This window comes from Monodelphis domestica, chromosome 1 (genome assembly GCF_027887165.1).
Source record: "Monodelphis domestica isolate mMonDom1 chromosome 1, mMonDom1.pri, whole genome shotgun sequence".
Classification (NCBI taxonomy): domain Eukaryota; kingdom Metazoa; phylum Chordata; class Mammalia; order Didelphimorphia; family Didelphidae; genus Monodelphis; species Monodelphis domestica.
Window position 1 is genome coordinate 234,755,069 of NC_077227.1, and position 121,896 is coordinate 234,876,964.

General features: G+C 36.8%; 1 protein-coding gene across 1 annotated transcript; it reads left to right on the forward strand.

Annotated features, from left to right (window-relative positions):
- Positions 1-17,454: 17,454 nt before the first annotated feature.
- On the forward strand, positions 17,455-118,523 carry LOC100019541 (galactocerebrosidase-like). Its single transcript, XM_007472678.3, has 17 exons — positions 17,455-17,884; positions 26,994-27,062; positions 29,486-29,549; positions 36,276-36,389; positions 38,214-38,353; positions 39,191-39,229; positions 45,342-45,472; positions 65,475-65,630; positions 66,057-66,181; positions 70,409-70,536; positions 76,779-76,868; positions 79,253-79,339; positions 80,829-80,970; positions 83,417-83,597; positions 103,633-103,796; positions 111,587-111,663; positions 117,757-118,523. The coding sequence occupies exons 1-17, from the start codon at positions 17,612-17,614 to the stop codon at positions 117,895-117,897; spliced, it is 2,121 nt and encodes a 706-aa protein (XP_007472740.1). The 5' UTR covers positions 17,455-17,611; the 3' UTR covers positions 117,898-118,523.
- The last annotated feature ends 3,373 nt before the right edge of the window (positions 118,524-121,896 follow it).

Consider the following 121,896-nt stretch of genomic DNA (forward strand, 5'->3'; position numbering starts at 1 on the left):
AATTTCCTGTAGAATGATGTCCATGCTTTTTCTTTTGTCATGATCTTCCAGTAGTCCAATGAATCTTAAATTGTCTCTCTTGGACCTGTTTTCTAGGTCTTCCATTTTGTGAATGAGGTGTTTCATTTTTTTAAAAAAATTTTCATTCTTTTGATTTTGTTTTATAGCTTCCTGCTGCCTTGTGAAGTCACTTGCTTCTTGTTGTTGGATTCTGGTTTTTAAAGACTGAAACTCATCCGAGGCTTTTTGGTCATCCTTCTCCTTCTGATCTGATTTCGTTTGTAGGTCATCGTTCATCTCCTTTGCCTCATTTTCAAGCTGGTTAATTTTTACTTTCAAGACACTATTTTCTGTTTCCAGATGGCTTATTTTGCTTTTTAAGTTGTTTTCCCAGTTGTCTTCAGTCCCTCTTAATTGTTTTTTTTTATTATTATATTTTGAGTTCTTCCAAAACCTGTGTCCAATTTGCTGGAGTTTCTGTGTTTTTGCTTGATGTTCCTTTTTCTTCCTCTGTTCCATTTGCTCTTTGTTAATTATCTGGATAGAAGCTGTCAATTGTAATTTCCTTTTTCTTTTTCTGTTGTGCACTCATCTTGTTTTCCCCTTCCTCCCCTCCCCTCCCCACCCCATAATTGGCTATAGTCTTGCTCCTCTCATTATGTGCTGAATCTGTGGGTTTGGGCTGTTCTATCCTGAAGAGGCTTCTTCTCTGCTCTGCTGATTGACAAGGTTAGGCTAATGGTATTGATGAGCCCTGAGGTCCATTCTTCCCCAGCTGGCAGCAGAAGCTGAAAAGGAGCTGGGCTCCCCACCCTGTTATTGAAATTGTAGCCTGTAGTGGTTGCAGCCCTTGCCCTGTCTGTGGAGTAGGGGCGTTGGAGCTTGTGCTTCCCTGCCCTCTGAAGATTTCTTATCTGACCTATTGATAAGATTAAGCCAGGGAGGAGTTGATCTACAGAGCTGGATGTGGCCTGAGGCCAAAACTTTGAGACAGGTAGGGGGTCAAGATGGAGTGTTTTGGCTGCTGCAACTAGGCTGCCTTCTTTGCACTTCTCCTCCAGCTGCCTCCTCTCTGCCTGTGTTCAGTGCCCTTAGCCTGGCACAGCTATGCCAGCAAGGTACTCCCTCTGGACCAGCACCCTTGCCCATCCAGAGATTTCAGCCACTGCTGGAATCTCAACACTGTAGGTAGGGGAAGGATCCTGGGACCTTCCTTCTTCCTTCCCCTTAAACCTGAGTGTTCAAGAATTCAGGCTTTTTTGGGGGGACATACCTCTCAAGTTAAGACCAGCATGAGGGTTTCCTAGCTCTGTACTATTGTTAGATTTGGTTTTCTTTCCCCTTGAAACACTGTGTTTTTAATTGGTGTGGAAGAGTATTCAGAGAGGTCTGGACTTCTGCTGTGTCTAAGCTGCCATCTTGACTCTGCCCCTCTAGAAAACTGAGTACATATAAGCTAGGACCTGATTAATGAGAACAATGAATCCTCCTGAAGGGTGTATTTAAAAGATATACTATTAGAAGTTATAATTATTAAAAATATGATAACTGGTTTCAATCCAGTGGAAATAATAACATCATAAATTCTAATACTATCATCACTTAACGGGATTCGTTATTTGTAGTAACTGGGACCTTACTGTAAATATACCAATTCAACCACCACAGATAATAGCAGATACAGAAAAGGAAGATAACTAACAATAAGATTTTGGTAATTCACAAGAGACAATATCCAGGACAAAAATGAGTAAAAAAATGTGGTCTTGGATGCTTATATATCTATGTACAATTATGAGCAGCAAACAAAATTAAGAAAAGATACTAAAGCAGATATGCAGACTTTTTGAGAACACAATTTCTTTTTATCTTTAGTACCTAGTAGAGTATCTAACACATAGTAGTTTCTTAATATATGATTTCTGAATGAAATGGACTTAAAGAGGTTAATGATTATATTTGTTTTGTATTCAATTTATATTTTATTATTTTTATGTGTAGCATTTCCTTATTGTACAATATAAGGTTATTGAAAAGAGAGGTTATTTATTTCTGTATTCCCCAGTACCCAGCATAGCACTTGACACATATAGGAACTAATAAATACTACTTGTAAAAATGAATGGATCCTATCTGTGTCAACTTGTAAATAGATTTCTTTTTAAAATTAATAAATATTTATTAATATTCTATTTTTCCAAAGTACAGATAGATGCAATTTTTAGTAATAATTTTCTGACATTTTGTGAGCCATGTTCTTTTCCTCCCTTCCTCCTCTCTCCTCTCCCTTAGATGACAGGTAATGATACAGGTTAGGATGGCAAACCTATGGCATGGGTACCAAAGATGGCACACAGAGACCTCTCTGAGTGCATGCTTGTAATCATCCCACAGTTAGTTAATAGTAAGGCAGAGATACTCGGAAGGATCTGATCCTTTCCTCCTCTCCACTATGCCTCTCCACTCCTCTGCTCAGCAGCTCAATGGAAATTCTTATTCCTTCTCCTGAACATACTGCTGGGGCTACTCCCCTCCCTTTCTCCCCATCCCCTTAATCTGGGGTAAAGTTGGGGGTGGTAGGGTGTGGCACTTGGTCTCTGGGGTTAGGACATGGCACATGGTCCCTTAAAAGGTTTGCTATTACTGAAAAGGTTATATGTGTTCTATAATTCAATACATATTTCCATGTTTGTCACATGAAACAAGATATATATTGCTTATGTATCTTTTTTTACAAAAAAGTTCACGAAGGAAATAAAGTAAAAAATGGTATGCTTCAATCTTTATTCAGATTCTGTCATTTCCTTCTATGGCAATGCATAGTCTTTTTTTCTTATGAGTTGGAGTTGTCATGAATCCTTGTATTGTGCAATGTTCTCCTGCTTCTGCTTTCATCATTTTGCATTGCTTCATGTAAATCTTTCCAGGTTTTTTTTTTTTATGTGATCTTCCTAGTCATCATTTCTTAGGGCCCAGTAGTATTCCATGACAATCATATACCACAACTTGTTCAACCATTCCCCAACTGAATGACATCCCTTTGATTTCCAATTCTTTGCCAATACAAAAATATCTGCTAGAAATATTTTTATACAAGTAGGTTATTTTCCCCTCTCTTTAATGTAGAGTTCTTGTCATAGGTCTTCACAGATCTGTTCTTAATCCTTTACTATTACTTATATATCTTTTTCAAGTTAATATTTCAGATAAATGCTGTGTAATTATAGAAAACTAAGGTCTCAGCTGTATTATAAAATATTAAGAATTAACATGTACTTATCTGAAGTCCATATCAAAGACTTAATCATTCTTCTTTGAACAGAAGATTTGGTTTCAAGTAGTGATCTTAACTCTCTCAAAGTCTTCTATTTATAGGGATGATGAAAAAAGCAATACAGGATTATTCCTATGAGGTCTGTAGTCCTGACAGGTTTGATCAACATAGTGTTTGTCTCAAAATTCTAGTGGTCCCATCTCCCTAGAGAACCCATCAAAAGTCTTGTCCTCTTTCTTTGTGGTGGTTACCTCTATTGAATCTCCATTTAACTAGCTGTTTTTTTTTTTCCTGACTTTTCTCTGCATCCTGATCATTGTGTCTCACCGTTGGCCAGGAGTTCTTTTCTCTACTCTGACTTTTGCCTAGATTTCCTGTGTAACTGAACAGCTGTACCTCTAGTACCCAAAACATCTACTTCAAATAGATTACTTAGCTGGGATACTATTGTGCTCTTTCAAAAAGATCAGGGACAAGCCCTTAGTACTGCCAACAGCTTCCTTCCCAGATCTTTTGGTGTCACAACTCTAATGCCAGTCATGTTTGAGACAGGATTTGGGAGAACAGAGGATTTGAAAAATCATTCAGATTTAGCCTTTTCTTTCTTTCTTTTTTCATTTTATTTATGAGGCTGGGATCAGTAAATTTTACTAATGTGTTTTGTTTTTACATTAGAAATATGAACGAAAAATAAATGAATGAATGCAAATTGAATACTTGGAAACTAAAATGTCCAACAATTTAAGAATGGCTCAGTTAGTTGTGACAAATGATTATGATGAAATATGTTGTGGCATATGATTATGATGGAGAACTAGACTGATGTAAAAAAATGAGGAAACAAGATTTCAAAGACATGAAAGACTTAGTCTGGTCTTTTATTAGTTCTACCTGAGTTCTACCCTTTGTGAGGGTGCTCAAATTAAAGCATTCCTCAAATCTTCAGCTGTAGAGGCTTGCCAGGAGTAGACAATGGCCATTTTCTCACCAATCAATTGATAGCTCTGAGGTGTAGAATTCCCCAGTTATGGAGTTGTTTGGTTTTTGTTTGCTTGTTTGGAAATGTAAGTATCTCCTGATCTCTGAAAGTAAAGGAGCCAAAGGCCAGATACAATGCATACAGAACTATTAAACTACTGTGAGGATACAAGTTCTCAGATAAGTAACTAAAAAATATTTATTTAAAAAAATACAAAGTGGTTGGTGGTAGGGTAAGATGGCCTAATTAGACCTAATCACTAAGGTAATCTGGAAAAGCCTCTTAGAGGAGGTGGTGCTTAAACCATAAGGAAATGTAGAAATGAATTCTTCAGTGACAGAGATGAGGAGGGAGTATATTCCTGGCATGAGGGACAAATATGAACAGGCAAAGGTTCTAGAATACTATACGTAGGGGGCAGAATTGTAGATAGTTGAGAGGATTATGTCCTTTGTGAGGGAAAGAAAAAAAATAATCATCATCCAGGAAAGTTAGGAGATAGATGGTAACAGGCTATAAAAAGGTTAAAATTAATGTTTGGACAATTATATGAAATTATGTGGTTGCCAGTATTTATTATATTTTGAGTCAGAAATTTATTTACAAATATTTACAAAATAGAGAGGAAACAATAAAGTAGAGAAATGTGAAGGGGATAGAGAAATTATCTATGCTATGTTAATCCAGGCAGAGATTAATTAGCTCAACCAGGAAGGCTGGCAGTGAGTTACCAAATGGCCCTCTCCAAGATGGTAGCTAGTCTCTCAAGAAACCAGGAAAGGAGTCAGCCTTTCACTCATTCTACAAAGTAGTCCAAGAGTCAGAGTGCAAGTTGAAGCTGAGCTCTAAGCCAATGATCCAAGCCAAAGTCCCTAGCAAAGCTTCTTTAAAGACTATCACCTGAAGGCACTCTCTTCAGACTATCTTCTCAAAGACAATTTGCTCTGAAGCAGTTCGGGGCTTGCTTTTATGATGACTTCTTGTCCCTTCCCCTCTTCTCAGGGCCTAATCATGGCTCCCAAATTGTCTAGCACTGCCAGGGGGCAGTGTCTGTGGGATTCACACCTCTCATCTTCTGAAGGTGTCAACTCTTATCAAAGGTCCCTGAAAGTATCAACTCTGATCACAGGATTCACAAGTTTGGAATCCATACTTCTCATCCTCTGAAGGTATAAACTTATTAAAGGGTTTATAAATTTCTGACTGAATTAAAAGGGTGGAGCTCTCCAAGTAAGTGGCTGTGAACTCTCTTATTTAGTAATAAGTAGTGATGTTAAATCTTTTGTTGATTCAATTTAAAAGTAAACAAAGGAGAGTTAATCCTGTCTTCAGTTAGTGAGCTATTAAGTAGGGATACTTAAGTTAGTGTTAACTCAAGATAGACAATAAAGTAATTAATACAAATGAAGGAATTAAGGAAAGGGAGAGAGAGAGAATAAGAGGAAAATAGTATGAAGGGACTAGGCCAAATGGCCTAGGCCTGAGCCTTAAGAGAGATTAGTCAGTCTTTAATCACTCACCACAAGATCATCCTAAAGCAAAACTCCAGTCCTTCACTGAAACCCTCAACTCCTGAACTGAGTTCAGAGATCCAGATCCTCCAACTAACTCCAAACTCCAACCTCCATGGCGAACTCCAAACTCCAAAACTCCCAACTAAGTTCAGAGAGCCAGCTCCTTTTAAAGAGAAATTTCTCTTATGTCACCTCCCCTAAATTTTCACATCTACCAATCACAGTAGACATTTCCCCCAGGACTACCCATTCTTAATTCACATCTTCTTTTGTTATCACCTTCTCTGATTAGATTATGTCTTCTGAGTATTTCACATCTCTTTGCTAATAAGCTTGCCCTTTGTAAGTTGTTTGATCTTTTAGTGATTAATTTAACCTTTATAGGTACTGAGCACCCTTTTGTATTAGATCTAAAAATAGACCTAGCTTAAGGTTTCAGCTTCACCATAAGTATGAGTTAGGGACTTTTCATTGTTCAATGAGGAGTTTACAACTTTATCTTCCCCTAAGGCACTGTCAGAGCAGGGCAGAGTAATTTTAAAAGTTCTCAATACATTCCTAATCAAGTATCTTCATTTGTTACAATAAGGGAATAGCTTAACCAAATCTTCTAAGGTAGAGTCTGAGCAGTTTTAAGATTCACACTTTGTTCTTCTCCAGAAGCCTTCTACCCAGTATGTTGTATGTTCGAAACACTTCAGTCACCCAGGAAAGCACTCTGGTGAACAATGAGGTGTCTTTGTTGTTTGAGGGTTGTATTTCCCCCCCTATTTCCTGAGCTCAAACATTTGAGGGTTACATGGCTATAAACCAGCAGGCCACCATAAACAGCAATACAGAGCATTTAAATCAATGGAGAAAAACAAGGCTTCCAACTGTAGCTTTTCTAAACTTAAAAAATGTTGGTAAAGGCTAAGAGAAATCTACTACATTCCCTATATAGTTTTATGAGTGTCAAAGAAGTTAAGAGTCTCCTGACTGTGCTGGTGGGTAAATCCTCTGAGCTTGTGCCAGAAACTTGTAATGCTGCAGATGTAGCAGACAATCACTTACAATGAAGGATCTGAGCAGGGTCCCTAACCTTTCATCACCAGAAATCATTCCTATTTTCTAACGCTGCATCTGCAGCGTATTTTCTCCCTGTTCATTTACATGGGAGAGTTGACTCAGTGAATGTTTATGATGTGCATAACAGGGGCTAGATTCAGAGTTTTAAGATTTGTTCCTCAGATAATCACTCCTCTAACCACTGCTTTAAGATTGGAAGTTTCTTGTCCTTCCCCAACCCCACCAGACACTGAGATATGACTCTTTGGCCTTGAACTCCCAAAGATAAAGTAATTTTTATCTAACTTTCTATGAACTTGTGATCTCACAGCTGTCAAGGAAATCTGCTGAAGTCAATGTCATAATAACCAGAATGCATCCTAAGAGCTTGTGCTCAATTTTCATGATGTCTATAAAAAATAAAATAAAACAGGAGCCTTTACTGAAAGAGGTAGCTCTCTTGTATAGTCCTGCAAATCTTGGGCCACACATAGCTGGCTGGGTAAGAAAGCAAGTGAAGAAATTAATTGGATGTCTCTTTTCCTGACATTGGCATTAACTCTTTTCGTAACCACAAGCAAAGCACTTCAGCTCTCTTTGCTTTCTTGTCCTCCTTTAGAAAGTGAGGTACAAATATTGCATTTACTAGTTCTGTAATTGGAGCCTTTGTATGTAGGCAAGTCTTCCCCTAAAAACATTGCAATTTATCACTTCAGAAATGTTACAAATGGAACTCAACACGGTAATCCAGGCGTGAACTATCCAGATAGGAAAGTAAAGCTGGATTGTGATCTCCATCGTACTTACAGTAAACATATTTTGAAATTCTGGAATCAAATTAAGTATTTTGGTTAGTAAAATGTAAAATCCTTTGAAGAATGGCAACCTTTAAATGCTTAATAAGTACTTCTTAAATTAAATGCTGAGATTAGTTTCAGAGTTGACTCTATTGAAACTGAAATACATTAAAATCCAGGTTTTTAATTTGTATAAATTTGTATTGATATATTTTTATGTGAAATATGAGAAGCTAGAAATACCTAGGCAAACTACATTGCAAAGCAGAACCCCAATATAATTGAGCAAAATCACCTACTAAAATTATGGTGAAAGCCAAATATGTCTCTGGCTCCTAAAATCATAGATTTAGTGAAGAAAAGATCCTACAAGGCAAACTAATCATCTTTCTTATGGTGGATTTGATTATGCAAAACAAATCAAGGAATATATTTAAACTTTAGTAAGCTGGAAAAAAACTCTATTGTATTTAACTGGAGTTATGGCATTTTATGTTTGCATTTATTTACTTTTTTGCAGTCTTTTTTTTGTTCTCTTTTCATTATGTTTCACTTCAAAAAGTTCTTCCCAAGGAGTCTCTTTAGGTTTCATTTTCTTTATTCCATATGACTCACTTATATTCCAATGCAGAAATATGGCAGAGATTAGTCTCTGCTTCTCCAATCAGTAAATCTATATTTTCTTTTTCTCATGTTTATAACAAATTGTTATTCAGGCCTTTCAATTGTGTCTGATTCTTCATGAACTCATTTGCTTTTTTCTTGGCAAAGATTCAGGAATGGTTTTCCATTTCCTTCTCCAACTCATTTTACAGATGAAGAACTAAGTAAGGCAAACTGGGTTAAATAACTTGTCCAAGGTCACCCAGCTAAGAAATGTCTCAGGCCATATTGAAATTCAGGAAGATGAATCATCCTGATTCCAGGTCTAGAACTCTATCCACTGTTCCACCTAGCTGCTCTTTATAACAAATAAAAGTGTTATAAATACTTTTTTATTTTAAATTTTTATCTTTTCAGACTACCTGTTGATACAATTTTAATATTCATTTTCTGACATGTTAAAAATCCATGTTCTCTCCTTTCCTCCTACCTCTGATACATGTCCAAGAAGTAAGGTATTATGGAAGTGAAGAGTGGCATGTTTTAATATGTATTCAGACTCCATTTTTTCTTTCTATGGTGTTAGAAATCCTTTTTCATCCTGAGTCCTTTAGAGTTCTCCTGGATCCTTTCTTGTTGATAATAGTTAAGTCATTCACAGTTGACCAACATAGGTTATTGTTACTGTGTAAAACATTCTCTTGGTTCTGCTCACTTCACTTTGTTTCACTTCATATAAGTCTTTACAGGATTTTTTGGTGATCATGTTACTTGTCATTTATTATGGCACAACAGTATTCCATTACAATCATATACCACAACTTGTTCAGTCATTCACTAGTTGATGGGCATCACTTCAGTTACCAGTTCTTTGCCACCACAAAAAGAGCCGCTCTAAATATTTTTGTACTGGTAGGTTCTTTTCCTTTAAGTTTTATGACCCTTAGGGCATGGTTCTAGTTTGCTTTCCATAATGGTTATATCAGTATACAGATCCACAAACAATGCAGGAATATGCCCTCCAACATGTATCATTTTCCTTTTTTTAGCTAGTCTTGTATTAAAAGAGAGAAATAAGAAAGATGGTTTCCAAAAGATAGAGACTGCTATCAAGTTGGTTCATGGACAGAACTTGATGGAAAGGTTCCAAAAAAATATCAGGAAGAAATTTAAAAAGGGCCTGAAGCCTGAGGCTGTGTGCTTAGTTCCTGTTTCTATGGAACTTGGAGGTTTTGGGGAGAAGTCAGTCAGGAAAGCTAGATTAAGGATTTTTTTTTGGAAGAGACAGAGTAGGATGACAGTCTCAAGAACAGAAGAATAGATTTGTGAGGGTTTTAACTTAGAGGGCAGAGAAATAGAATATTAAAGCTAGGGAATTCCCTTGGCCCTCCTTCCCGTTACCTTTCCTTGTTTAAATCTTTCAAATTAAATCCTTTTTGTTTTAACCAAATCAGTCATATTGCGTTTATCAGAGATTCAGGTCTGAGGCCTGCCATTTTGGCCTGTCAGCCTGACCCAGACAGAGACCTTTGAAATTTCAACTTAACAGTTTTAGAAGTGATATAGATCACTTACTTCACTTGATAGGTGTGAGGTGGTACTTCAGAGTGGTTTTAATTTGCATTTCTCTAATCTATAGTGATTTGGAGCATTTTTTCATATGACTAAAAATAGTTTTAATTTCTTCTCCTAAGAATTGCCTATTCATATCCTTGGACCATTTTTCAATTTAGGAATGCTTTGTATTCTTACAAATTTGACTCTGTTCTCTATATGTCTGAGAAATGAAACTTTTATCTGTGAATCTTAAAAATTCTCAGACCCTACTTCAGAACACTTGGTTAAGACCATTCCCCATTTAAACAATGAAGGTACTTGATCAGGAATGTGAGAATTCTACTCCACCCATACTTAAGCATACTTTAGGGGAAGATAAAGTTGTAAACTCTTTACTGAACAATGAAAAAGCACTTAACTCATACTTATAGTAAGGCAAAAGCTATTAAGCTGTGCCTATTTTTAGATCTAATACAAAAGGGTGCTAAGTACCTATAAAGGTCAGGCAACTTATAAACTTACAAGGGGCAAAGAGGTGAGAACTTACTCAGAGATTTTAGCCTACTCAGGTGTGAATTACTCAAAAGTTTAGCCTACTCAGGTGTGAATTAAGAATGGTCTGTCCTTTGGAAAACTTCTACTGTGCTTGGTAGATGTGAGAACTTAGGGGAGGTGACATAGGAGAAAATTCTCTTTAAAAGGAGATGAGAAGCTGAGAGAGTCTCTCTCAGAGGAGTCTCTCTCAGAGAACTCTCTCTGGAGGTTGAGCTGGCCAAAGCTGAACTGGTGTCTCTCTGAACACTAGAATCTTGCTTGGGACAAATCTTGTAGTGAGTGGATAAAAGACTGACTGATCTCTCTCTTAGGGCTTGGGCCTAGGCTGGTCTGGGCTGGCCTGGGCTGGCCCACCCCTTTTCTCATTGTTTCCTCTTACTCTCTCTTTTTCTTTAATTCCTTCATTTGTATTAATTAAAATCTCTATAAAACCCAGCTAGCTGACTTGGGTATATTTAATATTTGGGAATTTTTCCCTGGCAACCACTTTATATATGATTTAACTCAAAACAATATCTTGAAACCATATTTCTGTGTTCACAATTTAAGAAAAACACTCTTTTATCTGTTACAGTTTATGACTCCACTCTTTTATCATTACATATCAAAGATTCATGCTATGAAGATTTTTTTTCCCAAATTTTTGTTGTTGTTTAACTTTGGTTACAATCACTTTGTTTATGCAAAATATTTTTAATTTAATGTAGTCAAAGTCACCTATTTTACATCTCATAATCTTCTCAATGTCTTGTTCTGACCTAAATTCTTCCCTTATTCATAGATCTGACAGCTGAACTATGTTGTGCTCCCCTAAATTTATTTATGGTATCACCCTTTATTTCTAAATCATGTGTTCATTTTGATTTTACCTTGGCATATGGCATGAGGTACTGGTCTATGCCTAATTCCTGTCATACTGTTTTCAAGTTTTCCCAGTTTTTGTCAATAAGTTTTTCCAAAAACTTTGATCTTTGGGTTTGTCAAAAAATGAGTTAACCTGGGAATTTACCCCGGTGTTTTTAGTTCTTAATATGTTCCATTTGTCCACCTTTCTATTTTTCAGTCAGTACTAGAATGTTTTGATGGTTGTCACTTTTTAATACATTTTGACATTTAGTACCACTAACCCATTTTCTTCATATTTTTCATCAATTCCCTTGCTCTTATAAGTTTTTGCTCTTCTAGATCAATTTTATTTTTTTAGCTCTATGAAATAATTTTCAGTTAGTTTGATTATTATGGAACTGAATAAATAAGTTAATTTAGGTAAAATTATTATTATTATTACTTTGGCTTGACCTACCCACAAACAATTAGTACTCCACTTGTTTATATGTGACTTTATTTGTGTGAAAAATGTTTTGTCATTGTGATCAGATAGTCCTTGGGTTTGTCTTGGCAGGTAGATCCCAGGCATTTCATATTGTGTATAGTTATTTATTTTTATTATTATTTTAAGTTATTAAAATATAAAAATAATTTATTATTCATTTAAAAGTGAATTTCTCTTTATATATCTTGCTATTGGGCTTTTTTGATAGTTTAGAGACATGCTGAATGTGTTTTTAAATTTTAGTCTTTTATTATTTATTTTATCATGTATTTAATTTTCTATTTGTTTTATGTAGTTTTATTTTATATCCTGCAACTTTTCTAAAGTTCTTAATTGTTTTCTTTAGCTTTCTGAGTAAGTCTCTAGGATTATTTAGGTATACCCTATACCTTCATATCATTTGTAAAGAGTGATAATTTTATTTCCACAATGCTTATTCTAATTCTCTCAATTTCTTCTTATTTTCTTATTGCTAAGGTTAGCATTTCTAGCACAATACTGAAAAGTAAGGTTGATAATGGAAATTCTTGTTTCATTTGTTATATTGTTGGGAAGGCTTCTAGTTTAATTTCATTACATGTTTGCTGATTATTTTAGATAGGTGCTATTTATTATTCTGAGTAAAGTTCAATCTATTCCAAAATTCTCTAGTGTTTTTAATAGGAAGAGATGTTTTATTTTGTCAAAAGTTGATTCTGTCTCTATTGAAATGATCATATGGTTTCTATTGGATTTGTTATTGATATGGTCAATTATGCTGATCATTTTCCTAATATTGAACCATTCCTGCAATCCTGATACAAAACCTACCTAATTGTGGTATGTGATCCTTATGATATATTGGTGTAATTTCCTTGCTAGTATTTTGTTGAAGATTTTTTGCATTTATATTCACTAGGGATATTGTTCTATAGTTTTCTTTTTTTATGTTTTTGTTCCTATTTTAACTATCAACTTTATTTTGTGTCATAAAAGGAATCTGGTAAAGTTGTTTACAAATAGTTGATGTTGTATTGGAATTAATTGTTCTCTAAAAGTTTGGTAGAATTTACTTGTTTGGTAGAATTTACTTGGGGCTTTTTTCTTAGGGAATTCATTGATGGTTTTATTGAATTTATTTTTCTATATGGGATTGCTAAAAGATTCTATTTCTTCCTCTGTTAATCTGGGGAATTTATATTTCTTTAAATGCTCATCTTTTTCACTTAGATTATCAGATTTCTTGGCATAAAATTGGGCAAAATAACTCATTGCTTTGATTTTCTCTTCCTTTGATTATAATTCTGCCCTTTTCTAGAATTTTGGATTTCTTCTTTCTTTATTTTTATACCAGCAGTGCTCTTGCCTCCGCTGCTTGCACTGTATTATAGTTGAGTTTTGCTACAGCTTGTTCAGTGTGCTCGCTCTCCTTGTATCTCAACAAAATGAGTTCTTGCTGCCTCTCTATGTTGTTTTGAGCCAGAGCACTTCCACCCTTTTCTAAATTGGATTTGCCACTATAGGATTTGTTTTGGGTTGTTTTTCTTCTTTGATCTTTTGGAGGGTGGTTGTTGTCTAATGGATGTCTTACTCTGCCATCTTGGTAAGTCAACTCTATAAATACTTTTAATATGGGCATTTTTTCCCTGCCTTTAATCACTTTGCGATCTTACTGGAGTAGAAGGATTGTTGGGTTAAAAAGAGTGAACAATTAGATATGTTTTTGTATATTGTCAAATCTCACATCTCTTTCAGTAATCAATTAATATATCTATTTTTAACCAGTTCATATAAGATTAAATTTTGTCAATTTTATGGGTATGATTTAGTAGAACTTCTTGAATATCCATGCCAAATAAATGTAGATGATTTTTCAAATGGTTGATGTGTCAACTCTATTTCTGGGGAACCTGGGTTTGCCCTTGTCCTCTGGGAATTTGCCTTTTTGTGGGGGGGGGAGGTCCTAGACTGACCTGGCTGAATAATAAACCTTAAAGTACTTAATGATCCCAGTTTAGGTGGGACCAGTAGATATAAGAAAATCTTAAGTACCCTTTTTGACTTAGAAATTTCTCCCATTGTATAAAAGTCCTCTCTTAGGTAGCCCAGCCTAGACCCTTCCTTTTGTATCCATTGTAGCAGACCACTCCCTGATACCCTAGCTTCTGACTATAGCCTCCTTCCCAAGCCTACTTATAGCTGTCAATCTATGTTTACTGTAATTAAATCCCCACATGGTATATTAGATCTTATGTTCCATTATTCTTTGGAAAATGCCCTTTGGTGGTGGGTTTTTCCCAGAGACACTGTTCCCAGAGCCCCAGAGCCTCAGAGCTTTGTCTCTATGTGGAATTAAGCATTTGACTCTGTGTGGTGGCAGAATATTGAGTGCTGTCTCTTGTCCTGATTAAAGATTTGATCTTGCTGACTACTTTATTGATTCCGTGTTTTTCCAGGTTGACAGATAAAAGTTTGCTTTTCTTTGTGGGGGGAGGGCAGTAACTATCCATGTCTATTGACATCTTGCATATAGCTAGGTCCCAACTAGTACAAATAAAAATCCCCTAATATGATAATATTTAAATATACATTGCATATTCCCATTTTCTGGAAGTAGGCAATAATTATAACTTCAGATAAGTGCTGATTAAAATACATTTTACCTTGTCAGAGAGATTAATTTCTTTTCAGTAACTGGAATCTATCTATGCTAAGGAACAGCTCTTTCTTGAAATTTCTTTATATTTTTAAACTTTTGCGTTCCATCATGGAACTAAGACTATGGATTGGTTCCAAAACAGAAGAATGGTAAGGAAGGCTGGGAAATCAGGGTCATGTGACTTGTTCAGGTTCCCAAAGATATTAAGTATCTAAGGCCAGATTTGAACCTAGGACCTCCCATATCTAGCCTCCCGTTCAATCTAGTAAGCCACTTAGCTGCCCACTTGAACATTTATTTAAATACAATTTTGGGTTTGAAAATTTTATGAAAGCCATTTTATTAAATTGTTTTGCTTAATCTGACCTTAATTCTGATTCTTTTTTTCTTGAGTATGTTTGTCTAGAAAATTTAACAATTTTCAATGAACTCATTTGTCTATTTTAAATTCTATTATCTTTTCTAGACATAAATTCATCTACAGGAACCAATTCGGGATATACTTCTTATCTCTGAGGGTGTGAACTTTTATTTAAAGGATCTTCAAGTTTCTGACTGAGTAAGTTAGAAAGGAGGGGAATTTCAAGTTCTTGATTGATCAAGTTAAAAGTTATTGATCGATTACATTAAAAGACAAAAGGATAGTAATTTTATTCTCACATACTCTATTTAGCCATAGTCTCTCTATGGGGCTCAGTTCCATGTTATAAACTGCCTAATGGATATTTTGAACTGGATATCCTGCAATCATCTCAGATTCAATATGTATAAAACAAATCATTATCACCTCTATGAAATTCACTCTTATTCTGAACTTTTCTACTTATGTTGAGGATACTGCCATTCTCCCAGTCTTCCAGGTTTGCAGCCTTTACCCCTTAATCCCCCTTACTCCATAAATCCAATTAGTTGTTAAATCTTGTTTCTCTACAACATCTTTTGTATCTGTGATCTTCTCTTCATTTATATAATTTCAATCTCAGTTCAGGCCTATAGCATGCCATACCTGGATTCTTGTAACAGCCTGCTAATTGGTTTTACCTAAGTGCCAAAATGATTTTTCCTAAGACATGGATGTGTTCATATCCTCCCTGGTTCTACCCTTTGACCCCCCCAATTCAATAAACTCTAGTGGCTCTCTATCACTTCTGGATTGAATAGAACCTATGTCTTACACTGAAAGCTCTCACCTTTCTAGTCTTGCTACACATTTTTTCTCTTGTTGCACACACATAAGGTCCAGCCAGCCATATTGGCCTCGTTATTCCTCAAATACAACATTTCTTCCACACTTCTTCCTTTACACTGGCCATCTCATGTGTCTGGAGTGATCTCTCTTTATCTCCTCTTGGAATCCCTGGCTTCCTTCAAGATTCAGGTCATGTCATTTTCTGTACAAGGTCTTTCCTAGTTCCTTGGCTGCAAGTAAATTCCCCTCATAGGTTACTATATATTTGCTTTGTGTTTCATATGTACCAATTCATGCCTTGAATGAGCCATGAGTAGAGCTGCCTTACCTACCTCTAATTGATCAACTAACTACTTGTGCTAGTTCAGTGCTTGGGGTCTTTGGAGGTGAGAAAGTTCCTGGATGATTAAGGCTGCATAACTCATTACTGAAAAACTCTAGGGCTTTGGAGCTGAGAGGCAATATTTAGCCACGGAAAGGGAAGAATCAATAATATAGTGGACCTTTTAAAAAGGGAGTGATTCCACTCCTGATCCTTATTTTCTTTTAGATCTCCATGTGGAGTGATGAGATTAGGTACCATCCAGTTTTTTTTTTTTAATCAGAGTAGAGCCTAGGAGGTGCATATCTATGTTAACTGAAGCTCTAGGGTCATGTCCAAAGGGGGTTGGATGCTTTTTCTGGAAGCAGAAAGGAGTTTAATAAGTCCTCTTTGACCTAGAATATTTCTGGAGTTTTAGAGTATCCAGGGAAAACCCTGGATCCCATGCCAGTCTTCCCAGAACACCTTGGACACTAGAAATTATATAAAATATAATAATGTCTATTCAATAGTCCTATAGACTGCTTCATGTTCTGATGTTCAAATCCCAACTTCCTATTATAACAGTAGTTATTACATTCTGCTTGTTTAAGGTTCTGTCAGTGGAAGCTTGGGAAAGCCTTTTGTTTAGCATTTCATTTGTGTAAAGGATATACATTTTGTGTCTTCTACTTGATTCATATTGATTAGAGTAAGTTTTTATTTATTTCTTTGGGGATACTCTAAGCATGAGCCAAACCTAAGCTCTAAGTAACTTTTTCCTGTGGTTGGAGTGAGAGTGTAAAAAGGCAAAGAATTTGGGAAAAGAGACTCTGAATCTACTTCTAGGTGAAAAGGCTCCCTCAGGAGAGATACAAGTTTGGATAGTCTGTTTGGACACAAATTAATTGGATTCCTTACTGGAGAAGGAGCATGGTCCCTTAGGCCCAGCAGTCCCAAATTGTTGGATGTGCTTGTGGATTGCTTCCATATTTGAATATAAGGTCCTTGAGGGCAGAGTTGTACTTTTCTCCTTGTAGCCCTGGTTCATAGCACAGTGTCTGGAACATAGTTATTATTTAGTTGCTTCAGTCCTATCCAACTCTCTGTGACCCCATTTGAGGTTTTCTTGGCAGAGATACTTGGAGTGGTTTACCATTTCCTTCTCCAAATCATTTGACAGATGGGGAAACTGAGGCAAACAGGGTTAAGCAATTTGCTCAGGGACATGCAGCTAAGAAGTATCTGAGGTTAGATTTGAATTCATGTTTTCCTGACTCCAGATTCAGCACTCCATCTATTGTATCACCTAGCTACCACTGGTATATAGTAGGCACATAATAAATGTTCTAAAAACATTTTTGGAAGTGTCAAGTCAGTCAATTGAAATTTATTAATCAAGTATTCTCTGTCAGGTTCTGTACAAAGCAGGAAGGAAGCAAAGAAAGGCAAAACAAACAAGTAAAAGAAAAACCAAAACAAGGTTTAAAAAAGGGCTTCAGCAGACAATCTCTCCCAGTCATGATTTGTATCCTCATTCTTGTAAAACTGATGAAGAGTCTTAGCTGTATCTAGCTTTCTACCCTTAGAGCCTACTGGCTGTTTAGGGCTCTGTATCTTCTCCCTCTATCCAGTATTGGAATCCAAGCTTTGTCACTGGCCTATTGCCATCTTCAAATATGGCGACACCCTAGAAAGCTTCGTTTCCCTCTACCACCTTTCTTCTGATCAGGTGGTTCGGAAGGCGGAGTCACGTGAGCCACAAAAAGATAAAAGTAAGCTGCAAGCGGCAAGCTGTCATTTCTAGTTTTAGACATTTGAGAGATGTTTCCTTGCAAGATTTGGGCTAACTGCCTACAGGCGGAGGGGTGGTTGCTGCTGTGGCTGCTTGTTCTTCTGCCACCGAGTGCCAATGGGTCGTTCTTACGTAGATATTTTGCCCTTCCTGCTAGCCGTTTTAACCTTACTCCTGGCCGGTCTGGCCAGCCTATCGAGCCCGCTCCAACTCGCCCCCACAAAACCGCTTCGTATATCTTGGACGATGCTCCCGAGCTCGGTCGGTTGTTCGATGGGATTGGCGGGATGAGCGGCGGCGGGGTAAGCGCCAGAACCTGCGTAGAAGCAGCGGAGCTCGCCCGGGAGCTGTGGAGGGAGCGGACAGGGGTTGGGAGTTGAGTCGCGGGGCGAGAAGGGGGTGGTAATTCACAATTGTGCCTCCCTTCCTCCTTTTTCCTCTCCTCCCCTCCCCTCCCTTCTCTATTAAGGTGCAGGTCGTTCTCCTAAGAGGCGGCCTTAGATGGAGCTGTCTCTGCAGTTTCGAGTATTCGGGTCCCAATCCCACCAGTCTCCCAGAAGTGCTCGGCTATTTTGACTTTGGAACCTTCCTTGACCATGTGGTTTCTCGCTTGTAAAATAAAACTGGTATAAATTTGAGCTTCCGCCAGTCAACAAGTATTCATTAGCTCCCGTGTGCTAAGGGACACTTTGGGGGGATACAAAGGCAGGAGATACAAAGGCCACTGCCCTCAATACTGGGCAAAACACCCCATAATTGGGGCAAAAATCCAATACATGACAAAAACTATTGGTAAGCACAGAAATTACCTGTCAGGTCTAGAATAATAATGATAATAGTTAACATATATAACATTTTCTGAAGAATTGGAATATACAAGCAAAAATAAGCAAGCAAAAATACACTCTGCCTTCCAGAACTTCCAATTCCCCAATGGGAAAAACACAAATGGTGTGCTGAGGAATGCTGATGTGATAACTACAAAGAGAGGATTTTCATTCATTGAAAAATTTAAACAAAACTCTTATAATAAATATGCATAGGCATATTCATCAGAAACTTCATTTTAAAGAAGGGCTCAGTACAGCCATGATTCACTGGACTTTTTTACACCATGCTTTTCCTTTCTTGTCTTTTCCTTTGATTCCCTTTTTCCCATTGGTGACTTCCTCCCAACATCTCCATTTTGAGGAAGAGTCCACATCATTTTTTTGTTTGCTACCATGCCCTATATTGAGTACCATCTTCTACTCCTTTTCATTTTTTTTTTTGTGGATATATTGTCTTTCCCCATTGGAATGGAAGCTCCTTAAAGTAGTGTACTTCTTTTTGCCTGTATTAAGACATTTATATTATGCTTATATATTTATATTTTCTGTAGATGCTATATATGTGTTAGCTATTACTATTATGATAAGATATTATGATAAAACTTCTGTGCATTTTAAATTGTTTATAATGTCACCCTTCATATCAATTTCATGTACTTATTTGGAGTTTATTTTGCTACACAATGTGAGATATTAAGAATATACCGAATTTCTTCTAGATTACTCTCAGGTGTTCCTAGTAGTTTTTGTCATTAATTTAAAATTTCTGCCCCAATGCTTGTTAGGGTTACTAGTCTATGGTTTTATTTCTCTGTTTTGACTCTCAAGTAGTAAGGTGATATTTGTAAAACTAAAGGAATATGGAAGAACCTTACCTTTCCTTTTCCTACTTATTTTCACATACCTCATGTAATAATGGAATAAATTTTGTTTTACAAGTTTTCTGTAATTTGCTTGTAAATCTAATTGGTCTTGTGACTTTTTTCTTTATGAATTCATTTATGGATGAGTGGTTTAAGTCCTCTTGTTCCTTGTTCTGTGAATCTGAAAATTTGATATTTTTATAAACATTCATTTCATTTATATTGACAGTTTTATTGGTGTAAATTGGACAAAAATTTTCTTTTTTTTTTTTAACCCTTACCTTCTGTCTTCATATAATTTATAAGATAGAAGAATGTAAAGGGCTAGGGAATCTGGATTAAGTGACCTGTCTAGGGCCCCACAGCTAGGAAGTATCCCAGGCAAAATTTGAACCTATATCCTCCTGACTCTACCCACTCCTCCATATCCAAATATCCTCCTGATGCTCTATTAGCTGTGCTACCCTGGCTACCCCTTAGTGTGATCTTTATATTTTTACTTTGCTCTCTGGTTCTAAGAGATCTGGTTGTGTGATTTTTCATATAATTATACTCTTTATGGTTTTGACATAGCCTAGAGATTCTTAAATCATCTCTTCTTAGGTTTTTTTTTCTGGTTTATTCTTTTTTTTTGATATGAGATATCTTATATTTTTCTGCTTTTTTTTAGTCTTGATGTTTTAATATTTCTGGTCTCATGGAGTTATTAATTTCTGGATGGGTAATTTTCAAGAAAATATCTTTTTTAAAAAGATATTCTCTTTTAATTTCTTCCTTTTCTTAACTTGGAAATAACACAGAACTACCAAAGTAGTCAGAAAAACCAGGGATAAGTCCAATATTTGGTCCTTTACTAAGAGTCTGGTGCCACAACTTTTACAGGGTTTATACCCTGAACTCTGGGGACATTATCCCTGGGAGTGCTGCCATGCTAGATGATGACTCCAAGGAACAAAAGAATTTGGGGAACCTATATACCATTTGGGGGATCCAGGGGCAGGGAAGGGTGATTGATTGACATTACAATGGTTACAAGAAAATGAGTGTTCAAATTAAACTGACAATACAATCAAATTTGGGAAAAGAATCATAGGTAGAGGCTAGGGCGTAAGAGAAGGGGCTGCTTACAATGGATACTAAAAGGGTGGTCCCTGCCCAGGTGTGGGCCTTCTTGGGTAAGGGTCTCTGATACAATACAGTCCATTATTCAGTCTGAAACTGCTAGTAGGAGATTCTCTTCAGAGTGGATTCTCACAGGAACAGGGAACAAGTACAAACTATGGGGGTCTCCAACTTACAATCTAGTCCTGAAACTTGGGGTTCATCAGATCTTACTAGTCCATAAATTTGGAGTTTCTAGATTCCATGTTGACACATTGATGACTCTCTTTTTCATTTCTTTCCTCCACCAGTCTTACTTCTTTTCCAAACCTACTAGCATTTAAATTTCATTATGATATCATTTTAACTTTAAAAAAATCTTCCTTTATTTCTATCTGGAATTCTAGTTGAACTTATTCACAAGCTTTTTCTTTGAGACTTTGCTTATAGATGTCTTGCAATCATTTTCTTCTTCTGGGTTCATGTTTGGACTATTTCTGTCATCATATTCTTTTTGGTGAGATTCTTTTTTTTTTTATTTGCTCATTTCTTCTAGCCCTTCTACTTGACCTTGAACTTTGTGTTGGACTAGACTTTGCCCATTTATGGTGGAAATCTGTGAGTTATTTTGTGTCTTTTTTTTGTCTTCTTTGGTTTTACCTCTGCTTTTTCAGGGCACTGGGTATTGTGTCATTCAAAGATCTCTAGGAGAGTTCAGGATGAGTTCTATTAAGTTCCTTAACTAAATCTGGGCCTGAGTAGCACACCTACTCATACATTTCCTTCCTCTAGAAAGGCTTGACTTCTTATCTGTCTTCTTTGGATCTTTGAGTTTTGCAGTTTTTGCAAATTCACTTTCCTTTGTTTTATGGTTGTTAGTTCCATTTACATCTTTGTAGTCATTGTTTGTATTGTTTTATTTTCTCAACTTCCTTCTGCCTTAGCTCATTTAAGTTTCCATTTCTGTTTAAAAATATATGTTTTTTTGTTATAGCACAATATTGCATTACATTCATATACTGTTATTTGTCAGTCTTTCTTTGGCTTATGGGCTTCTTTTTGTTTCTTTGTTTTGAAGCTGAATATTAAGGGGATCTTGAGGTAACAAGATGTACCCTCTCTATCCATTTTTCAAAATAAGCCTGGGGAGAACCATCACTTAAAATGCATTGTTTTATTGGCAGAGAGAGACAGAGATTGAGAGAAATGTGGGACATTGCCTTAAGTCATTGACCTAAGACAAATGCTTCCCTCCCCCCCCCCCCCAATCCCCTGGGAAGATTTATTGAGAACTGTGGGGCAATGCCTCCAGACCTAAGACAAATGCCCAAAGGTTTACAGAAAAATCTGTTGTTTATGGGACAATCCTGATACAATCAAATCTCCTTGAAGGGATTATAAAATTTTTACAATGGTTAGAGACAGATTTTCCTTTTGAATGTATGGAGTAAGGTTTACCAAAGGGCATTAAGAGGTCTTTCATTTTCACCAGGGGTGGAATACTTTTGCCTTGCAGGGAGTAGGATGGTGTGGGTAATCCTGTCTTAAAGAGAGAAGGATAGGGGAGTGGGGAACCAACTTTACTAAGTTCCACTGTGCTGGGCAAGGTCCAGCCTCACTCACTCACAGGTGGCAAAGGATCAGTCAAGAAAATAACACATGGAAGACTGCCATATATTTTACAGCCATGGGCATGCTTTGCATCTGATAGCTGCTCCACCATCCCCAGGCTTGATGTTTATTTTTATACCCATTTTCTTGGCACATAGTTCTACATTACCTAACACATATGTCTAAATAGAGATAATTGGAAAAGTGATACATTAACTTTTAACAAATCACTTAACATTCTATATTCTTGTATTGTGATTACAGATTCTTGACAGAATAAAGGTTTCATACAAGATAAATTATTTCATCACAGGTGGCTTAATTTTCTCACTACCCTGTGAGTTTTGAGCTTACAAACAATCAAGGAAATTTACTTGTTACTTTTAATAAAAAGAAATAATCATTCAGAAGTTCTTAAAGACAATTCAACAATCATATCATTGAGGTTGAGAGGTACTGAGAACACAATTCAGATTTAATATTAGACTGATCATTTTTCAGCGTTTACTAGGGATTTGCTTAAGAAGAATCAAGTCACTGAGGCATGATGAAGCTTGGTGTACCTGTATGTTTTGTATGGGCCTTTATGATTGATTTGTATGCTGGATTCATGAGAATAAGTTTCTGTGAGTGGGAAAGTTCTGGGCTTGGCTTGTAGCTATGGTTTCATAGGGAATTAGGTACCTAAGTAAAAGTTAACCCATGGTAGTGTTTTGGGATGGGGTTTGAGGGTCTGATCTTTTGGTAATGTTTTGAGGAAATATAGTACAGGTATTTTGCTCTTGTATTATTCCTTCTGAGACTAGGGGGGGAATAGTAATCATGTCAATTCCATAGGTAAGGGATGTTAATGAGAGGGGTTATGCAAGGGGGACTGAGCAGGCAATTCCGTCTTGCCAAAGGCCACTCTGTATTAGCTACCAGGAGTGACTTTGTCAAGACATCGTGGCCTGATGGCTCCCAGAACCACTGGGGTAATTTACTACTATTATTCTTATAATAGATCTTGAGAATAATACATTATTTTCTTCTACATTACATGTTAAGAAAGTTTTGGTGTTTATGGAGCCTTTTTTTTTTAACCAATCAATCACCTCCATGGGGGATGTTTACTACTGTAGAACCTCCTTGTCAAAGTTCCTGGCTATTTTATTTGCATAATTGCTAATTGCTTTTTAAAATGTTTGTACTAATTTATGACCCCACCAATCAGGTATTAGTGTTTCGTCTTCTCAAAACCACTCCAACAATGCCTATTTCCTTTTTTGGGATCATCTTTTGAATTTTCTGGGCTTGAGTGTAACCTCAGAGTTGTTTCAATTTGCATGTCTCTTTGTTACTAGTGATTTGTAGCATTTTTTTTTCATGTGATTGTTAATAGTTTTTGATTCTTTTTGAGAATTTTTATTTCTATTCTTTGACTACTAGTCATGTGTGTGAGTAGCATTGTATTTTAAGAAGATATACTTATGTGAGGAAATTGGGAACTAGAGTGGAGAAGAGTTGGTAAAGAATATTTAGAGTAGACATTACAGAAGAAAAAAATTATTATCATTGATGGTATAAAGTAGCTGGACAGAAAGATCTTTGGTTAAACAAATTATAGGCCTGCACAGACATAATGTTTGAGTGATTGAAGACTTCAACTCTCCAGGACCTGCTAGTATTCTCTTTCCAAATAGAGCAACTAATACTTTTTTGACCCACCTTACTGAGATAAGCTTCATTTAACTGGTAGGGGAACCAATTGAGGGGATTTTTATTCTAGAATTGAATCTTATCAACTAGAAGGGGTGTTGGTTGGCTTGAAAGGGTTGACTTAGAGAAATACAGAATTATTAAATAGTCAGAAAAATCACGCTTTAATCTAGGGAAAGGGGTTCAGTGTGATAGTAGACCTCTACACAGAGCTGCGTGCTACATGCCTACCAGAGTCTGAGTATTGAACTCTGGTTGCTCTGGACAGGCTTCTGGGAAAGCCAACCAGGCTAGATTGGATAATTACAAGGAGCCCTTAAAGTGGACAAGTTTAAAATACCTTTCTTGGGAAACATGAAGACTAAGGATGAGAGGGATGGTTGATTGACTTTACAATTGTAACAAAGGAAAATGAGGAGTCCCAGACAGGAATAACTGTGAGGGGCTGATGTTTTACAGTGGACACAAAAGGGAAAGACCCAGCCCAGGGCTAGGTTACCTTGGTAAAGGACTTTGGCCTAAGGGGAGAAACCCTTGGGATAAAAGAGATTCTTAACATCTGGATTAGCTATTCCCACCCAAACTACCTTGGGGTCAATTGATAGCCTGAGACCAGTGAAGTAGGACTTCCCTCAGGAAGGAACTCTCCTAACAAAGTCAAACCTGAGGCTTTCACTGTTAAGCTAAGTACTGGGAATCAGTAACTCTTTCCAGGCCACAAGTTTTGGGGTTTCTAGATTCTATGTTGACAAAAGGTTGCTGAAGGGAACTCTCTGGAGAAAGTACTGCTCCATTTTAGAATTTATGACAAGAGGAGAGGAAAACTAGTTAGTGTCGGAAACATACACCCTCTTTATGAGTGTTAACTTCAAAAAAGTTAAAAAAAAATAGGATCTTTGGTCATAAATTCTCAAAAGAGGAGTCATCCTAGAAGGTATTAAGCTCTCAATGAGTGTAATTCTAAATAGACTAGATCTGACAAAGAAAGAAGAAAGGGTTATCCAGTGAACTCTTTGTGAATATACAAGGATTTCATAAATTAAAAAAATAAAAATAAAAGAACAAAGTAAGGATATGTAAAAGAAAAAAATGCGTTGGAGGTAATAGGTTTGTGCTTATTAGAGCTTTTCAAAGGCTTGAGGACCACTAATTAGTGAAGTTTCAGAATATCAAATATTACTTGGATGAACTGAGACAATTAAAAGGAAAAGTCTGTGTCTGGGTTTTTGTTTTTTTTTTTTATTAATGAGGCAAAATTCCAAACAGAGAGAAATAAAAGGAATTTATTATAAGTGTGTTCCAGTTGATCTACACATTGACTAAATTGATCACTGGAGGTCAGCAAATGGCTTTCAGGATGGGACAGCTTAGATTGGTAACTTTTGTAATGAAATAAGTAAATAGTACAGAACAATTTCTATTTAGGGACAGGTATTTGACATGACTATGTAATGCAAAAAGCTGTAGACTCAATAGAACTTCCCTCAAAACTGCAAGCAGAGCTGGGAACAGTGGGTCACTGAGTCAGTGAAATTTTTAGTAGTGAAATGTTAGCCCACTGGATGAGTATCTGGTAGCATGTCCATGAAATCTTGACCCTGACTTAAAGATCATAAAAACTTGGGACTTAGGATGTACTCTTACTCAACTGTTTTTCTTTGACCTTTGCGATTTTTGTAACCTAATTCTCCCCTACCCTTTTTTACCTCACCACATTTCTGACTTTTGATCATTATAAGAAGGCCATTTGTATAGGCATTGGGCAACATATGGTCGATGACCTAGCTTCTGTACATGTCACCTATTTATATTTTAAGTTTAATAAATTTCCACATAAGTTTTCCGAAGTTATATGACCAAAATTGTCTCCCTCCCTACTTTCCTCTCCTTTCCTGGAGGTGGCAACCAGTTCAATCTGGGTTATACATGTATTATCACGCAAAACATAACTACATTTTAAAGGTAATATTTAGATCTTTACTCTGATAGTCTTAAATTCTAAAGCAGAAATGATGAATATTTCACAAACATAGTTTTTCTAAAACTCAAGTATTAAAAATTAAAACTAGAAGACACAATTCAAAATGGAACTATCAGATGTAATATTGCTTTTCAATAGTTTAAAAAATAATTTTTTTGCCCTTGCTAATAACATTGCCTTTTATTAGTGTAATCTTTATACTTTCTTGGAGAGTTTTCATATTATCTCATTTTGTTTTCACAACTGCTTTAAAGTAAGCAGGGTGCTTTAATTATACATTTTACAAATGAGAAAGAGACCTTTCTTGAGGCACTTTACAGAGCTCATTAATTCACAAATACAGACCCTAAAATGCTTTTTGCTGACAAATAGCACAAGGCATTGTTGACATTGTATGGTCAGTTTATGGTTGAGTTTATCTCAGTGCTGATGATTTTCACTGATGTAGGTGAACCTTTCCAGTACAATAGTTAAGATTAAATTATGAAGCTGCTAGTAGGTTTAGTAGTTTTATTACATCAAAGTAGTGATAGTAAAGAGAGGGAAATATAGAAAAAAGGTAAAGAGTTGATTAGCTGACTACCCTATTTGCTGTTTGATGGATTGAAGCTGACTACTGACAGGGGTTACTTCAGGTTCCAAGTTCCAGCTAGAAGACCAGAGCCAGCAGTCCCTTGTTCTTGTCTAATGAACAGTTTTCACCACCCATTAGGTCTACATCACATCTCAGGAACCAACCATAATTCCTTAATTTGCCTGGCACTGCCCAGTGGGATCAGTTTTCCCATCTCCTTGGTTTCATCTTCCTTTCTCTGAGGGTTTGTCTATACCTGCACATCTCAATGGTGAATGACCCCCAGGTCACTGATTGATGAATTGACATAACGGGGCAGGAAATTCCCTTCCCTCACCAGGCACATTGCTTTTTTCTTTTGTAGTTGAAACTATAATGGCTCATCCTGATGTTTTCCCTCTAATAATGCTTATAATTTCCTAAAATGACTTAAGAAAATAGTATCATACCAACAATCTCTCAGAAACTTCCATCTGTTAGAACACCAGCTTCCTCAGTGATAAATAAATAAATTAAATGTTTATATGGCTTTTTAAAAAAAAGCCTAGATCAGCTGATAGTATATGTATATAGTATATGTCTCTCTCCATGCCTCCTCCTCTTGGCTCCTCCAGATTCTAATGCAATGAATGTATCATTAAACCAAATCCATGGTCTTTTTCTATTATGGGCAAGTTGGGTATCTGATTAGGTGGCTATAATTGTTTAAAAATTTTTTTAATAATAGTTTTTTCTTTGAAATCTCTTTTTTAGGCAGCCTCCCGACTTCTAGTAAATTACCCAGAGCCTCATCGTTCTGAAATATTGGATTATTTATTTAAGGTAATATTTATTAAAAGAGACATTTTATGGTTATGTTAAGAACTGTTTGGAGACCTTGAATTTTAAAAGTGAGGCTTTTTTTAGCCACTTGGAACTGTCTGTGATAAAAATGGTTATTGCTTTAATTTTTGTCTTGTTTGTTTTACCTATAAAACCTAGGTAGTAATTTTTCTTAAAGTACTTCTATTGTTACTTTGAAGCACAGGCACCATCAGAGCTAGTGTCTCTATTTTCCCTAAGTCCCATTCTCTGTTCAAATTGGTCTCTCCTTGTTCTGAAACCTTGTTCAGAAAATTGGTTTCTGCTTGCAAGTGTGTTTCCTGATGCATTTGCTAATTTTTCTCTGAGATACTTTGTTGTCTCCATGTCTTATTTGTTTCCCTCTTTTAGTATCTCCATGTTGCCACAGTTTGATTGAGTGTGATTTGAGATTATTAACTGTGCAGGATTCTCTGTGCCTATTGCTATGCTAGATGTTAGTTCATGTACAGGCATTGATTTTCCTTCTTCCTTCTGTATGCTTTGTTCAGTTTTTGTTGCAGGGGTATTTGCTGATTATGTATGTGTAGCTACACAGAGTGTATCTTCTTGAGAAACTTGTATCTTTGAGTTCTCTTCAATGTGAGGTGTGTTGGGAATGCATTATGGACTATACATTCCATTCCAGTCTGACATAGTTTCAGGATGTATAGGAACTTGTGGTTCTTGGATAAAGATGCAGCTGTTTTGTCTGTTTATGTCTATGTTTCCCAATTCCCATTCATTCCTTTCTCCTGTTTTTTCATGTTGGTCTTTAAGGTTTCCCATGTTATTCTGTGCTAAACATTCAGGTATTATTTCAATTCCGGGTTGCATTGTAGTGCTACAAGCCTGGCTTTGTGGTGTCATGTTGTTGCTTGCTAGTATCCCTGTAGATGCTTTAGGATAGAATTTTTTGACTGCAGAATTGAGTTTTGATGTTCTTCCTGTGTCAATTGAATTACTCTCTGCAGTAACATTTCCTAGCACCAATTGTTTTGGAGGTCTGCATGTTTGGGTGTTGGAAAGTGTTTTGTTCTCATGGTTTTCTTTCGCCTTCTGCACTTTAAAGTTTGTGGAAAACCTATGTTATTACTTTGTTCTTATTTTAGATCATCTTTACTCTATATTGAGGACTTCTGCAGGTTTTCACTTGTAACTGCTACCTATTTGTTGTTGCATGTCAGTAATTTCTCCATGTGTGTTATAATGTAATTTATGCTATCTTTATTGTTTTCTTGTACCCTATTCTGTTTCTCTTGTGTTCCAAAGATCTTGTTCTTTATTTCTACTATATCTCTTTGCAATTCCTCTTCTGCAATTTGCTCAAAGGTTTTGCCCTTTAATCTACTATCCCTGAAGCTTATCTCTTCAACTAAATATTGTCCATCTGGTTTCTTTACCCTGTAACTATCCATGCACCTTTTCCTTATTTCTTTTGATGTTGATGCACTTTCCTGGCTTCATAAAGTGACATTCTTGCTAGTCCCTGAGACTACTTGTGAAAATTTAGGTCTGGCCCCTTGCTGGATCAGGGTCTGCATAGTATTGAGATCCAGGGCTTGCTGGTGTTGTGAACAGATGTGGTTGCAATATTGGGAGTTATTATTGCTTGCACTATTATCTCTAGTGTACTTGTACTGGTTGTTGTTGCCATAAGATGTTTTTGTATTTTTCTGGTCTATTTGAGTCTTCAAGTTACAAAATCTCACAATGTGCCCTAGTTTTCCACAGAGGAAGCACTGTTTGGAAGTAGATTTCCTGTTTGTTGATATTGTATCCTGGGTTGCTTGTGTGACAAGGAAATCACTTAAAAGACTGATATATATTAATTTAAGGTCGCCAAGGAATTCAGCTATGTAATTCCATAATGAAAACTCAAGTCAGCAGTCAACCTTTTATGGAGTTTAATTACAAACAGGAGGAAGAAAGGTAGGAGAGAGAGAGAGAGAGAGAGAGAGAGAGAGAGAGAGAGAGAGAGAGAGAGAGAGAGAGAGAGAGAGAGAGAGAGAGAGAGAGAGAGAAAGGGGAGAGAAGGGAATAGGGCTTAAATACCCCCTCTGTTTAGGCTGGGCCAAAAGGCCCAAGCCCTTAGATAGCTGAGGCAAAGAAAAGAGATCATTCCCTATCACTCACGTGACCAAAATGGAGGAACAGTCTCAGGGGCCTCCACCTCCAGCCTCCTTCAGAGCAAGCCCTCCTCTCAGAGCAACCTCTCAGAGCAAAAAGTCCATATGGATCTTTTTCAGGTCTCTCCTCCTCTCCTAGGATGCTTTGCTTTCCAACTCACCTTGCTGTCATTCAAGCTCTTCTTGCAAAATTCCATCTTTCCCTCTTGCACCTTTCCTTACAGTATGCATGATAAAATTAAGGATATTATTAATCTTGTTAATTCTTTTTCCTAGCCAAACTTTGGTGCTTCTTTGCATATTCTGAAAGTGGGAATAGGTGGTGATGGACAAACAACAGGTAGGAAATTTGGGAAATTTGGGAAAATGGACTTTTTTCACAGTGGTCTATATGCTGAACTTTAAAGTGCTTGAAACATAGACATCCCTACATTGTGTCTCCAGTTTAGCCTCCTGTGAGCCACCATCTTACCTCCTGTGGGCTCCCATTGGGCTTCTGGGGATATGAAAAAATGTTATCAGTCCCAGTGGAGAGGTGGAGGGGAGCAGCCCTGCCTGAGTCCCTCTGCCTTTTTAGGAATGAATTCTGGAGGTTGGGGCTTGACTGTCTACCCATAGAGAATGCTCTACATGCCATCTTTGGCACCCATGCCATAGGTTCACCATCACTGGATATGGGGATACTAAAAATTTCTTTAGTTTGGCATCCAGGATAATGGTAGTTAGAGTAATAAGCCCAGTCAAGATGTAGGAATCCATTTCCTCACAGTAGGTGAGGCAAAGTAGATGAAAGGCATCTGCTATGAATAATGGAGATTTAAAATTAAATTCTTAAAATGAGGAAAGTGAAAAGAAAACATTAACTATGTTAAAATTTGAATTTCTTTGCATATGCCAAGAAATTCAAAGGTTACACAGTTCCTTCCCACAGCAACCATAATATGACCATTTAGTATTTAATAGTTGTCATTTCTAAACTGAAAGCAATTTATATTGTATATTAGCTGTGTGGCCAAAAGACAAAAGAAGTATGGCAGCAAATAATCCCTGGTGTCCCAGACATAGTCATTAAATTAAATATCAAATGGAAATGAGTGGTACACTTTATATATAAAACCCTATTCCAATATTTGTTGCTTCCTTTTCCATTAACAAAGGCAGATTTGTAGAATGGGAGCAAATGGGAAAGCTGTGTGATAGAAAGTCTTTGAAGGCTGGGTGTTAACATGTTTGAATCACCAGGTGCTTACTACCTTGTGGTATATTTTTTCCTTTCTTATCTTAGTCTTCCATAAATAATTATAACCTGTAAGACTAGCAGGAACTTTGAACTGAAGCCCATGCTAGAGCACTGGCCGAAAATTGCATTAACAACTAAGTAAAATCAAAATTCACAGGAAGAAAATGAAAATAAAATGAAATTAGGACCCTTCCCCAACTGAAGTTAAGAAGATTAGCAGTAATACTTTAGAGCTTCCACATTCCATGATTGAGTAGTACCTACTCTATAATGCTTATATGCCATCAGTTTGTGATTTTTGCCTTTTTTCGTGGCCATAATATCATGCTCCATGAAGGTCTGAATATAGTTCAGTAGATCTTTATAAAGGGCCTAATGAATTTGACATTGTCATTGATGAAAGACAAAATTTAGAGAGGACAGGTGCCATATCCCATTGAAACATCTGATAGTCCAATCAGGGGATAACATGATTACATATTGTTGTTATCCAGGGTGTATTAAGAAAATTCAGAGGCTATTATGAGTCCTGAGGAAGGAGATCCCTAACTATTTGGAAAATGAGGGAAAATTTATTGAGGGAAGTGACATTTGGGTTGGAACATTAGCTGGGTAACCCTGGGCAATCACTTGGTCTCAGTTTGCCTCAGTTTCCTCATTTGTAAAATGGGGATAATAATAGCAGGGTTGTTTTGAAGATGAAATGAGATTAAAATTGTAAAGTACTTAGCACAGTGCCTGATACATAGTCAGTTCTATATAAATGTTAGGTATTGTTATTTTTTATGTAATTTTAAAAAGTTTTATTGATATTATTTTTACTTTACATTTACAGATTCCTTCCGCTTTTTGAGAGGTCTCATAACAAAATAAAAGAGTTAAGTAAAACTAATAGTACAATGACCTCATGAAAGTACACATATGTACATATTTCACACCTGAACATTCCCCATTTCTTGAAAACAGCTAATAGAAAAATTTCCCCTTTACATTCACACCCCATACTCATAAAAAGGACAACAAATTCCGTTTAACAAATATGTGTTGAATTTGGCTGAACTCACACACATACCCAGTCATACCCTTCCCACATGTACATACTCACATATACAGACACATACATATATCCACTTCCCCAGCCCCTCTCCATAGTTCATTCTATTCCTTTAATCCTTAATCTTTCTGTAATGAATAACATTAACAGTGTCTAACATGTGGCCTATGGGCCAGTGCAGTCTGCAACACTCTCTAGTGCTTCAGTGGCCAGATTAAAATGTAATTGGAGAGTATTTAACAAAATAAAAATACAGTGGAACATAGATAATGTTAACATGGTTTTCTAAGTCAATATGTAGCCCCCATGGTTTGGCCATTGGTCCTCCATAATCTGAATGGTTATTGCCTTGATCATACCTCTTAAAGCTTTCAAAGTTGTTTGTCTTTTTAGTGTTGTTGTTATTATTATATAAATTATCTTTTGGTTCTACTAATTTCTTTCTTTATCAGCTTATAAAAATCCTCAAAATTATTCATTTTTATAATAGTGATGTATTTTTTGCAACAATCACTATTTTAATTTAATTTTTTCTCCAATTACATGTAAACAATGACCTACATTTTAAAAAGTATTATGAGTCTTCAATTCTTTCCCTCCTTCCCTTCCCCTACCTTCCCGCTCAGATGATAAGTAGTGTGATATAAATTTTACATATGAAATAATGTAAGACAGTTTCCCGTATTAATTCTTATTAATTCTTTTGTGGAAGAAAACTTGAAAAAAAATTAAAGTGAAAAAAATTTGCTTTGGTCTGGATTCAGACTCTCAGTTTTTTCTGTAGAAGCAAATGTCATTTTTTTTTTTACCATGAGTCCTTTAGGAGTGTTTTGGATCATATAATATCAATTTTATAAAAGGCTGTGTTGGGATTCAGTGGGCACAGAAAAGGGTAGAGGATATTAAAGGCATAGGAAACTTCATGAGCACAGATGTGGAAGTAGGAGAGTACAGGTCAAATTTTATTTTTCATTTTTTTAAATTTAGTTTGTTTTTTTTCAGTTCCAAACTCTTCTTCCCACCCTCTCCTATCTCCCACATTGAGAAGGCAAGGATAACAAAATTCATTACATATACGTATAGTTTCTTTTCATTAATGTAATTTATTTGCAAGTATCTCAGCCACTCCCTCCCTTCCTCACATCATAAAAGACTTCATTGGGGAGACACATAGGTCTCAATACATTGTGCCTTTCATGTTTCCATTTTTCAGTTCATTCTCTGGAAGTGATATTCACAAGTTATTCTTTAACTAATAAATCTTTAACTGTATATAATGTTCTCTTGGTTCTACTCATTTTGCTCTTCATTATCCTATGTAGTTCTTTAAGTTTTTTTAAAAATTAGCCTGCTCATCATTTCCTATGGTATAGTAGTATTTCATCACAATCATATACTACACTTTGTTTAGCCATTCCCCAGTTCATGACCATACTCTCAATTCCCAGTTATTTGCTAATTCAAAGAGAGCTTCTAGAAATATTTTGAAACATATAGATTCTTCCCCCCCCCCCCCAATCTTTTTTTGGAAACAAACAGTTTTATAACTCTTGGAGTATAATTTCAAATTGCTCTCCAGAATGGTTAGATCACTTCACAGTTCCACCAACATTGTGCTAATGTCTCCATTTTTCTACATCCCCTCCAATATTTGTCATTTTGCCCTTTTATCATTGTAGCCAATCTGAAGGGTGTGACATGATATCTCAGAATTATTTTGGCCTTGTACTTCTCTGATCAGTACTGATTTAGAGCATTTTTTCATATAACTCTATAAGATTTTGCTTTCTTCATCTGAAACTTGTCTGTTCCTATTTTTTGCCCATTTATCTATTGGAGGATGGCTTTTATTCTTATGAATTTGACAAATTTCTCTTTAGTTTTTAGATGTCAGATCTCTATCCCCCAATTTTCTGCTTTCCTTCTAATCTTGGCAATATTTGTTTTATTTGTACAAACTTTTTTAAACAATGCACTCAAAATTATCTGTTTTACATCTCACATTGCTTTCCATCTTTTATTTACTCATAAATCTGTGTGACAAGGAAATCACTTTTAAAAGACTGATATATATTAATTTAAGGTCGCCAAGGAATTCAGCTATGTAATTCCTTAATGAAAACTCAAGTCAGCCGTCAACCTTTTATGGAGTTTTAATTACAAACAGGAGGAAGAAAGGAATTAGAGATAGAGAGAGAGAGGGAGAGAGAAAGGGGAGAGAAGGGAATAGGGCTTAAATACCCCTTCTGTTTAGGCTGGGCCAAAAGGCCCAAGCCCTTAGATAGCTGGGGCAATGAAAGGAGATCAGTCCCTATTACTCACGTGACCAAAAATGAAGAAACAGTCTCAGAGGCCCCCACCTTCAGCTTCCTTCAGCGCAAGCTTCTCAGAGCACACTCCAACCACTCAAACCAACTCCTCAACCACCTCTAGTCTTCAGACCCCCCTATCCTTAAGGAAACCATCCAAGTTCCCTCCCCTCAGTCCTCACATCTACCAATCACCTGTCCATCAATTTCCCTGTGCCAATGGAGGCTCTAGCTTAACCCAGGACTGCCCAGAGGTCTCTGGCTTTGCACATGTCTGTTGAAGGTCATATTTTCAAATAATTAAATCTTTGATCCTTTGCTACAGCCCTTTCTAAATCCTGTTAACCTGAGTAGGGTAGAGATTGGAATAATTAAATTTTGATCTAGGCTGCAGCCCTTACTCAATCCTGTTAGGACTGAATAGGGTGGAGATTGATTCCAAGTATCTCCATTGTATCAATTCTAAAATCAATCATGACTCAAAGAAATTCCTGTTCTATGCTTAAGCATAGGTCAAAGTCCTTTCCATTGTTCAGCAAAAGGTTTCTGTCCTAAAGTAATCTTAAGAAGGGAGGAGAAGGAACCTCCCATGCCAATGGGGTTCACATTCCAATAGTCAAGACCCACTATCAATAGGAAATTTTTCAAGTATGAAATTTCCCAATGGTGAAATTTCCAACATTTATAAGTCTAAGAAATTTTGAGGTTTACATCTGATAGATATGTTCCTCGTTCCTCCAATTTATTTGTATCTCCTTTTATGTTCAGATCATGTATCTGTTTTGAGCTTATTTTAGTAAAGGGTGTTATATATTGGTGTAGTTTCTGCCAAACTAGTTTCTAGTTGCCCCAGCAAATTTTAGCAAGAAGTGATTTGGGCTCTGCTTATCCATGAGTGCAGATAACAGCCTATTGAGTCTGTGGTGAAGGTGATTCCTGTGGTGGGGTTGGAGAGGAGCTAGGTTTCAGGGGAGCATAGCTCACAGCTGGGCAAATAGCTGGAGGGGAGGAGAGTATTTTGGCCATTCTCCTCTTTTCCACAAGCCCCTCTCATTCCCTATACCTCTGCCTAGTCTCCCAATAAGAGTGCTTCCTGATTCCTGCCCCATCTGGGGTAAGTAAGGGAGGCAGGGGGTTGGTTGGGATGGGTGGACATGGGGTGGCACTTGGTCTGGATTGGGGTGGAGGTGGGGCAGCACCGCCATCTCCAAAAGGTTCCCCATCATTGCCCTAGGGCTTGGCACTTGTTGATTCTGTGGTGTTTTTTGCTGTGCTTGGTGAGACTGAGGCTAGAGAAGTCAGAGAGACCTTCCTCCCTGTTTGTCCTTGATTGCTGTTATGAGAGAGAGAGAGAAATGGGTTTAAATATATAAGTGAGAAGTTGGTTTTACAGAAGCTGAGGCGGGCCTTGGCCCGCATGCTAGGAACTAATGACAACAGGTTCTGGAACTCAGAGGGAGGATTTGAGGAGTCACTAACTGCTGCTGGGGGTTTTTGCTTCCTGTCTCTGGAGCTGAGTGGAGATAAGATCTGATCTCTGTTGGCTCCTGGGTTGATAAAAGCTACAGTGAAGTGTTCCTACCTGCTGAGAAGTGCCTTCTTTATTCAGAAGATTAACCCTAAAGAATATCTGTGTAACAACTGGCCTGATCTGATCCAAAGATGGTGTTGGTGAGGGCCTGAGCCCAAACTCCTGCCTGGCCCAGCTGGGTTGAACTCACCCATCAAGAGTTCAATCCTGATTATGTTTGGAGAACTTTTATCTTATAAACCAATCTGGAGCATTAATTAGATTCAGGTGTTAACAGTAAGGTTTGGGGAATCTCAGCCAGAGACAGGACAGGACTTGACTTAGGGAGCTTCAAGCAAAAGAAGCACTTCCTGTGAGGGAAATTTAGAAGGGGGAGGCTAGTGAGATTTATTAGAGCTAGGGAAACCCTGTTCCTTAATCCTCCCATCCTAATAATTTTTTTAATATAAATAAATCCCTTTTATCTGTTCATCAACACTGTCTTGGAGGCCTCATCTTATACTGGTCCCAGTGAGTAGGGCCTTCACCGAGTATACCGAGGGATCACATATACCTCAGTATATTAACTTATTTCACTCCTCAGCTTCCCTCCTGACTCTTATCTGGTTTTGCAGTTTTTAGCATTGATTTTGTAGAGTTTTTTCTGATGGTTTGTGGAGGAGTTTGGAGAGCAAGGGAGCCTCACACTCTACTTGGCCATCTTCACACAATCCTGAAAATTTCTAAGGACTAGAGGTTCTAAGCAAGCTCTAAATATTTCTTTCTGTGTGCAGGTTATTTAATTATAAAAACATATTAAATGTTGGCCAAAATATTGACCAGTCATTCATATTTGAATCTGGAATACTGTTTCTTAGAAGTGTGTTTTTAGTAACATAGTTGAGCTGTAAACTAAAAATTTATTTGCCTTTTTTCCCCTCTGTTCTGTTTAGATGGCACTGAGCCCTCCCATATGCACTATAAAGGCGATGAGAACTATTTCCGGGGCTATGAATGGTGGTTGATGAAGGAAGCTAAGAAGAGGAATCCCAATATTAAACTTATTGGTTGGAAATTTAATATTTGATTCTCCTTCAGAGATTGCCTATCCAGATGAGTAAAGCTCTCATTACTTTATAATGGCATTACTCTTTATTCTTTGAACATGAATTTGATTTGGGAAATAAACTAAATTATTAGAATCAATTCTAGTAACAACCCATTCACTGGAGATTCAGATGACTTGACTAATTGCTTAAATCAAATATCTAAAAGGCTGAACATTAATATCAATTTTATATTCTAGAACAAGGTATGATTATAAAGTCACATGACTTTTTTTTAAGGGTACATTTTCTAAACTCAGAGTAGTTGTAGAAAAGAACTTCAGAGTATTGTGAACAATTGTAACATTATCAGAATGGGAATTGTCTCAGGGTGAGTGACTAGAGAAGCTCAGTTACTGGAATAACACTTAGGGGCATCACCTGTTTATATATTTATATATGTTATAAAAATGTTTTGTATGTTCAGATTTGGCATTCTTACTAAATCAGTTCTGTTATTTCTGTTTTCACATCATAAATACATGATTATTGATTGAGGGGACCTTAGAAGGCATTTAGGACAACCTCTCATTTTAAAAATGTGGAGACTAATGATTTAAAAGGTTAATTCATTCATTTATTTAAAGTCACACGGGGACAAGAGATTGAGTTGGAATTCAGACTCAAATCCCCTTATTCCAAATCTAGCACTCTATGTTGTGTACTTGTATGCTGCCCTGCCCCCAATATGTATCTGTATGTATATAATCTATAGCATAATATAATGGTATAAACTCAATGAGAGATCAGTAAATTATTACTCTCTTATTATATATGGTAACATAATTATAGCACATACATGTGCTATATTATATCATAACATATGCATATATTATATAATAATATATACCACTATATAGTAAATACACAATACTTTATAATATAATAATAGTATATATACATTATTACATAAAGTAATATGTTATATACTATAAAATATATACCACAATATTCAATTATATATAACACATGAAGTATTAAATGTATTATATTAATATATATTAACTCTATTATAGTTAGTATATTATATAATACTATAAATATACAATATAAGTAGATATGATATATAATATATAAAATATAATAATATAAGATACTTTATATTTGTTTATGTACTGTGTACATACATGTACATGTACACATAGACATACACACATATATGTGTATATATATTTAATATATATAAATATATATAAATGATCTCTTAATGAGTTCATACTAATTTATTACTAACATTTAACTTGAGGTTTAGAATCAGATAGATTTGACCAAATTTACAAAATATTCTTCTCTATCCCCTGAAGCAGTAGGCACATTTCCTAAATTCAGTAAACATTTATTAAGTGCTTTCTATATACTAAGCAGACACTCTGCCATCAAGGAATTTACTATTTAATGGAGAAAACAATACACAAAAGGAAGCTCAAAGAGTAGCTTATATAGAGGAATTAAAGAAAAATGGGACTACTTGGACAGTTCTGAGCCTGCTATGAAGGATGACTTTGGGAGGAGTTTAATGTTCCACCCTCTAGCCTCTAGTCAAAGTGGAGAGGCAATTGACAGTTGAGAAGGTATTGAATATCAAAAAACATTTTGTTTTCCATTTAAAAAAATACTTTTAGTATTTTTCTAAAAGAACATTCTATCTACCTATTCTATCTGTGAAATTCATCAGATGTGTGTGTGTGTGTGTGTGTATGTGTGTAAAAAACTAAGCATTACTTTAATGTTGATTGACTTGCTCTATTAACTCAGCTTTTTATGCTTTGATTATCTCTTTCTTAGGATTGCCTTGGTCATTTCCTGGTTGGCTAGGTTCAGGTAGAAGTGATCCCTATGCCAATATGACAATGACTGCTTTATATGTTGTGTCTTGGATATTGGGTGCTAAAAAACATCATAATTTGGACATTGATTATATTGGGGTTAGTAATATATTTGAAGTTATCTTTCATTTTCATCTTTTTACCCTGCATCTTTAGTGAACTTTTATATATTTATATGCTACTATAGTCTATCATGTAACTGGCCCTCCTTGTCATCTGTTTAATTTTTAGTTTTGGTAATGTAAATGGCCTTTATTTCTTTGGAACTGTCATCCAGTCTCCTCTCTTCTTCTGTATATCCATCAGGGACTGAGAAACAGGAGAACTGTTTTCTAGTCACAGTCTTGTCACTAAGTAACTATGAGAGTTAGGGCAAGCAAATTCATCTCTGGGCCTTAGCTCCCCTAATCTGTAAAAGAGGAGAAAATGTTTCTTTGTGAGGGTGCTTCTGAAATTCTGTGATTGTCTAATCCTAATCCTAATGGCTTTCATTAATATTCCTTGCTATTATTCTTCCCATGGCCATTAAGTATTTGATGTGTCTATTTGGCTTAGTTATGTATTTCATGGATGCTCATTTAACAAGTTGAAATATAATTTGCTTACTAATATGTTAGTTGCCCTTAAGAATGTAGGCAAAGGATTAATTTTCTTAATCTGTTGTTTTGACATTTTTCTTTTATTCCCCCCCCCCCCCCGATTTCTATTACATTGTGCAGTATGTTTAATTACTTTAAAATAAAAGTTTTTTTTTTCTTTAAAGGTACCCTAATGTCTGATAAACCACAAATATGTGCATTCTCTAAGGACTGAAAGTAAAAAAAGTGACAGTCACATAATTCGAAATGGGAAAGGGGTTCCATTTATTATGGCTCTTGTTTTACATTTGAACTTTTATATTTCAACCTTATTTTAAATTTTGTTTTATTTTTTTAGATTTGGAATGAGAAAGAGCCTTACAAAACCTACATAAAGGTTTGTAGTACCTTGAAATGCTTTATTTCTGTATTGTTGGCAAAGGAAAATTATGAGCTCATTGAATTTGAAGCTGTGGCAACACCAAAACATTTGTATAATATGTTGCTTTTAACTTTATTGCTTAAAGTCTCCTAATCACCTTGGAGTCTTAGCATTTGTTTCATGCTATAATGAATTAACTCCAAAGACAATGAAATAGTAGCTCAGCACTATTTAGCCACTGCAGAGCCCAGCACAACATAGCATGGACAGCATTGGGAGGAACTGAGCCTAACAAAAGGTAGCCATGAGAGGAGAGGGTGGAACCCATGGCATCTGACTCAAACAACATCTGCAAAGTACTCAGTTTGGGACCCAAGAAGCAGCTTAGCCAATCCCAGGCATCAAATGACCACAATAGAAACTCAAGATAGTTTTCCACCCAAGGAATAGAGTTGAACTTCAACACATAGGCAGAAGTTGTGAAAAAAGAAAAAAAGAACAAAACCCAAATGAGTAAAAGACCAATAAAAAGCCTCACTCTAGAAAACTTATGTCAACAGAGATGACCAAAATATAAGCTCAGAAGAGAGCAGTACAAAAATGAAAAATGTGAGACACCTCAAAAGAAAATATGAAATGATGTCAGGCTCAAAATGAACTCCTGAAAGACCTCTAAAAGAGGATCAAAAAACAAATAGTAAGCTCAGTGGATTGAGAGTCAGGCCTTTAGACAGAGGGCCCTAGATTCAAATTTGACCTTAGACGCTTCTTAGCTGTGTGACCCTGGCCAAGTCACTTAAGTGCCATTGCTTATCCCTTACTGCTCTTCTTCCTTGGAACCAATACATAATACATTGATTTTAAGATGGAAATTGTGTTTAAAGAAAGAGTAAAATTTGGAAGAAAGTGTAGAAAAGAAAATTAACAGAAAAAGTCAGTGGCTTAGAACAAAATTCATTGAAAAAAAAAAAACAGCTTCCTAAATAAAGAAGTACAAAACCTTGAACAAGAAAATAACTACCTAAAAAAGGAAGTACAAATTCAAAAGAAGAAAATGGTTTCCTAAAAATTAGAATTGTACAAATGGAAGCTATTGACTCCTTAAGACATCAGGAAACAATAAAAGAAACTCAAAAGAATGAAAAAATAGAGAAAACCTGAAATTTTTCACTTGAAACACAATTGACCTAGAAAAAATGGATCTAGGTAAGATAACCAACAAATGATAGAAGTACCCTGATATCCTCAGACAAGAAAAGAAAATAGTAATTGAAAGAATCTAATAATCATTCCCTAAAAGAGATCCCAATTAAAAACTCATAGGACTCTTATAGCCAGTTTCCAGAATTCCCAGGCCAAGGAGAAAAACCTAAGCAGCCAGAAAAAAAACAAACCAACAAAAAACATTTCAAATATTATGGAACCATAATCAAGATTCACAGGACCTAGCAGTTTCTACATTAAAGGACTAGAAGACATGGAATATAATATTCTGGAAGGCAAACGATTTAGGACCACAATCAATTAACACCTACCCACCCAAACTGAGCATAATACTCCAAGAGAAGAAATTTATATTTAATGAAATAAAAGACTTCCAGGTATTTCTTATAACAAGACTATAGCTGGTAAACAAAAAAGAAAACTCAAGGGACTCAATTGGGCGATATTCATTAAATTCGTATGAGGGAAAATAGTAACCAGGATACTTAAGATGTCTTTGTTATAAGAGATATTTAAGGTACTTGTGGTACTCAAAAGAATCAGTGGGATTATCAGACTGATTACATTACTAGGTAGGAAAGTGATACTAAAGATACTTAAGATATCTACCTAGGTGATGTACTTAAGATACTGTATAGAGTGGAATTTTTGGGACCAAACTGACTATTACATGGGAAGTTAATAAGACATTTATGAGACTTGAGATACTTAAAAAATTTAAAATACTTAGAATATTCAAAGTACTGATAATATTTAAGAACTTTATTGCTATTAGGAGTATATAGAGAGAGTGCAAGGAGTAAGATGAATACAATGGAATGATAGATAAAAACAAAATTGAAAGATAAGAAAACATACTGGGAAAAGAGGAAAGGAGGTGGAAATGAATTATTTCACATGAGAAGACACATAAATCAATATAGTATGAATAATATGGGAGAGTAACAAGCAATTCCTGAACCTTACTCTCACTGGAATTGGCACAAAGTGTGAATGAGGTCCATATTTGGATTTAGAAACCTGTCTTACATTATAGGGAAGTCAAAAGGGGAGGGGGAATAAAAGAAGGGGGAGACAGACAAATGAGAGGGTAAATGAAGGAGGTAGTAATGTGAAGGAAAACATTTATGAACAGGGAAAGGCTGAAAGGAGAGAAAGAAAAAGATAGGGAAAATAAGAGGGAAACAGTAATTGCAACTGTGAATGTGAACAGGATGAAATCACTCATAAAGCAGAAGAAGATAACAGTGGATTAAAAGCCAGAATCCCACAATATGCTCTGTACAAGAAACACATTTAAACAAGGGGTCATACACAGAGTAAAAGGAAAAGGCTGGAGCAGAATATACTGTGCTTCAGTTAAAGTTTAAAAAATCAAAGGCGACATTTGTGATCCTAAACAAAGCAAAAGTGAAAATTGATCTAGGTTTTTTCCCTCAGAAAATAGATCTAATTAAAAGTGATAAGGAAGAAAATTAAAGCTTGATAAAAGTTACCATAGACAATGAAATATCAGCTCTAAACATATGCACCAAATGATACAACATCCAAATTCCATAAGGAAAAATTATATGAGTTATATGAGGAAATAAAAAATAAAACTATATTACTAGGGGACACTAAATTTCCCTTCTCAGAACTAGATAAATCAAACCAAAAAATAAACCAGAAAGAAATTAAGGAGTTGAATAGAATTTAAGAACTGTTAGATTTGATTGACTTCTGGAGAAAACAATGTGAATAAAAAGGAATATACCTTTTCCTCAGGAGTACTCTGGCACCTTCAGAAAAAGTGATTATGTAATAGGACATAAAGGCTTCAGAACCAAATGCAAAAAAGCAGAAATAATAAATGCATCCTTTTCAGACCATAATGCTATAAAAATTACACTCAATTAAGGACACGGTAGGGGAAAAAATACCAACCTTTTCTGTAAGAATCAGTGGGTCAAAGAACAAAACATTGAAATGATCATCAGAGTAGAAAGAGGAAAAGCAAATTACCAACAGAATAACCAATAAAGAGGAAATTAAAGCAATTGTTGGGTTGCATTTTGCCTATTTATATGCTGATAAATTCATGAATATTAAAAATGTAATTGCCCAGATTAACAGAAGAGGAACTAGAATAAACAACCCTATCTCAGAAAAAAGAAATTGAACAAATTATCAATAAATTACCTCAGATAAACCCATGAGCAAATTGATTCACAAGTGGATTCTGCTAAACATTTAAAGAATAAATTCTAATAGTCTACATTACTATTTGGGAAAATAGCCAAAGAAGGAATTCAAATAAATTCTATGACCCAAATATAATGCTGATGCCTAAATCAGGAAGAGAAAACAGAAAGAAAACTGTAAACCTATATCCCTAATGAATATGGATGCAAAAATTTTAAATAAAATACTAGCAAAGGGATTATGACAATATCTCACAAGGATCATATTCAATGACCCACATAGATTTTATACCAGAAATGAAAGGATATTTCAATATTAGGAAAATGATCAGCCTAATTGATCATATCAATAACAAAACCAATGGAAACCATATTATTTGAATAGATGCAGAAAAAGCTTTTGAAAAACTACATCCTTTCTCATTAAAAACAGTAGAGAACACTGGAATAAATGCAATATTCCTTAAAATGATTGATAGTATCTACCTAAAATCAAGTAACATCTGTAAGGGGATAAACTAGAAGCTTTCCCAATAAAATCAGTAGTGAAGCAAGGATGCCCATTATCACCATTACTATTTAATATTGTATGGGAAATGCTAACTATAGCAATAAAAGAAGAAATCAAAGGAATTAGACCAAGCAATGATGAAATAAAACTACCTCTCTTTGCAGATGATAAGATGATATACTTAGAAAATTAACCAAAAAACTAATTGAAGCAATTAACCATTTTAGCAAAGTAGCAGGATATAAAACAAACCCACAGAAATCATCAACATTTCTCTATACAACCAATAATACCCAACTGTAAGGAAATCCCATTTAAAATAATTATCAACAAAAAATACCTAGGAGTCTACCTGGCAAGATAAACTTAGGAACTGTATAAACACAACTATATGTTGATTTTCATACTAATAAAGTTAAATCTAAACACTTGGAAAAATATTAATTGCTCATGGGCAGGCCAAACAAATATAATAAAAATGACAATTCTACCTAAGTTAAATGACCTATTTAGTGCAGTATGAATAAAATGATCTAAAAATGATTTAATAGAACAAGAAAAATATTAACAAAATTCATCTGGAAGAACTAAAAGATCTAGAATATCAAGGGAATTAATGAAAAAAATGAAGGAAGAAGGCCTAGTTAAATTGAATCTCAAGATGTATTATAAAATTATTACCATCAAAACAATCTGGTACTCTCTGAGAAATAGAGTAGTGGACCAGTGGAATAGATTAGGCACTCAATCCAGAGCTGTAAATGACCATAGTGGCCTAGTATTCGAAAAACCCAGAGATCCAAGCTTTTGGAAGATGAACTCATTATTTGACAAAAACTTGTGAAAACTAGAAAACAATATTACAAAAACCAGGCACAGACTAACATCTCGTTCCCAAAACAAGATAAAGTAAAAATGCATATATGATTTAGAAATAAATTGTGATGAAACAAGACAACATGACATGTAAAATAGATAATTCTGACTAAATTAAAGTATTTCAACAATCAAAACCAAGGCAACCAAGATTTGAAGGGAAACTGGGGGAAAAATGTATAGTATATGACAAAGGCCTTTTTCTCAAATATATGCATAGCTGAATCAAATTTATTTTTAATAACAAATTTCTACATATGCTTTCCAAAGTTATATAATCCAAATTGTCTTTCTCCCTTATCCCCCTCTCCCCTTCCAGGGCTGGCAAGCAATTCAAACTGGGTTATGCATGTATTATCACAGAAAACATGTCTCTATATTATTTTTGTAAATGTATCTTATAAAACCAAAACCCTATAATATATTCAAATAAGGAAATGATAAATCATATGCTTCCATCTGCATTCTTACTCCAACAGTACTTTCTCCAGAGGTGGATATCAGTGAATCAAATTTATAAGAACATGAGTACCCCCCCCCCCAATTGATAAATGGTCAAAGTAGAATAGGTAATTCTCAGATGAAAAAATTAAGATGTATCCTTAGTCATATGAAAAATGCTCCAGATAATTATTAATTAGAGGAGTGCAAATTCAAACAACTTTGAGGTACTACCTCACACCTATCAGATTGGTTAGTAAGGGAAGGAATATGATAAATGGAGGGAATGCTGAAAAATTTGTACATTAATATTCTGTAAATGAAGCTGTGAACTGAAACAACCATTCTGGACAGTAATTTGGAACCAGGCCCAAAGGACCATAAAACTCTATCCTTTGAATTGGCAATAGCACTACTAGGTCTGTATCCCAAAGAGATTAAAGATAGGAAAAAAAAAAAACACCTACTTGTACAAAGGTATTTATAGGAGCAATGTGTGGTGGCAAAGAACTGGAAACCAAAGGGATATCCATCAATGGAGAAAGACTGAATGAGTTGTGGTATATGGTAAAAGTATTATTTCTTTAGAACAGTGGTTCTCAACCTTTCTAATGCCGTGACCCCACAATACAGTTCCTCATGTTGCAGTGACCCCAAACCAAAAAATTATTTTGGTGGCTACTTCAAAACTGTAATTTTGCTACAGTTATGATTTGGAATATAAATACCTGATATGCATTATGTATTCTCATTGCTATACATTGAGAGGTTGAGAACCACCACTTTAGAAAATTAATGTCATTAGATATTACTGAGTTATTTAATAAAATTTAAAATCCTTTTATTGCTTTTGCTTTTTGTGCATATGTTTTTTTTTTCTTTCCTGCTAAAGATCTTAAGAGAAAAGCTTAATGAAAAAGACCTGAACGGAGTGAAAATTATAGCCAATGATGACCACTGGGACCCCATTTCCAATTACTTGGGATTGGATCCTAGAATCCAGAATGCCATTGATGTTATTGGGTAGGAAATACTTTAGATTTGTTATTTTCTGTTTTTTCCCCATATATCATGAGTTTATCTGTCTTTTCCACATTTTTACAGCTTCATCTCTTCTCTGTTTCCTTGAATTAAATATACCTTTGATAGATTGGTAATTTTGTTTTTTTTTAACATGTAAATATTATTTTTAGGTCTTTTTATCATAGTATAAATATAGGTAAGATTTTTAGTCTAATAGAAAGGAGTCAAATTCATTGATATAGATATTCCAAATTAACAATTCTAAAAGAAAGTATGTGAGGATTCCACTTTTGGAATTGTAAAATTCTTATTGGATGAAATTGGCTTTCCTTGATGCTCATACTTTAAGGTATATAGATTTGCAATCTTGCCTTGATTCAGTTTCTGTTTTTTTTTCCTAATTCTTTTTTTTTTTAAACCCTTACCTTCCATCTTGGTATCAATACTGTGTATTGGTTCCAAGGCAGAAGAGTGGTAAGGGCTAGGCAATAGGGGTTAGGTGACTTTCCCAAGGTCACATAGCTGGGAAGTGTCTGAGGCCAGATTTGAACCTAGGACCTCCCATCTCTAGGCCTGACTCTCAATCCACTGAGCTACCCAGCTGCCCCCTTTTATCTAATCCTTATTCACTATTCCTTTCTATTTAGCTCCTTGATCCTAGTTTCAAATCTTAGCATTTTCAAACTAGAAGTGACCGTAGCCATAGTGAGCCTATCATCTAATTTTATAAATGTCACAGTGCTTAGAACTCAATAAGCACTTAACCACTTGTTGAATGACTGTTGACTGGTGATTGGGAAAAGCTTAATCTTGTATTAAATGCCCACTTTGTGTAGGAAACAATATTAGTTTTTCTGGGAGAAGATCTGAAAATTGAAAAATAGATATTTGGTTCCTACCCATATTAGTCTTCATTCAAGATTTATGTAATAATTACTATGTCATAGGTATCAGTGGTAGGTGCCAGGGATACAATGACAGAAATGAAATAATCTCTGTTCTAAGGAGCCTTTTTTTAGGGACGAGAGCATATATGCATAAATAAATACATACGAACAAATACACGTTAAGTGATCTTTTGGGGTGGGAGATGTTAACAGAGGTATGGGGTATCAGGAAAAGCTTTAATAGAAAGTGCAGGAGCAGATTTTGAAGAAAACAAGATTCTAAGAGGCAGATATGGGATATGGGAGAGGATTCTTATCTTGGAGGAGGACTCAGTAAAAAGTAAAAAGATGCAGAGATGAGAAAATGGAGTATTGTGTGTGTGTGATAATAAGATGTTTGACTATGCTATATAGTATGTGGAGTGGATTAATGATGAAAAGGTATGTTGAGACCAAGTTGTGAGGGGCTTTAAAAGCTAAACAGAAGAGCTTATATTTGATCTTCAGAGTTAATTAGGGAGACATTGGAGTTTATTGAGAAAGGAATTGACATTGCTAGATCTGGACCTTTGGAGTATCACTTAGGAAATTCTCTAGATCAGACCTGGGCAACTCAAAATCCAGTGCAACATAATGTAATGAATAAAAATTAATCTTGGAGACTTTACACTAAATTTCTAAGTATTTACCCATAAAGATAAAGGAGAGAAATTAGGTTATTGGCCTAATTACCTAACCTAACCAACCTGGCCTTGGTTGCAAGTCTTAGTTTCTGGATTGCTTGCTCAGTCCTGCCCTGACCACTTGCCAGAGATGGCTTACATATGCACCAAGATGGCTTAACAGTGATTGAAAGCTTCTTCCACAAGCCAAAAAACTGGCATAGTCCTCCCACTACTTTACAGGTTGGCTTTTTTAGTTCAGTCTAAACCCTTCCCTAAGATTTTCTAGTTGGCCAGAGTTTCATGCCAGTCCCTACACACCACCTTCCTTTAATTCCCACCAATCAGGAATCTTGCCTGCCATGCTGGCAAATTAAGACACTGTGACACTCCATTAGGTAAGTCTTTAGGGATTGGGTGGTCCCTCTAAATCAGCGGTTCTCAACCTCTCAATTTGTAGCAATGAGATAATGCATATCAGGTATTTACATTCCGAATTATAACTGTAGCAAAATTACAGTTTTGAAGTAGCCACCAAAATAATGTTTTGGTTTGGGGTCACTGCAACATGAGGAATTGTATTGCGGGGTTATGGCATTAGAAAGGTTGAGAACTACTGCTCTAAATATTTAATGCACACAATTGTAATGGTAATTCATGAGTTTTAAAGTCATTATGCAGTTCAGGATCTGTTTCTTTTTGAGTCAGCCACCACTTTTGGAGGAAGGATTGGAGAGAGGAGAGGCTTGAGACAGGAATATTAACTCTGAGGCTGTTGAAATAATGAAGGTGGGGAGTGTGAATCTTAAAATTTCTCAGACTTGTGAATCTTAAAAATTCTCAGACTCTACCTTAGAACATTTGGTTAGGACCATTCCCCATTTTAAAATAATGAAGGGACTTTGTTCAGGAATGTGGGAACTCTAACATTACTCCACCCATACGTAGACATACTTTAGGGGAAGATAAAGTCATAAAATCCTGATTGAACAATGAAAAGTCCCCAACTCATACTTAAAGTGAAGCAAGAACCCTTAAGCTAGGTCTCTTTTTTTAGATCTAATTCAAAAGGGTGCTAAGTACCTGTGAAGATCAAATTAATCAGGCAACTTGCAAAGGACAAGATTAGTCTACTCAGGTGTGAATTACTCAAAAGTTTTAGTCTTCTCAGGTGTGAATTAAGAATGGTCTGTCCTTTGGAAAACATCTACTGTGATTGGTAGATGTGAAAACTTAGGGGAGGTGACATAGGAGAAAATTCTCTTTAAAAGGAGGTCAGAAGGCCTCTGAAAAGAATTTAGCTTTGGAGCTGAATTGGAGGTCAGGAATCAGAGGAGGCTGCTTGAGCTCTCTCTCGGTGGCTGAACTTAGTGCAGCTTCCTGAGCTAAACTGGAGGGTCTCTCTGAACACTAGAGTTTTGCTTGGAAGGATCTTGTGGTGAGTTGATAAAAGACTGACTAGTGTCTCTCTTAAGGCTCAGGCCTAGGCCATGTTGGCCTAGGCCTTTTATACTAAATTTCTCTTATTCTCTCTCCTTTTTCTTAATTCCTTCATTTGTATTAATTAAAATCTCCATAAAAACCCAGCTGACTTGTGTATTTTCATATTTTGGGAAACTTCCCATGGCAACCACTTTATTTTTAATATAAAATCAAGACATAAAAAAATTATCTTTACAGTTTTGGTAATTCAAAGTCTTGAAACCATATTTTCACGGTCACAGTTTATGGCAACTACTCTTTTGACTATAAGAGGAGTGATGAGAATCTCAACTGGGGTGGTATCCAGGTGAATAGAGAGAAAGGAATGGATATAAAAGATGTGACAGTAGAAATGACATGAATTGGCAACTGATTCAATATGTGAGATGAATGAGAGTTGAGAGTTGAGTATAATAACCCTGATGTTGTAAACATTGGTGACTGAAAGAAGAGTGAATTAGGGAGGAAAGATGAGTTCTGGTTTAGATATGTTGAGTTTCATTACCAGATCAAACAGCATCCATTTAGAATTCTCTAACAGGCAAATTGAAGATGTGTGACTGGAGATCAGGAAAGAGATTAAGGTAGGATATATAAGTCTGTGTACAGAGTCAGTGATGCATTTAAAGAAAGAGTAGAAGAGAACCCAGGATTCAATCTTGGTTTAAATCACAGTTTGAGGTCATAATAAATAATAATAATAAATAATAATAAAGAACCAGCAAAGGAAACTGAGGAGTAGTTTGACATAGGAGAACTGAGGGAAATCAGTGTCACAAAAACTCAAGAGAGGAGAGTATACTGGAGGAGAAAGTGGTCAATAGTGTCATGTTAAAGAGAGATCCAGACTTCCAGGTAAACATGGCTGCAATCTAGACGCGGATCGCTTCCTCTCCCCAGCACCGAAAAAGCATGAAAAAAAAAAGAGCATGAAAATCATCTTTGGAAGAATGGAGGGAATCTCCATTACCCCACAGAAACGAAGAAAACCTGCCCATATCATCCAGACCTTGGACCAAAAAGGAAAGGGGAAAATAACCACCAAAGGGATGACTCACATGGCCCAAAATAAAGCCTCCAAGAAGAAAGGGAAAAAAGTGACTATTGAAGACTTTTATGGTGGGAGTACCCAAGGAAAAGAAGAGAAAGAGGATGAAATCCAAACAAAATCAAAACATGCCCCCCCAAAATGGAAATTATCTACAAGCTCTGGAAGAACTCAAATTGGAGCTTATCCAAAAGATAGAAACCTTATCGAAAGAAAAATGGGAGAAAGAGGTCATCAGTCTGATAGACAAGACTTCACAATTGGAGAAAGAGCTGGAAGCCTCTAACAAAAGGGTAGAACAAGCTGAAAAACAAATCCAGTACCTAAAGAACAGAAATAAGCAACTGGAAGATAGTGAGCTTGCAAAATAGCAAGAATTAATAAAGCAAAGCCAAAAAATTAATGAATTAGAAGAAAACATAAAACATCTCACTGACAAGGTGACAGACCAGGAAAACAGAGGAAGGAGAGACAACCTGAGAATCATTGGTCTGCCTGAAAAACCAGAGCTAAACAAAAATATCGATGCTATACTACAGGAGATTAAAGAAGAAAATTGCCCACATGTCCTGGAGCAAAGGGGCAAAATAGAAATAGAAAGAGTTCATAGAATGCCTTCTATACTAAATCCCCAAAAGACAACCCCCAGGAATGTAATCGCCAAATTCAAGAGCTTCCAAGCTAAGGGGAAAATCCTACGAGAAGCCAATTAAGAGGAGCTTCAGATATAGAGGGGCCCCCATTAAGGATCACACATGACTTAGCAGCTAACACGCTAATAGACCGCAAAGCATGGAACACGATATTTAGAAAGGCAAGAGAGCTGGGTCTCCAACCAAGAATCACCTACCCATCAAAACTGACTATATACTTCCAGGGGAAAGTATGGGCATTCAACAAAATAGAAGATTTCCAAGCATTTGCTAAGAAAAGACCAGAACTTAGTGGAAAATTTGATATCCAATCACAGAAAGCAAGAGAAACATGAAAAGGTAAATATGAAAGAAAGGGAAAAGGAGAAAAATCTTATCTTTTTCTTTAAGTTAAACTCTCTTCTATAAGGACTACATTTACATCAAATTATATATATATACATATATATATATATATTAATATGTGGGGAAAATGTATTGTGTAACTCTCAAAAATTGTATGCATCATAAGAGTAGTTAGAAGAATCATGCATAGGGAAAGATTAGGGCATCAGGAAGATTTGGTGAAAGGGGGACAAAGAAAGAAAAAGGGAGGGGGGAATTGATGATACTAAGATTTACTTCAAGAAATGGGGGGTGGGGAAACTAAATAGAATAATCTTTCCCACACAAAGATACACATGGGAAGGGGAGGGGAAGAACTCTCATATGAGAAGGAGAGGAAGAGAGCGTGAAGTGGTATTACTTAAACCTTACTCTCAGAGAAATCTACTCTGAGAGGGAAGAACATCTAGATCCATTTGGATCTTGAATTCTATCTTATCCAACAGGGTAAGAGAGAAAGGAAAATTAAGGAGGGGGAAGGAGGAGGGAGTATAAAAAGGGAGGGAAGGAGAGGGGGGAGGGGAAGGGAACTTAAAAAGGGAAGGGCCAGGAAGGGAAGCATATCAAGGGAGGGGACTAGGGGAACTGACCTAAAGTAAATCACTGGTTCAAAAGGTTATAGCTAAAGAAGAAAGGTCAGAATTAGGGGAAGATATCAAAATGTCAGGGAATCCATAAGTGACAATCATAACTTTGAACGTGAATGGGATGAACTCACCCATAAAACGTAGACAAATAGCAGATTGGATTAGAACCCCAAACCCTACCATTTGTTGTCTTCAAGAAACACATATAATGCAGGTTGATACTCACAAGGTTAGAATTAAAGGATGGAGTAAGACCTTTTGGGCCTCAACTGATAGAAAGAAGGCAGGAGTTGCAATCATGATATCTGACAAAGCCAAAGCAAAAATAGACCTTATCAAAAGGGATAGGGAAGGTAAACATATTCTGTTAAAAGAGAGTATAGACAATGAGGAATTATCACTAATCAACATGTATGTACCAAATGGTATAGCATCCAAATAATGGAGAAACTAGGAGAATTGAAGGAGGAAATAGACAGTAAAACCATATTAGTGGGAGACTTGAACCAACCACTATCAAATTTAGATGAATCAAACCAAAAAATAAATAAGGAAGAGGTAAAAGAGGTGAATGAAATCTTAGAAAAATTAGAGTTAATAGACATATGGAGAAAAATAAATAGGGAAAAAAGAAATACATCTTCTCAGCACCACATGGCACATTCACAAAAATAGATCATACACTAGGTCACAGAAACGTGGCATTCAAATCCAGAAAAGAAGAAATAATAAATGCAACCTTTTCAGATCATAAGGCAATAAAAATATTGATCAGTAAGGATACATTGAGAGCCAAATCAAAAATTATTTAGAAATTTAATAATATGATACTCCAAAATCGGTTAGTTAGAGAGGAAATCATAGAAACAATAATTTCATTGAGGAAAATGACAATGGTGAGACATCCTTTCAAACCTTATGGGATGCAGTCAAAGCAGTACTAAGAGGAAAATTCATATGCTTGAGTGCATATATTAACAAATTAGGGAGGGCAGAGATCAATTAATTGGAAATGCAAATCAAAAAACTTGAAAGCGAACAAATTAAAACCCCCCAGAAGAAAACCAAACTAGAGATCCTAAAAATTAAGGGAGAAACTAATAAAATCAAAAGTGATAGAACTATTGAACTAATAAACAATACTAGAAGCTGGTACTTTGAAAAAACAGACAAAATAGACAAAGTACTGGTCAATCTAATTAAAAAAAGGAAAGAAGAAAGGCAAATTAACAGCATCAAGGATGAGAAGGAGGACCTGACCTCTAATGAACAGGAAATTAAGGCAATCATTAAAAACTACTTTGCCCAACTATATGGCAATAAATATATCAACCTAGGTGATATGGATGAATATTTACAAAAATATAAATTGCCTAGACTAACAGAAGAAGAAATAGATTTCTTAATCCCATATCAGAAACAGAAATCTAACAGGCCATCAAAGAACTTCCTAAGAAAAAATCCCCAGAACCTGATGGATTCACAAGTGAATTCTATCAAATATTCAAAGAACAGCTAATCCCAATACTATACAAACTATTTGACATAGTAAGCAAAGAGGGAGTTCTACCAAATTCCTTTTATGACACAAACATGGTACTAATTCCAAAGCCAGGCAGGCCAAAAACAGAGAAAGAAAATTATAGACCAATCTCCCTAATGAATATAAATGCAAAAATCTTAAATAGGATACTAGCAAAAAGACTCCAGCAAGTGATCAGAAGAGTCATTCACCATGATCAAGTAGGATTTATGCCAGGTATGCAGGACTGGTTCAATAATTGGAAAACCATCCACATAATTGACCATATCAACAAGCAAACCAACAAAAATCACATGATTATTTCAATAGATGCAGAAAAAGCCTTTGATAAAATACAACATCCATTCCTATTAAAAACACTAGAAAACATAGGAATAGAAGGGTCGTTCCTAAAAATAATAAACAGTATATATCTAAAACCATCAGCTAATATCATCTGCAATGGGGATAAACTAGATGCATTCCCAATAAGATCAGGAGTGAAACAAGGATGCCCATTATCACCTCTACTATTTGACATTGTACTAGAAACACTAGCAGTAGCAATTAGAGAAGAAAAAGAAATTGAAGGCATTAAAATAGGCAAGGAGGAGACCAAGTTATCTCTCTTTGTGGATGACATGATGGTCTACTTAAAGAATCCTAGAGATTCAACCAAAAAGCTAGTTGAAATAATCAACAACTTTAGCAAATTTGCAGGATACAAAATAAACCCGTACAAGTCATCAGCATTTCTATATATTTCCAACACAGCTCAGCAGCAAGAATTAGAAAAATCCCATTCAAAATCACCTTAGACAAAATAAAATACTTAGGAATCTATCTCCTGAGACAAACACAGGAACTATATGAATACAACTACAAAACACTCTCCAAAAAACTAATACAAGACCTGAGCAATTGGAAAAACATTAACTGCTCATGGGTAGGATGAGCCAATATAATAAAAATGACCATCCTACCCAAACTTATTCATCTATTTAGTGTTATACCCATTGAACTCCCCAAAATTTTTTTTACTGATTTAGAAAAAACCATAATAAAGTTCATTTGGAAGAACAAAGGATCAATGATATTCAGGGAAACAATGAAAAAAAAAATACAAAGGAAGGTGGCCTTGCAGTCCCAGATCTCAGACTATATTATAAAGAAGAAGTCATCAAAACAATTTGGTACTGGCTAAGAGACAGAAAGGAGGAACAGTGGAATAGACTCAGGGTAAGTGACCTCAGCAAGAACATATATGACAAACCCCCAAATCCCAGCTTTTGGGACAAAAATCCACTATTTCATAAAAACTGCTGGGAAAATTGGAAGACAGTGTGGGAATGATTAGGTTTAGATCAACATCTCACACCCTACACCAAGATAAATTCAAAGTGGGTGAATGACTTGAACATAAAGAAGAAAACTATAAGAAAATTAGGCGAATACAGAATAGCATACATGTCAGACCTTTGGGAAGGAAAAGATTTTAAAACCAAGCAAGACTTAGAAAGATTCACAAAATGCAAAATAAATAATTTGGACTACATCAAATTAAAAAGTTTTTGTACAAACAAAACCAATGTAACCAAAATCAGAAGGAAAGCAACAAATTGGGAAACAATCCTCATAAAAACCTCAGACAACGGTTTAATTACTCAAATTTACAAAGAGCTAAATCAATTGTACAAAAAATCAAGCCATTCTCCAATTGATAAATGGGCATGGGACATGAATAGGCAGTTTTCAGATAAAGAAATCAAAACTATTAATAGGCACATGAGAAAGTGTTCTCAATCTCTTATAATCAGAGAGATGCAAATTAAAACAACTCTGAGGTATCACCTCACACTTAGCAGATTGGCTAACATGACAGTAAAGGAAAGTAATGAATGCTGGAGGGGATGTGGCAAAGTAGGGACACTAATCCACTGTTGGTAGGGTTGTGAACTGATCCAACCATTCTGGAGGGCAATTTGGAACTATGCCCAAAGGGTAATAAAAGACTCTCTGCCCTTGGATCCAGCCATAGCTCTGCTGGGTTTGTACCCCAAAGAGATAAGGAAAAAGATGAATATTCATAGCAGTTCTCTTTGTGGTGGCCAGGGACAAAGCATGAAGTCCTACAATATTTTTGTGATTCTCTCACTGTTTTGATGTTTGTATGACATATGTGTGTTATTAACCTTAAATCATAAAATAAATTAACATTATTATCATCATTATTGTTAGACAAGTTTTTATTTGCTTTCTGAGGAGGGAATTTTTAGTATGGCTAGAGTTCTAAGATAAAGGTGTCCTTTTTCTAGTTGTGACTGCAACATCCCAACTTCCTGGATAATAACAAAGTTTGTTGACTAGTCATGACATCTAGTACCTGTCCTCTCATACTGCCATTTATGGGGAAAATTGCCTTTTTTTTCTCTATTCAATTATTTTTAATTCTCTAATGTGGAGGTAATAACTTTTCCATAACTGGGCTTTAATCGTAATGACATCAGTAATACCATTGCTAGTAGGCATTTTATTAAGCAACCTCAGGAGGTGACTGTATTAAAATGAGTAAAAGGTCTATAATATATTTTAAAATCTATTTTCATTTTATAAGTACTTTGTTTCTTGTAAAGCTGTTGAAGGGATATATTTACTGTTCTGCTTACAGAACAGTTACAGAATCCTTTATTATGATTTAGCAGTAAGAATGACTTTAGAGTTCAAATCCCATAATTCTCTTTAGGGATATCTAAAAATTGACATATGTTACTCATGAAATTTTATTTTTATTATAAATGTTACAAGTGTTAAATAAAGTAAACATTTCATGAAACCTTTAACTTGGCATATTTTTATATCCCAGTGTAATGATATTTTATCTGACCATTAATTCTAGGTGCTCCTTTTCAAAAATTTACATTATCTATCTATCTATCTATCTATCTATCTATCTATCTATCTATCTATCTATCTATCATCTTCCTATCTATCCATCCAATCTATCCATCAGTAAAATCTAAATTCATATTGGCCTCAGTCTCTTACTAGCTGTGTGAATCTAGGTAAGTCACTTAACCCTGTTGGCCTCAGTTACCTCATCTGACAAACCACTCATATCTTTGCCCCCCAAAACCCTAATTAGGGTCACAAAAATTTGGAAGCAATTATAAAACAGCAACAACTTCCTATCTCCACCAGCAAGTATAGTGGCCATCTACAGGATGATTCAATGATCCTACTGATGATTGGCACAGAATCTTTGACCATTTCATACTTTCTGGGCCAGTTCATCTCTCTTTAGGAAACTTGATTTCTCCATGCCACCCACCCCCTCCCTCCAGCCCCTCCACCATATTGGTGCTGAACTCAGTACAGATACCTTATTGCCTTTGTCCTACTGTTGGTCAAAACTGCCAAGCTCAAGTGATCCACTAGTCCTAGCATCTCTGGCAGCAAGGACTACAGGTACCATAAGACCCAGCTGGGTGTTTGTGTTGTAATAGGTGATTATTTGATTGATAAATGATAACTAATGATCAGAGCTGCCAATCTCCTCCCTCCCTTTCTTCCCTTCTCACCCTTCCTGTTTGTTCCTTCTCTTCCAACTGATTCTTCTGTTGATCTCTCTAAATCAACTCAGGGTGAGTTTTATGATGTCTCAAATAAAATACTTTTTCTTTTCTTTAAGATTAAGTGGGGAAGAAGGGAAAGATAAGGAAATGGAAGGAAAGAGGGTTTGGGGTTTCCCTAACACTAGAATAATTCCTAGGTTGGAGGATGATGGAATATAGTTCAGATTGGGTTTACAGGTCTGGAAATTCAGTCACTGTAGCACATCAGAGAGAGCTGGACTTTTGTTCTTCTTTCTTTCTATTCCCAAGCCAAGAGACCCCTTCTTCCTTTCTGTCTCCAAGGCAAAAAGATCCAGATTTCAGTTTGTCTCCTTTCCCAACAGTCTTTTCTGGTCCTCATTCCAATTAGAATGTTCTCTTGAGTGACAGCTCAGTAGTCCCAGCTACTCCAGCTCTGTTGCAAACTTTTCCTTCCACAACATTACACTGTGTGTAAAAAATGCAAAAGCATTTTCTGTATCCCACTTCATATACTATATAGTGTATAGTTGTATACATACTACATACATACATAAATAGTTCTTCTACTTATGGCCTGTATAACTTTAGGCACTCAATCTCAGTGAACCTCAGTTTCTGTAGAGGTTGCCTGCAACCTTAATATTTTCATGGGTGAACACCTGAGGAGATTGGAAACTGAGGGAAAATGGGTAAAGGTGGGAGAGAGAGACAGATAGACAGACAGAGAGAGAAAGGAATAAAGTATTTAAAAAACATGGGCTTCATCTTGCTTCTCTAATGGTACTGAGAGAGAGGAAGCTGCACGTGGTCACAATCTTTTACTGGAAAATTGAGGAATGTGGAGTGGGAGATAACTAATGAAAGTGATATGGCATAGGATTTAACATTGGTTCAATTGACAATCATGTAATCATAGAGGAGGAGGTTAATCAAACATGTGACCTGGTAGGGAATCTGGTCTGTCAAGATAGGAGCTAGGACCCTGTGGCAGCTAACGCCCTACCCAGGAATAATGACCTTTAGACTGTAGGTTTTGAGAGTGGTCAAAATGAATAGAGTTCCAGTTAAATACAATGATCAAGAAATAATATGACCATGCATCTAGTATATGAGCACATAGGTTACAATATCAGTACATCAATAATACTTTCAAGATGATAATATACCTGGGATACTACAGTTTCCTCATGTACAAAGTGAGGAGATTGGACCAAATCACCTGTAGATTACTTCTAGCTCTAGCTTTAATCCTATGATCCAATGACATTAGAATAACAGATTAAGTGAGTGAATGTGAACATGATGCTATTCATAAGTCCTGTTGTCTTTTAGTCAAGAAATGATGTATGATATCCTATTGGTAGAGTAGGAAGAACACTGGACTAAGAATAGACCTGTAATTGAGTCCTGGCTCTTCTACTGATTTCATGGGTAGTTCTTGGCAAATAATTTCCTTTCTCTAGGTTTAGCTCTTTTATCTCTAAAATATGCAGGTTACCCTAGAATAGGAAAAATCTTAAGTGAGAGATCTCTGATATCCTTATGATTATTTTAAAAGTTTTTTGGTGATTGTCTCATGTAAGATAAGGATGATATTCCAAGTGAAATTAGGTTTGTGATTAACAGTGGAGAAGACATTGTTTATTCAATTCAGTTCATTATAACACTTCATATTAAGTTACTGCTTGGTGCAAGACACTGACTAGATGCCAGGACTACAAAGGCAGAGATAAAACAGTACCTTGAAGAAGATTAGATTATTTTAAAAGATTATACTATGAACTATAAATTCAGGAAAATTGAGGGAGTGCAGAGAACACTTAACTGACTGGGAGGTTCAGGAATGACTTTATGTAGGTCATGGTACTAGAACTGATCCTTGAAGGAAGCTACAGATTCTTAGGAGACAGGTGAAGAAGGAATACTTATTCAGGCATGCAGTCTAAATTGTTCAAAGTGGAGATTTGTTTGGTGATAGAAGATTGTTTTTGTTGTTCAGTCATGTTGTCTGACTCTTTACGACCCTGTAGACCATCAAATGATAGGCCCTTCTATCCTCCCCTATCTCCCTAAGTCTGTCCCAAGTTCATGGTCATTTTTTCCATGACAACTCTATTTATCTCATCCTTTGCTGTTCCCTTTTTTTTCTTCTTTTTTTTAAAATTTTATAGTATTTTATTTGATCATTTCCATGCATTTTTCATTAAAGACAAAGATCATTTTCTTTTCCTCCCTCCCACCCCCCATGGCCGACGCGTGATTCCACTGGTATCATATGTGTTCTTGACTCGAACCCATTGCCATGTTGTTAGGATTTGCATCAGAGTGTTCGCTCAGAGTCTTTCCTCTGTCATGTCCCCATAGCCATTGTAGTCAGGCAGTTGCTTTTCCTCGGTGTTTCTACTCCCTCAGTTTGTCCTCTGCTTATGGATAGTGGTTTTTTCTCCTTGATCCCTGCAGATTGTGCAGGGGCATTACACTGCCACTAATGGAGAAGTCCATTACGTTCAACTTTGCTGTTCCCTTTTGCAGTTGCTCTCAGTGTTTGCTTGAATTTGCCCTCAGTCTTTCCCAGCATTAGGGACTTTTCCAATGAGTCCTGGCTTCTTATTATGTGACCAAAGTATTTATACTACAACTTCAATATTTGACTTTCCAGTGAATAGCCTGAATTAATTTCTTTAACTGTTGACTGATTTGGTCCCCTTGCTGTCCAAAGGACTCTCAAATGTCTTCTCCATCACTGCAATTCGAAATATTGATCCTGTAGGACTCAAATTTAGAAAACAGCTGGTAGGCCAGTTTAGCTAGGTGAGAAGAGGTCACTCCTTTTATTTGGAAAAGAAGGGGGGAACCAATTTGTAAAGAGCTTTAAATGCTAGTCAGGAGTTTCCATTTTTTTTCCCCTAGAGTAGTAGAGAATTACTGATGATTTTTACTAGGGAAAGACTTGAGTCTTTGGGAATATTAATTTAGCAGTTTTATAGATGATAGTTTGGAGAAGAGAAAAATCAGAAATAGCAATCAGCAATTCTGGGGTGTGGTTAAAGTGTGTTGAAGTGTGAGGGGATGAAGGTCTAAACCCGGGTTGAGAGTTTTGTGACTAGAGAGAAGGATATAGATATGAAAGATTAAGAGAGAGAAGACAAAACTTGGTGGCTAATAAGATGTGTCAATATGATGGGGAATAGGTGGAGAATTTCTAGTACTAGGTGTTGTTGACAATGTGAGAAGCTAAAAAGGACTCAAGTAGGATGAAAAAAGGCCATTAGATTTATCAGTTAAGAGATCAGAGCTAACTGTACAGAGTATAGTTTCAGGCTATTAGGGGGATCTGAAAATAGAATGGAGGAAATTTATAGGTAGTGAGTGAGTAAACAGAAATCCTGAGTAATATGAATGAATTGTAAAATTCAATCTGAGATCCTTCCTAGCTTGAGACTAGAGCCTATGGACTCTTTTTTTGGATTAATATTTTATTTCCTCCATTTGCTGTTCAGAGAACAAATTTTACTTAGAGTTTCATGAAAATGAAGATAATTTTTTTTGCCATTCAAATTAATAAAGTCTCTGAAATCTGCCTTGAGTTCTTGTTGCCCAGCTTAAGAACCCGTGTTCTAGATCAATGATCCTGTGGATTTCTTTATTCAGGAGGAAAAATGGCAGTAATGTAAAGGGTGGCAGAGTCAAACAGATGCTTTTTGAGGATGGGGGAGACCTGAGATATACTTGAAGTTATTAAGCATAAAGCTAGTAGATAAAGATAGAGTAAAAATGAGAGAGAATGAAGTAGAGAGCCTTGACCTTGAAAAATAGAAGAATAGAAGAGAATTGTGATGATATATTTGGATTTTGGGAGATGATATAAAAGAGAGGAGGGAACTCATGACAGAGAACCTTCCATCTTAGTTAATTAGGAAAAAAGATTTTCTGCTGAAAAAGGAAAAGGTCCAGAAAAAGTTAGAGTGGTTTTAGGACCTTAATGAGACAAAATAAGGCTTTGAAGAATGTCAGAAAAGAACAAAAGTCTTGTCATACAGTAGAGAGGGCCCAGTTGAAGTAAGATAGTATGTTTTTATTCGACCCAGATGGCATAGTTGCATGGCTTTTCCCAGTAGCACTTGTGAGGAAATTTAGAAGACATGTCATATGAATAGCACATGTTTGGGGTTCAGTAAGATATGGACAGCAATGGGACAAAGGGACAAGTATTTGTAGGGTAGTGAAATTGGTCTTTCCTGGCATGAAAACAATGGAGGGAGAAAAGTGAGGGAAGGGTCAGGAGAATGGAGAAGAACAGAGGAGCTGTGGGTCCTAGTAAAAATATACAGTTTTAGAAGGAATAAGGCAGACAGAGAAATGAAGGATTAGGTAATTATAGTTAGAGATAAATAGTAAATTGTAATTGGCTGGCTAACTAGAGCATTTGTTAAGCATCTGCTATGTGATAGGGATTCTGCTAAGCACTGTGGATACAAGAAGGCAAGGAAGACAGTCCCTACCATCAGGCATTTATATTTTAATGGGGAAAATGAATACATAAAGGAGGCTGGAAATCAGAGGGGTAGAGGGAAGATAATGGAGCCAGAGTGTATGGTAAAGAAGCAAGGGAATAGCATTCTGGACTCCAGCAAGATAAGGTAAAAGCTGACCTATGAGAGACTCAGGAATGAAATCCAGACTACCTAGTGCAGGGATCCCCAAACTTTTTACATAGGGGGAGGGTCAGACTATAAAAAAAAAACAAAGAAAAACTAAGAATAAATCTATATACCGCTGTCTGGGATAGCAGAGGCTGCAGCGCTGGCTATGATGGGTCTGTCACACCTTGCACAGGCCCATCACTGCCACCACTATATGGGGCAGCAGTACACACAGTGCGGAATCCCCTCCCCCAGATCGCTGCTCACCATGCTGATGTCTTCCATTGTGCAACAACATAATCCTTTGTGGGCACCTCATTCTCATTCAGTTACTCTCAGAACAAGGTACCACACAAAGGATTATGTCACCGGAAGTGGTACTGTACTTGAGTGACAACGTGCTTTGTGGCACCATCACATACTGTGCTTCTCTCACTGACCACCAATGAAAGAGGTGCCCCTTCCGGAAGTGTGGTGGGGGCCGGATAAATGGCCTCAGGGGGCCGCATGTGGCCCACTAGTTTGAGGACCTCTGACCTAGAGGGAGGGGGTGGAAGTGATAGTCTGAGTAGATGAGTCATGGCTAAAGCAGGCCAGTGGATGATATGGGATGAGAGGCTCTAAGAAGTAACTCTGCCTGTGTAGAGGTGGTCAAGTTGCAGTAGAAGTTGAAGGTGTTGATTTGCTGGGAGTCTAGGACATTTAAGAGGACATCTGTTAGTGTGTATGTGTTTAAGTTCTCAAGTGTGAAGGCAGGTTTAGGATGGAAATGGCCATGAATGAGATAGTGAACGTCTTGAGAAAGGAATGAGAATGACCTGAAAGTCACAAGATATGGCAAGGTTTTGGATGGAGTAATATAGACTTCTGGGGTATTCAGTGAGAAAGTCTGGAGGGCTATTAAAGAAGGTGAGTGGCATCTGTATGGGGGAGTATGAGACAAGGTGGCCCTGAATCAAGTGTCTTCTGGAAGTACCAGAGAGCCAGAAGCCAGAAAGATCTAGGAAGAGTGGAGATTTGTTAATAATAGAATAGGAGTTTCAGAGGGCCTGGTAGATAGAAAGAGAAGAGGAAGAGGAATATGAAGGGGAAGGGCCTATTAAGACATGGTGGGAGAATGTTGTTGACTCAGTCACAGAGATAAGGAGGGAGCAAGAAGAGGGAGTTTTCACCAGTCATGAGATGGGGGAAGCACAACTTGATTGGAACCCCCATCTTCTGAGACCTTGGGATGGCCAAGTGCACTGTTGTTGCTATGGACAAGTGCTGTTAGTAACAAATGGCTTTATTATTCTGAGCATTGGGTACCTGGGAGTGTAGGTGAAGAATAGTTTTGACTGGGCCTCTGGATGAGTGAATAGCAAAGCTTAGGGTCCTTCTAGCACTCCTGACCTCACTTTCATTGCCCACTGTGGATCTGAATCCCATAATGGGAGTAGAAGAGATGGGAATAACTACAGCTAGAAGACCTCATGGCAGGTGACCACTGTTCCTTTTGGCTTTGGATATGATGGATTCAGGTCTTTCTGTTGGCAGAGGCCATCACGTGTTTAAATACACTTGAACCCTTATCACAAATGATACTTTATTGGTACAGTCACTTTAGTCCATAGACTTGGAAAACTTCTTAACTTGGGTAGTTAAAATTAGCATTTAAAAATCTTTTTAAACTTTGCATACACTACAATTAAAATGGAAATTTCTATAGTACCCTTTTACCTGCTGAAGAGCTTTATAAAATAGCTTGAACCTTTAAAAAAAGGACATTCATGTTAATGATGAATATGGTTTAGCTAGAAGTTATTTAAATGGAGATGAAAGTGTTATTATAATTTCATCTCTAAGTTACTTTAGATGTAATGTGAACTAGAGGCTAGTCCATCTTTGAAACATTGGGTAAACAACAACAAAAATAACCTTTAAGTGCTAACTCTTAAGAGGTACTAAGTGCTGGGAAAGAGAAACCAGCTTATTTTTCTCTTTCAAAGAAATAACAGGCATTCTGTTACTAGTTACTTATTTGGGATATCTAGTGTTAGGTGGGAGTAGAAATGCAGAATTAAATAAGATATGGTACCTGCCATCCAGGATTGTCCAGACTCACAAATACTTGACTCTTAGCAATCCAATATAGCAGTGGTTATACCTTTCTTCCCACTTATACCCTCTGATCTGGGATCCTTAATAATTTAGGTGGTAGGGCCCCACTGGCATTCTGCTAAAGCAAACTGACTCCTTCTAAAAAGAATGTTTTAAATGCCTAAAGTAAAAGATAAATATATTGAAGTAGCATTAAAATATTAAAAAAAAAACACAAACTCATGAACCCCAAGTTAAGAACTCTTCTTCTAGCCTTTAGATAGATCTGGACTAGAAACTGTTTGATTATTTTTTCCTTCTGACTCCTGACTCAACTGTCCCCAGTTCTTGAAACTGACTTTTTTTTTTTATCTCTGCTCTTGAAACCTTTCCTCCTAGATGCTGCTTAGATGTCTTCTCCTTCTGAGGTATTTCCTGATCCCCCTCTCCCTTTTCTCTCCCTCAAGATTTCCCAGCGTATTTAATCTTAATTTGCTTTTTGTTTAGATTACACTCTAGGGACTATGTCATTTTTTTTAGCCTTATGTTACCAGTGGTAGCCTGGTCCCTTACATGTAACAGTTGATTAATAGTTGTTAAAGTAAATTGATTTCATAAAAGCACAGCATTAATTAAAATATAACTATAGGATGAACTTAGATTCATAGATACAATAGGTCTCAAGTGAATGTCCATGCAGCCTAAAAGCAATGTTGCTTTTATGTACTTTTTTTACAAAGTTTCCATTAAAATCAAAATGAAAATTTGGCCTTTAATTTTTAATTTTCTTTCTTTTATTCCAATAAGAAATCTATACATCTTTTCTTTCTTTCTTTTTTTTTTAAACCTTACCCTCTGTCTTAGAATCAATACTGCATATTGGTTCTAAGGCAGAAGAATGGTAAGGGCTAGACAATGGGGGTCAAGTGACTTGCCCAGGGTCATACAGGTAGAAAGTATCTGAGGCTAGATTTGAACCCACGACCTCCCTTCTCTGGGCCTGGTTCTCGATCCACTGAGCCACCCAGCTGTCCCACACATAAGTTTTCTAAGGTTACATGACTCATGTTGTCTCCTTCCCCTCTTCTCTCTGTTCTCCTATAGTTGAAAAGCAATTTCATTAGGTTTTGCATGAATTATCACTCAAAACCTATTTCCATATGGCTCATTTTTAGAATAATCTTTTAAAACCAAAACCCCATAATCATATACCCAAATACACAAGTGATGGATCATATGTTTTCTTCTGCATTTCTACTCCAACAGTTCTTTTCCTAGATATGGATAGCAGTCTTTTCATAAGTCCCTCAGAATTGTACTGGATCATTGTATTGTTATTGGTAGCAGTCTATTACATTTGATTGTCCCAGAATGTTTCAGTTATTGCATATAATATTCTCCTGGTTCTACTTATTTCACTCTGCATCAGTTAATTTAGGTCCTTCCAGTTCTTATAGAAATCTACTATTTCATCATTTCTTATCACATAATAGTATTCCATCACCAACATATACCACAATTTGTTCAGCCATTCCCCATTTGAGGGATACAACCTCAGTTTCCAATCTTTTCTACCACAAAAAGTGCAACTGTAAATATTTTTGTGCAAACAGGTCAATCTCCATTTTAAAAAAATCTCTTTGGGATACAGACTTAGTAGTGGTATTGCTGGATCAAAAGGCTTGTGCTTTTAAAAAGCCCTTTGGAGGGGGCAGCTGGGTGGCTCAGTGGATTGAGAGCCAAGCCTAGAGACGGGAGGTCCTAGGTTCAAATCTAGCCTCAGACACTTCCCAGCTGTGTGACCCTGGGCAAGTCACTTGACCCCCATTGCCTAGCCCTTACCACTCTTCTGCCTTGGAGCCAATACACAGTATTGACTCCAAGAAGGTAAGGGTTTAAAAAAAAAAAAGCCCTTTGGGCATAGTTCCAAATTGCCTTCCAGAATGGTTGCATCAATTCACAGCTCCACTAGCAAAGCATTAGTGTCCTAAATTTGCCACATCACCTCCAGTATTTATTATTTTACTTTACTGTCATATTTGCCAATCTGCTGAGTGTGAGGTATAGGTATCTCAGAATTGTTTTGATTTGCATTTCTCTAATCAGGAGGGGTTTAGAACATTTTTCATATGATTATTGCCTATTCACATCCCTTGATCATTTGTCATTTGGGGAATGAAGTTTGGCATTTTATTAAAGGATTAGGCCTCAGCTGTAGGAAATATTTGGCTTTCTGAATCTCTGGAATGACTCCTTCTCCAAGAGTCCTGAATAGCTGAAATTTTACCTTATTTTAGTTAAGCCATTTTAGTTCTATATATGTGTGTATGCTTATTTACAATTCTTAATCAAAATTTTCATCATTGTTTTGAAATATCTAAAAAAATGTAAATAGCTATGAAATGAATAGCTCTTAATACTTCTGAAAGACTTTGCTCATCTTCTCTCATTTTTTGTCTTAGGGTTCATTATCCTGGAACCCATACTCTACAGGATGCTTTGAAGACCAACAAAGCAATCTGGTCTACTGAAGATTGCAGCATTTTTAATCATGAAGACGGTGGAGGCTTCTGGGCTCGCATCTTGAATCAGAATTATGTGAATGGCCAAATGACTTCGTGAGTACCTTTTTACAGCAGTCCATTGAAATAATATATAGGGATGTGTTGGAATCAGCTCAAATGTTTGGGAGAGTTGATTGTTAAAATGTTCATTGTGATTGTTTATGACTTGGAAACTGCCTAATGCTATAAGTCAGGGCTTGATTTATTCTTTTCTTGATTGTCTAGACTTAGAAGCTCAAAAGTAGAAAATATAAAACAAAATATAATTATTGTCTAGTGAGAAGTATCAGAAGTAAGGGAAGAAGATTATTTTTGCCTAGATTTTTTGACAATTTCCAACTTTTTTTGGAAAGAAGTTTGTATAAGTGTTTTCAAATCTTTGGTTGGGATTTTGGTTGGGAAAGTTTAAGGTTCTACACATTTAAATTGTATCATAAAGTCATTTTGGTCTTTCTCATCTGCCAAACCAATTTTTTTCAGCACAATTGCTTGGAACTTAGTGTCTAGCTATTATCCACAACTACTCTTTGAGAGAGATGGGCTGCTGACTGCTAAAGAGCCTTGGAGTGGGCATTATGCTGTAGAGGCTCCTATTTGGATTACAGGTATATATCAGATTACTCCCAGTAATTCTCTTTCAAAGAGATACAATGAGATGTAATTAGAATAAACTTAAATACCTTTCATTTTCAGGCTTTTATGTAATGCTTTTGAGAAGAATTATTTTTATTATTGTATCATTTGATTATTAATATCAATGTGTAATATTCTTTTTTTCTGTTTTAAAGGCCATCCTGGCAGTTATTTAAAGAAAAATCCTTCCCTTCCCCTCCCCAAGCAGTTCTTGGAATGTCATTGTATTCCCACCATCATGGCATATTTGCTTTTAACTGGGTTGTTTGAGGCTTCACACTGTGAACCCTGTAAACTCTGTTTATTACCTTGTAAACAGAACTAACTTGGGCTTTTCCTGGTTACCAAAAGTGGCTCAGATACCATTATCCCCATCATGAAGATTTGGGACTAATTGGACCATGAAGGAGAAACTGACTAGAATGAATTAATTTTTTCCTGCTAAAGTTGCCAGAGGTCAGTTTTCTTGGTGGATACCCGTGTTCTGAGGCATAATGCCCTGAGCTCACAGGACCCTCGATTAAAGATGTCTTTTTCTTTATATGTAAGTTTCAAGACTTGTTTCAAGACTGCACAGTATTTTCAGTCAATTAAAGTAGTCCTGGGAAGGGGGGACAGCCAGATGGCTCAGTGGATTGAGAGCCAGGCCCAGAGACTAGAGGGTCTAGGTTCTTATCTGGCTGTAGACACATCCTAGTTGGGCAAGTCACTTAACTCCCATTGCCTAGCCCTTTCAGCTCTTCTGTCTTGGAACCAATACACAGTATTGATTCTAAGATGAAAGGTAAGGGTTTAAAAAAAATTGCCTTGTGGGAAGCCATAGCTTAGGGTTGCAATCCTGTTGTGTGGAGTGGAATTTTGGGGAGCTTGCACCCTGAGAAATCACTCTAATGAGCAGACAGGAGACTTAGATTAGATTCTGGCAGAGAAAAAGTGTCTTTATTTGGAGAAAACAGATGATAGCGGAGAAGGATGGGGAATGGGAGGAGGGGAAGGGAAGGAAAAAGAATTCTGCCCATAGAAGGTGCTTGCTCAGGGCAAAAATATCCTCTCTCCTTCTATGTACAATCAGTCTTTTATAATAGTCCAAACACAAGACTCTCCTCCTTTTCTCTGTCTAATCCCATGGATGGGGGTTGGGGTTGTGATGTTTCTAATCTTGAGTGCATGATTTTTCTTATTATGTACCCCTAAAGACCTCCATGATCAAAAAGTCTATAACTCTCTTGGGATTTTCAGCTTGGGATAGTAAAGATACAGTTGAAATTCCCTGTTTTCTCCTCCATAGCTTATCTTGCTCCTCTTTCTAGAGTTGGAATTTTTCTTAGGCTACAGGTTTTTCTTCTCAAGGTTTTTGGAAGTAGGTCAGGAAGACTAAAAATTTTATGGGGCGGGGTGGGTCAGTTTTATTTTAAGGAATACTAATACTAAGGGGTCTTGAGAATTGAGTTACAAGCCAAATACTATTCTGAGAATTACATACTGAATCTCCTTTGAGCCTCCTATAGGATGAGTAAGGCCACATACACACCAAATTTGGTTACCATTAATATCATTTTGTTTGAATCCCTTTTTTAAAGCATTAAGAGCAGTTTGAAATTAAAGTAAGTTTTTCTTTTAGGTTCATAACTATGTTCTTTTGACTCCAGAGATTATCTATGTGTTAATTCAAAATGGTTCACCTTTTATAAAGGAGGAAAAACTTAATAAAAACTAAGTTCTCAGTAGAAGCAATGTTGAAGTTGAAAATGGAAAAGCTCATTAGTTGAATGACATAAAATTCTTTGAAGTTATAGAATAACAGGAGTTGAGTTTTAAGCTACAAATTAGATTAAGGTCTAGGAATAATCTAGTAAGATCAGTTATATCTTATTCTCTGATTAATTTGAAGGCCAGTTTATTTCTGGACATTATATTTTAAGTGAACAGAACTAGGGTTTTTAAAAACTAGTTAAATACTATACAAGTTAAAGTTTTGTAATTCATTATTTCCATATTAAATTGCAATAGTTATGAAACATAGTGTGGTAACTTTACTTTGATCTTAGAGAGGAAACCCCTTAATAATTAGATTCAACAAATTTTCTTTAAGCACCAACAATGATCCAAGAAGAAATGAAAAATAACCTTTTTACTGAAGAATTTTATATTATATATACAGTTCTTACACAGAAAAACACAAGTAGCATAAATTCCAGGAGAGAATATTAACAACCAAAGGGTTCAGGAAAATTTTTTCAAAAGATGGCACCTGTGCTGATCCTTGAAGGAAGTAAGAAATTTAAGGGGCATAAGTGAGAAGAAAATACATTCCAGGCAGAGGGAACAGTCTCTGAAAAGGTTGGAGGTGGTGATAGAGCTGAGTTAAGATAACAGAAAGTAGGTCCAGATTGATTGGCTGATTGATTTATAGAATGGTTGAAAGAGTAAATTGAAATGTCTGGAAATGGTGGTGTCTGGATGGAGCTAGACATCCTGATTGGATGAGGAGAGATGGCATGTGCCTGAAAGGGAAAAATTCTAGAGTATTCCAAGGTTATAAACTTGGTTGCCACTTTGAATTAACACCCAGATAATCTCTGAAGAAGTCAATAAAAAGAATGTATTTGTGAATCTAATTCACTAAAAAGGAAAGTTTGAAGAAGGAATAGACTTAGGGGAGAGAGATAATGAATATCATTGTAAACACAATGAATTTGTGATGTTTATGGGACTTTGGGATGGAGATGTCAGAGTGAATAGGCATGGATACATACATATATATATATATATATATATATATATATATATATATATATATATATATATATATAATCTGGATACATATGTGGCCTGTGGCTGATACAGTGGATAGAGCACCTAGCTTGAAATTAGGAAGACTCATTTTCCTCAGTTCAAATCCAGCCTCAGACTAGCTGTGTGATCTTGGGTGAGTCACTTAATCCTGTTGGTCTTAGTTTCCTCTCTGTTAAATGAGCTGGACAAGAAAATGCCAAATGTCCAGAAAACTCCAAATGGAGTCATGAAGAATTGAACAACCCATAAGTAACAGAACAATAACATACATAGAAATTCATCTGCACAGAAATCATTAATACTTTTCAAGAGGGAGAGAGTGCTCATGTATTTCATCTTTTGTCTCATTTGTACCACCACTCCTCTCAGTGGTTTTGGCTACCTCCTGGGCCCCTTGGTTGGTCACTCCTCTCTCTAAAGATAGGTCTTTTCAATTCTTTGACATCAAAAATAATTTCTGCCTCTTCTCTAATGGATATACAAATTTCGCATAATATTCATGGGAAGGTGTTCCAACCATGGTTACTCTTTTCTATAGACCCCTCTCCTTCTCAGTCCACACTAAATACATTACCCTCATTTTCCAACCTTCAGATTGGGGCTGAGTGCAGTTAAAACACAGCAGAAGACAGGTTCAGAATGGGTCTTTGCTACAGATTACCACTTGTGTAATGTTGGGCAAATCACTTAACTTTTATTGTTCTTAGTTTCCTTATCTTTAAAAGAAAGGGATTGGTTCAGGCGGCCCTTCCTGGACTTAAATCAGATATACTTAATAGCAATGTGATCCTTGTCTATATCTTTTCCTAATTTGAGTTTAACTTTTCTTATAACCAAAAAGAGAATAATTAAAGCTTTTTATTTTTTATTAAGCACCTTCTCTATAACTTTGTTGGGCACTAGGGATACAAAACTGGACTTTGCTCTTTTGCTTTGAAACATAGACTGTTGGCCTCTCTCCCAGAGATCCAGGCCCTGGAGTGAATGTATCTGGGACTGGCTAGGTGAAGTGTCTTGAGAGGAGCAATTGTAAGCAATTGATAAAGTAGTAAGGATTCATGGCAAAAATCTAACCGAGATAAATTGCTAATCAATTTTGTTTACCAAAATGGAAGAAGATTTTTTAAAAACCCTTACTTTCTGCCCTAGTGTCATTTCTGAGACAGAAGGTCAACAAGGGCTAGGTAATTGGAGTTAGGGGATGTGCACAGGGTCACACAGGTGGAAGGTGTCTGAGGCCAGATTTGAACCCAGGTCCTCCTGACTGTTGGCTTAGTGCTCTATCAATTGGGCAACCTAGCTACCCCAAAAGAGATGTGGATTTGATAGGTGATTGATGGTTTGATGCTCTTTATGTTTTTTGAAACAAACCTTGAGTTCTTGTTCTTTCTGCCTTTCCACAGCTCATACCACTCAATTTGCTCAACCAGGGTGGCGGTACCTGAAAACAGTTGGCCATTTATTTAATGGTGGAAGTTGTGTAGCTCTTACAGATGGCTTAGGTAACCTCACTGTTATCATTGAAACCATGGTAAGATTTCTAAAGCTCATTTAATTAACTGATTGCAAGAAAGATTAGTAATTATTGAATGAAGTATTTTTGTTCTATAACTTTATTTCCCAGAGCATTTGAACCAGTTCTAGAATAGTTTTCTTTATTTTCTTCTCTTTCCTTAGGCTTTTCCTTAGGCTAAGTTGATCCCAGTGATGTGTTTTGAATATATTCTTTCCTGCCCCATAGTTCAGTCTATGTCCTTAACATCTTCCTGGAATGTTCTTCCTCTCCACTAACTTACATTCTACCTCTCCTTTTAATAACCAGCTTATATTTTGCCTGTTGTGTGAAGTGTTCTGTGACTGTTCCCACCCTACATGGGTGACAATCTTCTCTACTTCCTTAATATTTCCTATTTATGACTCATGAGATGGAATGTCATGCATGAGGAACAGCAAAGAGACTGGATCTTAGAGTATGTTAGGGAAATAAATATAAGGTGTAAGATCTGATGAGGCAACGTGGAAAGGCAAATTGTGAGGGGTTTTGAAAGCCAAACAAAAGACTGAATATTTGTTGCTGGAGGTGATAGGAAGCTTCTGGAGCTGACTGATTAGGATGGGCCAGAGGTTTAGGAAGATCCCTTTCACAGCTGAGTGATGGAAAGATTAGAGGGGGTGGGGGGGAGAGACATGAAGCAAGGAGACCAGTCAGGAGGTTATTGCAGAAATTCAGGTGTGAAGCAATAATGCATTAGGATAAGGGCAGTGTCAGAAGAGAGAAGGATGTGTGTGGGTGAGATGTTACAAGGGTCCAATTGACAGACCATATATTGGATGGGACAGGAGATGTTAGAGAGAGAGGCTTGGTAATATATTTTATACTGCTTGTTGTATCAGGATCACAGACTCGCACACACCCAGATGTAGGAGGGAATTCAGAGGGTGTAAGGTGTGACATATAATTCATCTGCTGCTTTTCAATTTCCTCTTGACATCTCTTCCTCTCCCTCCCAGCAGAGTAGAACAAATGTAGGTGACCATAGGTTTGTTCTATTTAATAGTCCTGGAGCCAAGATGGTGGTTTAGTTGTATGAAAGCTGAAACTGCTCTGACAATCCTATTCAACAATCCTTTGAGTACTTGAAAGGAGATATGTTTCTCCATGCCAAACATTCTAAGTTTTTCCTTTTTTTAATTTCAGTCCCCTATGACATGGCTTTTAGTACTTTACCTTCCTCTTTGCCTTTCTTTGAACCCTCTGGTTTCTCGGTGTCCTTACTTGAATATGGCATTGTGAAGTGAATATATAATACTCCATGTGTGATCTAACATGGATAAAGAACAGAACAATTTTCACTTTCCTTGTTCTGGACAAGGGATTTTCTTACTTTCAAGAACAGAAACCATTCTTACTTTCCTTGTTTTCCTCCTAATGCCAGTTAGTGTAGTTATCACTTCACATTATTGATTCATTTTGAGCTCAGATACTAAGAACTTTATTGAATATCAATTGCATATTGATTAATCTGTCCCCTTCCCTTTGCCCCTGATATTTTCTAGGTAAACTTTTATCTAGCTACATCTTCCCTATTCTATAACATTTGAATGAGAAAAAGCAAGAGAGAAGGTATGCAAAAGACAGAGGCTTGGGTTTTTATTATATGATCCTTGAGAGCTTGCAAATCCTGGACAAATCTGTAAATTTGTCTGCCTTGCTCATCGAGTCTGCCTTTCTTTATTGGAAGGATTGGTGTGCTGTATTCAGAAAATGTTGGCACTTTGGTCCTATAAGGAGTCAATGATCCAGCAGATGCCATTAACAGCCCCCTTACTCAGTATATACTGGGGAATACAAAGAGAAGACCCCCCTTTCGTCCCCACTTTGACTGGGGTTGCTGATTTTAATAACCCTACATCACAGGAAGACTTAACCCAAAGATTATCTGGTATTTCTTTTGGAATTTCGAAGATAGACATCATTTCCTCCTCTATGTCCACTGAATCTAAGATAAGCAATGGAAAGACTTTCAAAGAATCCTCTGGGAGATGCAGCAAAATCTACCCAGAGGGATTACAGTGGATTGTTGCCCCCAGCCTACAAAGCAAATCCCTTTAAGGTTTGCTGGGCAACCTGGTATGAGAAGGAACACATGATCAACAGACAAGGGACCCAAATAGACCATTTTTGGTTGCAATTTTGATACTCTCTTTGACTTTCCTGTGGCAGCTATTCCATTGCACCAACCACCCTGCAATCCTCACAAGGAGTATGCAATACTGATCTTGTAGCCCCAGTGTCAATAAGTACATCATAAACTTCATTCCTTACTGTTATTGAAACATGGAGTTCTATTACATTTGAAGGTAAAAAAGTTTTTATCACTGGGGCTACTATAATTTGATCAGTATCCATCTTCTGAAAATCCTAGCTACTCTCTTCATTTGCATTCACTTCATTGCATTCCCAGGACTTAGTATCATTCCCAAAACTTGCTACAGCTTGTGCTTACATTATTGCTCACAGTATCACTCTCTTCTTTAGATTTATTATTCACATGCTCACTATTCTTTCTTTGTTCTTGAGCTTCCCTGCCCTTTTGGGGGGGTGTACCTTTTAAGTTGAATACAGCAAGAGGGTTCCTTGGCTCTGTCTTGTTGTTAGGTTTGATTTTCAGTCCCCTAGGAGCATTTAGTTTGTAATCGGTGAGGAAGGGTTTTCAGAGGTCTGAACTTTCACTGCCTTTATGATGCCATCTTGACCTCTCTTTGTTCTTCCTCTGTTTCTTGTATTGTTAGTGTTTCTCCCACTGTTGCTACTATATCATTTTCCTTCATACTTTCTACAATATTATCCTGTACTGATATATTGTTGTCACTGTTCCCATTTTCTATATCACTTTCCATTGAGATTCTCATTCCTACATCAGGCAGGGTAAACCCTTCATAATTGACCTGCTCCCTTTTGAGATCCATTTCCTGCCATTTGGGAATATTTGGGATGAGCACCATTTTTTTAATAAACTCTTGCATAGTTTATAAATCTGGTGCCTGACTCGATGATTGACCACACGCATGAGTACAGCATTGTCCCTGTTCCTGCCTTTGATTCTGGGAATACTTCTTGTATGTTGGCCTGTTTTGTTTCCATCCCCCATTTGCATATCTAGTGTTGTTGTTCTGGTTTGTTAACTGTGATCTAAACCTGCATTCTCTTAAAAAATGGCCTGGCCTATGGCATAGGAAACACCTAGGCTTACTTGATCTTTGCTGTCTAGTGGCATAATCTTGTCTTGGCTTATAAGATCTCAGAGTAGCCATAGTTTTTACTTCCTCAATCCCTTTTTCTTTAAGTTTCTTATTTGCTTCCTTTAGTTGATTTCTCAATTCTTGCCCCAAATCATCTTTCTCCTCAGATCTTTTCTCTTTATCAGCCATTTACACACAAACAGCTATTTTCCTAAGGTCTTCTAACCCCATACTCTCCCATGTTGGGCATTGGAGTCTAAAATAATTCCTAACTGGAATACAAGTACCCTTTACAAATTACCTTCTTATATGTACCAAATTCTGCTCTGTCAATATGTTTGGCATTTTCCACATTTCTATCAAGAAAATTCGATGGATTCTTTGCAGGTTCCTGCCTATGTTTTTCAAATTTAGACCAGGTATCAGGCCTTTTTGTGTGGATTTTCATAGCTTCTAGAAGAGATTGCCTAGTTTGCCCCAATAAATGGAAATTCTCTACAGAATTCAATTCCAAGTGCTGATTACTTGAGGGTCATGATGTTAAATCTGGGTTAGAAATGGTTTCATTTATAAATTGCTCCTTCTCTCTCATAGTAAATAATTCACTAAGCAAGATTTCAGTGTCTTCAAAGCTTGGATCATAAAGTTTAATTGCCTGGTGTAGGAATAAGCTTGACACAGAAAGGGACGAATGTAAGCAAGTTTGAAGGACAGGAGTGTGACATTTGGAAGGAGCAAAGAGGCTTGTGGGAAATAGAACAAAGGAGTGAGTCTTGGCTCTTGGGACTCGGGAGGAGATGGAAGACTGAGACCTGAGCTCCGGACCCAACCCTGGGATACCTGAGTGTTTCCCAATTTATCTGTTGTACCGAAGGATCAGAAAACATTCCTGAGTTCACCCAAATATCTATCAAAGGAGCAGAGTGACCATCATCTGCTGTGTGAGGGGCATTCAACCCTGAAACCTCATGGGGGTCACCCCAACACCTGTCCTGACCTGTACCTTCCCAAGAAAGACATTAGTGACCTGCCTTTAGATTAGTTGAACAGATAGTTTAGAGGAAAGGAGGAAGAACACAGAAGCCACAGCTGTTCGGCTCAGCTGAGCAGAGAAGACACCAACTGCCTGTGTGTCACTTAGGGTATCCTAATCCCTCCATCCTAACCTTCCTTGTTCCTGTTTAATAAACTACCACTTCTGTGAAAACGCAGTCAGAAAAGGATTTTTCTTTTAGAGGATTAGGAAGAGGAACAAAAATAGAAAAAGGGCATTGGGGAAAGACTATCTAGTAAGCTTTTGTCTCATCAAATCCAAAGCTAAAGGTCATTCAGTCTTCCCCAACAAGGAATGTGTCCAGGAGAGACTTCTAGGGCTCTAGGCATTATACAAAGCCCTGGGGAAAAGTCTATACCTTACCCATAGAAGGCCCTTACATGGATATTGGTCCCCGTCCATCCCTGTTCACAACATTATCACAAGGATACCCCTTTTGAATCTTTTAGTGAGTCAGAGGGAGAGCTAAGCAGACTTTTACTCACTACTGTTCATCTCTATCATACACCCTTGGTATCTTTCTCTCACATCATTACTCCCTTTAGTTTCATCCTCAATGATTTCTACCTAATACCACTTGAATTCTTTGATACTTTTGTGGGGTTCTTCAAAGTATCTAGTCATTCTCTTTCTCATGGAATCCACATCATTAGCCATGAATGGCTTACGTGTCTTAAGATGTACAATTCCCATATCTGGTTGCAAATAGGTAACTTCTTTCAGTGGCAATAGGGAAGCAGCAGCTGTGTTTGCTTCCTTAGTTCCCTGCTCTACTACTGGTTTTGGTTGGGAATTATCACTTTGCTAAGTGGAGATATTTTGTTGTTTGCCTCAGTTTCTCCATGTAACTTCTTTTAAGTTTTCTGCATTTGCTCAACAGCATCCTTTAATGTCAGACATTAAAGGACACTAGTGTCTTTAAGTCTTTATCCTTGTGGGCTACAGTTTTATGAGCAGTAAGCCTCATTAATGTATTCCTGATACTAGAGTAGGTTTGGTACATGGTACACAGTAGAAAGAATACCACCAGAAAATATGATAGTATCCTATTGAGGGTCAGTTTTAACACCTTCACATTTCCATAGATATTCATTAAAAAGTATAATGCTTCAGGTATTTCTACCATCAGCAGTTTGTAAGCTAGTAGGAAGCACTGGAAGAAGAGTGGCAACACTCCCATTATCATTAATATCTTGTTACTTTTAGTCATTTTTAAGCCTGTCACTCTAATCCACCCTCCATTCAGCCAGTAGAGTAACTTTCCTAACTCATGTCTGATCATGTCACTCCCCTACTTAATAAACTCCTGTGGCTCCCTATTGCTTCTAGGCAATATTCTGTTTGGTGGTCAAAACCTTAAATATCTAGCCCCCTCCTAACTCTTCAGTCTTCTGACATGTTCCTCTCCAATATGTACTCCTCTATCCTCTGCTGATTATTTCTTGTTTATCCTGTGTATAATTGGCATTGCATATATTTGTTTGCATGTTGTCTCCCCCATTAGATTGTAAGCTCCTTGAGGGCAGGGACTATCTTTTGCAGGTTTTTGTATCCCTATTGCTTATTACAGTGCCTGGCATATAGCAGATACTTAACAAATTTTTATAGACTGACTAGTTCAACAAAAATAACCAGCTGGTTATCTGAGTTTGACAGCAAATGTCCTATTTCACATTCAGCTCTCTACCTTTTCTAGGCCTGGAGAAAGGGATATTTTCCTCTCTTCTTTGGGACCAAAGCTTATTAATTATATTAGACAACATCTAATTTTAGTGTTTTTGTTCTTTCCATTTAATGTTTTCTATAAAATGAAACTTGCACAATAGTGACAAGATCAAGTGTAATAATGTATATAAAATGTAAATCTTCAAGTGCCATGCAAATATTAGTACTATTCTATTTAATTAAAAATTTTTTTTTAATTAGAGATGTCTAGTCAAGTTAGATTTTATTTGAAATTGTTTGATTTTTTTTAGAGTCATCAGTATTCACAATGCCATAAGACAAATGTTTCTTTTTATCAAGTGTCTGAACAAGTGATCACTTTCTTTCTTCAGGGAACATTTGTAAGTACTGAAATCTTTGTTTCATGAAGCCCTTAATCAACCCTTATCTTTGATAACTTGCCTTCAAGAAACTCCCTTGTCCTTGTTCCTACCTGAACAATAAACCATTAAGCAACCCATGGAACATCCTAGATGGGACTAAATACCTTTTTTGTCTCTTTAGTTTCTCATATTATAGCTGGGGGCTCCCAGGTATTATAGGATCTGGCTACAACCTCTTTAGCAAGTGTCTCATAACTATTCTGTTGTTCCTCCTTCCTTCTGCTCTGTAAGGTGTGTGTGTGTGTATATATATATATATATATATATTTCAAATTCTTTAGTTTGCAGAAATTTCCATTATTGGTATCTTTTCCCAGGCAATGTTCCCAGAGTAGTGGCTCTGCATGGAGGGCTTACATGGAGGTCAATGAGCTTTGTCTCCCTTGTCTTGATTAATGATGCATTCTATTTTAACTCCATTGGTAGGTTGAGTTTTTTCAGGTTGGTAGTAAATCTACATGTAGTAACTGGACAACTATGCCAGATATCATTCGTTATTTCTTGTTTGCTAATATTAATCATCTTATAGAGAACCTTGGCATAGAAACTATTTTATAATTCCAGAAGAATTGCAAGGTCATGTGCTTTCCAGTTTTTTTTTCATTAATTGCTTAAGATGAACCTTTTCATTAAAGATCCTGAGAACTTTGTATATAGTGAGACAAGATTATTGCAGTTTTTATACAGTGTTGCATTTGCAAAAGGGAATTCTTTATTCTCTTTTTCTATTTTGAGTTAACAAAGGGAACTCTTTATTCTCTTTGCCTATTTTGAGTTAACACTTGGTTAAAACTAACTTAAGTACCCCTACTTAGTGCCTCACCAGACACTAAGTCAGAGTATTCCTAAGTCATTTGCTAAAGTGGGTGACAACTCAATTAGTCAGGAAATTGTGAATCTTTTGGATAAGAGTTTATACCTCCAGAGGATGAGAAGTTGATCCCACAAGACACTGCCCCCACCCTGGGCAGTGCTAGATTATTTGAAAGCTGTGATTGGCCCCTGTGAAGAGGCGAAGGGACAAGAAGTCAGTATAAAAGCCCTGAATTTCTGGGGCTAGAGGTCGACTTCAGGAGTTTCCTTGACAAGTTGTCATCTTCAGCTCCAACTGCCTCTTGGAGGGAACTTGGGTGAGTGAATAGCTAGCTTTCCTTTCCTAACTTCTGGAGAGAGATTAATTCTGGTCAAGGGTTAACAAGTTGTGCTGGGCTGAGTCGAGCACCAGAACAATAGTTAGTTGTGATAGGTTATATATCTTCTCTACCCTTTTTTTGCATTTATCAACGTTCACTCTCTCCACCTATTTTGTAAATAAAAACTATTGAAAGTCATTTTGACTTGAGCTATATTTTAAATCAGCAACCACCATATTATTTATAATTTTCATATATTTTAGTCAAACCGTTAATTTTAATTCCCTACACATTAAAGACTGAAGACAGTGTTTCTCAGACTCTGACTTTCTATGTGACCATATGTAACATTTTGGAACTGAGCTTTTTTTTTTTTCATGGGCATTCTAACAAGGTACTACTTAATCTTATTCTAGTTTTTTTTCCTAAATGATGTATTTATTTATATATTTCAAACCTGTTTTTCTGAATTCTCTTTGCATATGTTGCTATTAAAATGAAATAGTGTGAAGGAGGAGGTTAGAAAGATAACAGGGAATAACACCATTGTTGGATTTCATAACTTCATATTTTGGCATTAGTATGCCAGCTGGTAGAAGCTATCCCTTGGCTAATCAGAATTTAAAAAGAGTTCATGCTAAATAAGATAGCTAGAATTTAATATTATTCTATAGAAAGCTACTCTTATAGGTTAGCAACATTTGCATAAAATAATAGCTTCTAGTCCTTCCCCAAGTTTTTTTCCGATCTTATAGAAAGGAAAAACTATTCAGTTTCTACCAATAACACATTCATACTGATTTAAGTTAGCTCTCTTTCAGCATTGTTGCCAAATCATGTTGCTTTATTTGCAAAAGCCCTGAAAGACTAACATCAAATTCTAAGCACCCTAAATGAAGTCTAGCATTTCAATGGTTGTCAACCGTCTATGTAATACTGATGAAAAATGGTTACATCATATCTTACTTTTTACAATTGCTGCTTTGACTCTGCCTTCCAAGGATCAGTGATGTCTTTTTCTGCAGTTGGGGAAGAGTCTTGTGGAGAAAATAAAATCTTAAGTTTTCTTCTCAAAGTTGAGGGTGGCTGGTAAAGTTAGCATGTTTGGTAAATTTAGTTACCTTTTGTTATCATTTATTTTAGAAATTCTAAGACTGGTCTAGACTAAGGAAAACCCTTACCCTTTTTCTAATAATTTTCTCTTCCCAGAAAGAATTAACAATGCTACAGGTATGGTATTCAAAACTTGGAAAAAAACCTTGGAATGAAATATTTCAACAGCTACCTCCTCTAAAGGTAGGAATTAGTGACATTTTATAGAAAATAAAACTCTTTTCAAGACAAAATAGTACTCTTAGACAATAGCTTTCGGTTCTGTCCATTCTGAGCAAACAGACCATTTCATTTTCATCTCACCTACTTTCTGTGTTGATGAAATCTGAATCTTAGTTATTAGTATTAGACACTGTCCTGCATGTAAAATATCATGCATATAATCTTTGACATAGTGTGGCCCTGGAATCAAGTTGGTAATGTGAATTGTCATGAAACAAATTATTTTTCCATGATATCAATATTTGTGTCTAGTTGTGAACTAGAAATTTGGTGTGAAAGCATAGCTGTGACCAATAATTTATCACAAAAGCAAAATTAAGAAAACTTTAAAATAATAAATTTTGCTCCAGGTCTTATAAAATGGACATAAATTATGTGCATTTATTCTGAAAAGGGGGCTCAGTGTACTCTAAAATATACATATAGCTCATAAAAATATGACTATCATAAATCTTATCTAAAACTTATATGCTAACTATAATTAGTATAAAATATTTAAATAAACACATTCTCAGTGAACAATAGCATTTTATGGTCCTTTCTCCCTTTGTGGAGTCATAAAGATAGATATGGTTATAAAATAAGTAGAAGAGACAGGCCCTGGAGGGAGAAGGAAGAAAAAGGAGGGAAGGGGACAGAAAGAGAGTGAGTGAGAGAAAGGGAAAGGGGAAGAAGGTAGGAATGGGAAGAGAGAGGGAGGGGGAGAGAAAGAAAGTGAAAGGGAGAGATAGAGGGTGTATAGGAGGGAAGGGGAAGAAAGGAGGGAAGGAAGGATATATAATATAAAGAGAAAGAGTGAGGATAAGGAAAAGGGGAGAGAGGGAAGGAAAAAGAGGGAGAGAGAAAATATATGTAAATATATACATATATAGAGAAAGAGAGAACATATATAGAGAGAACACATGTTTAGAGAATATATATAGAGGGAGTGAGACTTTATGCATTAAAAGTGTGTGTGTGTGTGTGTGTGTGTGTGTGTGTGTGTGTGTATGGAGGTAGAGAGAAATGAATGAGAACACTGACAGTATTGTACCAAAAAAAAAGAAAACCAGATTTTGTCTCAGAATATCTTGGTTGGACTTTGGCCAAATCACTTCCCCATTATGAGCTTGACAAAACAGTTGAAAGATATTTTTTAACCATGTCCTTATATAGTTATTGTGAGTAAAGGGCTTTATGATTTGTTACTCTCATTGAATTCACAGCTACTTCCTTCTCCTTCCTTGAGGCAGGCTTCTCTTGTCCACTCTGAAAAATAACTTGTGTCCAATCTCATCTGTGCTTTTCACAGATCCTCTAGGGAGAGAAGCACTACAATCTTCCATGATAACCTGTTTGATTCTCACAATTACTTAGGAAGTTCTCACTGAAGTTCTCCCAGTGACTCCAGTAACCTGTCCACACAGGATCCCCTTTTATATTTCACTATTATTTTCACTTTTTCTTTCAGATTAATGGAGCATTCTCATTAAGATTGGATTTGGATGAAGTGTATACTTTAACAACCATCACTACAGGTCAAAAGGGCAGTCATCCTACTCCTCCAGAATCACGGCCATTTCCATCTAACTTTGAAGATAATTTCAATGTTGGTAAGTGTTGTATTTTTTAAAGCATCTTAACATAGACTTATTTTAGAATTGTGTCAGCTGCCATGTACATGTTTGTTTTCATTGTGAAGTCGATGTGAAACCTTGATCATAAATGATTTAATCTTCTGGGTCTTTTTATCTTTTTGTGAGAGTAAAGTTGACTTTAAGGCTTCACTGAAGGCCTCCAACCTTCTTAGCTTTGAAGAGACGTTTCACTAGATGAGGCATGAATGTTATGGTAAAGGATCTATTGGGACATACCAACTGTCCCTGGTAACAAATCAATTGAAAGTATTAATATGCCAGGCACTGTGTTAAGTGCAGAAGACACACTGAAAGATTAAAAACAGTCCCTGATCTCAAGGCACTCATATTCTGATGAGGAATCAGTGCATTATTATATAAGCTCTCCAAAGAGTAGAGGGTAGTTAATCTCAAAGGAGAGACTGCTACCAGGCTGGAAGGACTAGAACAGGTTTCCTATACTAGGTAGGGTTTAAGCAGAGCCTTAAAGGACAGCCAGAGAAACTAAGAGGCAGGAGTAAGGAAGGAGGGCATTGGGGCAGCTAGTTAGCTCAATGGATAAAGAACAAGGCCTAGAGAGGAGGTCCTGGGCTCAAATTCGGCCTCCAACACATCTTATCTGTGTGGCCCTGGGCAAGTCACTTAGCCCCTATTGTCTAGCCTTTACTGCTCTTCTGCCTTGGAACCAATACTCAATATCAATCCTAAGACAGAAGGTAAGATTTTAATGAAAAAAAAAAAAGAAAAGAAAGGAATACATTGCAAAAGGCATGAGGGAACAGTTAATTTAGAGGCAGAAGGGTGGGAGATGGAGTGTAGAAAGGGAAAAAGCAGCAACAAAGTCAGTGTAACTGGATTGTAGACCATGAGATGGGATGTAGAGTGTCAGAAAATGGGAAAGGGAGGGGGGTGCAGGCTACACAAAGCTGCGGATGCTAAACAAAAGAATTTTATATTTGATACTGCAATCAATAGGAAGCCACTGGAGGGTATTGAGTAGGGATGTGATATTGTTGGTTCTGCACCTAAGGAAGATCATGGGAGCATCTGAGTGGATAGTCAAGATTTCAGGAAGAGACACTAAAGGCAGAGACCAGTTACTGCACTGGATTACATTTCCAGGCTAGATGCCATTAGGGCTCCAGTGTATTGGCTGGTGAAGAGAGAAAAGATGCATGGGAGAGTACTGTGAAAGTAGAAAGGACAAGACTTGGATATGGAGTAGATGAGAACATAGAGTCTGGGATGACACTGAAATTGTACTCCTGAGCAGAGGAATGCTGCATACTTTGCCCTCCTTGTCCATAGTGTCCTCAGTTGCAAAATGATTCCATCAAGATATGTCATGGCAGAAGCCCAGCTGCCATGTCCACAAATGTTCAGTAAAGCTTAATTATTTCTTATTGAGCAACTCTCTTAGCAGCAGCCTGGTTAGTTTGACTTTCTAAGACCTAATGAGTGGCTTTAGATCTCTTTGGAAGAATTCATTAACCAAGTTCTTTATGTAGAAGTTTAGCTTTCACTGACTTCTTTGGATTCTCCATGTATGAGAGATTTGGGTGAGATCTAGGCTAGTTACACATGTGGTAGAAATGCCGTGGGAAAGCTGCCTTTACTCTCATCTCTGAAGCCATGAGGCTATGCTGAGACATTCAATCTAAAATGTAGCTTATTATTAATAAGCTAGAAAAGTTAGAATTCAAAAGTAATACTTGAATCCATATTACAGGATTCCTATGAGACTGAAATCAGATAATGAATGTGAAAAGATTTTGACAACTAAAAACTTCCATACAAATAAATATGAGATAATGTTGTTAGAACTTCTGTTCTATATAGTCTTCAGCAAGGATGAGAGGCTCTTATTTGACAGTAAAGATGGTCTTGTGGAGGCTTTGATAGGGAGGTAGCTTGAGACAAAAACTGTATTATGTTCATTTTTAATAGTGGAAAAAATACCCAAATTCAGCAGTTTTAGGTTCTTTATGGCCATGCTACACATAAAGAAACCTGAAATTTTTGCAAAGAAAAGAGCTATGAAAAGTACATTCAAAAGACAATAGAATGAGATTGTGGTGATTGTCTTCATGTAAAGGAAAAGTATATGTGACTTCAAAAAATAGGTTAAAACATATATACAAAAATTAATATACTTAATTCACTACATAGATCATAATAATTGCTAGTTCCTCATTGATACAGAATCTTAGGCCGCAGTCAGTTTGTATGTGTGTCCATTCCTGTGCATGCACATTCATGTGTTTGTGCACATGTTTTTATTTGTACAAGGCATATACGCTTGTGATTTACTTACTTTAAAGTTGAAAAGTTTTTTGATAATTGCTCAATGAATGTCTGGAAATAGAAATCCAAAGAGTTTAATGGCATATTCAAAATTGCGACTTTCTCTTTTTCAAAATAGGCAATTCACCTTTTAGTGCAGCTCCACATTTTGCAGATCAAACAGGTGTATTCGAATACTTTACCAATGACCAGAACATGGCAGGCCATGGCTTCACCTTACGCCAAGTGCTCAATCAGCGACCTATCAGTTGGGGTGAGGATGCAGATCAGACCATCAGCATTATAGGAGATCATAACTGGTATGTTCATTGGGGCTACCTCATATGGATCTGGTGGAGAGTCGGGTATATACATGTACCAGATGCTGGGCTTGCTATCTCTGGGGTCAGTCTTGAGATGGTTCCCACAGTCTGTCTTGGGTTACCATACAGGAGTGACGAAATATCCATTTGATAGATTTGTGCTCTCATCACTTTTGGCAAACTACATTTCCCTGTTTGAGCTTAAGTTTCCGCGTCTATAAAATGAGGAAGTAAGATGAAGCAGGCTCTTTTTGAGCTCTCCTCTCTGATGACACAATTGCAAGTCCCTTTTCCTTTGAAGAGGGGAATACACTGTTTTTACACATCGTTCTATTCAACAGTGACTGTTACAGGGGCATTTTGACTGGCATGTGAAAATGAAAGGATCTTTGATGAAATGTAACTTGTGACTCATTTGACAATAGGCTTTTATGTGCTCATGAGTTGCATGTTTTAGTCTGTTTCATTTTATAGCTGTTGGTCTCATAGTGCCACCTGCTGGATGGATTTTAGGATCATATTGTAATTCTTTTTGTGGAATTAAAGGCCAAGTACTGTCTTTGTACACTAGATAGCACTGGTAAGAGGCAAAAGCAGCTTTTATAGTTGGAGAGGTAATGCAACTCTGAACTTTGCTTATTGAATTGAGTCGTGTTGTCTTCTCTACTATTGCAATATTAAATCAGAGACATGTAATGTTAAGAGTGAGGAAATAGAAGTTAAAACTCTGACACTGGCATTTGTTCCTCTGGGGTCATGGACATCTCCAGAGGAAAGAGATAGGATGGTCCTGCCTTGGATTTTTATATGCATGTATTCATATCTCATCCTTCCTGGGCTTTATGCTCTTTTAGCATCTTTGTGTTACTACTGCCTAGCACTGTGCCTTACATTAATAACAAATCCATCAATCAATCAGTCAGTCAGCCAACTAGCATTTATTATGTACTTTTTATGTGCAAAAACTGCAAAATACTAGGAATAGGTAGGCAGTTGAAGTAAGTTAGAAATTATGCCAACAAAAAAATCTGATATTTTTTGATTACTTATCCAAAATGACATAAACTTATAAAACAGTAAATTTAAAGCTATTCCTAGGTTGGGAAAGGAATTCAATTTGAGGCCACTAATTTAATCCAAAGGTGTAAGCTCTTTTTTTTAATGAAAAAATTTTTTTTAAAATTCTTACCTTCCACTTTATACTAGGTATTGATTCTAAGGCAGAAGAGTGGTAAGGGCTAGGAAATTTCTAAGGCCAGATTTGAACCCAGGACCTCCTGCCTCTAGGCCCGGCTCTCAATCCACTGAGCCACCTAGTTGCTCCCTGTAAGCTCTTTTAAAAGGAGTTTATTATGTAACCTTACACTTATTTTTTCTATTCAATTAAAAACATTTATTAGGTGCCTATTATTTAGAATCATCATGTCATAATTGTAAGAACTTTCAATTTAATAAATATTTAGTGAGCACCAACTTTGTGAAGCAACTAGTTGCTTCATTGGGTCCAGGACTGGGCCTGGAGTCAGGAAAACCAGCTAGCCAGGGTTGTTGTGGGGATCAAATGAGGTAGTAATAAAGTATGTCCCTGTGAAAGAGAATTCTTTATTCTACTGCCTATCTTGAGTTAACACTAACTTAAGTCCACCTACTTAGTACCTCACTAGACTGAAGACAGTATTAACTCTCATTTTTCTACTTTTAAATTAAATCAACAAACGATTGAACACTCTAATTAGTACTAGGTGAGAAGCCAGCAAGGTACTTAGAGAATTCACACCCTTAGCAATTCAATCAATCAGGAAACTGTGAACCTTTTTGAGGAGAAATTAACCTTCAGATGGTGAGAAGTTGATCCCACAGACACTGCTCCCTGGGCAGTGCAAGACAATTTTGGAAACTATGATTGGCCCCTGTGAAGAGGGGAAGGGTCAAAAAGTCACCATAAAAGCAAGCCCGGAACTCCTTCAGGGGAGATTGTCTTTGAGAAGATAGTCTGAAGAGAGTGTCTTCTAGAGATAGTATTTAGACTGGGGAGAGTCTTCAAGGGAGCTTCAATGGAGACTGTGGCTTGGATCATGGGCTTGGAGCTCAGCTTCAACTTGGTCTCTGACTCCTGGACTACTTTGTTGGGTGAGTGAAAAAGGCTGACTCCTTTCCTAGTTTTCAAAGAGACTAGCCTCCATCTTGGAGTAGGCCTCATAGTTACTTATTACCAGGCTTCCTGATGGAGAGCTAATTAATCTCTGCCTGGATTAAGCAGACCTGGAATAAACATTTAGGTCGATAGGATAGATAACCTCTCTAACATCTTCACATTTCTCTACTTTATTGTTTTCTCTCAATTTTGTAAATATTTGTAAATAAATTTCTTATTTGAGATATAATAAATACTTGGCAACTACATAATTTCATAAAATTATTGTCCAACCACTAAAATTAACCCTTATATTTCAAAAGTTGGAATGCAGTTTTAAGTTAATAAAGCTTATTTATTAATTATCATTTAAGCTAATAAAGCTTAAGGCTACCTTCCTACTTTTGAAGCATGGTGCAATTTTAGTGCTTTGCTATGTAAATGCTAGCCACTGCTGATGGATGGATTAACTAGGTTGATGCTTGGATGCATCCATGTACTTGAAATGTTTCCAGCTAGGATAGGAACTTGTGGAGCTTGAGGTCTGGCTGCTATTCCTTCTGAGAAACCAGAGTTATCTTCACACCAGAATGACATATCAGAGTTAGACTTTGGTGCTATTGAATCAACTGTTTTCTTTGTGTTAGATTGTTAGCACATTAAATGTTTCCCATCTTAGCCAGTGGAGGGGTATATTTTAGCCATGGAGTACACTGCAGAAATACATAAAGGCAGAAGGGGGCAGAATGAGATGAGGAAATTTGGTTGCCATGTAAACTATATAAAGAGAAGTAACAGGAAATCAGATTGGAAGTATGGACTGGAGTTCAATGGGGCCTTAAATGGCAGGCTAGGAAGTTTGTGAAGATTTCTAAGCACAGGAATTCCATGGTCAGATGTGGCTAGGAACATCTATAAGGGTATAATCAAAAAGGAAATTGAATATTTAACTAAGGCCAGTTAAGAGAGTCTTATAGTAGTCTGGGCAAGTGCTTAGGACACATCTAATCCAGCTTCCTTCTTTTTATATGTGAGGGAACTAAGAACCATGGAGGTTAGATAAATTGTTGAAGACCACACAATCTCAGTAACCAAGAGGTTGAATTTTAAATTCCTTTCCAGATCTAACATTCTTTGATCTATATCCTAATATCTCGATATTGAGTGAAATCTGAAAGCACAAATTGTAATTTAATCCTTCTACATAACCTTCCTGCCTTGAGTTTCTCCTACTTCTAATCTAATCATCATTGTCCTATTGTTCTATCTAAAATATTACTTTTACTTTATCTCTTTCCTGCTCAGGGGCCCACAATGGCTCTTCATTACCAACTATATCAAGTCCTAAGTTCTTGTTCTTGGCTTTCAAAACTGTCAATGAGATGGACCCTTGCCTGAATTCCCTCAGCTTGCCAACTGCCCCCTAGTCACACAGGTCTGCCTTCTACATAGGCCATTAGTCTTTCTATCTGTGCTTTTGTTCCTATCATTGTCCTTGCTTTGAGTACCATTACTATTTCTCTCCCATTATGCAAATAGTTTACCTATCAACATGAGGGTTACATCCCCCTTCTTCCATGAAACATTTTCCAAACTTAATCCCATATTAATTTCTTCCCGGTTCAATAATCTGTCTAGTAAGCATTTCAGGTAACAAAATCTTTGAAGGATGACTGAGGCACTATATTACATTTACGTATACCTTATTGACATCAAATAATTGGTTCTCAGTAAGTAATTATTGGTTTGATTAAGTTAGCCTTTCTAAGGGCAACATAGGCTGGTAAAAAATATAAAGGCTATTTTAAAAATTGTAGGATTTAGAAGGAACTTTCCAGTGCTTATTTGCAGTTCTGCTTAAGTAAATCAAACCTTATTTTTCTAGAAAAATATGGAAATAGTGCCAACAATTCTAAAAGTCCTTCAGTTTGTAGGAGACTCTTCTTGTTTAGTTTTCATTGAGTACCAACAGAGTGATTTTAACATTGAGGAACTTTAACTGAAGCTGTGTAAAACATTCCATTTTGTTAGCAAGCATTGATTTTAATCAGATTGGCAACTAGAAAATTGTCTTTCATCACATATATCTGAACTCTGCATCTTGAGTATGAAATTTGCTTAGTTTATCATATATCCATATATATGTATATATACACACATATATATGTTTTTGCTTTCGTTAGCACTACAGAGGGATTATGGCAGTGGAAGAGTGAACTGTGCTCTCTTCTATTTCTTCTATTATCTATAAAATTTCCTAATAAGTGCTGACTCCAAAGTCACTTATTCTAGATTATGCTATGTGAAACAGAAAAAAAAAAATTGTGAGCTCTCTCCATTTAAATAGAAAGATGAGTTTATTGTGCTGCCTATATTACCTGTAGTCCTTTTAAACATTATCTGAGTAACAGCAATGACGTAGGGAGTATGGAGTGCATAGTTGATTAAATATGGTCTATGGCCAGTAGGTTAGATTAACAAAGAGAATTTTTATCCTTATGAATACACTTGTAACTGTGAAAACTAGGATTGTTTTTGTTGTGGGGTTGTAGAAAGCCATCGTTTTATAGAACTGTAAGAATCCTAGAGCTGCCTAGGTGAATTTCTTTGTTTTACAGATGAGGAAACTAGGGCATTCTCCAATTAATTATTGTAATGTTGAGGTCATTTTCTTAATTGCAATTTCCATTTCAGTTGCCTCCTTAGTTTCATTTTCCTCAAAATAGAGTAATCATTCCAATGTGCTAACACTGTTAAGATGAAGAGAACCCCTGTTAAGATGGTATAAACGGGTGACTAGAATTTTACAGAACCTTGTCAGACAGAGTAGTCTCTTCAAGGCTAGAGAGTAAAAATGGCTGCCCTCTCTGCCTCAGGCCAGTGAGTAATTGATCTGATTGCTTCTCAGAAATAACAAGGTTTAATCACTTTGATAATTGGGTATGGGATGAGGGAAGTGGGTTGAGGATTATTCTTTATCTCTAATAAAACCTAACTTATTTTCCCACCAAGTGACTTTGATGGCAAGTCTCCTTGATCAACATTGAGGCTAAGCTGACTATTCTTTCTGCCTGGTAAATTTCCTTCTATTCTTAACTAAATCTAGGCTAAATCCACTTAGGAACAAGTCTCTGGATTGTAGGTTGAATAGAAATGGAGTCAGACTTTGGAGCCATCAAGTCTTCCTCTGGGGATGACCTCCAAAGGCAAACTAAGGAGTCTGATCCCTCTCAGATCTTGTTCTTCACAGTCACAGGAGAGTTAGAAGTCTCAGAGGCTTTCAGGCTCTTGTTAAAATTTCATACAGGAATGGTTTCCACTTTCCAAAGGTTGGGTCAGGGGTGTAGGAGCTGCTTGTCCTCCCAGAGTAAAGGAACAACTCCCAGACTGGCCATTGGAAATCCTAGCCTCCCCCTTTCCTTCCAAGATTATAACAGGGTTAACCCCTGTTAGTCTTGCTTCACAGCATTCTATCACACTCTCCTTGTAATCCTTTTGCTTTCCTGAAATCTCCTCTTACAATATCCACATATGCAGTGTGTCTGGGGTATGATGGCAGCTTAATAAATTTTTGTCTTTTTGTCAAAGATCATCAGTAAAAAGATTCTGAGAGCTAATAAGAATGTGTACTTTATTCTTGTGCCTACTTTCATTCTTGCCCACCTTATTAAAAAGTTTATTTCAAAGATGTCATTTGCTTGCCTTTAACCTCACAGTTTGAAGGAGTTGCCAATCATTATGTATTATGTATATGAATTAGTTTCAGAGATAATATAATTTATTTTTGATCATTCTTTGCACAGATTTGAATAAAATGATTACAACTATGCAGTTTTTCCTAGACAGCACAAAATAAATTGTGGAGTGTTAATTATAAAAGCTGTGGTTATTTCATATTGCTTAAAATTTTATTATCTTCTTAAGATTAAGCTTCATTGATGGTTTTTTTTTTAATCTTTGATAACATTTCTGGAACTACTTCTCCCCTCCAATTCCCTCTGCTCCACCTTCCACTTCAAAATTGAACCTTTCTTTGTAAAGTAGAAAAACAAGCAGAAGTATCCCAAACTGTGATCACAACTGACAGTGTAACCAACATTTAGTCATAGTAGTCCCCCACCCCCTGCCTCTGCTCAAAGGAAGAGTTTATATTTTATCATCTGATTTCCAGAACCATTATTATTAATGATAATAATAAAATGATGTTCAGTTTGACTTTCTCTTAGTTTTTTATCATTAAAATATATTCTTATAGCATTAGTGATTGGTTTCATGGTTATATTATTTTTAAGGAGGAAGGAGAAAAGAAGCCAATCAGCATTTATACAGTGACTACTCTGTGCCAGGCACTACACTCAGTACTTTACAATTATTATCTCATTTTATCCTCACAATAATCTTGCAAGATAGGTCTTATTACTCTCATTTTTATAGTTGATGAAACTGAGGCAAATAGCAGTCACATAGAGAGTGAGCATCTGAGACTAGAATGGAACCCTGGTCTTCCTGACTCTGGGCCCAGTCTTCTACCTATTGTGCTGAGTAGCTGGCCATGTAGACTCTGAGGGCCTATTAGCTGCCACTCAATGCTCTGTTACAGGGGATGCTCTGACCAAAGAATTCTTTATCAGTCATCAGTCTCTTGATTGTGAGTCAGATTCAGCTTTTGTGGAGACCTACATGTGGGGGACTAAGAGGTTAAATCCCCCCAAACACTTTCCCCTCTACTCATGACATTCTTGTAAAGGGTAATAAAAAGGGCACAGCTTCAAGAAAGAGCAACCTTGAAGATTAGGATATTGATACAGAGAGAAATTCCCTCTCTGACTCAAGATGTCAAGCTCGAATCAAAACTATTTTTGTTGACCATTTGATTCCCTTAATGAGCTAGCTTGGTAGAGAAGAGATAAATACGCCTTTGTTTCTGCAGTAGAAGCCTGAGGGAGAAACCTGAAGCCTGATGGAGGAGAATGATGGAATAAATCTAGAATGTTAGATGCCTGCTGTCCCCAAATGTTTTCCTTTTAACCCTAATCGTTATCTTTCACCCTCGTCTCTGATATGAGATTTAGTCTCGACACTCTGGCCCACATAATATTGTAATAAATCACAATATCTATGTATTCCTAATCTTTCCAAAATGGTAGTTAGAACTCAGTAGAGTGTATCAGCTCCTGCCATCACATTTGAGAATGTGTCATCTCCTTCTCACAGTGAGGCTTCAGAGAAGCACTTCATGGAGGAGTCATTAAGCTGTCTTCCTTCTGGACCCTTAAGCCTTGTTAAGTTGAGAGGAAAATACTTCTCTCCAGGTATACCTAACAGAAGCAATGGATTTATTTGATTTAGTTCATGTAAGATGTTACAAAAACTAAGAAGAGGGGATTCCTGCTAGCTAGGCCTCTTGAGGCAGGAGTTCAGCAAATAGAGGGAACAGAGACCTCAAATCAGGAAGACTAGGTTTTTTTCTGTTTTTTTTTTCTTTTTAAAAAATTTATTTAATCAATTTAGAACATTATTCCTTGGTTACAAGAATCATAGCCTTTCCCTCCCTCCCCTCCACCCACCCTTCTGATAGCCGACATGCACTTCCATTGAGTTTTACATGTGTCCTTGACCACAATCTATTTCCATGTTGTTGATGTTTAAACTAGATTGTTCATTTAGAGTCTACATCCCCAACCATATCCCCCTTGACCCACATATCAAGCAGTTGTATTTCTTTGGTGTTTCTGCTCTCACAGTTTTCCCTCTGAATGTGGATAGAGTTTTTTCTCATAAGTCCCTCAGAATTGTTCAGGATCACTGCATTGCCGCTAATGGAGGATTCCATTATATTCAATTGAACCACAGTGTATCAGTCCCTGTGTACAATGTTCTCCTGGTTCTGCTCCTCTCACTCTGCATCAATTCCTGGAGGTCATTCCAGTTCAGATGGAATTACTCCACTTTATTATTCCTTTGAGCACAATAATATTCTATCATCAACATATAATACAATTTGTTCAGCCATTCCCCAATTGAAGGGCATCCCCTCATTTTCCAATTTTTTGCCACCACAAAGAGCACAGCTATGAATATTCTTGTATGTTTCTTTTTCCTTATTTTTTGCCACCACAAAGAGCACAGGTATGAATATTCTTATATGTTTCTTTTTCCTTATTATCTCTTTGGGGTACAAACTCAGCAGTGCTATGGCTGGATCAAAGGGCAGTCTTTTTTTTTCCCTTTTAAACATTATTTTATTTGGTCATTTTCAAACATTATTCATTAGAAACAAAGATCATTTTCTTTTCCTCCCCCCCCCCAAACCTCCCAACCCTTCCCTAGCCAACCCGCGATTTGTCTGGGTATCACATGTGTCCTCGATCTGAACTCATTTCCATGTTATTGGTTTTTGCTTTAGGGTGTTCATTTAGCATCTCTCCTCAATCATATCCCCTCCACCCCTGTAGTCAAGCAGTTGCCTTTCCTCGGTGTTTTTACTCCCACTGTTTGTCCTCTGCTTGTGGATAGTGTTTTTTCTCCTAGATCCCTGCAGATTGTTCAGGGACATTGCATTGACACTAATGGAGAAGTCCATTACATTCTATTATACCACAGTGTATCAGTCTCTGTGTACAATGTTCTCCTGGTTCTGCTCCTTTCGTTCTGCATCAATTTCTGGAGGTTGTTCCAGTTCCCATGGAATTCCTCCACTTTATTATTCCTTTTAACACAGTAGTATTCCATCACCAACATATACCACAATTTGTTCAGCCATTCCCCAATTGAAGGGCATCCCCTCATTTTCCAATTTTTTGCCATCACAAAGAGCACAGCTATGAATATTTTTGTACGTGTCTTTTTCCTTATTATCTCTTTGGGGTACAAACCCAGCAGTGCTATGACTGGGTCAAAGGGCAGGCAGTATAGCAGTCCATCCAGCAATTGCTATATAATTTTTCTTTGTGGGATATAACTTGAGAAGGAGGAAGGAGCCTGGGGAAGATGGGTGATAAATGAAGACTCAAAGACAAGTTAATTGATATAGGGAGCGGCACTTGCTCCTGATAATATTCTTCTTAGAAAATTAATTAGAGGAAAATATGAGAAATAAGAGAACACATGGAAGTAAGAATTCCGAGATAGAAAGCACGTGACCAAGAGTGGCGCTAGGAAAGATAAAGAGAGATAGAAGGGAGAACTCCAAGGTTGCAGGAATCAAGAGAAAGAGTAGCACCCCTCACCCAGCATTTATTGTGGATTGAGAGGTGATCAATGAATAGGTAACATAGCCCGTAGGTCTTAACATTGGTTGAATAGACAATGACAAGATCAGAGGAGGTGGGGATTCACCTGACATGCACTTTTCAGAGGAATGAGGTTTGACAAGGTGAGGGATAAGCCTTTGTGGCTTAGGCTCAGGAAATTCTCCTGCCCTTAGAACTGTCTATACATTTATCATTAACTGATCTGATCAAATTTTTAATACATCAACCATACTTTCATGCCTGGTATGTTACAGGCAGTCTTTTATTGCCCTTTGGGCATAGTTCCAAATTGCCCTCCAGAATGGTTGGATCAATTCACAACTCCACCAGCAATGAATTAATGTACCAACTTTGCCACAACCCCTCCAGCATTCATTACTTTCCTTTGCTGTCATGTTAGCCAATCTGCCAGGTTTGAGGTGATACCTCAGAGTTGTTTTGATTTGCATCTCTCTGATTATCAGAGATTTAGAACACTTTTTCATGTGCTTATTAATATTTTCATTTCTTTAGCTGAAAATTGCCTATTCATGTCCCTTGCCCATTGTGACAAGGAAATCACTTTAAAAGACTGATATATATTAATTTAAGGTTGCCAGGGAATTCAGCTATGTAATTCCTAAATGAAAACTCAAGTCAGCAGTCAACCTTTTATGGAGTTTAATTACAAACAGGAGGAAGAAAGGAATTAGAGATAGAGAGAGAGAGGGAGAAAGAAAGGGGAGAGAAGGGAATAAGGCTTAAATACCCCCTCTGTTTAGGCTGGGCCAAAAGGCCCAAGCCCTTAGATAGCTGGGGCAAAGAAAAGAGATCAGTCCCTATTACTCACGTGACCAAAATGGAGAAACAGTCTCAGAGGCCCCCACCTTCAGCTTCCTTCAGAGCAAGCTTCTCAGAGCACACTCCAACCACTCAGACCAACTCCTCAACCACCACCCTGAGTCTTCAGACCCCTCTATCTTTAAGGAAACCATCCAAGTTCCCACCCCTCAGTTCTCACATCTACCAATCACTGTCCATCAATTTCCCTGGGCCAATGGAGGCTCTAGCTTAACCCAGGACCACCCAGAGGTCTCTGGCTTTGCACATGTCTGTTAAAGGTCATATTTTCAAATAATTAAATCTTTGATCCTTTGCTACAGCCCTTCCTAAATCCTGTTAACCTGAGTAGGGTAGAGATTGGAATAATTAAATTTTGATCTATGCTGCAGCCCTTCCTCAATCCTGTTAGGACTGAGTAGGGTGGAGATTGATTCCAAGTATCTCCATTGTATCAATTCTAAAATCAATCATGACTCAAAGAAATTCCTGTTCTATGCTTAAGCATAGGTCAAAGTCCTTTCCATTGTTCAGCAAAAGGTTTCTGTCCTAAAGTAATCTTAAGAAGGGAGGAAGAGGAACCTCCCATGCCAATGGGGTTCCCATTCCAATAGACTATCAGTAAGAAATTTTCCAAGTATGAAATTTCCCAATGGTGAAATTTCCAACATTTATAAGTCTAAGGAATTTTAAGGTTTACAATATTTATCAATTGGAGAATGGCTTGATTTTGTGTACAATTGATTTAGCTCTTTATAAATTTGAGTAATTAGACCTTTGTCAGAAGATTTTGTTATGAAGATTGTTTCCCAATTTGTTGCTTCCCTTCTAAATATGGTTGCATTAGTTTTTTGGACAAAACCTTTTTAATTTGATGTAGTCAAATTATTTATTTTACATTTTGTGATGTTTTCTAACTCTTGCTTGGTTTTAAAATCTTTCCTTTCCCAAAGATCTGACATGTATACTATTCTGTGTTCACCTAATTTTATAGTTTCCTTCTTTATATTCAGGTCATTCACCCATTCTGAGTTTATCTTGGTGTAGGGTATGAGATGTTGATCCAAACCTCATCTTTCCCATACTCTCTTCCAATTTTCTAAGTAGTTTTTATCAAATAGTGGATTTTGGTCCGAAAATCTGGGATCTTTGGGCTTGTCATAGACTGTCTTGCTGAGGTCACTTACCCCAAGTCTATTCCACTGATCCTCCTTTCTGTCTCTCTCTCTCTCTCTTTTTTTTAAAGTTTTTAAAACATTATTTTATTTGGTCATTTTCATACATTGTTCATTGGAAACAGATCATTTTCTTTTCCTCCCCTCCAAACCCCCCACCCCTTTCCTAGCTGACCCGCGATTCGTCTGGGTATCACATGTGTCCTTGCTCTGAGCCCATTTCCTTGTTGTTGGTATTTGCATTAGGGTGCTCATTTAGCATCTGTCCTCGATCATGTCCCCTCAACCTCTAGTCAAGCAGTTGCTTTTCCTCTGTGTTTTTACTCTCTCAGTTTGTCCTCTGCTTGAGGATAGTTTTTTTTTTTTCTCGTAGATCGCTGCAGGTTGTTCAGGGACATTGTAAAGCCATTGCTGGAGAAGTCCATTACGTTCTCTTGTACCACAATGTGTCAGTCTCTGTGTACAATGTTCTCCTGGTTCTGTTCCTCTCACTCTGCATCACTTCCTGGAGGTTGTTCCAGTCTCCATGGAATCCCTCCACTTTGTTATTCCTTTTAGAACAATAGTATTCCATCACCAACATATACCACAATTTGTTCAGCCATTCTCCAATTGAAGGGCATTCCCTCAATTCCAATTTTTGGCTACCACAAAGAGCGCAGCTATGAATATTCTTGCACAAGTCTTTTTCCTTATTATCTCTTTGGGGTACAAACCCAGTAGTGCTATGGCTGGATCAAAGGGCAGACAGTCTTTTATCGCCCTTTGGGCATAGTTCCAAATTGCCCTCCAGAATGGTTGGATCAATTCACAACTCCACCAGCAATGCATTAATGTCCCTACTTTGCCACATCCCCTCCAGCATTCATTACTTTCCTTTGCTGTCATGTTGAACCCTCCTTTCTGTCTCTTAGCCAGTACCATATTGTTGTGATGACCACCATCTTAGGTTAGTTTGAGATCTGGGACTGCAAGGTCACCTTCCCTTGCATTTTTTTTTTCATTATTTCCCCTGGATATCCTTGATATTTTGTTCTTCCAAATGAACTTTGTTATGTTTTTTTACTAATTCAGTAAAAAAGTTTTTTGGTAGTTCAATGGGTATGGCACTAAAGTAAATTACTTTGGGTAGGATTGTCATTTTTATTATATTAGCTTGTCCTACCCATGAGCAATCAATGTTTTTCCAATTGTTTAGATCTAGTTTTAATTGTGTGGAGAGTGTTTTGTAGTTGTGTCTATATAGTTCCTGTGTTTGTCTTGGCAGATAGATTCCCAAATATTTAATATTGTCTAGGGTGATTTTAAATGGAATTTCTCTTTCTAATTCTTGCTGCTGAGATGTCTTGGAAATATATAGAAATGCTGATGACTTATGTGGGTTTTTTTTTTTTGTATCCTGCATCTTTCCTAAAGTTGTTGATTATTTCGACTAGCTTTTTAATTGATTCTCTAGGATTCTTTAAATAGACCATCATATCATCTGCAAAGAGTGATAAGTTGGTCTCCTCATTGCCTATTTCAATACTTTCAATTTCTTTTTCTTCTCTAATTTTTCTTTTTCTTCTCTAATTGCTACTGCTACTGTTTCTATTACAATGTTAAACAGTAGAGGTGATAATGGGCATCCTTGTTTCATTCCTGATCTTATTGGGAAGGATTCTAGTTTATCCCCATTGCAGATGATGTTTGCTGATGGCTTTAGATATATTCTGTTTATTATTTTTAGGAAAGGCCCTTCTATTTCTTTACTTTGTAGTGTTTTCAATAGGAAAGAGTGTTGTATTTTGTCAAAGACTTTTTCTGCATGTGTTGAGATAGTCATGTGATTTTTGTTGGTTTGCTTCTTGATATGGTCAATTATGTGAATGGTTTTCCTAATATCTAACCATCCTTGCATTCCTGGTATAAATCCCACCTGGTCATAATGAATAACCCTCATGATCACTTCTGGAGTCTTTTTGCTAGTATCCTATTTAAGATTTTTGCAACTATGTTCATTAAGGAGATTGGTCTGTAGTTTTATTTTTCTGTTTTTGACTTGCCTGGCTTTGGAATCAGTACCATATTTGTTTCATAAAAGGAACTTGGTAGAACTCTTTCTTTGCTTATTCTGTCAAATAGTTTGTAAAATATTGGGATTAGTTGTTCTTTGAATGTTTGATAGAATTCATTTGTGAATCCATCTGGTCCTGGTGATTTTTTCTTAGGGAGTTTTTTGATGGCTTGTTCAATTTCTTTTATTGATATGGGGTTGTTTAAATATTCTGTTTCTTCTGTTAATCTAGGCAATTTATATTTTTGTAAATATTCATACATATCACCTAGATTGCCATATTTATTGCCATATAATTGGGCATAATAATTTTTAATGATTTCCTTAATTTCCTGTTCATTAGAAGTGAAGCCTCCCTTTTCATCTTGGATACTGTCAATTTGGTTTTCTTCTTTCCTTTTTTAAATTAGATTAACCAGTACTTTGTCTATTTTATTTGTTTTCTCAAAGTACCAGCTTCTAGTCTTATTTATTAAATCAATAGTTCTTTGACTTTCATTTTTATTAATTTCTCCTTTGATTTTTAGGATCTCTAATTTAGTCTTCATCTGAGGATTTTTAATTTGCTCACTTTCTAGTTTTTTAATTTGCATGCCCAATTCATTGACCTCTTCCCTCCCTAATTCATTAATATATAAACTCAATGATATAAATTCCCCTTCTCCCCAGTATTGCTTTGGCTGCATCCCATACATTTTGAAAGGATGTCTCATCATTGTCATTTTCTTCAATGAAATTATTGTTTCTATGATTTGTTCTTTAACTGATTTTGGAGAATTGTATTTTTAAATTTCCAATTAATTTTTGATTTGCCTCTCCATGAACTCTTACTAATTATTATTTTCATTGCATTGTGATCTGAGAAGGCTGCATTTAGTATTTCTTCTCTTTTGTACTTGTTTGCAATCTTTTTATGCCCCATTACATGGTCAATCTTTGTGAATGTACCATGTGCTATTGAAGAGGTGTATTCCTTTTTGCCCCTATTTATTTTTCTCCATTTATCTATTAACTCTAATTTTTCTAAGATTTCATTCACTTCTTTTACCTCTTTCTTTTTTTTTTTTTTGGTTTGGCTTATTTAGTTCTGATAGGGGAAGGTTCAGGTTTCCCACTGGTATAGTTTTTCTATGTATTTCATCCTTGAGCTCCACTAGTTTCTCCTTTAGAAATTTGGATGCTATTCCATTTGGTGCATACATGTTGAGTAGTGATATTTCCTCATTGTCTATACTGCCTTTTATCAGGATGTAATTACCTTCCCTATCTCTTTTGATTAGATCTATTTTTACTTTGGTTTTGTCAGATATTATGATTGTGACTCCTGCCTTCTTTTTATCAGTTGATGCCCAATAGATTTGGTTCCATCTTCTTACTTTCACCCCATGCATATCTACCTTCCTCAAGTGTGTTTCTTGTAGACAGCATATGGTAGGGTTTTGGTTTTAATCCACTGTGTTATTCGCTTGTGTTTTATGGGTGAGTTCATTCCATTCCCATTCAGAGTTTTGATTACCAGCTGTGTATTTCCCAGCATTTTGATTTCCACTCCCACTCTTGCCCTTTCTTCTTTCACTATTTCCTTTTACACCAGATTTTTGTTTTTAATCAGTTCTCCTAATTCCCACCCTTATTTTGCTTCCATTTCTACCCCCTCCCTTCATATTCCCCTCTGATTTTCTTTACAGTCTTTTTAAACTACCCCCCCCATCCTCTCCCTCCCTTGTATTGCTTCCCTCCCCACCAGTCCATTTGTTACCCTTCTACTTCCTTATAGGGCACAAATCAATTCTCTGCCCCAATAAATCAGATTGTTCTTCCCTCTTTGAGTCAATTTCAATGCACGCAAGAATTGCGTATTTCCTATCTCCAACCTCTTTACCCTTCCAGTGTATTGATGTTCTCACCCCCCCACACACACACCATGTACTTCTTTGTGACATATAAATTTACCCCATTTTGTTTCTTTTCCCATTTCTCTTAGTATTAACCTCTTTTTAAAACTCTAGTTGCATATATTTTATATATACATACATATATTTATGCATACATATATCTATATACATATTTATGTCTTGGCATTTCATCCTATACAGTTTGTCACTCTTCCCTCTAAGTATAATTCTTCTAGCTACCCAGGTGATAATAACAATTTTTAAGAGTTACCAATATCCTCTTTTCTTATAGGGATACATATCATTTTAACTTATTTGGCCCCTTATAAATAAGTTGTTTTTGTTTTTTTGTTTTTGTTTTTCCCCCCTTTCTTAATTACCTTTTGATGATTCTCCTGGGTTCTGTGTTTGGGCATCAAATTTTCTATTCAGGTCTGGTCTTTTCTTTACAAATGCTTGGAATTCTTCTATCTTATTAAATGACCATACTTTCCCCTGTAAGAATATAGTCAGTTTTGCTGGGTAGTTGATTCTTGGTTGTAGAACTAGTTTCTTTGCTTTCTAGAATATCATATTCCATGCCTTTCGGTCCTTCAGTGTAGATGCAGCCAGATCCTGTGTTATCCTCACTGTAATTCCATGGTATCTGAATGACTTCTTCTTTTTTTTTTAAACATTATTTTATTTGGTCATTTTCATACATTGTTCATTGGAAACAGATCATTTTCTTTTCCTCCCCCCCAAACCCCCCACCCCTTCCCTAGCCGACCTGCGATTCATCTGGGTATCACATGTGTCCTTGCTCTGAGCCCATTTCCTTGTTGTTGGTATTTGCATTAGGGTGCTCATTTAGCATCTCACCTCGATCATGTCCCCTCAACCTCTGTAGTCAAGCAGTTGCTTTTCCTCGGTATTTTTACTCCCTCAGTTTGTTTACTCTCTCAGTTTGTCCTCTGCTTGAGGGTAGTTTTTTTTTTTTTCTTGTAGATCACTGCAGGTTGTTCAGGGACATTGTAAAGCCATTACTGGAGAAGTCCATTACGTTCTCTTGTACCACAATGTGTCAGTCTCTGTGTACAATGTTCTCCTGGTTCTGCTCCTCTTACTCTGCATCACTTCCTGGAGGTTGTTCCAGTCTCCATGGAATCCCATCTCTTTATTATTCCTTTTAGCACAATAGTATTCCATCACCAACATATACCACAATTTGTTCAACCATTCTCCAATTGAAGGGCATTCCCTCAATTCCAATTTTTGGCTACCACAAAGAGCGCAGCTATGAATATTCTTGCACAAGTCTTTTTCCTTATTATCTCTTTGGGGTACAAACCCAGTAGTGCTATGGCTGGATCAAAGGGCAGACAGTCTTTTATCGCCCTTTGGGCATAGTTCCAAATTGCCCTCCAGAATGGTTGGATCAATTCACAACTCCACCAGCAATGCATTAATGTCCCTACTTTGCCATATCCCCTCCAGCATTCATTACTTTCCTTTGCTGTCATGTTGAACAATCTGCTAGGTGTGAGGTGATACATCAAAATTGTTTTGATTTTCATCTCTCTGATTATAAGAGATCTAGAACACTTTTTCATGTGCTTATTAATAGTCTTGATTTCTTTAACTGAAAATTGCCTATTCATGTCCCTTGCCCATTTTTCAATTGGAGAATGGCTTGATTTTTTGTACAGCTGGTTTAGCTCTTTATAGATTTGAGTAATTAGACCTTTGTCAGAGGTTTTTGTTATGAAGATTGTTTCCCAATTTGTTGCTTTCCTTCTAATTTTAGTTACATTGGTTTTGTTTGTACAAAAACTTTTTAATTTGATGTAGTCAAAATTATTTATTTTGCATTTTGTGACTCTTTCTAAGTCTTGCTTGGTTTTAAAATTTTTCCCTTCCCAAAGTTCTGACATGTATACTATTCTGTGTTCATCTAATTTACTTATAGTTTCCTTCTTTATATTCAAGTCATTCGTCCATTCTGAGTTTATCTTGGTGTAGGGTGTGAGGTGTTGACCCAAACCTAATCTCTCCCACACTGTCTTCCAATTTTCCCAGCAGTTTTTATCAAATACTTTATTTTTTTCCCCAGAAGCTGGGGTCTTTGGGTTTGTCAAAGACTGTCTTACTGAGGTCATTTACCCCAAGTCTATTCCACTAATCCTCCTTTCTGTCTCTTAGCCAGTACCAAATTGTTTTGATGACCGCTGCTTTGTAATATAGTTTGAGATCTGGGACTGCAAGGCCACCTTCCTTTGTATTTTTTTTCATTATTTCCCTGGATATCCTTGATCCTTTATTATTCCAAATGAACTTTGTTATGGTTTTCTCTAATTCAGTAAAATAGTTTTTTCGTAGTTCAATGGGTATGGCACTAAATAGATAGATAAGTTTGGGTAGGGTGGTCATTTTTATTATGTTAGCTCGTCTCACCCATGAGCAATCAATGTTTTTCCAATTGTTTAGATCTAATTTTAATTGTGTGGAGTGTGTTTTGTAGTTGTGTTCATATAGTTCCTGTGTTTGTCACGGCAGATAGATTCCCAAGTATTTTATATTGTCTCGGTTGACTTCAAATGGAATTTTTCTGTCTACTTCTTGCTGCTGAACTGGGTTGGAGATATATAGAAATGCTGATGACTTATGTGGGTTTATTTTGTATCCTGCAACTTTGCTAAGGTTGTTGATTATTTCGATTAGCTTTTTGGTTGATTCCCTAGGATTCTTTAAGTAAATCATCATATCATCCACAAAGAGTGACAGCTTGGTCTCCTCATTGCCAATTTTAATGAATGACTTCTTCTTATCAGTTTGTAATATTTTTTCCTTGGTTGATAGTTCTTGAATTTGGCTATAACATTCTTGGGTGTTGTCAGTTGGGGATTAAGTACAGGAGGTGATCTGTGGATTTTTTCAATCTCTACTTTTCCCTCTTGTTCTAGAATGTCAGGGCAGTTTTCTTGGATAATTTCCTGTAGAATGATGTCCAGGCTTTTTCTTTTGTCATGGTCTTCTGGTAGACCAATGATTCTTAAGTTGTCTCTTGGAACAATTTTCTAAATCTTCTGTTTTGTGAATGAGGTGTTTCATAATTTCCTCAATTTTTTCTTTCTTTTGATTTTGTTTTTTAGTTTCCTGTTGCCTTGTGAAGTCACTTGCTTCTAATTGTTGTATTCTGGTTTTCAAAGACTGAATTTCTTCTCTGGCTTTTTGGTCATCCTCCTTCTAGTCTGATTTTCTTTGGAGGTCATATTTCATCTTTTTTGCCTCATCTTTCATCTTCTTTGCCTCACCTTTCATCTCCTTTGCCTCATCTTTTATCTCCTTTGCCTCATTTTCAAACTGATTAATTTTGGTTTTCTGTTTTCAGATTATTTATCTTGCTTTTTAAGTTCTTTTCCCAGTTGTCTTCAGCCTCTGTTAATTGTGTTTTGAATTGTATTTTGAGTTTTTCCAAAGCCTGTGTCCAATTTGCTGGAGTTTCTGTGTTTTTGTTTGATGTTCTTTGATCCTCTTCTGATCCATTTGCTCTTTTTTCATTGCCTGGATAGAAGCTGTCAATTGTAATTTCTTTTTTTCTTTTTTTTCTTTTTCTGTTGGTTGCTCATATTTTCCTCTTCTTTCCCCTCTGTAGTTGTCTGCACTCTTGCTCCTCTCATTATGTGTTGGATCTGTGGGTTTGGGCTTTTTTTGTCAACCTTCAACCTTGGAGCTTAGCAAGGCTCTCAGAGCAGTCTGTGGGGGAGGAGTGTTGGAACTTGATCTTCCCTGTCCGCTGAAGGCTTTGATGAGATTACTTCCAGCTGGTTTGAACTTGTAGAGCTGGATGTGCCTTTAGGCCAAAAACTCAGGAGGGGGGTGGGGCAATATAGAGTGTCTTGGCTGTGACTAGGCTGCCTGCTCTGCACTTCTTCTCCAACTGCTTCCCCACTGCCTGTGTTCACAGACCTGAGCCTGGCACAGCTTTGCCAGCTAGGTACTCCCTCCAGAGTAGGCCTTGCCTGCCCAGAGAGTCCAGCCACTGCTGGAGGCTCAGTACTTTAGTTGGGGGAAGGGTCTTGGGAACTTCCTTCTTCCTTCCCCTTAAACCCGAGTGTTCTCGAATTCAGGCTTTTGGGGGGCATACTTTTTAAGTTGAGTCCAGCAGGAGGGGTTCCTTGGTTCTGTCCTGTTGTTAGGTTTGGTTTTCAGTCCCCTAGAAGCATTTGGTTTTTAATCAGTAAGTAAGGGTTTTCAGAGGTCTGAATTTTTGTTGCCTCTAAGCCACCATCTTGACTCCACCTCTCAGGAAGACTTTAGGCCAAATCCTGCTTTAGACATTTAAACCTTGTCACAAGGCTCTGTGACCTTGGACAAATCACTTAGCCTTTGTCTGCCTCAGTTTCCCTCTCCTGTAAAATCAAAGCAATCAAAGAATAAATCTCAAGGTTACTGTCAGGGTGAGATAAGATAATCATATATATATATATATATATATATATATGCCTATAAAACATTTTGTTATTCTTGAAGTGCTATATTATTAATAGTGTTAACTATTACTATTAGTAGTATAATTAACTAGTAGATGGCACTAACTCCTAGAAAATGCCAGTTCTATTAAACAGAAGGTACAGAAGCAAGTGCTTAATTAATACATTAAATTCATATTTAGAAAAATATAACTTTGGTTGGAACTAATGAACAGTTTTGTTCTTTAGGAGGGATATAAAAATAACTTGTGATGTCTACATGGAGGCAACAATGACGGGTGGCATATTCATTGCTGGAAGAGTAAATAAGCCTGGGTCATTCATTCAAAGTGCTCAAGGAGTTTTCTTTTGGATTTTTGCAAATGGGTCATATGCAGTTACAAGTGATCTTGGTAAGTAACTGTTTTATATGTGACTTGATGAATAGCTATTGACTCCTGTTGCTGTTGAGTTGTTTCAGTCATATCTGAGACTGTCTGACCCCATCTGGACTTTTCTTGGCAAAGATAATGGGATGGTTCACCATTTCCTTCTCTAGCTCATTTTACAGCTAAAGAAACTGAGGTAAACCTGGCCATGTGACTTACTCAGGGTAAAGCTTGTAAGTGTCTGAGGGCAAATTTGAACTCAGGTTTTGCTGACTCTAGGTCCAAGGTTCTATGCACTACTTCACTAATCTGCCCTGTTTATTGACTGTATTGTATTCCTAAGCGCTTACTGTGTACTAACTGTGGTGGGAAGGTATGGAAATGGTTCTTCTACAATTTGATTAGGCAGAAAAAAGGAACATACATTAAAAGGTGAAAAGGTTGGGTTTCATTAATACAATGATACAATGAATTAATACAATGAAATACAATAGACAGCAATCTAGATGTTCAGCAAATAGAAGAACCACTGAGGAATTGAGTAGTTATTAAAAAAAACTTCATGGAGGAGGTATGACTGGAATGGGAACTTTTCTAGGCTGGAAAAATTGGAGCATAGAGTAATATTCCAAGAAAGGGGAAGAATATCAGTGAATAGCCTGGAGTAGGATTGGTTGTGTCTCAGGATAGCAACTAACTGAGCTTGATAAATGTTGTTAAACTTTTGAATGGCTATATGTCTTCTGTGTATCTGTACTAAATGAGCTAGTCATTCAATAGTCTACACTGCCTGGCTGTGTGACCCTGGACAAGTCACTTAACCCCCATTGCCTTAGCCCTTACCACCCTTCTGCCTTGTGTAGTGGGGGAAGAAGAGAAATGGTAAGAGAGAGGTTTGCTGGACCCAGCTGCATGCTATGGAACTGATGTTGCTGTGTTCTGGAATACAAATGTAAGAGAGAAAATCAGATCCAGAATGACCAAGGAACAACCCAAGCAGGGGAAGGGCAGGGAAGACCCAAGATTCCAAAAAAGGAACAGACGAGCTGTGAGGATTCAAAAACAGTTACTTAACTTCTTGGGAGCCCTCCTGGAGTGGATGGTCTGAGAGGAAGCCTCTGAGCAGAGAACTTTTCTGGGCATTGATCACTTTCCATTGAACCCCAAATTCTTCTGGTTCCTGCTGAAGATGATAAAAGTAGATTTGGGCCTTTGAAAAGCCATCTACTAAAGAAGATTATCTCGATCCCCAAAATTGTCCTTGAACTTCACTTTACAACTAGACTAGATTAGGTGGAAGGACAACCCCTACAACTGACCAAAAGGGGATCAGGCAGACAGCCTGATTTGTGGGGGAGGTTAGTTGTTAGTTTATAGGGATTCCCATTTCCCACCTTCCTCAACCAACAACCCCATTCTCCCTACCTTGTGTATCCCCCTAGAATAAAGAGTTACCTTTTAAATCAAGTCTGCTTTTAACCTCATTGAAGGGGACTGAGGCTTTAGGGGGAATCTTACTCTTTCTTCTCAAGAGGAGGATCAGCTCCAAACTAGGTGGTAGAGTGACTGGGGTCTAAAGAGAAAAGAGGGCAGTTGGGATATTGGGAAGTTCAGAGACAGGAGGATTACTCTGCCCTCCTACAACAGCCAAGATCAAGAAGGGAGGCAGCAGGTCTATTCTCTAGGACCCTCTCCTTCAGTCCTTAACCTCCATCCATATTCAATCTAATCTCTGAGGAGACATATTCTGTTTCTCTAGAAGACAATTTGTGCTACCTTCCCCAAGGGGAGGAGAGGGGAGGATCAATCTCCTCCCTCTCTCCATTTCTTTAGTTCCTTCATACCCTCTCTCTTTAGTTCCCCAGTGGGAGTGGGAGTGACCCCATTCTGCTCCTATATTACACAAAGAAGGGATAAAAAGTGAACACCAGCAGTTACTGGGGGTTCTTAGACTTCCTGTCCCTTGGGCTGTCTGGAGCTGGAACTTTTTCTCTCTCTGAAGCTGAGAAGATTTGGTTCCTGTCCCCTGGAGCTGAGTAGCTTTACCTCTGTTGTTCCTGACTAGTGGAAACCCTTCCTTGCTTAAAATCTTAAGGGTCCCTGCATGCTGAAAGTACTTGTCTGCTCGAAAGTCCTGTGACTGACTAGCCTGTACAAACTATCTGTGTGGAGAAGGACAGGGTTGAACTCTGCCATAAAGGGTTCAATCTGAAACTACTCAGAAGGCTGTTTCATCTCACAAAGTAATCTGGAAGGATTAAGTAGTGTCAAGTTAGCCAATCAGTCCTGGGAATTTAGTCAGGTTGGGGCCTAGGGAGCATGGAAGAAAAAGAAGAAATCTCCGTGAGGAGATTTTAGGAGGTGGGAGGTTAGCTAGAACCCTTAGAACTAGGGAATCCTATGCTTTAATTCTCCCCATCATTTTTCTGTAGTTTAAAAATAAATCCCTGTCCTGTTTTTGCAAACCTGTCTGAGAGATATGAATAGCACACTGGTCATTGTGAAGCAGACTCACAGGTCTCCTTCACTTAGAAGTACCAAGGAAACAAATCTACCTTGGGATCTCAACATCATCAACAACATCCCACCTAGGATATTTCAGTTGGCTGAGCCAGTAAGGAAAGAACCTAAAAGATCTGAGGCTTCGCAGAGTCAAATTGCCATTTTGGGCCTATTTGGGCAGTTTGAAACCAGTGTGGTTATAGGTTCTCTGAGCAGGCAGTTGGTGGGGGTCTCTTAGAATTCTCAGAGGAGGCAATGGAACACAGAGCCAGGGAAAGTCTGTGCTACATTCTATCATCTAACCTGTCACTCAATCAGCCAAACAGAGGCTTTTTTTTCTTTTTTAAAGCTGTTTTAAACTTTACAGTGGCAGGGAACCAGACTTGGCCTGAATCAAAGGTAGTGCTATCAACTCAGGATAGGAACTAAATGCTATTGGTAATGATTAGTACAATGGAGCTGTTCTATGTACAATTTATAATGATACCCTACTTTGTGCTGGTAATATTACTAGATTATTTTTATAATATTATGGGATGTAAATCCATCAGCCCCATACTGGATCTATCTCTATGAAGAATATTGTGCTATGTGCCTATTGTATTGTTTCTATTAGTATGCACCTACCAATGCAAAAAGGTAGTGATAACATTCATAACTAGACTGAAGACTGCTGGATATTTAAGTTTTGGTGATACTAGACTGAAACAGCTGGTTCTAACTATGTAAGTTAAACTGAATCAATTGGAAACTTATTATGTGGAATCAACAAAGGGAAATGTAATGGTTCCAAGCAGGAAGATGATGAAACAACCCAACCACCCATCAAGCTTGAGTTAGAAACTGAGGCAATGGACAATGCCACAGACTTTCTGTTTCCATTGAGGGATGTAGCCAATGTGACACCAAATGTGGGCATAGTACTTGTCAGGTCCCACAAGCAGTTCACATCCTTGGACCTAGACTCCACAAAGAGACAAACACTAAAGTTTTTTGATGGGCCTCACAAAGTAATTAGGGAATTTAAAAGGGCCATAAAGATTTATGACTTGAATTGTTCAGATTTTCAACTTTTAATAGAATTACTTACAAAAAGGGGAAGCCAACAGTTTATTGATGATACAAATAGGAATCCTTACTTAACACCATGGCCAACTGGGAATTTTGATTTTGAATTAAATTTGGTGGAATCTTAGAGGTTTTTCAGTCAGACCGGAGTATCAATCATTGAGGCATTGAAAGTGAACTAAAAAAGACCTGATACTTGGTCTAGGTTTGAGAGGCTTAGACAGGAGTCTGGGGAGTCAATGGCTACATTCTTAGATAGGTTAATTGAAGCAGAACATCTTTTAGGAATAGGATCTTTGCCAAAGGACAACATTACCCATATCAGAAGGCAATTTTTTAGAAATTCCTGCCATACAGTCAGGAATTTTTTCAGGACCAATTGACCAAACTGGAAAAATATGGGGCTGGAGGAACTTAGATGGACTGCATGTCACATTTTTCAAGCTGATAAAGATAAACATACAGACAAAAAGAATGACCTCATAGAAGACCATAAGAAACAACTAAAAGTCAGGAGTTTTCTGGGATTCATGGCAACAGCTATGTGAACAGCAGTTAGATTGTTCCTGTCTCCGGTATGGGTTAAGCCTGGTATTGCTATTGTTGTACCCATAAGAGTTTTGCCTCCAGCCATTGTTGTTATAAAATCCTCTATTCCCTCTGCCTGCCCAGAGAATTGCCTCCTAAAGTGGCATTCTCTCATAAAGTACCCACATTGGTTACACAGGTAACATTTGGGTGGGTTTGCAGATCAATTTCCCAGACCCAACCATGTTGGCCCCTGTTATAAAAACATATTCTCTGCCAAATAGCATGGGGCCACACTTAATCATTAAAAGTGGGGGAACAGATATATGATTTGTTAGTGGACACAGGTGCAAGCAAGTCTGTGTTGCAAACACCCCCTGCGGACTGTAAAGCTATAGGGTCAATGGAAGTTATAGGAGCTACAGGTAGAATATAGAGAGTAGCAAAACTACAGCCAAAAAAGGTTTCTTTGGGTCCCTTATCTGTGGGACATGCATTTCCAAAGAGGATTCTTTGAAAGCATTTTGAGTGTGGTTCTTAGATTCAGTAGAGGCAGAGGGGGACACAGGATCAGTTTACCCAATACCAGAAGATCTTTGGGCAGTGTCTTCTACAGATATGGAGTCATTAAAGTCAGTAACACCAGTCAGGGTGAGGACCAAAACTGAACCTCCTCCTTGCATACCACAATACCCGCTGTAATATAGGGAGAGAAAATGGAGTCTCCCCCTACTGAGGCAGGATCAGAGTGAGGTAGAGATAGTATGGAGTCCAGCAGAGAGAGGAAGGGGATGGATTGATTTCCCTCACTCCTCTCCCTGGCAAACCCCACTCAGACTGCCATCAAGATCACAACCTTCTGTTCCCTCAGAGACTTGGTTGAACAAGTCTGACACAGACAGCTTCTCCCTCTCTGAGGAGAAGAATGTAACTTCCCTCCCCTCTCCCCCCCCAACTTCAAGTCTCTCCTTAAATAGTATGGAGCCAGTCACTTGCTTTTATGAAAGCTGTTTATTCTAAGGGAACAAAATAAAGGGTAGGGCAGATGAATTCAGGAATGAGGTATTGGGAAAGAGGGAGTGGGAAGTTCCTAAAATGACTGAACCCCTTCTCCCAAAGTCTGGCAGGGTCAGGCTTCTTGGGGTACTGGGTCAGGAGTCATAGGAGGATGGTACAGGATCAGAGATCTGCTCGAATCAACCTTCCTGATGGGCTTCCCACAGAGAAGTTCCGTCCAACTGTCCTGATCCAGTTACTTCCTCTCTTCTTCCTTTAGAACTCTCTCTCCTTCCTGCCCTTCCCCTGTTCCAGCTGGTCCTTCAATCTGCTAAATCTGCTTGTCTTCTTCCTCTAGCAGATCCAGTTTTAGTTCCTCTATTACATACCACTTAGCAAAAAGGCTGTAGAGGGAATAAGACCAATTATCGAATTCCTAATACAACAAGGGATAATAATACCAGGATACTCTGAATTTAATACTCCAATACTTTCAATTAAAAAGCCAAAAGTAGATGAAAAAGGGAGACCAGCCTACAGATTCATCCAAGATTTAAGAGCTGTAAATGACTATGTTATAAAAAGTCATCCTGTAGTACCAAGCCCAGCAACTATCATCTCCTCAGTTCCCAGTCAGGCTAGATATTTCACTGTGGTGGACTTATGTTCTGCTTTCTTTTCAATCCCCATTTATGAGGATTCACAAAAGATATTTGCATTAACCTGGAAAGGGTCTCAATGGACCTGGTGTCTTTTGCCCCAAGGGTTTTCGAAAAGCCCATCCATCTTCTCCCAAATCCTTAATAAAGACCTATAAACAAAATTTAAGGAGAGCAAACTGGTGCATTTTGAGGATGACATCCTACTAGATTCCCTGAATGCAAAAATTCTTCTCTGTATTCCAGAACACAGCATCATCAGTTCCATAGCATGCAGCTGGGTCCAGAAAACCTCTCTCTTACCATTTCTCTTCTTCCCCCACTACACTTGGAACCAAATACACAGTACTGATTCTGAGATGGGAGATGAGGCTTAAAAAAAGCCTTTACAGCCTGGTTGCTAGAATGAAAGCTCCTCAAGAGCAGAGAACATCTCTTTACTTTTCTGGTCTTTGTATCCCTAGAACTTAGCATAGTGCCTGGCCCATGGCAGGTGTTTAGTGAGTGTTTGCTGCCTCCTGTGTTTCCTACATTCACTCCTCTTCCAGCCCTCTGCCATCTACACAGACTGACTTTGCAGCTCCTCCCTTACAGTGCCTATTCTCCCACCTCCTAACCTTTGCAGTGGCTGTCTTGGGCACCTACCATGTACTCCCTGACCTCTTGTGCTCTGAAAATGACTCATTATTGATAGCCAAAGCAACACCTAATGACAGCATCAGTGTTGTCTGAGCTATGACCCTGTATACTGCTTACTGCTGCTGCTGCTGCTACTACTGCTGCTACTGCTCCTTTTCCTCTTCCTTGTCTTCTTCCTCCTCTTCCCTACTACTTCCCTACTACTGCTACTACTGCTGCTGCTGCTGCTACTTATTTGATATTTGTTAAAAGAGAGTTGATAAATAAGACAGACTGACAAGGGAGAACCAGATTAATAAAAGCAATAATTTTACTAACCTGATTAAGAAAAAGAATGGAAAATCAAATTCTCAAACTTGAATTGAAAGTGAGCAAAGAGGAAATAAATATAATTGATTAATATATGCAATTACACTGCAGAAAACAGAGTTCTAATGAAGTTGATAAATATCTTCAAAAGTATTAAACCCCACATATAATGCTTTCCATATACATCATGCCCATCCATATTGCTTCTCAAACTCTTAACTTGAGAGATTTTCTGATTCTCCTTGCATACCTAATGTAGTGCTTGATAATGAGTTGGTTCTCAATACATATTTCTTGAATGAATGTAAATTTGATTGTTCTCCCCACTAGAGTGTCAGCACCTTGAAGGTGTTTGAAATACTTGTTAATATTTATATTAATTAAATTATAAAGCTGTAAATGAAGCTGTACAATAATTCATAAAGGATCACCACCTCACACTTAGCAGATTGGCCAACATGACAATAAAGGAAAGCAATGAATGCTGGAGGGGTTGTGGCAAAATTGGGACATTAATGCATTGCTGGTGGATTTGTGAATTGATCCAACCATTCTGGATGGGAATTTGGAACTATACCCGAAAGGTGCTAAATGACTACTTGCCCTTTGATCCTGCCATACCACTGCTGCGTTTGTACCCCAAAGATCATAAGGAAAAAGACATGTACAAAAATATAACTATGTTCTTTGTGGTGGCAAAAAATTGGAAAATGAGGGGATGCCCTTTGATTGGGGAATGGCTGAACAAATTGTGCTATTGGCTGGTGATGGAATACTATTGTGCTCAAAGAAATAATGACCTGGAGGAATTCCATGGGGACTGGAACGACCTCCAGGAATTGATGCAGAGCGAGAAGAGCAGAACCAGGAGAACAATGTACACAGAGACTGATACACTGTGGTACAATTGAATGTAATAGATTTCTCTACTAGCAGCAATGCAATGACCCAGGACAAATCTGAGGGACCTATGAGAAAGAACACAATCCACTTTTCAGGATTAAATGTCTTCTTACTCTCCCACCTTGACTATTTTTTCTTTTTGGTCCAAAAAAAAAATATATATATATATATATATATATATATAGTCTATATGTTCTGTTTCTTTTGCAGAGACAAAGATGGTAATGAAGACAGGAAGTAGTGGTGCCAAGTTGGAAAATTGGTACACCCTCATTCTGAATATTAGAGTAAGTATCACTGTTTAACATGCTCATAGCCAAAGTATTCTTTTATAGTACTAACAACAACAATAATAATAGCTAATGTTGATACAGCATCCACATTGTGCTAGGCAGTATTGCTAAGCTCTTTACAACTATGATCTCATTGGATCCTCACAACAGCCCTGGCAGGTAGATACTGTTATTATCCCCATTTTACAGAAGAGGAAACTGAGGCAAACAGGTTAAATGACTTTCCCAGAAACACACAACTAGTATTTGAACTGAAGCTGGATTTGAACTCAGGTCTTCTTGACTGCAGGGCCTTATCTACTGTGCCACCTAATTGCCAGTAGTACCTCTTGTATTACTTTGATTCATGACTTATTTTGTCAGTGGAGAGTAACATTGCCACAAAGAAAAGGAAACAGGATAAGTTGCTTGTTTAGGTTGGTACCAGTTGGGTGTTCTACATTCATAAACCTAGTCCTCAGGATGGCAGAAAATAGCTTCTGGAGTATATGTGAATAATTTTACTGTTGATTCTACTTTGTAGTGGAAAATTTTTTTTTCAGATATTAAGGAACTAATTGTTGATTTAAGGTAACTGGGAGTTTAATTTTCCAGCTTATGCTAATTATAGCAGTGAACAACCAGCACTGGACAGTCATTTTAAGTTCAGAAACACAGGGTTAGTTCAGAATCATTAATTTCTAAAAAAGAGATAGCAAAGATTTGTGTTCTGAGCTCAAAGCTCTGAGCTTGGTATTCTGGTACCCAGCTTTAGTGAGCATTTGTCTCCTTGACTTGTGTCTCACTTAATGTCTGTGATTAGCCATATCAGCCATAAGATAAAAGAGCCTAAACAGTGTCTTAATCAGCAAACACTTGACTTTGATAGAAGACTATGAGTACACTCACCTCATAAAATAGAAACAGCGTATAGTAAAACCAATTTAAAGAAAGTTGGCAGGAAATAGGGAGTAATCTTGAGAGCTTTTAAAGATAAATGGAAACAGGAAAACAGAAGAACAATGCAAAAAGATCTGCAGATTTTTTTTAGTTAGTTTTTCACCATCAAAGACAATGGAGACATTATACTAAGATCACATTCCCAGATGTCCTTAAAGAGAAGATAAGAGAACAAAGACCAGAAATGTGTCTGGAAGAATTACTAGATCAGTTGTACCTAGAGGATATCCATGCTGGGAGTACACAGCTGTGAAGATGTGGAGGGATCAATATACAAAGAATCCAAAGAAGAGGAAGATAAAATGTTGGAGAAAACAACCTCATTACTCTTATTACTCTTATTAATACTTGAAAAGGTACAGTAACCACTGTTTACTCACCTTGATGCCTACTTTCCTATCTACTATCTACTTCCTAATTCCTATCCTATGTAGATAAAAATCACCTACATATACGAACTAGTAAGCTTTCACCATTCTAAAGTAGGCCTCCTCTTTATAATGATGTGATTGGCTGGAAGAGTCAGAGAATATACAGTTGCTCTTATTGTTTGTTGATTATAAAACCACATTTGATTCAGTAGAACAAAATTCTGTTTTCAGGACATCCTTCTAACAAAATGTCTTCCATCCAAGCTTAAAAATGATAAAAGATTCCTGGAAAAACAAACTTCTCACTGAACTTCTGATCATAAACTTTCAGATAAGATATGAGGCAAAGAGATCTGTGCTCATGACAGCTGTTTGCCATTTGTTTCAGAAGACACTGAGATCAGAATCCTAGTTGAAGAAAGACTAGCTAGTGTTCTGGTATTCCTATTTGTGGATGGCATCTTGCTGGTTGTATTAAGCCATACAGCATTGCAGTGCTTCCTGGAGATTGGTAATATTCAAAAAAGTTTGCTTTACCCATTCACAAAGAAAATCCAGATTATGAAGAAGAACCATTATCTGGATTATGGATTGGAAGTTAGATGGCCAATAGATAGTGCTCCTTCATCAATATGTATGTCTTGGACAGACAATAAAAGTGGGTAACAAAGTGGATCTAGGATTAAGCAGGACTTCTATTTCATTAAGTACCATTCACACCCCCCCCCCCCCAATGAATATACTTGCTTTTTCTGGCTAGGCTACCCTTAAATACATAAATACATACACTCATTTGTGTATAAAAGCCTGTCTTATCTAATAGACAATAGGAAAGGAAGGGTATATGAAGTAGGGATGATAAAGAGGAGGATAGATTAATTAGGAAATAGTAGTTGGAACCAAAGCAGACTTTTGAAGAGAAGACAGGATAAAAAGAGAAGAATAAACACAAGAAAATGGGATAGAAGGAAATACATAGTAATCATAACTGAATTTGAATGGAATGAGCTAACCCATAAAATGGATGGAAGTAGCAATCATAATCGCAGACAAAGCAACAGTAAAAACAGAGCTAATTAAAAAAATAATTGCCAGGGAAACTACTATGTTAAAAGATACCATATACAATGAAGGAATATCAGAAATATTTTATAGCAGATTTCTCTAATAAAAGCCTCACTTCTGTATTATATAAGAAACTGAGTCAAATTCATATATAAAAAAGTGATTCCAGAATTGATAAATGGTTATAACATAGAAATAGGCAATTTTAAAAAGAAGAAATCAAATATATCTCTAGTCATATTAAAAATATGATCTAAATCAGTCCTGATTATAGAAAAGAAAATTGAAACAACTCAAATTAATGCCTCATATCTATCAGAAATAATAAGTACTGAAGAGGAGGAAGGAAAATAAGCCTATTAATTCATCATTAGTATAGTTAGTGAAGTGATCCAAACATTCTGGAGAACAATCCGGAACTATATCTAAATTCCACAAAACAGTGCATTTGATCCAACAATACAACTACTCTGTTTATGCCCTAAAGAGATTAAAGGAAAAGGACCTATATGTACAAAAATATTTATAGCAGCTCTTTTTGTGGTGATGAAAAATTGGAAATTATGAGGATACTCCTCAGTTGGAGAGTGACTGAACAAGTTGTGGAATATAATTGTGATGGAGTACTATTGTGCTATAAGAAATGAGAAGGAAGGTTTCCGAAAAATGTAGTAAGACTTAAATAAACTGATGCAAAATGAAGAGAGAAGAACCTGGAGATCATTGTGCACAGTAACAGCAATGTTGTAATGATTGAACAGCTTGACTACTCTCTTCAATACAGCAATTCAAGACAACTCCAGGGCACTCAGGATTTAAAAATTTCAACTACCTCCATAGAAAGAACAGATGAATGCTGAGGCAAATTGAAGTCTATTTTTCTTGCTTATTTATTTTTATTTTTGTGTGACATGGCTGATATTGAAATGTTTTGCATGATTTCTCATGTATAATTATTATTTTCTTTCTCAGTGGAAGAGAGATATGGGAGGAACAGAGAAAATCTGGATCTAAAAACTTAAAAAAAAAAAATATATAATTCAGGACATGAAAATATTGACCAAATGTGTACTATTTTCTGAAATACAAGAGAAGATATTGTAGACTTTCATGCTAAAATGAATTCTATAGCATTTTACATATATTACCATTATAACCTCATAAATACCTCTCATGGAAAGAGAATACTAGCCTTATTCAAATATGAAACCTTTCAGGACAGAAACTCACATGATTTTCATTTTTTTAACTTTATTATTTGGCAAAAAGTAAGTTTTCAATAAGTGCTTTTTCATTTAAAAACAGAATAAATGCATGCTTATTAAAATGTGGAAGTTTGTAATTCTGTTGTGCTCTCTGCCTTAATCGGAGAGAGTTTGGTGTGTTATATTCAATTCTTTGTGCCACTTTTGGGAAGGAATGTTGCCCTACTTGAATACATTGAGAGGATAGTAACTTAAATAGCAAAGTAGTCTTGAAACCATGTTCAGGAAAATTGACTGATCTTGGGGATTTTTATCCTGGAGTATAGAGGAAAAATGTAGGGGAGATGAATAATTTTTTTTTTTTATGGTAAGAGATTATCTCCTTAGATACTTGGTGGTAGAAGTCTTATTGAAAAAAAAATTATATTTATTTTGCTTGACTCCAGAGGACAGGTTAAGAAAAGTGGGAACATTTTTACTGAGTGTAAGGGACAATCACATATCAGAGCACAAGTGGGAATAGGCTATTTTGGTCCTTGAGGAAGTGAAAGATTTCCCTGTCATTGGAAGTTTGACTTCAAATGATAGCTCGTTAGTGGAAGGGGAAAAAAGAAAGCTTGTTAGAGGTATTATGAGAGGGATGAGTTCTGTTAATTTTTATTAGTTTGGCTCTGAATATATTAATTGATGGTCTCCAGGGATTTAATTTTTAAGTCCCTAAGTGAATTACTAAAATAAAATGTAATTTATGGTAGTTTTATTTATAATAGAGGGAAGATATTAAGGAATGAGAGAGAGAGACAACTCCAGCTTCCTCTGAGCCAGGTAGAAATTCTAAGTCATTAATCAGGAAAAAAGTCTCAAGACAATAGATCTTTCTTGGAGGTTTAGGCCTTCAAGAAAGGCAGGGTTACTAAGTCAGCCTTTCACTCACCAATGGTGACCATCTCAAAGGAAAGCAGTCTGAGGTCTCCTGCATGAGCTCCTCCAGTGGTCCAGTTCCAATAGCCAAGTCCAAGTGTCTGTCTTCCAGTCTCTCAAGTGTCTGATGATCCTCCAGTTCAACTCCAAGTCAGTCCTTTCATCTATCTCGAATCTTGAATCTCGATTCTTCTGACCTCTGTTCCTCTTTTTAAAGATATTTTTCTCTTGTGTCACCTCCCCTAAATTTCACATCTACCAATCACAGCAGATGCTCCTCTCCAGGACTGCCCACTCTTTAGTTCACACCTTCTTTGGTTAGATTATACCTTTTTTGGTTACTGACCACCTTTTTTGGTTAGTTCACCTTTTGTAGTTAGTTAACACCTTTTTGTAGTTAAAATGGGTAGATATACTTCAAATACTGAGTTACCACCTTTTGGGTATTAAAATCTAAAAATAGATTGTGGATTACAATTCAATCTTCCCAATAAAGGAAGAGCTAAGTACCTTCATTGTTACAATCAGGGGATTGCAATTTAATCTTCATAATAAAGGAAGAGCTAAGTATCTTCATTGTTACAATCAGGAGATAGCTAAATCCCATCTTCATAGTTCAGAAGATCTCTCCTAACAGAATTTCTATATTCCATCAAGTTAATTGATTATCCCTTTCTTTACCTTGCTGTTCTCAACTTAATATTTGGATTAATGGCCCTCCTCTAGGGATTTTCACCACAGGGAATGATTTGTTGTTTTCAATTGTGTCCCACTTTTTATGACTGCTTTTAGGGTTTTTTTGACAATGATATTGGAGTGATTTGCCATCTCCTTCTCTAGCTCATTGGATAGCTGCATAAACTGAGGTAAACACGGTTAAATGATTTACCCAGGTCACAGCTAGTGAGTATGTGAGACCAGATTTGGACCAAGGAAAATGAATCTTCTAGACTTCAGGCCCAGCACGCACTGCTCCACCTACCTGCCCATGTCAAATGGTAGTTAGTCTTAGATTTTAGTAATAAAAGGCCAAAAGGTGTGTTGTTGGCCCTTTAAATTGAAATGGAATTATGCACAGTGACTTGAAGCTATTGATATCTTCATTATAAGTGCAAAAGGACATACAAAAACAATTTAACATGTAACATGAAATTATGATTTGATTTTGAGTGTTTCTCTTAGTATGTATTTAGAAAGCATTATAATTTGTTACTAAATTTGTCTCCAGTTTTAACTGTCGTTTATATTTTTTAAATTATTGTAATATTCAGGACTTTTTTTACCCCAATACTATATACTATATAATGTATAAAAGACATCAATTAATCAGAATTTATTAAGAACCTTCTATTTGCCAGACACATAGAGATAAAGAAAATTATTTTAAACCCTTTTTTCTTTTATTTTTTGCCTTTGACCTAAACTTTGTTCAATTTTAATTTTATTATTTAGAAATTTAGTGATAAGTATATTTTTGTTCAACTAGCTATTCTCAGTACTAATAGTTTTATATGCCACTGAGGAGAAAAGAAATTATGAATATATATTAACTTTTTTCTTTCTTTCTTTCTTTTCTTTTTTAACAGGACTCCTCTGCTTATGGCATGCTAAATAATAGGGTTCTCTGGAAAGCTCAGCTGAAGCACTTACCCAGGAATGGTTGGGCAGCAATTGGAACACATAGCTTCGAGTTTGGACAGTTTGATAACTTTCACATCCAGGCTTAAAAGTTAGAATTCTTGAAACTCTCAAATAATGATTCCTCCCTTCACATATATTTTGAGTTTAGATTTAGAGACAATTCCCTTGGGATTTTTGAGACAGGAAAACATTGAAGAAATTTCTATTTTCACACTTGACAATACTGCAAAAATTGTTTAATTTAATATATTCTAATTTTTAAATTTCATTTCAAAATTCCCCTTTAATTTCAGATATTGCTTATGTTTCTTAGTACTTTTGTCCTTCAGATCTCATAAAGATTTCATTCTAATATTGAGGGAATTAGTTCTTTTATCTGGTTTGAAATTAGTTATGTTGTAATAACTAGTAAAAAGAACTTTAAAGATTTATTTACCATTATTTAACATACTCACGTGCATCACATCTCATGGTAAAAAAAATAACATCTTAATCAGAGTCTTTTGTTTCTTGAAGGTAGTTTTATGCAATGCCTAAGAGAGCCTCAAAGGGTAGTGCTTTATGAATTACTGTAATATTTTCATCCTTTCATTGTATATGAACATTTAAAAAATGGTAATGGAAGCAAAGGTGGAACCATATCTAAAATTCCTTATTAATTAACTACCTCCTAAACTTTCTTGAGTCAATAATAAATGAATGGATAATTTGAGACCTTCATGATATAATTATTTTCCCTTGTTTGGTGTGGTCCTCTCTTTCTTGGCAGTTTTTTTTTAAATATTCTAGAAAAAATTGTTTAATATTTTTGCTTGCAGAAAGATGGGAAGGATTGTGCCTTGTTTTATCACATGAAATGAAATTGTTGAATGACTTTTGCAGTTATCAGAGATGGCTACAATTTAATAACTCTTTAATTCATTGATCAATTTATATTTGAAGAGTGAAGCATATACTTTTTTTAAAAAACCCATACCTTCTGACTTGTATCAATATGATAAGGTAAAGGCTAGGTAATTAGGGTTTAGTTATTTGTTGAAGAAATATCTGAGGCTACATTTGAACCCAGTTCCTCCTGACTTCAGGACTGGCACTCTATGTACTGTGCTATCTAGCAGCCGCAACATATGTGTTTTTTTTTTTTAAACCAACTCTTTTAGACTTGATAGTAAGTATTGTTTCCAAGTTTGAAGAGTAATAAGATCTGGACAATTGGGCAAGTCACTTGGTATCACAAGGCTAGGAAGTGTGGAGTGTCTGAGGCTGGATGTGAACCCAGGACCTCTTGTTTCCAGACCTGGAGCTCTATGAGCTATGCCACTGTCCCATATGCTTTTTATATAATTTCCTTCTAAAAGTTCACATTCTTTTTAGGAGTATCTCAGTTATTTACATGGAAAATATCTCTTATATAGTCCAGAAGGAAAAAAAGAAAACTACATTCTAGAAGAGCTAAAATGATTTAACTATTTCTCAACTATAAAATGAATAACCTTAGGTGTACTATAGCATATCTTTTAACATCAAAAGGCAGAATTGCTATGCTATGGTCATTTATATTTTGCTCATTTCTGATTTTTGATTAATTTACTTTGGCCTTTCATCTGTAAAGAAATGTTTGCTCTTCAGATTTTAAGGCTAAACAAAATTTAGAATGAATATTTGTCCTAATTAAGAAGTTGAAACTTTTGGGATTTCCTGTTTGCCATGAAGCCTTTCCTGACAACTATTTTTCTATTGATCTGTCTCTCTCCTCTCAGTGCCTTCACATTATAACTGTACCACATCACTGGGTACCTGTACCTTTCCTCATTCGGATTAATGATGTTTAAGTTCTTTGGCTGGTTTGCCTTCTTGAGGTCAAAAGTCTTGTTTATCTTCTTGTCTCTCTCAGTAATTAGCCCTGTGATGTATGAGGAGTAGGTACTTGGTAAGTGTTTGCTCATTTGTTCCTTGTATTTACCCACAATAACCAGGTATATAAATGGATGCTGCTAATCAGAGGGGTGTGTGTGATTATTCATGAAGACAAGCTTAACTGAACCTTTACTTGGAAACACTTCATTAGCAATTAAGGTGAATGCAAATAACTCAACACACTTTACCTTTATCTATGTAAACACATAATTAAGACCTTTTCACTAATTTAGATGCTATTTTGTTCAAATTTGTGACATTTTTCTAAAAGTCATCAGAACTACTGGCAGCTTTCAGGGCTTACTGAGACTCAGTTTAAATTGGTATCATTGTCCTTTCATGGAGAGGAATGCTCTGCATTGTTTTAAAGGCCCCTGAAATAGGCTGTCTGGCAGGTTACTTTGTTCTAGATATGTAGCCTGTTTAAGAAGAAATATACTACATTCCTGTGATTCATGTAACATACATTTAAAAAATAATATATCTAATAACACTGGCAGTAAATAGTATTGTTTAGTTGTTTTTCAGTTCTATGTAATTCCTTGTGATCCCATTTGTGGCTTTCCTGGTCAAGATACTGGAAAAGCTTGCCATTTCCTTCATTAGCTCATTTTTACAGATGAGGAAACTGAGGCAAACATGATTAAGTGACTTAGCTAGGGTTACACAGCTAGTATGTATTAGAGGCCAGATTTGAACAAAGGAAGATGAATCTTTTGGACTCCAGGCCTGGTAATCTATCTTTTCTGCCCCCAGCATTGCTAAAGACAGAATAACGGCCTTAGAAGAATACCATGAAATATCATAATAGCTACTTTTTTATTATAGACTATTAAGTTACATAAGAATACTTCTTTTTTCCTTCCTTAAATTTCCCTAGAACTCTTTAATTCCCCTCTCCTTTAACTCCCATCCCTGTTCTTGTACTTTTCTTTGGATCTGTTCCCGCATCCATGAGGCTCTCCTCTGTCCTAACAGAATGTAAGCTGTTTGAGGTCAGGATCTTGTCAATTTGTGCTTTGTACACAGTAGGTCCTTCATAAATATTGTACAATTAAATTCCAGATAGACTGTTTTGGCCATGTAGAAAACTGAGGATTTACATTGTTAGCAGCATATATATATATATTTAAAAACACTGTCCTTGCTTCATAGACTTTAACGTATGCAGAATTGGAAGAATTTCTACATCTTTCTTTATTTCCTTCTTGAATAGAAGAACCAATAGATTTGTTTACTTATAGAAGATACGCAAATGCCACCATTCTTTGAAAGGTTAGAGAAAATTTAAAATAGTTTTTTGTTGCTGTAACTCTTCTCATTCTCCCAGAATTTCTGCAGTTCACCTGAGAGATAAAAAACATACTGCAGTGAAAAATTAGTTGCAAATAATTCTTAAATGCCCATATCCAGCATCATCAACCACCTATTGAACACTGTATTAAAGGGCAATAGTGAGAATGATAAGGGAATCAGAAAGATGTTATACCAGGAAACAGTTTTTGAAAGAAGGGAGCTAATTTCAAAGAACACCCTTACTTCCTGTTCTCCTTACTGAACAGCCTATTGGAGTTTGCCTCACAGATGAGATGGTGAGTCAATTCCTCCCTCTAATTACAAAAGTCTTGAGAACAGCTTTTTGAGTTGAAAAGCATCTATTTATTTTCTTGGTGGAAGGAAATAAGAGGGAAACTGGGAGAGAGAGAGAGTGGGATCTTCCCTAATTCCAATTTCTATCACTTATTGTAGGCTTTGGTGAAAGTCTTCAAAAAGGAATAAAATTTATTTTCCCAGAGGGAAATAATAACCCTCCTGAGGTCTTTTCTAGGCAAGATTCTATTTTCTTCAGCTCAAATTAGGTGGAGAAAGGTAATAGCTGAGACTTTCTTCAGCCTTTCCTCCTTTCAAGAAGGTTAGCCAGAGAGAAGGGAAGTTGTGTGCAGATCAGACCACTCCCAAGCAGAAGTGACTGTCCAGAATTCAGCTTGGGGCTAACTGCCTCCTTCCTCAATCTTCTATAGACTTTTCTCTCTCCTCCCTTGATGGATCTGGGTCTAGATTCTATGTGCTTTCTTGATCTCTTCTTCCTTTGCATTTCTTCTGTCTGTGCCCATTTCTCTCAATCACAACACCTCAATTAGATGCTGTACAAGCATCTCAAATCCACC

Excerpts from the sequence above, each read along its gene's own strand:
- LOC100019541 (XM_007472678.3), top strand. The coding sequence starts at position 17,612 with ATGTTTCCTTGCAAGATTTGGGCTAACTGCCTACAGGCGGAGGGGTGG. Across the intron at positions 65,631-66,056 it reads GTGAATGGCCAAATGACTTC|CACAATTGCTTGGAACTTAG; the intron begins GTGAGTACCTTT and ends AATTTTTTTCAG. Across the intron at positions 103,797-111,586 it reads TGCAGTTACAAGTGATCTTG|AGACAAAGATGGTAATGAAG; the intron begins GTAAGTAACTGT and ends TTTCTTTTGCAG.